This window comes from Sinohyriopsis cumingii, unplaced genomic scaffold, assembly GCF_028554795.1.
Source record: "Sinohyriopsis cumingii isolate HCF-2022 unplaced genomic scaffold, ASM2855479v2 utg001851l, whole genome shotgun sequence".
In the NCBI taxonomy this organism is placed as follows: domain Eukaryota; kingdom Metazoa; phylum Mollusca; class Bivalvia; order Unionida; family Unionidae; genus Sinohyriopsis; species Sinohyriopsis cumingii.
Genome location: NW_028316071.1, coordinates 252,044 through 396,222, shown reverse-complemented (window position 1 = coordinate 396,222; position 144,179 = coordinate 252,044). Strand labels below are relative to the sequence as shown.

General features: G+C 33.0%; 2 protein-coding genes across 2 annotated transcripts in view; both read right to left on the bottom strand.

The window, feature by feature from the left end:
• LOC149771449 (uncharacterized) overlaps positions 1–44,198 on the bottom strand; it is a 54,262-nt gene extending 10,064 nt beyond the window's left edge. The window contains exons 1-25 of the mRNA XM_089948436.1: positions 44,085–44,198; positions 41,907–41,930; positions 40,460–40,608; positions 39,326–39,477; positions 35,798–35,996; positions 31,019–31,195; positions 30,235–30,380; positions 28,896–29,097; positions 28,194–28,351; positions 27,459–27,624; positions 24,305–24,574; positions 22,274–22,465; positions 19,220–19,437; positions 18,632–18,723; positions 16,227–16,351; positions 15,581–15,697; positions 14,025–14,142; positions 13,268–13,520; positions 11,367–11,529; positions 8,487–8,618; positions 6,631–6,935; positions 5,376–5,649; positions 2,404–4,320; positions 1,258–1,452; positions 355–510 (exon numbers count right to left, since the gene is read on the bottom strand). Coding sequence (XP_089804562.1) covers positions 355–510; positions 1,258–1,452; positions 2,404–4,320; positions 5,376–5,649; positions 6,631–6,935; positions 8,487–8,618; positions 11,367–11,529; positions 13,268–13,520; positions 14,025–14,142; positions 15,581–15,697; positions 16,227–16,351; positions 18,632–18,723; positions 19,220–19,437; positions 22,274–22,465; positions 24,305–24,574; positions 27,459–27,624; positions 28,194–28,351; positions 28,896–29,097; positions 30,235–30,380; positions 31,019–31,195; positions 35,798–35,996; positions 39,326–39,477; positions 40,460–40,608; positions 41,907–41,930; positions 44,085–44,130 — 5,946 coding nt within the window. The 5' untranslated portion in view covers positions 44,131–44,198. The remainder of the gene's footprint in view (positions 1–354; positions 511–1,257; positions 1,453–2,403; positions 4,321–5,375; positions 5,650–6,630; positions 6,936–8,486; positions 8,619–11,366; positions 11,530–13,267; positions 13,521–14,024; positions 14,143–15,580; positions 15,698–16,226; positions 16,352–18,631; positions 18,724–19,219; positions 19,438–22,273; positions 22,466–24,304; positions 24,575–27,458; positions 27,625–28,193; positions 28,352–28,895; positions 29,098–30,234; positions 30,381–31,018; positions 31,196–35,797; positions 35,997–39,325; positions 39,478–40,459; positions 40,609–41,906; positions 41,931–44,084) is intronic.
• Positions 44,199–86,139: 41,941 nt separating this feature from the next.
• Positions 86,140–138,915, bottom strand: LOC149771448 (uncharacterized). Its single transcript, XM_089948437.1, has 31 exons — positions 138,819–138,915; positions 136,607–136,630; positions 135,169–135,317; positions 134,027–134,178; positions 132,443–132,641; positions 128,907–129,083; positions 128,100–128,245; positions 126,795–126,996; positions 126,097–126,254; positions 125,313–125,478; positions 122,265–122,534; positions 118,723–118,914; positions 115,502–115,719; positions 114,902–114,993; positions 112,508–112,632; positions 111,862–111,978; positions 110,258–110,375; positions 109,504–109,756; positions 107,291–107,453; positions 104,460–104,591; positions 102,613–102,917; positions 101,304–101,577; positions 98,123–100,039; positions 97,059–97,253; positions 96,154–96,309; positions 95,122–95,272; positions 94,081–94,247; positions 92,858–92,970; positions 90,481–90,589; positions 88,526–88,727; positions 86,140–88,158 (listed from the first exon to the last, which is right to left on the bottom strand). Exons 1-31 carry the CDS (start codon positions 138,862–138,864, stop codon positions 87,869–87,871), a joined length of 6,978 nt encoding a protein of 2,325 aa, XP_089804563.1. The 5' UTR covers positions 138,865–138,915; the 3' UTR covers positions 86,140–87,868.
• Positions 138,916–144,179: the final 5,264 nt, after the last annotated feature.

The window sequence follows — 144,179 nt, the reverse complement described above, 5'->3', positions numbered from 1 at the left end:
AGCCAATTTGGATCATGTAGATTTTTTTAAGGATGCACATTTACATTTGTCCACCTTCCAAATTTTAAAAGATACAGGAAAGTTCATATCCTATAAACCAACAGCAGCCCAAAAACTACCAACATTTATGGAAGGAACTGGTATGTTGCAAGAAATTGTCTCCAATCCTTTGGCTTGCCATATAATGTTTTACTTTACAAAGTAAAAAATATATTTAACTAACTGAAACTATCATTTTGCATTATCTTAACCTTAATTTCCTATCACTGTCATCTGCAAATAATAAGACTTGGTGTGAATATTGATGGGCACTAACGATGAAAAAAGTATGAACATTCAGGGCATTTTATGTACTTGTCTGTTGTTTCTCCTGAATTCGCTGATAATTTCCACCACATTTTCCTTACTGGATGGATCAGGGAAGACAAAGGAAGCATGGGGATACCATTTGGCCTTCAGGTACTCCTGAAATGTCCATGACGCATAGCGAAGAATCTCATCAATGTTCTCCTGGTTCAAGAAGAGAAATTCGTTGATAACATAATTATTGATATAAAAAAACACATCTGACATGATCTTTTGGTTGTTTGATAAAATTGCTTTTCTCAGAATTTTAACACAATTCCTGGTCAAGTTTTGGTGACTTTCGATCTTTATTGTCTGATCACATATATGTGAAATGTTTTGGCTATTCTCAGCATCTACATGTTTGTTTTTGATGGAAAAGTTATATTTCAAGTTACTTACCCAAACTGTAATGTAAGATATGATTAGAGATAATTAATTTTTGTGTAGTTTCATTAAAATGTCAATTTTATCAAAAGAGGAAAATCCCTGATAAATGTATTAATATTTTGATTTTCTCCTGTGGATTGTTCTATTAAAACAAAAACGGTACCTAGGGAAGGCACTTTTAACAAAATGTACATGCCAGGGTATTCTGATTACTCCAAAAATTAATATGAAAAAAATAAACAAAGTTTTAAATTGCATATATAGTTGACTACTCCACATTAAAGTGCCTTTCAGGTTCCCAAGCATATTTTACTGGAAAATCACAGATGTATTTATGTTAGTGGTGAAGTAATTTCTCTGGGCTATTAAAAGTCTTGCAATGGGAGGTAGGTGGCTTGCATGAAAAGTGATGATGGTCTCATTATTACACAAACCTTCATTTCAAGAAATGCTGAGAATGTAAGTTTGTTATGAGAGCAAAAATATATGGTTCTAGTATTAGTTATTTAAGGTATATCCTACCTTCTCATAGGTCATGACAATATGTAAATGTCTCAAGGTGTTGAGTTCTTTCCTGATACTCTGGTAGCTGGAGGATGCCTGTTCTTGGCCATCCTGTTTTTCACTTAGGTATTGTCTGACCAGGGGATCTTGTTTCAGGGGTGACCACTGGTCTTCCTCCCACATCAGCTGCTCCAGGCTCTTCCTGCCCCTGATCTAGAGACACAGAAAGGTAGCTAACATATACTTAACAAGTTTTAAATATCAAGCATGCATGTGGTTGACATTACTCTATGTATTTGATCTGAGCCAGTTATCTCAATTCTGTATTTGCTTGAATATAACATGCTGCAGAAAATGTATACCCCAATCTGCAATGGCACAATGCACAGGCATATCAGGTGATATATGATCATTCCAAACATTCTCTGGTCTTCTGTCATAAACTAGAGTTTTCAAAACATGGCATTAATAGGGACTATTTGTAATTGCCCTAATGTCCATTCTTATCATGTCATAATAACCTCACTGATGTCACAATTCAATAATGAAGCATCATAAGCAATAGTTTAATGCCATATAAACTTAATAATTTACTCCATTATTTTTAATTTAAAAGTTCTGGGAATTACATTTTTTTAAAAGTGAAAGTAATTTGAAGATATGGTTGAAACATCGTAAGATTGTATTTTCAACCCCTATATTGCATTAGGTTGATCTTTTCTTGATATCTAGCCAGAAATACAGGAAGTGACTGCAGCTTCTTCACGAAATAAAGCAAATTAGAATAGGCTCTGCAATTGTTGTGAATAGATGTCATTCCAGCAGACAGTAAGTTAAATGCCAGATTTAAACAATGTATTGTGAAAGTTCAAATGCAGGTAAAAAGATGGATATATATTACAGTGAATTTTTTGAGGTAAGATTAAGATGAAGGTTGTAGAAGGTACTGCATACAACTTCTTCTAGTGGAACAAATATCTGACAATCATCCCCAAATTTATTTTCTTAACTTCATATATATATATATATATATATATATATATATATATATATATATATATATATATATATATATATATATATATATATATATATATATATATATATATATATATATATATATATATATTAGATGGTTACAAATATAAAAAATCATGTACATACCTTCATACTAAATTGGCTATTCATCTGTGATTCAGGGCCATATACACACTTCATCAAACAGAACAACTCATCTGGTACTGGTGATCTCAATGAAAATTTTCTTCTCTGTCTCCTTTCATTGGACATGCTTCTTGGTTCAGTATCTTCTTCTACACTGCTAAATGACTGACTTTCATCTGGTTCATCTTGCAGCTCTTCATGCCACGGCTTTCCTCTCCATGCTGTGCCTGTTGATTCAGACAAGAATGGCTCATATGACTGTACACTGCTTTCACTGCTCCTCGGATTTTCACCCTCAATACATGTAGCAACTTTCATCTGCATTGCTGTTACTTCTTGGAAGATCTGATCAGCCATCTTCTTTATTTGTTCAGCAACTTTTGCGTCAGAGCTATCTTTTGCAGTTCGACTGAAAAACTTTTCTGTGGCAGCTCTCTTGACCTCTGCAGCAAGCACAGCCTGTCTGGCCAGGATTCTGTAGGCTTTAATTACCTGTCTTTTCCCATTTGATTGAAACTCCTTGTCTTGAACAACCTTTCTGATTTTTGACCATGCTTTCTCTGTAACTGCTGCTGCCTCCTGAACCCTTTGAGTTGTTGGTTCTTCTTCCTGGCCTGGTTGGTATCTGTCTTTGCTGGGTTCCAACTTTTCTACAGCTCTAATTTGCAAGACTTCTGCAGCTTGAAGTTCTCTTAGGGTGTCACTATCCTTGGGGCTTGGAAACCAGGTAATGGACATCTGCTCTTCTTCATGACTGACAGACACACCAATACACATTGCAAGCCACTTAGACTGCTGCTTCACTTGTTCCCTTTGGCGAGATAGATCTTTCTGAATAGGATTTGGAGAGTGTTCTGCAACTAGTCTGATAGGATTGTATCCAGAGTAACTTGGTTTTTTAATCTTCTGATAGCTTTCAATTATGTCAGCAATGTCTTGAACAGCCTGTTCTTGTTGAAGGACAACTTCAAATACTTTAAGTCTTAGCATCTTTTCCAGAGCACTTTTCTCCATGGCTTTGTCAATGTCTTCCTTTAATCTCTTACCATACTGAACAATCTGCTCTACATGTGTTGAAATAGCTTCAATGGCTGATGGAGAACTTGACGTTGACAAGCTCTTTGCTATTTGTTCTTTTTGTTGTCTTAGTTTGGAAGCAAGGTCATTCAGCTGACTCTCAATATCTTGGAGAGATCTATATAGACTATGATAGTCAGGGGAAAGATGAGTTTGGATTCTCTCTCTTTCCAAAGTATGTCTGGAAGGAAGTCCCTGCTCATAGCTTCGCCTGATAGCTTTCCATGCTTGCTCTTGCTGTTGAACTGCACTATGGATCTCTTCCTTGACATCCTGAGGTGCCACAGCCCGAATCCTCCTGGCCACTTCTTTCAGGTCAGCAGTCAGTTTTTGTTGCTTCAAGATGGCATAATGTATCATTGCTGGTGCCTCATCAAGCTGATGTTCTGTAGAAGTTACACCAGTCTGAACCTGCCTTGAAAGCGATTGATGTGTCCTTCTGACCATTTCAAGTATGGATCTTACTTTCTGGATTAGAGTCTGTGCCTTTACAAGGTCCTTGGTCTGCTGCTGGACCTTTCTCACTTCTGCACTGATCTTTCTAAGCTGGTAAATGACCATCCTAAGTTCCTGCACTTGAGGACTTGTAGATTGCTCAATGACATGTTCCATGACTGACTCAATGATATGCTCAGAAATCATGTATTGTGCCATCTTCTTTATAAACATCGCCTCCTGTGCATTGATGGCTCCTTCCAGGTCCCAGATGTGATCCACCTTCCCATTACTGTAGAACGATGCATGGATCTTCTTCTGTATTCCTTCTTGGTATGCAGGAACAAACAGGTCTGAGGGCTTGGCTTCCATCTGAGGGAACAGCATCTCAACCTGAGTATCCTTCTGCAATTTAAATTAATGCAATAAATAGTTTTTGAAAAAAAAATACAGAAAAGTCATAGTCAAAAGGGTTAAGAAGTCCAGAAAGATCATCAAATAACATGGACAGAATAAAAAGCCACTAGCTGGTAGACATATGTGAACTGTGATACAATGTTCTGTGCAATCATCAAAAGCTGTTAGACCTTTGCATACAAGAAATTGTGACAGAAAGTCAAATTGACATATTAATGTAAAAGATATGACTTGAACATGTATAATTATGACAGGAACATCTGAAATTAACAAGTCAGTAGAGATCTGTTCATATTATTGTCAAACTAGAGTAATGTTGATCTTGCAAAATCAGATTAATTTTTTTTATTTATTCACCCATAGAAAAGGTTTCATATTAAATAGATATCTTTAGGGAAACAACAGAAAGTTTATTATTCATTATAGATCTGTAGGAAAACAACAAAACATACAGATAAACTGTCAAAGAAAGATATATTTTACCCATATATATATCATAATCTGAACAAGATATGTCAACCCATCATTACTATAATCAGAATATAGGCAGCCTGTCCTGAATGGATAATGTTTTTTTTATAGTAACTTCTGTATGCTTTTATGTTGTATCTTCTATGAACCAATATAAACCAGTGCACAGTCAGTAACAATTAAACAAGTATTGCCTAATGAGAATATTGTTCTATTATTATTAAATGTGCAGTTTTAGGGTTTTATACCCTGCGTTTTTTTCACCATCAGAAAGTATATTATGTGAACCATTCTATTATAGTTGTACTGAAGTTACTTCCCCCATATCTTTGTCCACAAAGAAATGACGTGTTCAAAATTTTATCCTCAAAAATTTTATTTTCTAGAAATTTGTTAATTAATTCAGAATACAGAATTTTCACTTTAAATTCATAAAAATTCTGCAAAATCTGGAATGTCTGGCATATCTGTGAAATATATAAATTATATCAAACTTATATCATGATGCTACACTTGTAAACAATTGAGAGGAGGATGTAACTGTAGGAATTACAACAGAGATAAGAACATACCACCCAGTCTTCAGTTTCATATGAGGGGCAAGGAGTTCTGCGGAATTCCGTGTTGAAAAAATGCATCCGGCTCCCTTGGTCTCTCTGCCATAGTGTCACAACCTGGAACTGGCGTTTAGGGTCAAGTGTGTTCTCAGCCAGTCTCAAAACAAATCCACTTTTTATGCTGGATGGCAGTGGTTTGACTCTGGGGTCAAAGAAATCAATGATTCTCTGAAGAGTCAGCTCCTCTTTCTCAATGTCAATGAATTTGGAGTTGGCAGATGTCTGAGATCTGTAAAAAGATGAAATCTGACATAAAATAGGTTTTTACTTCTCATGGCATTTTTTCAACCCTCTAAATTTGACTTGTCTGACACAGAAGACAAAGAAGTAATTCTCTCCCAAAAATATTTGGCAATTTCCTCTTTGACCAAATTTCCATTTAACTTAAGTAACTTTCTCAAAACTGAATGCTTAAAGACATAAATAATCATTTATTGTAAAACTGATGTATTTGTTTATTTTGAAATAAATTCATTTGTCATTAATACAATAGTAGTGGGATGATTATTGAATTTATCTGCTCTAGAATCAGCAGGACAAGTTGCCACTACTAAATGTTTGTAAAGTTTGTACATTACGTCCTCAAAAGAAGAGTCAATTCAACACATCAGTCAATACACTTCCCATGACTTGCATTCTCTTATCCTTTCATTCTCAAATAACTATATTAAATCTATTTAATGACTGGGAAATTAACCCAATTTTAAAATATAACAAATGCAGATAACCATAAGTATTGATATAAATATTTAAACTGCCCATATATTTAAAACTGATAGATGGATTTAAATAAAAGTTTGGTATATATTTTCATTTGTATAGACTTTTCAAAATGCAAATAAAAATTCGAGACGGTTTCCCTTCATGGTGCAGATCTTTTCCAATTGTACAAATGGGCCTATTTGCTCACGCATAAAACATGTCAACATGAGTGTAGATCCTGTTTATATGCTTGTATCATAGCAACAAAACATGTCAACATGAGTGTAGATCCTGTTTATATGCTTGTATCATAGCAACAAAACATGTCAACATAAGTGTAGATCCTGTTTATATGCTTGTATCATAGCAACAAAACATGTCAACATGAGTGTAGATCCTGTTTATATGCTTGTATCATAGCAAAATGCACCATTGAATCTGCAGCAGGATCCGTGCTGTCTGCCCAACAGATAAACATGCATGTTTAAGTTCCATTTACTATACATACCCATAATAGGTAGGTCTCTTTTGTGTTTCCTCAGACTCAAACAGTGGGGACATCCAGGACCAGATACCAGATTTACTTCTCTGCTGCTTTTCAGTATGTGCCTTGGGTCCCAATGGCAACATAACATGCTGGAACTGGAGTACATAGGCTGGTGCAGGGTCAAACCCAGGGGCATGGACCAGGGTCAAAGTCTGTTTTCCACTGAGGGGGGAAAACACCACTCCTCTCTGATTCCTAGTCAAAACCTGTGTACCTGTTATATTCAGGCTGTGTCCAAACATATAGGTTCCATATTCCTTATTAAACTGAAATGACATTATCAAAATAAGAGGGGGTAACAGTAGGTCCTCATGAAAAAGAATCCAACAATACCTACTCATATAAAAATGTAATTATAAAATATTCTGGGACAAACAGGATCATACTTTTCCCTAATGTAGTAGATATTTGGAAAGTTGGAAATAATTTAATTTTGATTTAATTACTCGTTTTTAAGAGAAGTACTACATATAGTCCACCTGTTAATCAAAGACCAACCATAACATTTAAACAGCATGAAAACTACAGGAAAAATCTGAAAGCTTTTAAACTCTAGTTTATAAAATCACCAACCTGAACTCTTCATGGGCATTATGAATTTTTAATTAAATAAAGTTATAATTTGTTTGTCCTCTTTTCACTATTTTAAATGTTTTATAACTGTTTGTTAATCCTGCAGAATGGGTAGCCATTAACATGGAGTACTAAACTTATCATAATACCCATTATCTGAACTGGTGAAATTAGCATTTCAATCTATAAATGTCATGATCAAATGACACTGAGTAGCAATTAATCAAATCATGCTTGCATGCTGTTTACTCAGTTATTATAACTTATATCTGTGTGATCATTCCTCAAAAGATTCTTCTGACAAGTATACTACTGCTGTATCAGGAAATGTTTTAAATAATACCTTTAAAAGTACAGGAAAAAATTATGTAAAGTTTTGCCAGACAAACTTATATAAGAAAGTTTACCAGTATAGTTTTCTGACAGTTCAAAATCAGAAGACAAGTGATTTTTTATGAGAGATCAAGGGTGATCAAACACAATACAATGTGACTCAATTTTTTTTAAATATTCTCTGGATATACCTGATATAAAATTTACATAACCTCTTTTGTGATGGCGTGGGTGGGTATTTATCAGTTTCAATCTTTGTTGTCAAGTTTAAAGTCTAACTACTTCATATTTGACAATGTTTTCAACTTTTCAACTACATGCACAAACAATAGAGAAAGCTAACCTGAAGCTTTTGTCCCCATGCTAAGGACTTCATCAGCAGACTAATTTAATCTCTACTAACTGTTAGCATCACTTGATGGAATGTTGATGAAGTCATTAGTGAAAGCTTTCTCTTTTGTTTGTGTATGTAGTTGAAAAGTTAAAAACATTGTCAGATATGAATATTGCTACACAGGCAAGCTTTCACCAAAGTCTCACTGTTTCATATCAAGGTTTGGAGAGTTGACTTGTTTTATGTGATTTTCAATATTTGTATTTATTACAATGATATTTTACAGTGTTTTTGTTAAAAAATTGGTAATAAAAAAAAATGAAAAAGGCTTTAGTGCTGCAAATTATAGCAATAAAACTTTCTATATTTGCTTGCTTGTTATGTTAACCCAGCTTTTCAATGTCACCTAGATATGCCTTCACTTAATGTGCTGTTAGGTCAAGGTTTATAACTTTTACTCTTACAAGTTCTATGGAACAATTTAGTCCCTGATTTGCAGTGCATAATGTGACAACAGATCTTGATCAATGCTATTCTCAGCTTGGTGTGTAAAGGGAAAATACACTAGATAACTCACAGGAACAAGGAAAGAACCCTCTACAACAGTGATCTCCATTGTATCAGCTACTTGTGGGTGTCTGCATGACCTTCGTGACACAACTGTGAAGAACGTTAATGGTTTGCTCTCTACTGACATCAAGGTCTGCTTCTGCAGTAACAATTAAAGAAAATGAAGGTAGCACATGGCAAAAATGAATAAACTGATGAAACATTTTTTTTGTCTATTCAAATGTGAAGACATTATTAGGAGAATATACCAATCTGACTACAGAAACTATTAGATCCTAAGGTCGTTCCCTTTTTCATTTATTTCATTTTAGCAATTAAATATTGATGAAATGACCAATATATTTGAATCAATAATGCTAACTCTGCTAGCTTGGCATTACATTTTCTATCTTATCTATTCCTTTTTTCCCAGATTATTGTGAAGGCAAGATTAAATTGTGAAAACACTTATCTGAAAGTTTCTATGAGATTAAAATTTCTGATGAAAGAGTCATGGTCTTAGCTGTAAGGGGAGGTAACTTTTGTGACGAGTTTGGGAATGCACAGTCAGTTCATGGTTATGACAGCTTGTTCCACTCATGACTGAAATTATATAATGCAGACCACAACCTTATGCAGTGGTAAATCTGGAACCAGGCTATACAGTACATAGGTAAATATTATATGAGTGGTTCTGTGTATCACTAAATTTTTTTGAAGAGAAACTGACTGAGCTGTTTGAAAAAATGGATCCTGTTCTTTCTGAAACAAAATATCTCTGCATTATGTTCATCTATCTATCTTTGATAATTTAGTTACTTTCTTCGCAATATCATGAAGCTTGAACAATTTGTGAATCATATTGTCACATATTCAATGATTCTACAACTTGTTTACCTAATCCCCACTTTCAATTACATATTCGCTAAACATCTGTGATCAAGTCCAATATTTTATGTGGTCTTTCAGGTTTTGATGCAAAACAAAAATTATACTTCATCACTTTTACTTTATATCAGGACAACTTGTCACAGCACAATTCATCCCCATGACTATGTCATAAACTTTCTATGTTCCTTCTGTACTTATGTATATATGTTTGACATAGGAAGGTATTATTCATGAATAGACAGGTATATGGGAACCAGGCTGTTACACATTTCATTATAACACAAATTGAGATATAACATGGTCATGTCACAGCTACATATATTTTTTCACAGATCCCTACTATCACCTCATGCTACTTAACCTGTCACGCTGATAAATAGATGCAAAATAATCAAGTTAAGTTTCAGCAACCTATACCTTACTGCTCATAATCATAATTAATATTTGTATATAGTAATAATTAATTTTCATTGAGCAAGGGGTTGTTCTAATCTTGATTGTTATATAAATGGGCAGGTAGAAAATTAGTACAAGATATTTGACTGAAGCTTTGTTTGTTGTTCTTCTTCCCCCTTTCAAGACATTCATATTTGCATACATTGTTTTCAAATTTTTTTATACTGCAGAATGGTATATAACAAAGTTGGAAATTATGAACCCTAAAAACAGTGTTATAGTGGGTTCCCTGTTTGTGTCTATAGATAGATGGATAGATAAATATGTTATTGGATACTATCAACAAGAATGTTAAGGTTTTGTAATGTAAGCAATTATGCATAAAAACTGACCATATGATGATGGATGAAGGAAAATAATTTCATAGATTAGTGACAGTTATGGGCATCTACTTTTTGACCTTGGAAAATATTATCAATAAAAAGCAAATTACATTGCTCTTATAAATAAACTCCTCGTCTTGCTCTAAGCTATTACAAAGACAGTGTAATACAATATTATAATTCCTTTCATCCCATATATTCCTGTCTTGTTATTACTATTAAGTACATTTTAGAAATCACAGATTATATTACATAAAATTCCATAATTTTGCAAAACAAATATATCATTATGTGATCTATTTATCTCTTTTTATCCAACATTGGAAAAGATCAAACTTTTTGAGAGGGTGTGTTGTAATATATCAAACTCTGAAATGGGTTTGAACTGTCTTGGGGTTAGATGGTCATAGAATCATCTTACTGTCTCTCTTTATCCATTTCTCTTTGTCTGTTTGTCCATCTGTCTCTTTGTAAATGTATGCCTAAATATTTCACTGGATGAAGAACTCATTTTAACGTTTTCATCTACCAAAACTGATGTATCTGTTAGCTTAATCAATTTAGGCAAAATAAATTGTAAAAATATTGTCTGTAGGTATTTAAAATGACAAATATTTTCTACTGTTCTTTTTTATTTAAACAATTTTTTTGTATTTTATTGCAATATATCAGTAAATATAACAAAATTATAATCAAGAAGCCTTTGCATCAGAGATTAAAATTATTGTACATACTTCCTTATAAGTGGAGTCCAATTTCAATCTGGGCAGATCCAGATCTGCCAGTGCATTATGTGATGGCAGATCTGGGTCTCTACAGTTTATCAAGAGCAATGAGTAGAACAAACAATATAGACCCTGACTTGCCAATAGATTATGTAATGGCGGAGCAGGGTCTATATTGTTTGCAGTAGGACAGTACTTGCATATGAAAGTAGCTTATGATTCAAATTTGCATTTTAACGATATGCATACACTCATACACACTAATTGAATCATACTGCATTGACAACATTAAATGACTTATTTCAATATGATTGTACATTTAAACAATGATACTCAACCTCTGGAGATCCTCCCAGATAACTTCACTGTATCAATAATTTGTCATATACTTATTTAATATAAATATTTAGCTTCATCCAGTATGCAAAATTTACGTCACAATAACTGCACATTTGGCTGTCACCATGTTCACACTAAATATATTTTACTTCATATTTTTGTGTCACTTCTTACCTCCGATGAAATATCAGCCCTCACAATAAACTTTCTCTTGGGGAAGTCAAGGTCTGTTTTCAGTCTGAGTGGCCAATCAAGGTGAACTTTGGTCTTTACCATTGCACCATTTATAAATATTGCTGCATCACAAGCCATCTTCCACTGCAGTTCCATTGCTCCACTGAAAAATGTAAAAGGATACATAAAAAATAAATTGAGAGCTTACACTTACGTATTAGACCACATGTAAATGAAACTAATGCTATAGGTAAACAGATGAACTTGTGTTGTGAAACCAAATTTAGGAGAAGATGACATAGAATATTTGAAATCGAACTCTTTCAGTGTCTCATTAATACAAGCAACTGATTGACAATGATCATTACTCTACATAGACAGGGAGTAGACAAGACTTGTGGGTCAATAAAAGAACATTTCCAACAGAGAACTCTGTTTTTGATGGACATCAGTTCTGATTTAGTGCTACCAATGGCAACTTGATGGCTTCTGTCAGATAGCTATGATCTGAACCATGAGAGTGATAAATGAGAACATTTGCACTTTTCAAGTTTCCATGCAAGTATATTATAATCAACAAAATCAAAAGCTCCCTTAAAATCAAGATATATAGTTCCAACTAATTCTCCATTGTTCATAGCAACCAACCAGTTCCCAATGAGTTTTGTTAATACCAATCGACAGGAGTGGTGAACCACTCCGATGACCTAAGTGGCTAGAGTGTCCTCCTCGGATACAGGAAGCTGTGGGTTCAAACCCCAGCCGAGTCATACCAAAGACTTATAAAAATGGTACTAGCAGCTGTCTAGCTTGGTTCTCAGAGTTAAGAGGTTAGTGTTGGGACTTGTCAGTCGGGTGTCAGGATAATGTGACTGAGTGGGACATAATGCAACATCATGTTTGTGGTATAATGCCTCAGTACTAGACATCACTATAAACTCCCACACTGCAGACATCATAGCAATATGACTGAAAAACTCTTAAAAATCCAAATCACTCACACACAGGAGGTTCTGTCTAAATCATTATTGGGGTGGATGAATTCAATAGTACTTTCAATGGTAACCATAGAAATGTTTGGAAACATGTCTTTCAAACAGTTTGGATATGGTTGGCAGAATATATATTGGTTTGTAATTATTGGGATTTGATTTTGAACCATTTTTGTAAACAGGTATAAAATCAGTTGAGATGGGAGATTATTTTAGCAATACTTTAATTAATTATATGGGAAAAAGATGGAGCAGTAATATTATCACATTTCTTTTAAGGTGAATTGACTATTTCATCAACTCCAGTTGATTTCTTAGAATTTCACTTTTTCAGTTCACTTGTTACATCTACACTTGACAAAAATGGAATTGTGAACTGCACATTTTCAGGGATTTTAGACTTAATAAACTCTTCCAACTTTGTACTTGTTAATGTAGTATTCAATATATTGGAAGTTATGTTGGTTACATTAACTAGGTGCTCCTTGAATCTGTTAACAATGTCATGTAAATGATCGATTAATGTCCTATCAATTGTTAGTTGTATCTTATTCTTTTTGTTTGGAGTAAAATCCCTCAGAATCTTCCAAATTTCTGTTGAACTGTCTGTATTTTCAACCAGTGTTTTATAAAAATTTCTTTTAGTATATCGAATCATAGCCGTACATGTTTTAATCAAAACCAAATGAAGATACATACAAACCTAATCTAAATATCAGTTATCTGAACCATTCTCCCCAAAGTCAATGTTTTGCAATCAGTCCATCCCCATCCCAGTTATTATATTCTTTTACAAAATTCTGACTAGTTTTAATTAAGAACGTTTTTCACAATATACAGCTTTTCACATTATAAGTCTCTCTGACTTTTCTAACAATCTGCAAAGCAGCCCTAGGAGAAATACATTACCTTGGCCTAAGGTTGACCATGGCATTCCATCTTGTGTTGAAAGCAGACCTGGTTCTCTGGCTTGCTAAGGTCTCAACATTTTCAGTTTCAGTATCAATATTTCCAGCCACCTTAGCAACCACAAATCCATCCAGAGTGAGGCGAAGAGGAAAACCAATCTCAGATGAAATGGCCTTGTGATGGTCAGCAAAGCTAAATATCCTTTCAAAATTCAGCATCCTGTTCAAAGTTGAACTTGCCAGTGATGCCATGCCTGTAAAGTAAAAAGGATAGTGTTTGTAAAATACATCACCTGCAGATATGTCTATAGATAGTTAAACTTGTTCATCTTAGTTTTACAGTCCACTTTTATTATTTTCCTGAAATCAACGCAGAAGAAAAATATACCAACAAAAACATTGCAACAAAAATTCAAGAGAAATTATAAATGTTGAGAATTATAGGTAATACTGCTTATAACAATAATCATGTAGCAAATTGATGATGGAATGGGGATGCAAAGAATGTGTTCAATGAATGAAAGGTGGAATTAAGTCGTCATTAATTAAAATGTTAAATTTTCATTATTATTATTATTATTATTATTATTATTATTTAATTTTTGAGAAAACATATATTACCTCTGTGATGAAGAACAATAACTGTCAGCAATAACAATCAAAGGAATGACACCTAAATTAATGATATCATAAAAGTATTAACATTATCCTGAAATTTATAAAATCCTATTTTGTAAAAACTATTAACTGAAGTTTACCTTGGCCGCTGATGAATGGTAGAATTTCCTCAAGATCATAATAACCAATCTCATTGCCGAAGAATTTAATTAGCATGTTTCCTTCATACTTCTCATATTCTCTTGGTGAAACTTTCAGCTGCAATTCAGAGAATGATTTTGTGTTTGTGAAATATTTGCACCCACTATGATGTCCCAAAATTAAAAAAAAATTACACATTGTTTTAATAATTGTTATAATGGCATTAAAATCTAATACAAACATGCCAACAATGTTTTTGTCTGAAAGTCCAAAAGAAAGTCCAGAATTATTTTTAAAAATGGCAAATTGTAACAATGACCTATGACCCTAATCAGATCATCTACAAATTAGAGCAAATTAGAATATCAAATATCATTTGTTTACTACAAGTGGTTTTTGTCTATTTGTGCTAAAACAATTTACAATAGTATGAAAAATTAAATAATGAATCAATGTGCAGACTGAACATAACAAATATGCATCCCTTCTGCGATTTTAGTGGAAGCATAAACTACAAGCTAGAATTGTACAAAAATAGAGTATAAAATAATATTCATATAAAACTAATAGTATCAGGAAAAATATAAACTCCTTTAAACTGTTCACTGGGAACAAAAAACAATAGTGGTTACTTTCAAAAAGGATTTATTTGAACATAACATGCATGAACACACTCACCTATAGCACAAGTAACATGGGTCATGCATGCACATTTACTCATTTTACATGAAATATAATTTTCATTACAAAAATCTAACACTACTTTTATTTAACCAAAGTCTATTCAATGCTGATTTTACTGATCTGCTCTTTAATTGTCATGAAGAAACTTCCAGACAAAAATTATGGATCTCTGTGGTCTTTTACAATGGTGGCCATGTACTAAACTTGGGTCAAAATAAAAATTCATCGAGTGGAATCTTCACAATTGAAGGTAGTACAAATTTGTTTATCACTATGCGTATCTTTCATTGTGACATCACAGTGCATGACATTAAATCTGTATTATACAGGATCAAACCTTCAGGTTCATTTCATCCAAAAATGTTATCATACTTTAACGTTGATTTTGCTGTATGCATCTCTCAAGGCATCTAAATAATTACCTTCCAAAGGAATATGGATGCATATGAATCCAAATGAAGTAAGTACTTGTCATTTAAATGTATGTAGAATCAAATTCTAAAAAGTGACACTCTTTACTGAAATAATCGGTGTTCAATGCCTCCATGATCCATGTGACTTGTACCTTTGCAGATATCATGCATTAAGATTTAAGCCTGTACTACTCGACAGTGGCAGAGGTATTAATGAATTACATGTGAAGAAAAATTTTATAATAATAAAAATCTGATGTTGCTGACAGAAATTGTCTTTATATCTCCTTACCAAAATACAAAGGCATATGTTCAAATCATTCTTCAAAAATATAGTACAATGTGGATTAATCGCAACTTTTTAGAGTTATAGGTCTACCCCTATGTGACTTTTCATACAAAATTGTTCACTATAAAGGGATATTTTACTGTCAGTTATCAGTTTGTATTACTGGTACCTTTTGTTTGATTGAGCTAATATGAGGGCTGGAATCCTGTGAGACTCTATCACTGCTGCTGTCCGGTCCCATATATGCCCTCATAAAGGAGTCAAGGCCTTTGGCTACATACCCAACCTATTTATCAATAATAGTAGCAGTGTTAATAATAACAGAAGTAGATGTAGTAGGATAATGTCAGTAATGAGTAAATATTTCAGTTTCTTTAAATACTTTCTATCATTTCTTAAATTGGTAATATAAATTAACATACAAGATGTAAGTCTTGCATTAATCTTTATAGCTGCAAGCAATCTTTTTTAATAACTTTCAGATCTTATTGATAACAATTATTAAAAAATATATTCATAACCTTAAAAAGATAAGGATATTGTATGAATAGAGCTTTGTACATGGTACGTAAAAGGAAAATATGGCCTCAATTTCATCAACACGCTGTAGAGTTAAGTGAAGACCTGACACAGTTAAGAGAAGACTTGAGATTGGTTAAACTTAATTTTGACATGCATTTGAAAAAATCATATTACCTGATAAAAGAATTAAAAAATTGTGCAAGTCATGATTAGGTTGTATTGTGGGGTGAGGACTGTATTCAAATTAAGGTGTTGACCAAGAAATTTTTGATGAAGGACTGCATGTCACTTACCTCTGCTATGGGATTGGACTGGGAGAACAATTCCAGGCTAAAGCCATAAAATGCTGCTCTTGGACTGACCTCATTGGGAGAGAAGAAAATGGTCGTTTGCATGGTATTGCCTATCCTCCACGAGGCTGAAAAATTAGTAAACGTAGTATAAATAAAATTGCACCATCAAATGACAATCATATTTAACATATCTGTATTGGACTCATAACCATATTCTGTTGTCAAAAAAGGGATAATTCAGATACAAAGCAAAATAACTTTCTCAGCCAAAATTGTAGAAACAGACAATTATCAATTGCAACAATTTGCAAGAATATATTACATCTAATTAAATCATAGAAAATTCTCCAAATCCCTACCTCCAAACAACAGGGAACATGTCATGAGCAACAAAAGAATAATCCACTTGAAGAATAAGGAACAAGAAACAAGAGTTCTAAGTGGATCTGATATCATTCATCTGCCTTACTTAATTTAACCTTTGACACTACAGCCTGATCAAAATTCTTTCTAAAGCTGAAGGCATAATTAATATGCATAGTTCTTGGTCATAATTGATGTAATCAAAGATAATGATAGTCTACATTCATTTGCCAAGTTTGATAGATATTGGACCAGAAATACAGTCTTTAAATCTTGAGGTAACAAGCCAGCCAATCAGATGCATGGTATGCCATTAATAGGTGAATTAATTTTGGTCTCAAGAGAGGTAACAAGTTTAGCCAATTACATACAAAATTACCTCATTAATATGTAATGGTCTTGCTCATAATCAAACTCATATAACATCTTGATAATAAATGAATAATTTCCAATTTTGATCAAACAAAATTTTATCAGAAATACAGCTGCTAGAGTATGGATAAAGACAATCAGATGCAAGGATATGTTATTGATATTCTTAACTTCGTTTATAATCACACTCAACTAAGATCTTGATAATATGGGATCATTTACCAAGTTTGATCAAAATCCTATCAAAAATACAGTCGCTAGAGTGGAAATACGAACTTGGCCAATTAGAGACGAATTCACCTCATAAATATGTATAAGTCTCACTCATAGTATAAATCATCCAATAATATGTAAAACAGACACCTAATTACCAAGTTTGATTAAAATATGGTCAGAAATAGTGTTCCTCAAGTGGTAAGAAGCACAGTCAATCATATACAAGACCATATTATTAATATGCATAGATCCTGCCCATAATAAAAAAACATTATTGTCTTGATGATAAAAGCACATATGCAATGTTTTATAAAAAATATTATCAAAAATACATGCAGTAGCTAAAGTGTTGACAAGCTCAACAAATCAGATGCAAAATTACTTCATTAATACATATGGAATTTGTCCATATTTTTTCTTATCAATGACCTTGACAACCTAACCCTATGTACCAAACTGAATTAAAACTGGATTAGAAATACAGTCTCCAGAGCGATTACAAGCTAAGACAATCAGATTCAAGACCACCTTATTAATGTGCATCAATCCTGTGCATTATGAAACTAGTCTGACAGCTTAGAGTCATGTACTTAAGTCTGCTTTTTGGTCTCAACTACACAACACTGTAGATTTTTGTAAACCATCTGCCCAACTCAACGTCTTTTTGTTTCTTTCTTTGCTAAGAAAAATCTGCACTTTGCCTGCAGACCTCCTAAATAGTCATTGTTACAGTTAACTAAATAAAGGTCAGTGGTATTTATATTTGTTTTTCCAATCCACTCATTCATAGCAGTGTTGAAACATATATTTTGCCTAAAAGTCATGGTTGTTCGTTGTGTTCAACAGTACAGTTATGTAATGAAATTGATCCATTCCTTTTGATTGTGGTTGTAAATTACGGATGGTAACTGACTGCAGCAGTCACTTAAGACAGATTTTTCTGTATGGTCTGATAGAAATCAGATCAGAAATATGGCCACCAAAGTGTTAGCAATTGCTGATGTTCAAGTAACAGAGAAAATACATTACATATGATGGATACATACCAAAAGCTTACTTGACAATCAGTTGAACTAAACACACAATTCTAATCGTAATTATAGTTTCTAATTCTAAATCTTCCTAATACATGTAGCAGAATGAATACTAGAAAATTTTGTTTAAAAGATTCTGCACAAACACTAAATAAATACTGAAAAGGTGAATACACTTCATTTAAATTATGCAAAGTTATTATTATGGAATAGATAATTCCTATGACATGTAACACAGTAATATGGGACCAAATTATAATTACAGAAGACACTTACACAATAGTCCAGATGATCCCAAAATATCAAACAACTCATATTTTTTTTATATATAAACTCTTTTAACAGCAAGATCTTTTAATAAGCAAAATACTAATGAAAAATTAACATTTTTGATTAAAAAGATGCAAATTAAATACTTACAATCATAGATATTTACTTGCATAAAACTGGAAAAGAATCGATTTGGCTCAAATCTCTTTGCAAGACGAAGGGCCAAAGTTGCATTGCGTGCCCTGAAAATACAAATGAAGACACACTGGTTTGTAAACCTTCCATGAAATTACCCTCATGCACAATAATTTTTCTTCCAGCATTATCAAGGAGATCATTTCTTACATCCTAGGAACTTACATATATATAAGAGAATTATATTTATAATAGGTGACCTTCAGCAGTTGTATGCAGGAAATCTTTAGGAGGAAATCCGCTTAACAGCTTATGCACCAGACACTCTGATAATTATTTCAATAGGAAAACAGTATCAAGTATAATTAGACCAATCTGTAGTTAGTTTCCAGGTCCCTTTTGTACACCCCATGCATAGCATGCATCATAACTTCACCTTATATACAGTCACATGTTTAAGTTGCCTATATCATTTTATTTGAATGGAAAGTCACAACCTGACTGAATTGATTCTAAAGACATATTGTGAGGTAAAAATAAAAATCATTTTGCCAAAGTGAGAATGGTTGTCATTTCTGCATTTACAGAAAAAAAATTGCTCACATTGTGGATTCACATGGATGAGTGGAGTTGGAAAGCTGTTCCAGCAGAGAGTATGCAAAGCTGCCCACATTCTCAGAGGTCTCATGCCACAGGGAGCGTGCAATCATTTCAAGTTCACTGTGAGTTGGATCTGTCTTGAAAATTAGGTGCAAACCAGCCATTCGAATCTCATCCATATCTTCATTGTCAAAGTAGCGCTGCATGAAGATTTTCTTTACCTGTGGAATAATAATAATTATAATAATAATTATTATTATTATTATTATTTTTGTGAAATGATATGTATGGCAAGTTGGAACAAATGCCAGATTCCACAAAAAGCAATGTTAATCACCCTGTGAGGGTCAACCAAAGGGTCTGAAAAATTTGTTTTATGTGATTCACCTTACCAGTGACAGGGAATACAATGCACTAGAATGACTGATAGTATGTATCAGTTTAGCTTTGGATGTTTGCTTGAATAAAGGATAAAATTCCATGCATCCCACCTCCACCCCTTCTGCTACATTATCATGTAATTAAACTTTTGATGTCACATTTCAAATGAATTGCATATATATGTTGTCATTAACTTTTTAAAAACTTATTCTTCTTGAATCTATTACTTATTTGCATTATTATACTTAAGCAACAATTATACCATCTTACTCTCTCACATTCATCTGTCACAGTAACATAGAAATATATGATGTTTTCAAATGTTTTGATCACATTCTACATTTTCATCAGCTAGTTACAAACATAAAGTATGTGTGATGATTATAATTCAGTAATTCACATTAGACTACAGTTTATTTATGTATCTTAATTTTGTTTCCCAGACCACTAACACTGACTGGTGTCAATCCCAAGTTGAATAGTTAAGAGTTAAAAACACTGATATATCACAAAGCCTAAGTGATGAGTCAGTGTTTTTTGGTTTCGTATAAGCTATTATATGAAAACATGTCTAAAACTACAAGAAATTAGTTTTGAAGAATATACATGTATCTCCCCATGCATGACATGCTTTGGCAAATAACAAATACTTTGTTTCCTGTTATTTTCTTAGTTTATTTTATTTCCTCACCCTGTCATTATTTCTTCAGTTGAGTACAAGAGATTATGTGCTCATGTGATCTGGCCTTCCTCACACGCTCTGTATTCTAGCCTTAATGATATTTAATTTATGATCTATTATTCTTTCTTCATACTATCTTTCCTCCTTCATTATACATTCAATTAATTATAATTTCTTATTTAATGAGGGTAGCTAAATCAGAATACAAATGTGTATAGTCTCCTTTTAGACCCTCATCTAATCTATTTTTCTATGTGTGGCAAATTTCTAGCTCACAAACAGAAAACTGCATAAGGATGAGCAAGGCTAAAAAATGAGGTCTCAATTAAGTTAGATCAAAACAATATTCTTTTTAAAAAATAATCATGTTAACAAACAGATCACAGAAAGAATAAATGACGATATACATTGCATGCACATAATGGAGAAATAAATGCTAATAACAGACGAATTATAACAAATCATTCAACAAGCGTGTTTCAAACATGTAAGATATTTTCCTTTCAAACTTTCAATAGATTTTACTGATTGATTATGAACATGCAAGGAGTTCAACATCCTTGTTGCAAATAGTTTAACCTATATCTGAATTGTTCAATAGTCAGTTGGTTAACTTTCAAGGGATTTTGAGAGGTTTATTTTAAAGTATAGGGCCAAATAAATTTAGTCAAACATTTTTTCCTGTATTACAATTTACATATAGTTAATGCTTTATACAAATTTCTTTGGTCACATTGTGCTATTTCAATTCATGGAATACAGTTTCAGATCACGTATTAAAAGAGACATCCACAATTAAGCAAGCAGCTCACTTCTGAATGGAGTTTATTCTTGTTAACTGGTTCTTAGTGCATTGGAAAGGTAATGTGATATAAACATTACATAAAATCAACATTTTATTTGGTAACTGTTGGTAATTTTAGAAAGTTAAATGCCTATTTAAAACTAAAGCTGGAACACTGTTCATGTCCTCATAACAAATTTTAACTTTTACTGTATGACTTTGAAAAATGACGGCATATCTCAAAGGGACCAAAAGATAAATATATATATTTAATACTAGTGGTACAACAATGTACCAGTATATTTGTACATTGCATTTCGCTATTCTGGAGATACATACTTCAATACAATTTCCTGCACCAGGATATTTTCATGGTGTTGCTCTTATCTTACAAATCTGTGTATTCCTCACAATATACCCAGATTGATTCAAGAGCTATATTTTCTTTTCCTCCTAGATATATGCTCATCAACAGATTGCAAAAGAATGTGAAATGTGATGCACAGTACTACTATTCAGCAGACTTTAATGAGGTCAAGACCAGGGGATATTTTTCTTGTTAAGAATTATAATTTATAAATTTCACTTTGCCTCATATGTATATGTTCTGTTACCAATGACACCATACAAAATAGTGTTTAATCCAGACTTCACACAGTTGACTTGTTCAGGAATGAATCCCTAACAATGTTGGATGAGAATCCTTTGATATGGTGGAAAGCTCAGCAGTACAAGTTTCTACTCCTTGCACAAGTAGCCAGGAAAAGGCTATGCGTTCCTGTAACTTCCATGCCATTGGAGAGAGTCTTTATTACAGCAGGAGACACTGTTACCACATAGAGGGATGCTTTGATTTTAGATGTTGTCAATATGTTAATTTTCCTCAAAACAAATATGTAGTCATTTAACATCTTGTTAAAAAATTATAAAAGATAGTTCAAATGTGTTGAGACATTTAAAACATTGCTCCTGTGAAGTTTCATTTAAAATACAGCCAAGAAATGGTGGTGAGATTTTTATTTGCTGATAATTTTACTGCTTAAAGGTGTTTGTAGACTTTTTCATTTTTATGTTGATTTTATCTGTTCAACTGATTACCATTTTAAGTCTTAGAAGATAACACCACTATTAGATATTTTTCAAGTAGGGTTTATCATCGCATCCCTAGTTAATAAATGAAATGAATACTGAAAGAGTAAATACACTTTACCTCAGCCTTTGCATGCTGAATGATGCGTCTGAAAGCATAGGCAGCAGTAAGTCGGGCAGTATAAGGTTTTGTCTTGTCTTCCACCACCTTCTTCAGTTCAGGAATAAAATCTTCTAATCCTGCATTGCCTATTGTCTTCAAAGCCAAGATTTGATCAGCTTTATCACCAGAATGCAGCAATTTCAGGATAGTCTGAAAAATGAAGACCGTACTAAGAAGAAGAAAATGCTAAACATCTGACTAGAACTTGTAACCAGAGCATACATCATTCTTAGGAATATAAATTATACATGCCTATTCACTGAATTTAATTTGCTATACTTGAGGTAAAGTGTAGCTTTAATTAACAATATGGTGACATTGTGAATGAATCTAACAGCTGAGCTCATCCAATTACAGTTCTTCCTTTCCCCTCCAGACTATCCCAACTTATACAAAATGATGATGTAGAAATGAGATATTCTTGAAATGCTAAATAATTTCTTGACAAACTTCTCCAGTTACTGAATTCAGAATCAGGCCACCACTCCAATTGATCTTGATGCCCTTCTGCCCTTTAAAAGAGCTAAACTACATGATGGTAAATATTTTCATTGTTGTTTTCAACATGCTCAGTCAGTTGAGTAAGATGAGTGTTAATAAATCCTCTGGACTGAATTGCATTGATCCACAAATTCTTAAACTTGTTGTATCAGTAATAATGAAGCCGTTAATGCATATTATAAACTTAAATTTAATGACTGTAATTTTTCAGATACCTTGAAATGTCCAAAGAATTAATTAAAAAAGGAGAAAACGTATTTCATACACGTAGAATTTAGAACACATCACTTATCCAAGGAAGAACTCATCAAATTTAACATATTTTTGGCTATTAAAAATGATTAAAGGTTTTTTGAATGGGATTGTTTTTCTTGTTCATCATGGAATTTTGATGCAAAAGTTGAACGGTTACAGGTTTGACAATTCCTCTTTAAACTGGTTTACATCATACCTAAATCAAAATCTTAATATTAGCTCTTACGAGCTTATACTATTCGTTCTGGGGTCCTTCAAGGTTCTGTTTTAGGCCATCTCCTCTTTCATATTCATGTACATGAATTTCCACTAAGTAACAAATTTACAAATACAGATTTGTTTGCACATGATGCAACTCTGCATACATCATGTTCAGATGCTGAGGATATATAAGCAAGACTATTCTCAGATATTTAACATCAGTGTTCAAAGTTGGACACATAAAAAAAAGTTGGTAATAAATGAAGGGTAAAACAAAATGTATAACTTTGGGGACATCACAAAAACCATATAAATCTGAATCGAGATTATTTCTTACCAAAAATAACCATCAGTTAGAAAATGTCCAAGATGGAAAAGCATTGGATGTATCTGTCGATAAAATTGTCATTCAAAATTGCCAAACTCAGTAGAACCATGAAAAGTTACCAATAGAAACTCACATTCTTTGCTACAATGTATATATTCTTCTAACTCTGGATTACTATTCAGCTGTATGGGAAAACTAAAGGAAATCTCAGCAGCATTTAAAAACCTTTAGAGATTATTCATCAAAAGCATTGTTTACAAAACTAAAATGGCTTACAGCATCTGAAAGAATTTATTTTTGCAATGGCTGTCCTTGTACATAAATGTCTTCATGGAGCTGCACCAGAGTATCTTTGAGATTTTTTCAGGCTTTATTCAACACTTTACCAGCTGAGATCAAAAGCACATGGAAACTTTCTTCCGTTGAAACTAAGAAAAGTGCAATGTAGGGAAAGTTTCCCATATTCTGGTAAAGTTCTGTGTAATAAGTAATCTAGATACAACTGGTACTGTATATATCAATAAACTAAAAAATGAGACAAAAGTTAATTTATCTGGTGGAATCATTTCTGAAAATTAAATTTTTCAACTGAGATTTCTTGCATACACTGGATCTGCTCAGCTCTCTGAGAAGAATTTCAGCATGTCACTGAACAAATCTCAATTAAAATCAATATATAAGAATGTGACCTGCAGATACATTACCTGCACAATTTCATTCTTGATCTTGCCATAGATCTGTTCAGCCTGACGGATCTTTTCTTCAATCTTGTATTGTTTGCTTTGGATGGCATCACGGCTGTTCTTTCTTGTCTCTTGCTCCAGGATTTTCTGCACAAGTACAAGCTGTTCCATCAGCTCTTTCCTGGCATCCAACATGTCTTTTGTCATTTTGTGTGACATGGTTCCTAAGTTCAGCCATGCAATGCGTTTCATCATTTGGGTGGGCCAAGAGGTCATTCCAGTCAATAAATCCTATTAAACATAAAAATATGCATATGTATGTCTATCCTGTATGTGAGCAGCACAGTATATTTTCATCTCTGCATTGTTCTATATGAATGGTGATGAGTATGATGTTCATAAGGTTGTCTGTGGAGGTATCATTCCATATATTTTGCAGAGTTAAAAATGAAGCATGTCAATTTATATGATATTTGAAGCTACTACATGGAATGTTTCTGTCAGAAACAGGCAGGAAGCTTTGACTGCTTTACATGCTCTTTCATTACCCAAATACCAATGCAACTATGTATGCACAAATTTACTCAGAAAAATAAGAGGATTGGTAAAGGACTTGGGGGGGGGGGGTTGGGGCTTTAATAACCAAGATGATTGTTTTAGAATTGAAAATCATGCACTATTGGCAAGGGTATTATTTGCTCCATCTTGTTAAGGAATGGAATTAAACTAATCAGATAAATTAAAAATATAATAACACCAAATATTTCTTAATACTTTACATTTTATCAATATAGTTATCCTATTATAGTACTGAAAATTTCAGTCCTCAAACAAAAGAAACAAGAGTGTTAATAAAATGCATCTTCACTTGCTTTCCCACATTGTCCCACCCCACCCCAAATCTGTTTCACTAGAGACTTACACAAGGGGTAAGAAAATACCCTGGGGATAATTTAACTTGCATATCTGAACTCATCGTTTCATGCCAGCAAGTGGTTATAACGTGACTGACTGGGAATATCTATAGTTTTAACATTATTCCCAATAGCTGGAGTCTGTGGGAATAGGTACGGTTCATGAAACAGATGTTATTTACAGGTATAAATTGGTATTTTCAAACTTAGTAATCATATATATGGTTATAGGGTAGGCACCTCGATAGTTTTGATGCTATGATCAAGAGGATAGGTTCCAGGGAGTAAGAACAGACCCAGAGCAAACATTCTGTTTCATATCTGAATATATATATATATATATATATATATATATATATATATATATATATATATATATATATATATATAGGCATTGAGTGTGGATCTCAGCTTTTGAAGTTGTAATATCTAGGCCACAACTAGATGGTCTTGGGGCATGACTCAGGTGTCCCACTCAAACCCCAATCTGACATATGTTGATACTTATTTGATAATCATATGAACCAATTCTAAGACATGTTAGTCTCATAATTTAGCAATTATATGCATTCAGAATTTATGTAACACAAATTCTACCCTACCATAGCTTCACCCACATGGGCTTTTTCAAAATTTCAGAATGGTTAAGAATATCTTCAGATGAAGGACACATTTTTAAATCATTCTTGTGAACCATACTGGATGAGTTATGTGACATAACATGCATGCAACCATCAATGCATGCATGTGCACACATCCAGACAGAGAGGATAACATACTCTCACATTCCTACATGTGTATAGGAACGTGCTTTTCTAATGCAGGATAACAGTGGGCAATATAACTTTTTCACAGTCTCACTGGTTTTGAGTGTGGAACACCATCACTGTTACCCTTCATCAATTGACTGTTGTATTTCATCACTGTGAGAAGAGAGCACATAAAGTGGCACATCCATCACCACTTCAGACTTCTTTCATAAAAATTAAGACAAACATTAAATGCAGCACATGTATATACTATAATGAGCAGCATTTAAAGTGATGTGTCTCACAAACAGGACATTTGACATTGATCGACCTAATTACATGTACAGTTTGTTTAATCCAATTTCTGGTTATAAAAAAAAACCATGTTGTAATAGGTTTTGTTTTTAAATTCATAAGCTCTTTATTATTTATGAAGGTAAATCAATTCTAGAACAAAGCAAAATTGTGGTCTATTTAATTATGGTGAAGGGGAGACTTTTTATTCACATTTGTATCATTGTACAAGCTATCTGCAGTACTAATGAATATGAAGGATTTTGTAATCTATCATCATGTAAGTGCTGTCTTTTGTTACATGACCTTCTGTTACAACCAAAGTGCCACAAACTGGCATCATTCCAGATTTCCATCTTAAGGATTCCTTCACAATGATGAAGCCAAATGTTACTGCAACACAATTACAGTCTAAAATGTGCAGTGGTTCAAGTTAGTGTCCTGTAAACATAATGTTGTATACTGATCAACCCAATTACAGGTATGGAGTATGTTGTCTGGTCTAGAGTCACCAAAGTCATTGTTGTAACTGTTATTTTTAAAAAAAATAATCTTGTCATTATTATATAGGAAATAAATCAATTCTAGATAGAGTCAAATTGAAGACCATATCATAATCTTTTGTCTGTCTCACTTCATTTTAAAGGTAACAATGCTGTAAGTGTGGGGATCTTAATGCATTGTGTAATGGGGTAATGTTTTCTATTGGCCAAACTTGTACTGCATTTCACTGAAAATTTTAGAATTTAAACATTTGGTGTGACCATTGGTATCTTAGCCTACTGACACAGTTTGCACTTGCAACATGCCTTTTTTATGTGATTATGTGAAAATAGTATTTGCTCCTAAAGGAAAAAATGTAAAATTATATTTTTAACAACATGATCACATAGAATTAATTAATTTAACTGCCTTGGATCACTAATATCAAAGGCAGTGAAGCATTTTTTCTTGGCTTCCAGAGCATTTCCATTATGAATGAAGCCCATGTGATTTAGAAGATGCGGACAATCTCAACAGAGCAATGAACAAAGTATACCTGTGCAATATTACTAAGCAATAAAAAAAGACAATAAATATTTCAAAAACATAACTAAACAAAATCGTACTCTTGAAGTATTTTTGAGCAGTCTGATGCAGTGTAAAGAAAACGAAAACAATTGCACAGCAAACATTATCCAAACCACAAACAGAAATATTGTTTGCCCCAAGACTCACCAGAACTCGTTTTATAGTCAAGACATGAGGTTCAGCATAAACCCCCAGGACGCTAAGAATAAATTCAGCAAACTCCGGTTTTACAGCTCCCTTCATAACACTCTTAATCAGGATATCTACACTTGGGTAACTGCCAACATAGGGAAGGATGTTATGAAGGGTGTACCTACAAAACCAGGAAAATAAAGGATCATTACACAAATTTAATGAAATTGATAATCTTTTACATTGGAGATATTCTTGGTATTTAAACCACTGAATACAAAGGATCCTTATTTGTCCAATGCATATTATAATACTTTTGAAAGAAAATATAATATCATGGAAAGAAAAATATAATATTAGGAAAGAAACTGTAATATCATGCAAAGAAATAAGTAATATTAGCCTTTCCAATACCTATCATCAATCATGGCGCTCATGTGTCATACTTTTTTCTTTTATTCACTCAGCAATACGTCCATTTGTTGAAAAAGTGCATACTGTAGGACACCCAAGTTCAACATCAAACAGCCATATTTTTCACCTTTTTGATATTTTGTAATTATTAATTTTCCTGAGATTTAGCTTAGGTAAAATATAAAAAAATCAGGTAGACTTACCACATATGTGTATAACGTATCTACATTGGTACTGTTATTTTAATGAACTTTCCAATTGATTTGAAAACTCTAAGTTCAGTTACATAAATGAAGAAAATGCAAATGGCACAAAGGTTTTCATATGAATGCTTACCCTTCAAATGACTCAGAGCCAAATTCATTCACTAAATCTACAAGAGTTTGCCTGCTGGTCATCTTCATAAATCTCTTCAATTCCATATACACTATACCTGCCTCTTCTTTCACCTCTTCATTAGTGAATTCCTTGTATACTCTCAAAAGATCCTTGATCTAAAATACAAGGAATTAATGTTTTTTTTTCTCTCAAAGTTAATGTTATTATGCATTACTGTACCAGAGAGTTAGAGAGACAGTGGATTACTTGTTATAGTGGTATCTGGATAAACAAAAGTACAATACAACCACCCCCAAAACATAAATAGTCTAGATAAAAACAAAGAGATTGCTTAATTTTATTTTTAAAGGGAGATGAAAAAACACTCTCACCCCATTCAAAGTATGACAGAATGGAGTTCTTAAGACCAAAAAGAATTGTCACTATTTTATGTTGCATTAACATTGACAGTAGAAGTTCCAATTTTTACCTTCTCCATATTTCCCAACTTGAAGAATCTACACAATTAATGAAGTAATTATCTGATTCCTACTAGTTTTAAATGAATCTTTATTTTTATGAAAATTAAACTACAAATTTCTCCTTGATCATTAGGAAAAATAAAATGGAACTTAAGAAAATAAACATAAAAAGTTTTATGTCCAGCAATCTCCATGCAAGATACTTGATCAAGACTTGCAGAAAACAAATCAAAATTACTTTATCGTAGATAAATCTCTGGTCAAAGTAAGGATATCCCTCAGTGAGGTCAGAATCATCTGGAACAAGTGAGGAAGGATTCCAGGATTGCTTCTTTTTCTCAGGCATGTCAGCAACCAAACCACTCTCCTGAGTCTTGGGTGATTGGGGGCTAGAGATCTGCTCCTCAATGTTCTTTGAGTCACTGAACACCAATGTCTGACTGCAAGGTCACATTATATATATATATATATATATATATATATATATATATATATATATATATATATATATATATATATATATATATATATATATATATATATATATATATATATATATATATATATATATATATATATATATATATATAATGAAGATATTTCCTCCTGTGTAAAATAAATTTCACTACAAGAAGCAATAAACTAAAAGATGCATTCAACCATGCAGTTGGTAATATAATAGTTACTGGCATATGGAAACTATGACTTTATCTTTCTCATAAAGTTCTTCTGTATCCATGAAGCAGGGTCACATCTCCATTAAATCTTCAGTTTTCTCAATTCATCACTTATGCATATATATATATATATATATATATATATATATATATATATATATATATATATATATATATATATATATATATATATATATATATATATATATATTCACAGTTGAGTGCCCTGACCAAATAAGTAAAACAGAAATGCCCATTGGAAAAGAACTGTTCTGTTCCACTTTTGAAAAGTGGTATATAATAATTCACACTACATGAGGAAGTATTCTTATTTAATAAAATAATTAATGTATAAGTTATTTTATTTGAGATTTAATATATTTATTGTATTGATTAAAGAATACATGTACACTGTATACTGCTGTTCTTTAATTATCATACGAAATACCTGGTACAATGAATATTCTGCATTCATCTAACTTAGGCACTGAGTAATGCTAAAACACGTTCTATGTCTTCTAATTCCTCTTACAGAGAAAACCTAATTTCCCAGGTGGAGTTTATTTGTGAAAAGTTTGAGTATTGTTTCTGTGTGATTATCAAGTAAGCATAAGTCACTGCATAAAGTGAACATTTGCACAATTGATTATCCAGGCACATTTTATAAAATGTAAAACTTGATAACAGTTTCCTTGTTAAAACAATTTTTTTTTTATTTAAGCAGGGGTCCCATTTATGCAAAATTGTGGACTATAAATTAAACTTTTCAGGCAGAATAACCCAGTAACAACAAACCAATGTATCAGTTTCATGCAACACTGACTTATTAATACCACATAATAATGCTCTGGAAATATATCCCTAATATGCCCTGATTAAGTAAATTCTAAATTCAGTTACTTTATGAATGTAACAAAACTTCCGCCCAGTTCACTGTAGGCAGTAAATGAGTGTACGCTCTCTCCAACAGCACCAAGAATCAGAAATTGATGAGATGTTCCCTGGACAGAGTAGCGAACTTGTGACTGACTGCTCATTGGATCAAACTGAAATTGCAAAATTTCATGAAGTTACAAATGAAGGTAACATACATTAACCTCCTAATAATCGCAACACTTTTGATCCGCTTCATAACCTAGAAATTCAAATTAACAAATCTCTACCCCTTCCCAAAAAGAGAAGAGAAAATCTGTGCCCAGAGGCATGTATTCTTGTTCAGGGATAAAGACATCAACAAAAATAAATTTAAGATGCAGGTACTTTACTGTGTTCACAAATATTAAGCTGGAAATTTCTATAGAGAATAAATTTTAAAAATATGTAAGGTGGCAGGTCTTGCTGTTTTGAACAAAATTTTGGTGTTAAAATATTTGCTATAATTTTGGGATCTTGAAATATCTGATTAGGTATAGTCTACATCTAAAAAAGTTAAACTAAATCATGTGGAGCTTTTTGCTGAAAATAAATTCATGCCTTAATCCTTCCATGATATTTGCATATTGATATATGATTTCAAGAACACAATAAATAACAAAAACAACAATAATGAAATGATGATGATGATAAAGACATAAACAGTGAGAAAGACTGGTTTGTGAAGCATATATTACTGCTGATAAAATCTGTACAAAGAAAAATAATGACAATAAATGAATGATAGTACTATCTATTACTGATATCTTACTTTCTTCTCCAGACATTCATAGCAATTATCATAACTGAAGATGGAGTGCAGGTAGTAGGGCCTGATCAAGCAATTATTGTAGTTGCGGACCTTGGTCAAAAACAAACCCTCGTTTTCATTAGTGAATTTAGCTGGGTCCAACATGTAGGTGGTTTCACATTCACCTGCAACACTTTCCTGTAAAATTAACATGACCAATGTTAGTTATATAAATGAAAATTTAGTGGAATTGCTAAATAAAGGGTTGTTTTTTTTAATAAATAAAATTGCAGTCTAAGTGGAAAAAATATCTTTTAGGAAATGAATGTACTTTCTCTTCCTATTTCCTGCCATGATTTAGTTATTTGATTTGACAATTTTAGTTTCTGCTGTTTAATCATTAAGCCAGAAACACACAAAAAGGTATTATACCATGTTCATGGATACATTTTTGGTACAAGAAATAGAACTCAAAAGAACCTAAATTTAAATTTGTTCTCATATTTAATAAGTACATTTCAGTTATAAATGACTTAGTTCCTAGCAATTCAAAAAGATTGTTTAATATATATTGAAACTGTACCTGTTTGTTTCCTATCTCAGAGAGATAATCAATGGTGCCAATGCTGAAGTTAATTTTATATTTACCTAAAACCATTTAGATTTTTCTCATTATATATTGCAGTCCATGAATTATGAACTGCAACTTAATTTTTTATCTCTTCCATTCATTACCAAATTAGTTTTTTCTTCAATTTTATCAATTTTATCTATTTTTGTTGATGAACAAATCCAGGATTTAAAAAATTTCCCTGATGAATATTTGCATTAGTACAATATGTAATGTGTAGTTATAGCTTAATTTACGTTAGTTCAAAAACAACGATCGGTATGTTATAAGTGAAATATTAACTATGGTGGATCAGAAAGTAGATAACGAGGAAAATCATTTTTTTAGGATCTTGTTCCCAATACCACTCTGCCAATATTTTAACTCCTCTATTATTCTGAACACAAACCTTGAAATAGTCACACCAATGAGTGTATAAATATTGCAATATTCAAGCCAATGTCTACACTTTGGTGAAAAAGTCACTTTTACATACAGGAAATTTCAAATGAATAAATGAATAAGAATTATTCCTTTAAGATTAATTTTATTTGTCTGCATGATCATCTTAACTGTAGCCTGAAATGTAAAATTTGTTGTGATTGCTTTTTTACACCTTGCTGGTGATGCAAATAAAACATAACTGTAATGAACTGACAAGTGGTCAGATGAAAGATGATAATTCAGAGGGCTTACAAAGATTTAAGTGGCAGGAAAAATACCTGAAATAATTCGACTATCATATCATACTATTACAAACTACTGAACAGGTTTTACAAAAAAGGGATACATAGAAAATTTTGATAAACAAGACAAAAAATTACAAGCAAAATGGTTGATCATGTCCTTTCTTCTCTTGTTTATTCCAATTTTCTGACAATTGTATTCAATCTTTGCAGGACCTGTCCATGCATTTGAATGTATCAGTGTTCTTTTTTCTGAGAGCACTGTTGACAGAAGATTAAAGAGTTTAGGAAGCAAAGAAAGATTTCTCATTAGTATCTTAAATAATATATTTCATACATTAAAGAAAGATAAACTGGACAGTTGAAAACCAACATTCCAGATTAAGTTTTACCAATGAAATAAACATTACTTTGGACAAAATTGAAAGTATATGTTTGGAAAAAACATGATGAACAATATCAACCTGAGCATTCAGTTCTGTACATTGCACAATTTGCCATTCAAGAATATTTCAGCAATGTTTTATTCAGGTATGTCCTACATTAGTTAGAAATCTGACCTCATTGGATGGTAACAATGACTATGACAAGTGCACCAGCAACTTTTATGAAAATAAGTGGCAAAATGTTTCTAAATGGGGAACAGACATTCCAGGAAGATAAACAGCAAGTGTGTGATTCTTGGAGGACAAAACTATGAAAGAATTTTGTTTTTAAAACACTGAATCATTATACAAATGATCACAGATCCTGGACTTCAATATTAAAAAGATTATATGCTAAATAATTAAATCCAAGCATGAAACTATAGGAATGGTGAGCAATTTGCTGAAGTAAGTATTCCCCTGCTTTCCCCTACCCCATGACGGATATGTGTCCATAATAAAAAAGAGCCTGTGGGCTACATCTGGTCTGCATCCTGGATTTATCTGGTTAATTTTATATTTATGGCCTGCCTTGGAGGAATCTCCACATGTCTGATATTTACTCTGTTTCACAACAATCTGCTAAACATTGCAAGATTAGCTTCATTTACACAAAAATTAGCAGGCTGCTGAAAATGAAAATGTCTTACAAAAGCCAAGGAACCACAAGGATTTGTTAAAACATGTTCATCTTTATATAATGACCACATGATGAACCAAGTTTCACAGTGATCCATAAAAAGCTGCAAGACTACTTTCGATTCACAATATTCTATCTAATACTGTATTCAACTGTGAGACACAAAAGGCAATAAATCAAACAATAATTGTGAAGACAAAGTAATTTGTAAATATGGACATCTTAAAGTGATAGCCTTAACATCTACAAAGTTTCATGGTGACAACTGTGAGACAAGTTGTGTTCACAAAATTCTGTCATACATTAAATAATTCACAAGCACAAAAGTGCAATAACTCTAATAAAAATGCAGGAGAATAAATATTTCTCAATTTGTATGTCTTCAGGTGATGATCTCAATGTTTTCCAAATGTTGTCATTGTGATCGAATGAAGTATGTGAGACTAGTTGTGTTCAGCATATTCTGTCGAAATATGTTAAAATGTTCTATCGAGATCCTGTAACTGTGATACAATGGAACTTCCCAAAGTGTAAAAGTTTCTATTTGCCTTCCCTCGACCTTTAATTGTTCTGTTGATAAAACAACCTATTCAGTGACAAATGCACATTAACTTCTAATTTGTTATTTTATATTGTTAATTATTAAAGGTTTTAAATTTGCCTTTTTAACAATTTATCCAATTTTTATATTTTACTTTTGTTTTCTTTTAATTTTTCCATTTTTTTAATTGTTGACAATTTCAAGTGAAAAATAAAATAGAGAAATGGGCAACAGAAACAAGGAGTCACCCAAATCCTCATCTCAGCCAAAATGTTTGTTAGGAATCAGAAGGTTTCTGGAGTTTTTTTTTTCTTCTATGTTACAAAGATATCCATTATTTTTTTAGGAGTTTGCTCCAGAAACAAAAGTGTGAATGATAGAGGGACAGAGTGTTCACAAATATGCACAAAAATAATAAGACTGAAGAATTTATAACATCAAAGGCACATCAAGACCACTAGTCTAATATGTGCACAAGCTTCATAGAGATATCTTGATCGATTGGCTGAACAATTATGAATAGCAAAAGTACACCAACACCAATAGGCAAATGTGTGTACTAAATTTCATGCAGATATCTTAAACTGTTTTGGAATTTTGCCTGGAGCTTTCTTTTGGAGAAATGACAGTATAGAGAAAGGCTGGATTACAAAAACATTACAAATATTAAAAATGAAGAATTATGAAAAGCAAACGGTATATCTTGATCACCAGCCCAATATGTGTGAAAGGTTTCATATAAGTATCTTAAATGGTTTTGAAGCTTTGCTACTGGAACCATAAATGAGAATGATATCTGGATGACCAAACAAATGCACAAAAGAATTAAAATATTGACATGAAAGAATTGTGAATAGCAAACTGCAAATTTAAACCACTAGTCTAATAAGTGTACCAAATTTCACAGAGATATCTGAAACCCAGTTATTACGTGTGAGAACAACAGATGGGTGGTTAGACCAAAACCTTAAAAATACTGACACTAAAGAATTGTAAAAATTGAAGACACATTCACACCATTAGTTTAATATGTGAACAAATGTCACAGAGATATCTTTAATGGCTCTGGACTTTGCCTCTAGCAACAATAGTCAATAATAGATGGATGCACAGAAACATTAAACATATTTCAACTGAAGACTTATGATTAGCTCAAGATGCTGGACCACTAGCTTCACATCTGGCAAAGTTTCAAGAAATATCTTAGGATGTTTTGGGAGCTTTGTACCAGAAATAAGTGTCTAAATGATGGAACAGACAAAGGGAAAAAAAATGTTACAAATATTTAAACTGAAGAATTGTGAATAGAAAAAGAACATCTACAAAACTAGTCTGATATGTGTACCAAATTTCAAAGAGATATCTTTAATAGTTTTGGAGTTTTGCCACAGAAACCAAAATATGATAATGAACTGACACAAATGACACAAGGTACATTTTTATTATATTTATATATGTGTATAAAGTTTCACAGAAATACCTTGAATGATTTTGGAGTTTTTATCAAAAAACAAAAGTGTAAATGATGGATAGATATATCAAAAAGCCAATGGATTAAAACATACATATTGAAACTGAAATTTTTAATCGCAAACATTACATTGAAACCATGAGTCTAATAAATGTATTGAATTTCACTGAATTGTATTAAATAGTTTTGGAGTCTTCCTGCAGAATCTATGAATAAGGATGGGGAAACAAATGGACAAAAAATTGACAAGATTGAAACAAACAAACTCTGAAAAGGAAATGGCACATTTGAATCACCAGTGTAATATGTGTACCAATTTCCATGGAGTTATCTCGAACATCTTTGCAGTTATGCTCTAGTAATGAAAATATGACAGACACATATGCCAGCATCATTGGGCATACAAACTGTAACATTTGATAATTACCTCCATAACTCGGTAGAACTTTTTCCCAGTGCCAACACTGCTATCACTGTTGCTGCTTCGGATGCTGGCCTGAGCCTCGAATGACTGGCGTTCATTGAAGTTGATCTCAAACAAGCTCAGGAAACCCTTTTTAAAGTTAACGGACCAATAGGGATCATCCTTTTCTGTCTTAATGTCACTCACATGACCACGAATGTAACTGAAAAAAAGACTTCAACTGCTGAACAATCATATTTTCTTTTGATATATCTTTTAGTTAAGGTACACAGTCTCTATGGAATGTTTCCAGAATAAGAATAAGAACAAAAACAATAATAATGATAATGACTTTATTTAAAGAGTGTCACACAATTAGTTGCATGGAACTGATCCTTCTTGTAACCCTCTGCATTATTTACAATTACATAGTTGCACATACACTAATAGTAACCAAAAAAGCACTGTTCATGAACTACATGTATATATGGCAACAACAAACAAATTTGATAAGAACGTGTTTTGACAAGGTACTATGTGTATATACAGTGCAAAAATAGTGAGACAACAAAGTGGAAGATTTAAGAATTTTTACTTTAAGTATTTGTCAAATGAAACAGGTTCCAGTTTTAATCTATTCAAGTATATTATAATTAAATGCCTTTATATATGTACTTCCTTTCATTTTCTTTGAGATTATGCATCAAAATTTGTGTCTTTGAGTATTGAAAAAGTTTTTAAAAGAGTTCTCTGTTTTTTGCTTTTGCATTTGGGACGTTATTTAGGATGATCTGCAAGCTCTTTTTTTGCAAGTAGAGTAATATATTAAACTGCCAATTCTCATTTTGCTTTTCTTGCCTACACTACTACTACTAATAATAATAATAATAAAAATAATAACCATTTCAGGGTTCTAAATAAACACTTACCGTTGGGTTTTAATGCTTGGAATTTAAATTTTGAATCATTTTTGATCCATGAAATTTCCAGCCTGTACATTTTTATTATTTGGTTCAGAGCATCAGTTCTATTTACCTTTGATTCATCGTTGAGACAATTCTTACCATGTGCATACTGTCCATAACAAATCACTGCTTGATGTAGACTTAGTGTTTACTCCTAATTAGACAATAATATCACACCTATGCAATATCCATATGAACTGGGAAAAGCTAACAGGTTGCTGAGTGCACACTTAGGTGGGCATAATTGAATAAAGGTTAGATTGTTCTGAGAATATCTTTGACATTAACGATAGAAGAATCAGTTATGACTTTACTGAATTAAGGTTTGATCCAATGTCAGAGTTTATTTGGTTTCCCCTCAAAATACATGTAATTCTAATAGTGGCAGGACAAAAATACAATTTCAATGGCCATCTTCTGCACATACCATTCATAGGTGAAATCTATCTTACTGCTTTTGAGAAATAAAAGATTATTATTATTATTATTATTATTATTATAAGACCCAAAAATGAGTACATTTTATTTTTGTCTCATGCTCAGAAATAACCTGCCAGAGATTATCATTAATTCTGACCCTCAGACTCCAAGAAATAGAAAATTAGTAATAATTCTGATGAGATGGAGAATAAATCTCCTAAAGTTGTAAGAAATCTCTAGCATCAGATTACTGAACCAATCAGGAACAACACCAGCTATGAACTCGTGACCCAAAAATAAATGACTCTTGAGATTTTCGTTTGAGATTTTGGTCTCAAGGATTAAAAGAATCTTCAGCTTTAAAATCTACTGAGAATCCTGCATTCTATTTCAAAAAGGTGATACAACTAATCCTCTTTGTGCCCTCTAAAATTTGCATATTTACATACATATTACATATGCACAAACAATAAAAAAGGCACATACAACTCTTGATTGTTTCAAGTGAAAAAAATTATATAAAAATATGCAAGTTTATATTAATCCACCACCATCACACACACACAAGCAAGTAATAATATGCTAAATTTAGATGCGAACTTAATCAATAGAAAATGTTCTTAGAACATGCTCTAGCTAGGTATATACAGAACAAAGGTGGTGAGGCATCTGTGTGTAAGTTTGGAGAATCTGCAAATATTTGTGACAGTAGTGTCTCCCCAAATAACATTATTGTAGTCTATGTATGGATATATAAATAAATTGTATTAACCAATGATTGGTTAATAAATAATGGCCTTATCTTATGTAAAAGTCATATGACTTGGGTATGTTGACTCCACTGCAAATTGTCAACCACCACCTTATGAATTTTGTCCTGAATAATCATTGACAGAAAAATTTCATTGAGTTGGAGATTCAAATAGTCTTATACTATTCTGTTTTGTTTTGCTCCTAGCAGTCATAAATACTTTCATCAAATCTGAGTTTAGTTCCATGTCATTTTCCTTACACCAAGAATCTAATCCAATTAAGGTTATCTGAAGGGACACCTACATCTCTGATTTAACTGCTTGAAATCTGAGAGAGTAATATGGTCTCTTTGTTAGTTTGCTAAACCAATCGTTGAAAGAATCATCACATGTTCAATTTATTTATAAGAATATGATAATCAATAATACACAGTATTAATTAGTATTGATCCAACTAACGTTCTTTGATCTAAGGCAGGAATCCACATACAGTTTATAACAATTCTGCATATGTGATAAAATCAAGCAAAGGTAAATGCTGAAAGTTCTGTATTTATTATGTGAAAACATTAAGTGTATCAGAATGTTTTGACTGAAAAGAATGAATTTCATTTATTCCAAACAAAGTTCAACACTGCATGGCTGAAATGTTAAGCCCAATACTATCTTAATTAAGACCAAGCTTCCACTACATAAAAATTTGCTGAAAATGTTAGAGCATTTAAAGATAGACATCATGAGCATGTATGGTGTTTCTGAAAGGTAATGGAATTTAGTATTTTAATACTAAACATATTAAAATAAACAGTAATTATTGCTATCTTCATATCATGTGCATTGTTACACTCTCCTTAAGAGGGTCTCAAGGGAAAATAGTTCTAAGATTAATGAGTCACCCTATATAAATAAAGCCTTATTATTATTATTATTATTATTATTATTATTATTATTATTATTATTAAAATGGCAGGACAAACATATGAAGCTAGAACCATTGGGTTATTATAATTTAAAGGATCAATTTCATCATATTCTCAGTATTTGTAAAATATGTGTGTGTGTGTGCAATGGATCTAATGTGTTGACAATTATACATTAGAGTGTTTGTGTTGCTAGAAATTGTGAGTGAGACTGAAGTACAATGGATTGAGTTTGTGAACCCATGTACTTTTGGGCAAGAATAGTTTTGAGTCATATGTCCCTGACATGTAGTCTTGAAAATTGTTAAACATTGTGTGCCAAGGTTGCATCAGCCAACAGAAAAAGTTAATTGACAGGGTATGGTAGTTTGAAGATAGTGTAGTTGTGGGAAATTTAAGTACAACCAAACAGCTTTAATTGATAGTATTGTCAATGGAATGTACCGATATGAGCTTTTATATCCACAGGTTTAACAAAAGCAATTTATTACATACTTAAACTCAACAGGCTTGGAAAGCTCTACAACAAAGTTGTCCACTTCAGGCTCTGTTATTTCCTCAAACAGTTTGTCAGGAAGCATCTGCGAAGTGGGGTCATACTCCTCAAACACCAGGCCATTCCTCTTGTACAAATGGATGTTGGTCATCTGGAGAAGCAGAGAAAATGTATCAGGATTTAATTTCAGAAATATTTTTTCAGATTGTAATATTCAGATGCAAATGCATGATGCAGATCTGCCATCACATAATGTGCATATCTGGGTGCCTGCAGTTTGTATGGACTAATTATAAGGACAAACAACATAGACCCTGATCTGCTAACTCTATTATGTGATGACAGATAATGGTCTGTGTTGTTTGCAGTTGGTCTCCTTAAAAATTGCATGAAAATGGCAACAACAAAAAAATCTTAATTTTCATACAATATTTAAAAAGTATAGAAAAGCTTTATGAGATGGTTCATCTTTCTCTTTTATTTGAAACCCAAACAATCGAAATTGATAATGCTTTATGGGACTCAACCATTCATTTTCTGAAGGAGGTGACCTGGGATTTCTTTTCTGTCAGGATTATCATTTTTACCTCAATATATATTTTTTCAACTAATCTAATGGATATAATACACTACTTATTTTCTATAAATCACAGCAAGTATTTTTTGCAAGCCATCAGATTTCAAGAAATTAAAAACAAAATTCTAAAAATTAATGGTCAGTCCCTAAAGACTTTACTCAAGCAATGAAAATGCAGTATAAAATGTTATCTGACTGATAATCACTTTCTTTTCTGAGAAAAACCATACAAGTAAATCTAGTACCATCAGTTATCAATTATAATTGTTTAAAAAATTCTAGACCTACTTATTTACCTGTGTTTAATCTTCATGTAACTGAGAACAGCATACACCTGACAGGTCTGCCATTCAAAAATTGACTAGCTGATCAGTGTCTGTAGTATTTATTGGAAAATGCATTAAAAAGCAAGAGCATGGACCTTGATTTGCAGAGGCATTATGCAATGACAGATCTGGGTGTATGTATGGTTATTGTGATTTGGTGCTCATTATATTTAAACAAATGAGCTATCCTAGTACAACATTTTAAACAAAAAGATGAATACACTTCTCACCTTCATGGTGACCTGGCTGAGAGACAACTTATACTGCAATACGGCATTGCATTTGATCTTCAATCCAGAGTACATCCTCGAGCCATGGGGTAGTCCAGTCAGAACCTGTCCTTCATATTCATACATGTACTCCTTTCCAACCTGATAGGCTACAAAATGGAGACAGGAAAAATAACTTGGAAGTATATGTGATGCAGTGTGTGTGTGTGTGTGTGTGTGTGTGTGTGTGTGTGTGTGTGTGTACAATCATGACAGTACTGGTGCAATGTAAGTTAAGGTAGCAAAAAAAGGCATAAAAAACAAAGAGTGCACAATCCTTAAAAGAGAAAGTCTGGTTTGACTGCACTATTTAAAAAAATATCAAAGGACTTCTCAGATGGAACATCAAGAAATGCAACTCACGTCAAAAAGCTTGCCTCCATTAGTTGCCTCTGGAAGCCAAGCTGACTAAAATAATATAACTTTTCTCTAACAAAAATTGCATAAGTAAAATATATAAAATAAAATGAAAGTCAGGTATATACATTCAGCAGATGCCAGTGTATGCACTTACAAATAAATTAAAACTTCATTAACTCAAATATCACTCAAACTACCCTAATCATTCAGATGTGTGGAAATGTCCCAGTATGAAACTATTCAGTTGCATATGTAACTAACACACTAACACAGAGTCTCAAATACATGGTCCATGGAGTTATTTCCTGCAGCCAGCAACAAGATTCATAATTTGCAAAATAATTGTAATTAATAATGCAAATTTTTTCTTCACAGCCAGCCAAAATTTCATTGTTATATCACTTACTTCTTGTTAACATCACCTGGGAATCTTTTATATGAGCCTCTTTCACTGTATGAAAATGTTTCAGTGATGCCAATTTACCTCATGTGGTCCTCATGTAGATTTGAGCATGAGACCCCTTCTCTAACACAACATTTGGGCTCAGAGAGTTTTGAACTTTCAAAGTTTCATTGTCTATATGTACAAGGTCAATCATTTGAAACACTCTAACTTCTTGGACATTAATTGTCATTGTTTAAAGGCCAATCAGTTGAATAGCAAAAACTTCTTGGACATTGATTGTCATCGTGTAAATTCCAATCAGTTGAAAAGCACTAACCTATTGGACATTGGTTGTCAATGAATTAAAAAGTACATACATAACTGTAATCTTTCTTCATCATAACTGACTTATCATTTTTTAAATCCAACCAGATTGATAACTCTTCTTGGCTAATAATGTTACAGGTTTATTAATTAAAAACATGTTAATATCATTTATTGTCAATAGTATTTTCCCCCAAATTATGACTTAATCATGATTGCATATTTTTGATTAAAAATAGTGCATTACAGTATTATAAAATGTCTAGAAATAAACAATGAGACATTATTCACAAAAAAGTCAATTTCTAAAAAGTGATAAAACAATACATTTTTACTTACAATTCACAGAACTGGATTGACTCGCTGCAATTGAAGAGAAGTAATTATGAACATTTTAAATAATGTTCATAGTATAACTTTGATGATATGATAACAGATGAACAATTGTATATTCAGACCCTATTATTTAGCTAAATGTTTCATTTTTGTAACATAAAAGAATGCATGGTAAAATCTAGCAAGAAACACCTGTCAAACAAGACAAGAATGCATTTAAGCCCCAAAAAATCTAAAATCTTTACAGAAATGCCATAGACACTTACTCATAAGTTGAGTCAAACTGCAAAAAGATCCTAATGTCCATAGCATAACGAGCCTTCAGACAGGGTACATGTTATTTGTTTGACTGTTTACTCCTAACAAACTGCACAGACCCAGATCTTCTGGCGCATTAAGCGACAGCAGATCTGGGTCTGTGCTGTTTGCAGTTGAACTCAAATATTAAGTGAGTACTTTTCGTACCAATTTCTCTCATGACTTTTTATTTCAAACATTACAATGAAATCAAGCAAATTATTTATGTTTTCAAAACAGAACATTGTTGAGAAAGAAAACATATACTTTCATGACTTTCATCTACTGGGACTGACATTTCTTTTTACTGGACATATTACTGGTTTCCAAAAAGAGGCACTGATGGAAATTAAAAATAATAAATAATTTAAAAAGTTTTTGCCTAATTTTTTCTTCTTCAAATTACCGTGGACATTTTGGAATGGAAAACAGCCATGCAGAGCTAACATTTTTCCTCGAGATGCACAACAAACTAACCCCCATGATTCAGTTATCAATATAAAGAAAATTATAGTACTTTAAGCATCTCCAGGGTTAAACACACTTCTTATTATATAACAAGGAGTAGTGGTGGAGAAAATCATGGAAATAAATTATCTTTAAATTTCAAACCCTGACAAAAAAAGTGAAACTCAGGAATGGAAGCTATATTTTCCTAATGAAAATGACATGATGACATGACCATATAATAAGTAGCAATATCAAGAATGTCAGTATAGTCATCAAGGCAGCCATTTTTGCAGGTTAGAAAAGCATCATTTTAACATAAGATGGCAACCAAGGATCAACACCATTTTTATTTAGGACCAAGAAGTCATGTCAGTATGACCATCTGTTCAGAAGCTATAACAAGATTTTCAAAATGAACACCACGGTAGCAATATTGGAGTTCTGTACAATAACTTTTCATTTCTAGTCAACTACATAATATGAGCAATATTTTAGTGAAAATCACATGTTGCTATCATTTTCAGGATAAGTAGTAATAATGCCATTTTTAAGTTGGCTAACATGGAGACCAAATTCAATGTCCAAGGAGTACCATACTTTTATTTAGGACCAAGTAAACCTTGGCATGTGTGAAGTTCATAGCAATCCTGGCATTAGTTTATGAGGTGTGGCAATAACAAACTTGTGATAATGGACAGACAAATGATATAAGAGTGACAACAGGCTATCACATAAGCTCATCTAGAGTTCAAAATTTAAATTCTGCCTGATAGGAACACAACGTTACAGAATAAAAAGTCATAAAATAAAATTCATAAAGGCAATGAATAGTATTTTTTCAACTTGAAACAACAAAAATTTCAAATTCAGTAATTTTTTTAGTCTCTTCATTTGAGACATAGGCCTTCATTACCCAAATTTTCTCAGAAGTTTCCATTATAGTAACATTTTCATTAAAAGTACAAGGTTCAAGTAGCAATGAACAAATTTGGCAATCAGATTTAAAAAGGTCAGATTTCACAAATATCAAGTCAGAAATATGTTTGAAAAAGCAGTGGCCAAGGTGAACAAAAAATGTAGTCATATGAAATGTTCTGAATATACCTGTTGAAAATATAAACATGGCCTACAATCTGATTCAAAACGTTCATGTACCTTTCAAAACATCTTTCGATTTCTCTTTTAGCTAATTTTTTTAAGGATTTAAATGTATGTATTCTAAGAACAAAGTTTTACATTTAAGATAAAGGTTCAAACAAATCTAATGTTCACAACATGAAAGTAGACAAATTTCACACTTAAAAAACTAAAACCCTCTTAAAAAGTGTTTAAATTTGATCTTTTTTTTAAAAAAGCATAACACTTTTTAAACAAGCAAATTAAGTCGAAAATTCTAAGTTTGAGCAGTATAAAATGGAGAAAAAGTCAACCTACCTGCCAAGCCCACCACAAGGGCTCCTGTCAGAAGCAGTAGCATCATTGATACTGTCACACTTTGTGTAAGGATCAGAATTGGAACCCATCTCTTTATATCCACCAAAAACTGACCTAAGCAGTCTATTTAGGTCATGATTAGAGCTGACTCCACATCTATTGCATAGTTAACTGTCAAACAACAACAGAAAACTGAGGACTGTTGACAAACGTATGTAACATCATAAAGGTCAGTATTGACATAGGCTGTGCAGATCCAGGGGAATGGTCTAATGAATGGGTTCAGATCTGGTTCAGTTCAAAACACTTAAATATCAGCAGTTTCTTACTATCTACTGCAGTGCACATGTGCTCAAAGTTTCTTTTGACAATTTTCTACCTCTATTTATTCCATTTTATTTTGTGATAAATTGTAACAAACTTTTAATTCTGATTTTATATAAATATAAATTACCTAAAAATAATAGATAAACTTTAAAAAATAAAGGAGAAAGTTGTAACTTTCCTTATATTACTTTATGCAATACAAACATGTAATCCTGTAATTACAACTGTAAACTAATCTGATGTGGTTTACTTTTGTATTAAATATTGATTCTGCCTGGCATTATCAAGCATTCTTTTGCAGAATCTAGGGATAACATTTTTCATTCTATTGGTGTATATTTGTAATTCTCTCTAATTAATTCCATATACCTTTATTTCAATCATAGGAATCGGGAATGACTTTGTATAAAGTAAAATGAGAATTAATTCCTAGGTCGTCATGAGAGTGTCTGCTACACACATGAGTACAAACACCACTGACATTGTAACATCATTTTCTGCTGATGTATGCTTAATCATGATGGTATATGGACTGGTGTGTGCAGGCAGATCTGGATTTGAAATCCATACAGTATGAACAAAACTTTGTATTTATTATTAATTCTACTATTACTATCAAACACTCTTCTGAAGAATCTAGGAACAGCACTTTCCATTCTGTTTGTGTGTCTCTGTAATTATATATATAAATAAATATGTATGTATGTATATATATATATATATATATATATATATATATATATATATATATATATAGAGAGAGAGAGAGAGAGAGAGAGAGAGAGAGAGAGAGACAGAGAGAGACAGAGAGAGAGAGAGACAAACACACACACACACACACATACAAATGACAAAGCGGCTTCAAAAAGCAGTTCATAGTTACCGATTTCTGGTACACATCTCATTTTGATTTCTAATACATGAGTTTTTAACAAGATTCTACTGATATGCCAGAGTGTGTCATACACAAGCCACATTACAAGAAACCTATGTTGTCCAATCTTGCAAGGTTTTTCTTAAAAAAAGGTCATCCAAAGTGCTAACAATGTGTAAAAATTGAAAACGTGCTGTAATAGCCTCAAATTGTTTTGTTTATGTATGCTTAATCATGATGGTATATGGACTGGTGTCTGTAGGCAGATCGGGGTTTGAATCTGCAAACAGTATCAATAAAAAATTCTCTAACCTGTATGATAGTATTATTTGTATTTATTAATTCTGCCTTTATTATGAAGCACTCTTCTGAAGATTCTAGGAACAGGACTTTCTGTTCTTTTGGCGTGTATCTGTAATTATATATATATATATATATATATATATATATATATATATATATATATATATATAGAGAGAGAGAGAGAGAGAGAGAGAGAGAGAGAGAGAGAGAGAGAGAGAGAGAGAGAGAGAGAGAGAGACATACAAATGACAAAAAGGCTTCAAAAAGCACTTCATATTTACCGATTTCTGGTACACATCTCATTTTGATTTGTAATACATGAGTTTTTAAGAAGATTCTACTGATATGCCAGAATGTGTCATACACAAGCCATATTACAAGAAACCTGGTGGAAAAAATATAAGTATATAACAGTGATCAAGCCGTACTTGCATAACTCCAACATACCACAATGCAAGTTTGGCAGCATAAAAGTGTAAAGGTGTTGATGTTGTTGTTATGGGCTTTAACACCATGTTTTTTTTAGGGGCCCCAAGTGGCCGAGTGGTCTAAAGCGGTCTCCGTTATGGATCACTGCCATCTCATCTCTGTCTGCGTGGGTTCGAGTCTCGAATTCAGCCAACGTGGGTATGTGAGAAAGCTTGCTAGTAGCTTCTCGTGGGTCGATGGTTCTTTCCGGGGGTTTTCCCAGGTTCTACCTCCACCATTAATACTGGCCGCCATGAATAGCCTATCTTGTGCTGAAAAATGGCGTTAAACCCTACAACAACAACAACAATAACACCATTTTTCAGCACAAGATAGGCCATACATGGTTGTCAGTATAACTGGTGCAGTAAGAACCTGGGAAAACACTGGAAAGAACCATCTACCCACGGGAAGCTATTGGCAAGCTTTCTCAAGTACCCACATTGGCTGGACCCAAGTCTTGAACCCGGGCAGAGAGAGGTGCGATGGCAGTGATCCAAATTGGAGAACAATTTAGACTTGGCCACTCAGGGCCCCCAAAAGTGTTGAAAGTATAACCTCCCTCAATTTGTTGAAAAGACATATATGCTCAGGTAGATGTATGGGCTAATGAATTTGTAATGAAAAACATTTGTGTGGACTAACTGTCTCGCAATTGCTGATAAAATGACAGCTTGAACTCAATAACTTATTTATTGTTTACTCTAAAACAGTTCAAGGTAATCTTTCCGATTCAAGGCTATTTCAGGGTTGTATTAACCATATTCATGCCATTTAATGTATGTGTTTATTATTTTTGGACAGTGTGTCAATGACATTGACTCTTAGTTTAAAATATAATACATTTTATTTCGTTCTAATGTTTTGTATTCTTATAAATTCAAGAAGTTTTTAGCAAAATTCAAGGATTTTTCGAGCAAATTCAAGATATTTCATGGATAAATCAGTACATTTGGAGGGTCTTCTGAGATAAGGGGCAAAATGCCCAGGGAAGGATGAGAACTTTGCTGATGATGTTTGAATAATCACAGTCCAACTATTTATCAACACTTTTTTAAAACTCAAGGGCTTTTCAAGGCAACCCCTCAAGTTCAAGGATCTGTCAAGGTTGTACAAATCATGTTTATTCCATTTTATTTATGTATTCATTATTTATTAAAAATATAGAAAGAAAACATTATTTAACAAATTTTAATTAAAAAAGTGATATTTTATTCTTTTTTAATGTTTTGTTTTCTTTATAACAAATTTGTAAGTTTTGCAACAAATTCCTGTACTTTTCTTTGATAAAACTAACTTTAAATTTGAAGGGTCTTTCAAAGGCAACCCCTCAAATTCAAGGTTGCCTTAACTATGTTGTCCAATCTTGCAAGGTTTTTCTTAAAAAAAGGTCATCCAAAGTGCTAACAATGTGTAAAAATTGAAAACGTGCTGTAATAGCCTCAAATTGTTTTGTTTATGTATGCTTAATCATGATGGTATATGGACTGGTGTCTGTAGGCAGATCGGGGTTTGAATCTGCAAACAGTATCAATAAAAAATTCTCTAACCTGTATGATAATATTATTTGTATTTATTAATTCTGCCTTTATTATGAAGCACTCTTCTGAAGATTCTAGGAACAGGACTTTCTGTTCTTTTGCTGTGTATCTGTAATTATATATATATATATATATATATATATATATATATATATATATATATATATATATATATATATATATATATATATATAATTATATATATGTATATATATATATATATATATATATATATATATATATATATATAGAGAGAGAGAGAGAGAGAGAGAGAGAGAGAGAGACACATACAAATGACAAAACGGCTTCAAAAAGCACTTCATATTTACCGATTTCTGGTACACATCTCATTTTGATTTGTAATACATGAGTTTTTAAGAAGATTCTACTGATATGCCAGAGTGTGTCATACACAAGCCATATTACAAGAAACCTGGTGGAAAAAATATAAGTATATAACAGTGATCAAGCCGTACTTGCATAACTCCAACATACCACAATGCAAGTTTGGCAGCATAAAAGTGTAAAGGTGTTGATGTTGTTGTTATGGGCTTTAACACCATGTTTTTTTTAGGGGCCCCAAGTGGCCGAGTGGTCTAAAGCGGTCTCCGTTATGGATCACTGCCATCTCATCTCTGTCTGCGTGGGTTCGAGTCTCGAATTCAGCCAACGTGGGTATGTGAGAAAGCTTGCTAGTAGCTTCTCGTGGGTCGATGGTTCTTTCCGGGGGTTTTCCCAGGTTCTACCTCCACCATTAATACTGGCCGCCATGAATAGCCTATCTTGTGCTGAAAAATGGCGTTAAACCCTACAACAACAACAACAATAACACCATTTTTCAGCACAAGATAGGCCATACATGGTTGTCAGTATAACTGGTGCAGTAAGAACCTGGGAAAACACTGGAAAGAACCATCTACCCACGGGAAGCTATTGGCAAGCTTTCTCAAGTACCCACATTGGCTGGACCCAAGTCTTGAACCCGGGCAGAGAGAGGTGCGATGGCAGTGATCCAAATTGGAGAACAATTTAGACTTGGCCACTCAGGGCCCCCAAAAGTGTTGAAAGTATAACCTCCCTCAATTTGTTGAAAAGACATATATGCTCAGGTAGATGTATGGGCTAATGAATTTGTAATGAAAAACATTTGTGTGGACTAACTGTCTGGCAATTGCTGATAAAATGACAGCTTGAACTCAATAACTTATTTATTGTTTACTCTAAAACAGTTCAAGGTAATCTTTCCGATTCAAGGCTATTTCAGGGTTGTATTAACCATATTCATGCCATTTAATGTATGTGTTTATTATTTTTGGACAGTGTGTCAATGACATTGACTCTTAGTTTAAAATATAATACATTTTATTTCGTTCTAATGTTTTGTATTCTTATAAATTCAAGAAGTTTTTAGCAAAATTCAAGGATTTTTCGAGCAAATTCAAGATATTTCATGGATAAATCAGTACATTTGGAGGGTCTTCTGAGATAAGGGGCAAAATGCCCAGGGAAGGATGAGAACTTTGCTGATGATGTTTGAATAATCACAGTCCAACTATTTATCAACACTTTTTTAAAACTCAAGGGCTTTTCAAGGCAACCCCTCAAGTTCAAGGATCTGTCAAGGTTGTACAAATCATGTTTATTCCATTTTATTTATGTATTCATTATTTATTAAAAATATAGAAAGAAAACATTATTTAACAAATTTTAATTAAAAAAGTGATATTTTATTCTTTTTTAATGTTTTGTTTTCTTTATAACAAATTTGTAAGTTTTGCAACAAATTCCTGTACTTTTCTTTGATAAAACTAACTTTAAATTTGAAGGGTCTTTCAAAGGCAACCCCTCAAATTCAAGGTTGCCTTAACTATGTTGTCCAATCTTGCAAGGTTTTTCTTAAAAAAAGGTCATCCAAAGTGCTAACAATGTGTAAAAATTGAAAACGTGCTGTAATAGCCTCAAATTGTTTTGTTTATGTATGCTTAATCATGATGGTATATGGACTGGTGTCTGTAGGCAGATCGGGGTTTGAATCTGCAAACAGTATCAATAAAAAATTCTCTAACCTGTATGATAGTATTATTTGTATTTATTAATTCTGCCTTTATTATGAAGCACTCTTCTGAAGATTCTAGGAACAGGACTTTCTGTTCTTTTGGCGTGTATCTGTAATTATATATATATATATATATATATATATATATATATATATATATGAGAGAGAGAGAGAGAGAGAGAGAGAGAGAGAGAGAGAGACAAACAAATGACAAAACGGCTTCAAAAAGCACTTCATATTTACCGATTTCTGGTACACATCTCATTTTGATTTGTAATACATGAGTTTTTAAGAAGATTCTACTGATATGCCAGAGTGTGTCATACACAAGCCATATTACAAGAAACCTGGTGGAAAAAAATATAAGTATATAACAGTGATCAAGCCGTACTTGCATAACTCCAACATACCACAATGCAAGTTTGGCAGCATAAAAGTGTAAAGGTGTTGATGTTGTTGTTATGGGCTTTAACACCATGTTTTTTTTAGGGGCCCCAAGTGGCCGAGTGGTCTAAAGCGGTCTCCGTTATGGATCACTGCCATCTCATCTCTGTCTGCGTGGGTTCGAGTCTCGAATTCAGCCAACGTGGGTATGTGAGAAAGCTTGCTAGTAGCTTCTCGTGGGTCGATGGTTCTTTCCGGGGGTTTTCCCAGGTTCTACCTCCACCATTAATACTGGCCGCCATGAATAGCCTATCTTGTGCTGAAAAATGGCGTTAAACCCTACAACAACAACAACAATAACACCATTTTTCAGCACAAGATAGGCCATACATGGCTGTCAGTATAACTGGTGCAGTAAGAACCTGGGAAAACACTGGAAAGAACCATCTACCCACGGGAAGCTATTGGCAAGCTTTCTCAAGTACCCACATTGGCTGGACCCAAGTCTTGAACCCGGGCAGATAGAGGTGCGATGGCAGTGATCCAAATTGGAGAACAATTTAGACTTGGCCACTCAGGGCCCTCAAAAGTGTTGAAAGTATAACCTCCCTCAATTTGTTGAAAAGACATATATGCTCATGTAGATGTATGGGCTAATGAATTTGTAATGAAAAACATTTGTGTGGACTAACTGTCTGGCAATTGCTGATAAAATGACAGCTTGAACTCAATAACTTATTTATTGTTTACTCTAAAACAGTTCAAGGTAATCTTTTCGATTCAAGGCTATTTCAGGGGTTGTATTAACCATATTCATGCCATTTAATGTATGTGTTTATTATTTTTGGACAGTGTGTCAATGACATTGACTCTTAGTTTAAAATATAATACATTTTATTTCGTTCTAATGTTTTGTATTCTTATAAATTCAAGAAGTTTTTAGCAAAATTCAAGGATTTTTCGAGCAAATTCAAGATATTTCATGGATAAATCAGTACATTTGGAGGGTCTTCTGAGATAAGGGGCAAAATGCCCAGGGAAGGATGAGAACTTTGCTGATGATGTTTGAATAATCACAGTCCAACTATTTATCAACACTTTTTTAAAACTCAAGGGCTTTTCAAGGCAACCCCTCAAGTTCAAGGATCTTTCAAGGTTGTACAAATCATGTTTATTCCATTTTATTTATGTATTCATTATTTATTAAAAATATAGAAAGAAAACATTATTTAACAAATTTTAATTAAAAAAGTGATATTTTATTCTTTTTTAATGTTTTGTTTTCTTTATAACAAATTTGTAAGTTTTGCAACAAATTCCTGTACTTTTCTTTGATAAAACTAACTTTAAATTTGAAGGGTCTTTCAAAGGCAACCCCTCAAATTCAAGGTTGCCTTAACTATGTTGTCCAATCTTGCAAGGTTTTTCTTAAAAAAAGGTCATCCAAAGTGCTAACAATGTGTAAAAATTGAAAACGTGCTGTAATAGCCTCAAATTGTTTTGTTTATGTATGCTTAATCATGATGGTATATGGACTGGTGTCTGTAGGCAGATCGGGGTTTGAATCTGCAAACAGTATCAATAAAAAATTCTCTAACCTGTATGATAGTATTATTTGTATTTATTAATTCTGCCTTTATTATGAAGCACTCTTCTGAAGATTCTAGGAACAGGACTTTCTGTTCTTTTGCTGTGTATCTGTAATTATATATATATATATATATATATATATATATATATATATATATATATATATATATATATATATATATATATATATATATATATATATATATATATATATATATATATATATATATATATATTATATATATGTATATATATATATATATATATATATATATATATATATATATATATATATATATATATATATATATATATATATATACAGAGAGAGAGAGAGAGAGAGAGAGAGACACATACAAATGACAAAACGGCTTCAAAAAGCACTTCATATTTACCGATTTCTGGTACACATCTCATTTTGATTTGTAATACATGAGTTTTTAAGAAGATTCTACTGATATGCCAGAGTGTGTCATACACAAGCCATATTACAAGAAACCTGGTGGAAAAAATATAAGTATATAACAGTGATCAAGCCGTACTTGCATAACTCCAACATACCACAATGCAAGTTTGGCAGCATAAAAGTGTAAAGGTGTTGATGTTGTTGTTATGGGCTTTAACACCATGTTTTTTTTAGGGGCCCCAAGTGGCCGAGTGGTCTAAAGCGGTCTCCGTTATGGATCACTGCCATCTCATCTCTGTCTGCGTGGGTTCGAGTCTCGAATTCAGCCAACGTGGGTATGTGAGAAAGCTTGCTAGTAGCTTCTCGTGGGTCGATGGTTCTTTCCGGGGGTTTTCCCAGGTTCTACCTCCACCATTAATACTGGCCGCCATGAATAGCCTATCTTGTGCTGAAAAATGGCGTTAAACCCTACAACAACAACAACAATAACACCATTTTTCAGCACAAGATAGGCCATACATGGTTGTCAGTATAACTGGTGCAGTAAGAACCTGGGAAAACACTGGAAAGAACCATCTACCCACGGGAAGCTATTGGCAAGCTTTCTCAAGTACCCACATTGGCTGGACCCAAGTCTTGAACCCGGGCAGAGAGAGGTGCGATGGCAGTGATCCAAATTGGAGAACAATTTAGACTTGGCCACTCAGGGCCCCCAAAAGTGTTGAAAGTATAACCTCCCTCAATTTGTTGAAAAGACATATATGCTCAGGTAGATGTATGGGCTAATGAATTTGTAATGAAAAACATTTGTGTGGACTAACTGTCTGGCAATTGCTGATAAAATGACAGCTTGAACTCAATAACTTATTTATTGTTTACTCTAAAACAGTTCAAGGTAATCTTTCCGATTCAAGGCTATTTCAGGGTTGTATTAACCATATTCATGCCATTTAATGTATGTGTTTATTATTTTTGGACAGTGTGTCAATGACATTGACTCTTAGTTTAAAATATAATACATTTTATTTCGTTCTAATGTTTTGTATTCTTATAAATTCAAGAAGTTTTTAGCAAAATTCAAGGATTTTTCGAGCAAATTCAAGATATTTCATGGATAAATCAGTACATTTGGAGGGTCTTCTGAGATAAGGGGCAAAATGCCCAGGGAAGGATGAGAACTTTGCTGATGATGTTTGAATAATCACAGTCCAACTATTTATCAACACTTTTTTAAAACTCAAGGGCTTTTCAAGGCAACCCCTCAAGTTCAAGGATCTGTCAAGGTTGTACAAATCATGTTTATTCCATTTTATTTATGTATTCATTATTTATTAAAAATATAGAAAGAAAACATTATTTAACAAATTTTAATTAAAAAAGTGATATTTTATTCTTTTTTAATGTTTTGTTTTCTTTATAACAAATTTGTAAGTTTTGCAACAAATTCCTGTACTTTTCTTTGATAAAACTAACTTTAAATTTGAAGGGTCTTTCAAAGGCAACCCCTCAAATTCAAGGTTGCCTTAACTATGTTGTCCAATCTTGCAAGGTTTTTCTTAAAAAAAGGTCATCCAAAGTGCTAACAATGTGTAAAAATTGAAAACGTGCTGTAATAGCCTCAAATTGTTTTGTTTATGTATGCTTAATCATGATGGTATATGGACTGGTGTCTGTAGGCAGATCGGGGTTTGAATCTGCAAACAGTATCAATAAAAAATTCTCTAACCTGTATGATAGTATTATTTGTATTTATTAATTCTGCCTTTATTATGAAGCACTCTTCTGAAGATTCTAGGAACAGGACTTTCTGTTCTTTTGGCGTGTATCTGTAATTATATATATATATATATATATATATATATATATATAGAGAGAGAGAGAGAGAGAGAGAGAGAGAGAGAGAGAGAGACAAACAAATGACAAAACGGCTTCAAAAAGCACTTCATATTTACCGATTTCTGGTACACATCTCATTTTGATTTGTAATACATGAGTTTTTAAGAAGATTCTACTGATATGCCAGAGTGTGTCATACACAAGCCATATTACAAGAAACCTGGTGGAAAAAAATATAAGTATATAACAGTGATCAAGCCGTACTTGCATAACTCCAACATACCACAATGCAAGTTTGGCAGCATAAAAGTGTAAAGGTGTTGATGTTGTTGTTATGGGCTTTAACACCATGTTTTTTTTAGGGGCCCCAAGTGGCCGAGTGGTCTAAAGCGGTCTCCGTTATGGATCACTGCCATCTCATCTCTGTCTGCGTGGGTTCGAGTCTCGAATTCAGCCAACGTGGGTATGTGAGAAAGCTTGCTAGTAGCTTCTCGTGGGTCGATGGTTCTTTCCGGGGGTTTTCCCAGGTTCTACCTCCACCATTAATACTGGCCGCCATGAATAGCCTATCTTGTGCTGAAAAATGGCGTTAAACCCTACAACAACAACAACAATAACACCATTTTTCAGCACAAGATAGGCCATACATGGCTGTCAGTATAACTGGTGCAGTAAGAACCTGGGAAAACACTGGAAAGAACCATCTACCCACGGGAAGCTATTGGCAAGCTTTCTCAAGTACCCACATTGGCTGGACCCAAGTCTTGAACCCGGGCAGATAGAGGTGCGATGGCAGTGATCCAAATTGGAGAACAATTTAGACTTGGCCACTCAGGGCCCTCAAAAGTGTTGAAAGTATAACCTCCCTCAATTTGTTGAAAAGACATATATGCTCATGTAGATGTATGGGCTAATGAATTTGTAATGAAAAACATTTGTGTGGACTAACTGTCTGGCAATTGCTGATAAAATGACAGCTTGAACTCAATAACTTATTTATTGTTTACTCTAAAACAGTTCAAGGTAATCTTTTCGATTCAAGGCTATTTCAGGGGTTGTATTAACCATATTCATGCCATTTAATGTATGTGTTTATTATTTTTGGACAGTGTGTCAATGACATTGACTCTTAGTTTAAAATATAATACATTTTATTTCGTTCTAATGTTTTGTATTCTTATAAATTCAAGAAGTTTTTAGCAAAATTCAAGGATTTTTCGAGCAAATTCAAGATATTTCATGGATAAATCAGTACATTTGGAGGGTCTTCTGAGATAAGGGGCAAAATGCCCAGGGAAGGATGAGAACTTTGCTGATGATGTTTGAATAATCACAGTCCAACTATTTATCAACACTTTTTTAAAACTCAAGGGCTTTTCAAGGCAACCCCTCAAGTTCAAGGATCTTTCAAGGTTGTACAAATCATGTTTATTCCATTTTATTTATGTATTCATTATTTATTAAAAATATAGAAAGAAAACATTATTTAACAAATTTTAATTAAAAAAGTGATATTTTATTCTTTTTTAATGTTTTGTTTTCTTTATAACAAATTTGTAAGTTTTGCAACAAATTCCTGTACTTTTCTTTGATAAAACTAACTTTAAATTTGAAGGGTCTTTCAAAGGCAACCCCTCAAATTCAAGGTTGCCTTAACTATGTTGTCCAATCTTGCAAGGTTTTTCTTAAAAAAAGGTCATCCAAAGTGCTAACAATGTGTAAAAATTGAAAACGTGCTGTAATAGCCTCAAATTGTTTTGTTTATGTATGCTTAATCATGATGGTATATGGACTGGTGTCTGTAGGCAGATCGGGGTTTGAATCTGCAAACAGTATCAATAAAAAATTCTCTAACCTGTATGATAGTATTATTTGTATTTATTAATTCTGCCTTTATTATGAAGCACTCTTCTGAAGATTCTAGGAACAGGACTTTCTGTTCTTTTGGTGTGTATCTGTAATTATATATATATATATATATATATATATATATATATATATATATATATATATATATATATATATATATATATATATATATATATATATAATTATATATATGTATATATATATATATATATATATATATATATATATATATATATATATATATATATATATATATATATAGAGAGAGAGAGAGAGAGAGAGAGAGAGAGAGAGAGAGAGAGAGAGAGACACATACAAATGACAAAACGGCTTCAAAAAGCACTTCATATTTACCGATTTCTGGTACACATCTCATTTTGATTTGTAATACATGAGTTTTTAAGAAGATTCTACTGATATGCCAGAGTGTGTCATACACAAGCCATATTACAAGAATCCTGGTGGAAAAAAATATAAGTATATAACAGTGATCAAGCCGTACTTGCATAACTCCAACATACCACAATGCAAGTTTGGCAGCATAAAAGTGTAAAGGTGTTGATGTTGTTGTTATGGGCTTTAACACCATGTTTTTTTTAGGGGCCCCAAGTGGCCGAGTGGTCTAAAGCGGTCTCCGTTATGGATCACTGCCATCTCATCTCTGTCTGCGTGGGTTCGAGTCTCGAATTCAGCCAACGTGGGTATGTGAGAAAGTTTGCTAGTATCTTCTCGTGGGTCGATGGTTCTTTCCGGGGGTTTTCCCAGGTTCTACCTCCACCATTAATACTGGCCGCCATGAATAGCCTATCTTGTGCTGAAAAATGGCGTTAAACCCTACAACAACAACAACAATAACACCATTTTTCAGCACAAGATAGGCCATACATGGCTGTCAGTATAACTGGTGCAGTAAGAACCTGGGAAAACACTGGAAAGAACCATCTACCCACGGGAAGCTATTGGCAAGCTTTCTCAAGTACCCACATTGGCTGGACCCAAGTCTTGAACCCGGGCAGAGAGAGGTGCGATGGCAGTGATCCAAATTGGAGAACAATTTAGACTTGGCCACTCAGGGCCCCCAAAAGTGTTGAAAGTATAACCTCCCTCAATTTGTTGAAAAGACATATATGCTCAGGTAGATGTATGGGCTAATGAATTTGTAATGAAAAACATTTGTGTGGACTAACTGTCTGGCAATTGTTGATAAAATGACAGCTTGAACTCAATAACTTATTTATTGTTTACTCTAAAACAGTTCAAGGTAATCTTTCCGATTCAAGGCTATTTCAGGGTTGTATTAACCATATTCATGCCATTTAATGTATGTGTTTATTATTTTTGGACAGTGTGTCAATGACATTGACTCTTAGTTTAAAATATAATACATTTTATTTCGTTCTAATGTTTTGTATTCTTATAAATTCAAGAAGTTTTTAGCAAAATTCAAGGATTTTTCGAGCAAATTCAAGATATTTCATGGATAAATCAGTACATTTGGAGGGTCTTCTGAGATAAGGGGCAAAATGCCCAGGGAAGGATGAGAACTTTGCTGATGATGTTTGAATAATCACAGTCCAACTATTTATCAACACTTTTTTAAAACTCAAGGGCTTTTCAAGGCAACCCCTCAAGTTCAAGGATCTTTCAAGGTTGTACAAATCATGTTTATTCCATTTTATTTATGTATTCATTATTTATTAAAAATATGGAAGGAAAACATTATTTAACAAATCTTAACTAAAAATGTGACTTTTTGTTCCTTTTTAATGTTTTGTTTTCTTTATGAAAAATTTGTAAATTTTGCAACAAATTCTTATACTTTTTTAAAATAAAACTAACTTTAAATTTGAAGGGTTTTTGAAAGGCAACCCCTCAAATTCAAGGTTGCCTTAACTATGTTGCCCAATCTTGCAAGGTTATTTTTTAAAAAGGTCTTCACAATGTTAAAAATGTGAACAAAATTGAAAAAGTGCTGTAATAGCAATATATATATATATATATATATAGAGAGAGAGAGAGAGAGAGAGACAAATGACAAAACGGCTTCAAAAAGCAGTTCATAGTTACCGATTTCTGGTACACATCTCATTTCGATTTGTAATGCATGAGGAAATGTGTCGTGCTTTGTGTCAACCAGAATCTTTTCCAGCTTCTTATATATTGTGAAACTTGTGTTGCACTTTCTGACAAAGATATTTTACACTTGCTTTAGCATGGGCTCAGTGTATATTTTGTTTTATTCTCCACTATTTCATGCTGTGATAAGTATTGATCAGACACATTGTAAGGATCATTCAAATACCAAGTGCTGAATTGTTATTATTTGCTGGTCCTAAAATCACTTGGACACAAAATTCTAAGATGCCTGAACTGTTAAAGAAAGTAAATAGGATTCATGTGTTTGTGAATGTGTGTATGTGTTTGCCTAAAGTACAGTTTAATGTGGTATTAAATATTATTCTATATCTCATAATCAGCACATCAATGGTTAGTCCGAGTTTCTTCTGACCCTTGCCACCCCATTTTTTATATTTGGACATTTATGTTGGGGTGTAGGGTCAGTTGAAAAGTTGGAATTCGCCAACACCATTTGGTGTTGGCATGAGGTAGTCGCTTACTAGCCCGCCCAGCAAACTTGAACGACCTTTCGTCGAGATATACCAGCATGAAATCGATAGGAGTATGATTTATTTTCTCAGAAATTGCGATCATAGCAATCATTATGTCTTTAATCCGCTGACAGACGAGACGAAAATACATCGTTGCTGAAATATGACGTGGATCTGGCCATTTGCATTCCTAGTCATGTGACTACACAAGTCTTCGCAACCTACATGTCAATGACACCAGAGGTCATACAGTCATGTGATATCAACAATAAGCAAGTTCTAGTGTTGCTGTAGGAAAACAGATCAAACATATAAATGAAAGTCACGTAATTTATATAGAAAAATGAAAAAATATAAACTTCTCAAAATATTTATTGTGAAAACAACGACCGAAAATCTGTAAATGTTGCAGCAATTTGAAGTTAACCAGATCCACTATGCAGAGAGCACATGTCAGTGTGGTAGTCACGTGACACCAACAGAAACATCGCTGGCACCTGCTCGGTACTTCTTGAAAATGGTTTTCTCCACCCTGCTGCGATACCGACAGGTTTCTGGTTGTTCTCAGAATAAATATGTTGAGAATCAAGTGTGCATTATATTTATTTACAAACATTAATTGACTTCTATATAAAATGTCCAAATTCTATGGACAACAACTTTGGAAATTTGTTTATTGTCGATATCACATGACTATATGACCTCTGGTGTTATTGACATGTAGGTTGGGAGATTTGTATAGTCATGTGACTCGGGATGCAAATGGCCAGATCCAGGTAAAATTTCAGCAACGACATACTTTTGCCTCGTCTGTCAGCGGATTAAAGACATGATGAATGCTATGCTCACGATTTCTGAGAAAATCATATTCCTATCAATATCATGCAGGTATATCTCGATGAAAGGATGTTCAAGTTTGCTGGGCCGGCTAGTAAGTGGTTACCCCATGCCAACACCAAATGGTTTCGGCGAATTCCAACTTTTAGATACGGAATGGACTCTGACCCTACACCTCAACATAAATATCCAAATATCAAAAACTGGGTGACAAGGGTCAGAGGAAAATCTGACTAATCAGGGGTATATAGGGGTATATGTGTTGCAGTGTTACAGTTCATGTTTAAATCTTGTTTATTATTTTTTTTAAACAAAATGCTGAGAGTGAGACATTTAATGACCCTTTCAATTTCTTGATTAATTCAGCTAACTAAATATGCTTGTTGTTAAAAAGTGAATGGCATATGGGTGTGTCTGTGTTTGCATTAACGTGTTATGTATTTTTATAACTGTTTACTACTAATACTCAAACCATTACTGGCTATCCAGGTAATCATTACAGCCCTAGTGTGTATAGTTTGATTCATGATGATGCATGTAGTGTTACACATGTCCATCCATCCATCTGGTTAAAGTTTTTCATTTATATCAGTTTTTAAAAATAAAAAAAAATTATTACAGTGGAACCTACAAGTTTAGAGATCTAATACTAGAGTAACTTGCATGGTTTGCCAACATATGTCTCTGGACTTTTGAACACCAATATTACCCCAACCACACCCCACAGACTTCTCCCACACCACCCATAAAGCACATTCTCTTCTTTATTCTTGTCCTGAAAGAGGTTTCACTCCGGCTTTTTAGATCAACTCTTATCAACTTGATATTAATAATACAAGATATGACATGTTAACATTCATATACATTCTTATTTTAAAAAAGTTAATTGCAATTACATACAGTAACCCAGATAAGTGATGTCAGTTGTTATTCATATTTATGTTGCATATAATATTGCTTCAGCGTGATTTTCATATTTTACATGCAAATTTTACTGATTTCTTATAATTTTAAGAGCAAAGACTCTTTGACAAGATAGGATTTCTTGATCTCAGAACCAGTTTAAAGTGAATAGTTTTACCTTTGTATTGTGATAAGCAGCTATTGTATAATCCACACACTGCTGCCAGCTTGCATAAAAACTCAATGATCAGCTGTTATGGTCAACCAATCTATGTTTTCATTGTCATCATGAGATTTCAAATTCCAGAATGACTGACTGTTTCGTAGCAAATGATGATTTCCTGTCATAGTAGCATTGCTAAAGACTACTAACATGTCTGTCAACCAAGATAAGATAATTTTGTTGCAATCATTATGAATTCATAGATATGAATACATTTTACAGTCACATGTAGCCTACTAACCTAATCCATTCACATGGTCAGCTTTTGACTGATTTCCTGTCTCTGATTAATGGTACAGTTCCACAGTTTCCAGTTTGTTAGCAAAATGGTGGGTGATGCATATATTTAAGTAAAACTAGTCTGAAGAAACAGCTGATTAGCTGAAAACAACATGCAAGCTGTGTTTGCTTCACTTGCAACATTGCTAGTTTCACTGTGGCAACTTCTTTCTGTTGCATATAAACAATGTTTATACAAATAAATGACATTTTATAACTAAAAGCAAACAATTGGAACAAATGATCGACATGAAGTGTATTTGCTGGATTTATCCCAGGAAAGAAGATATTCCACTTGGAATTCCCCAGAGCTTTTATATTTATTTTGGGGAAAGTCTGTCTAGTTCAAATTCTTGCATGGCACCATGAGAACTTCTCCAAACTAGGCTCATAAATAGGCTTTATTGTTCTCACTGATGGACGGTACTTCTGTAAATGCAATTCAGCAAGAATGACATGTCCATTTTACCTTTCATTAGAATATAGATTAGAAACTACTCCACTTGACTAAAAAGTGTAGTATTATGCATGCATTGTTCATGCAGATTACTTGCAAAATAATTCCACCAGACCATGAAGGCATTCCAGTACCTGTTTTTTAAGTGGACCAGGATTTAATGAATCACATTAAAAGGGTAAACAACGAGGTCATTCTTCTTGAGATAAATGGTCTTCAGCACTAGCCTAAAATATTTTTAGAAACAAAATGAAATGATGTACATCTTTATCGGTTAATATGTTTGATTATTCGGCCATTGTGCAGTACTTTCAGTGCTTTAATTTATACGTGTAATTTCAGTGTTTTTAAAAGCGAATGATCCAGTTAAAAGTTTTAATTCTTTCTCTGAGCACACAAATGACAGAGGATATTTCTCCTGATACACAGTGAGGACCTATAAGGAACCACTGATGTGTGCTTTGGTATTTGTTATGTCCATTAGTGGTTAAGCAATGCCTCAAAGAACCTATACAATGTAAAAATAAATTGTTGTTTTTAAAATTTTAAAAACTCTAGTGGCCTATTGACTTTTGGGTCAGAAGGTCACGGTTACTGACGACAGAATGAAAGGAGAGAAATGGCTTTTGCATAATAACTTGTTTAGAGTAAATTTTTTGATGAAACTGGGTGGTTTGTGAAGATTTGAGGGTCTAAAGGTCAGGGGTGATGGTCGTAGTAAGTCTGTTAAGATATAAAAAAATGGTTTTTGCACTGTCACTTTTCAAAATCGCATACTTTGACCAGTGGTCAAGGTCCTTGAGACCCATTGGTCCATAATCTGTCAAGTTTACCAACAAAGAGGAAAATATGAAACATGCATTATGGTAGCTAATATGTATCTTGCAACGGTGTTCACAAAATGTTCAATTTGGCATAAACGTAACCTCAAACAAAAATTAATAATGCAAAATAATAATCTGAACCTAAGTTAAATTCTTATCCACAGCATCTATAGAACAAATAAAGGTTACTCCTGTTGACCGATGTTCCCTTTCATCACTGAATTAACAAATTAACAGTATAATCAAAGAAATCATTTAAGTTGGTTAGACCCATTGGTAAATGACTACCCTATGCCAACACTGCACGGTGTCAACAAATTCTAGGCAATTGAATCTGAACATACACGTCAACATGAATGTCCAAATGTCAAAAATTGTATGGGAAGTGTTCGAGGAATCTCGTACTAATGGTTAGGTGATACTAACAATAGTCCCAGGAAGCTTCTGTTCATTACCTAACCATTAGAGGTCACAAAAGGAAGCCGGCTGTCTTTTGATGTCATTGAGTTGGATCAACTTTTAAACCATCAGTTGTGTAAATTGTGAACAACTGTTTTCATTCCTAATGATATACCAACAACGTAAAGGTGTGATCCAGTAGAAACCAGATTGAATGTTGCAATGATGTGATGTCACATTAAAAGCCATAGATGTTGAAAAAATATGTGCAACCCTATACACCACTCCGTCGATAACTCGCGAACCTGCTTATAATGCGGGGTCAGGCATTGATGCCATTTTTAAACCGAAAATACCAAAAAATGTATCCCTTTTTGTTGAAAATCGCGATCAAAATTGGTAACAGAAACTGTATATGGCTCATTTTCTGGTTGAAAACAGTAGACAGAACCAGGAAATTTTAATCAACATTATGAAATATCCACTTCTTTTAAGAAGTCATATAATTTGTTACATTTTCTTTTCAAACAACATTCTTAGTACACCGCAATTAACGATATTCAAGGAAATTTCAATCAATGAAAATGCCACTTACACCTAGTAGAGACAGTACTTTAATGAATAAATACCAATTAAATAAAATATTTTATCAATTGAAATTTTTGCGCTAGCTGTATCTTTTAGTTCCTTTTAAGTGTAATCATAAATGCAAGGTGTCCTCTTGTAATTAAACATAAAATGTGTCAATCTACTGTAACAGCTATGTCCACGAGCATTTCTCAGAACCTAACTAAGTTCCCACTGTGTTTTGATATCAGACTAGCAGAAGCATTTGTTGTATTGTTGCACTAAATAAAGAGCGAGCCTCATTTTCTATTATCATGTTAATTACATCTTTTTGAATCCAATAAAGGAGGTGGAATAAAAAAAATGTTGAAAGGTTTACAATTCCTATATGATTAAGGACCAGCAGCCCAAGTCATATGTCGGGTAAATCATTTCAATTGATCAATGAACACTGTTATCAATTTTATTGTGTACATAATCTAATTAAGCTATCTTAAATTAACCTACTCAGTCATAACTGTGATTAATGGTAGCAAGACAACCAACCGAAATGAGTACTTCATACAAAAAGAGTTATGTTTCACAGATATGGCCCATTGTGGGAAAAAATGAGTTTCAGAGAATTCCTGAATTCTCATGTAGAGATATCCTCAAGCATGATAACAAGTTTCACGATTACTTGCAATGAAATCACAGCATCAATATTTTACTAATTGAAAAATACAAACATTGAGTTTCGACGTAGACAATTGTCACACAAAATAAATGTAGCTTGTTTTTGATAAAAATGAATCTTGTTTGGTAGTGTATCAACAGTTAATCTGGTTCCTTGCTTCGGAAACTCCTGGTTTCGTAAAATACTATTAAACACCACTCCAGGAACAAGAGTAATTAATTAACAAAACAAAAAGCCGGGACATAATACGTGAATGTTTTGCGTACCATGTTTGGTTTAGGAAACAGTTGGAATCATGTTATCGATCTTTCAGATATTGGACATTTTGAAAATAAATGTAATTTATAGAGAAATACTGAACAACTTCATCAGAAAAAGCACTTTAAACAGCCCAGTCCCCCCAACCAACCAACCAACCAACCCCGCGGTTTTCTGGATGCCTAGCGCTTCTTTTGGGAGGTCCCTCTGTGACTCACGCCCTCGTCTATAGTGTGGTTCATGTTTTCGGACCAACAATTTATATTTAAGATGAGTAAATGTGTTGTCAAGACCACATTTTCTACTTTGGATTTACTGAACTTATTTCTTCCTCATATACATATAGAGCAAAGTTTTTATGCATTTGCAGTTAAAATCTCTGTACCCTCTAAAAGGGGATGACTTTTTCAATATTATTATTCTTTTAATTTCTCCTCTTTCTCTCAGACAAACATCTAGTTCAGCCACCACTCTCTATAAATTCATATACATATGCAAAGGGAGGGTTTGAAAAATGTCAATTTTCTACTTGCAAGAAATAACTACTGTCATTAAATTGCACATTCATCATTTTTGTTTTTGATCATGCAAAATTGAATCTGCAAGATGATAAAGAAAAATTCTGTCCTTTTCCAGGAAAGAAGAGAAGAAAAGAAGGCCAACAAAAAGATGTTTGCACAAGAAAAGATCCGTCAAGTGAAGACATTAATAAACGTACAGAACAATTTGCAAGGGATTAAACTGTCATAACATGAATCAGCAGTATGGTGCTCTGAATTAAGGACAAATGTTTGGCCTTGAATGATAGAGGCTTTCACTACAGCATTTTATATCATTGCCTGTCACTAAGGTTTTCCAGGTGTAGTTCACATCTAGAACAGAACTGTACCCGAGCTGTTACCAAGGTATTCGAGGTATAGTTCACAACTTGAACAGAACTGTACCTGGACTGTTACCAAGGTCTTCCAGGTATAGTTCACATTTTGAACAGAATTGTATCTGAGCCACCTGAATAGGGCCAGATTGAATTGTTGTAATCATTGTGTAGGAAACACGACAGATTCAAGAATCAAAGAAAAATAATATTGCTGTGGCTGCTGTTATCAGGACTGTGCTAATGCTAGAGACTTGTTAGTTCTACTGGTCAGAGACCAGGAGAGCTTATATCATTGGCACATCTTCTGTTGTTCACTCATTCATTAGGCAATTACTTGTTTTCATGACTCCTTAAACTACTGGGTGGATTGACGTGAACCTATACACATTCATCCAAGAGTCTAGTTTGTTCTGTTTGAAAATGGTTGGTTCCCCATGGATATCCATTATGGTCACCAAATTAGCCATCATGGAAATCTTGTTATCACTATCCTTCCTGAATTCATGGTCATATCAGTTCTCAGTTAAGGACTTCTTATGATGTCTGGTTGGTCTTAAATGAAAAGAATGCTGATCTGAAATACAACAAGGCGGCCACTGATACTTTTCCTACATGGAAAGCTGTATCAACATGGAGCTTTCAGGCTATCATCGTGATGGCCGTCTTTGATACTTTGTTACTGCATCTTTTCCATTAATGGAGTTTTCACTAAATACTGTCTGGCTGGTTTAAATGAAAATTATCCTGATCTCATTTAAAATGGCCATCATGGCAGCCATCTTGAAAATCTCATAACTTTTATCTCTTGAACAGATGGTTGTATGTTTGTTATATTTCCTAAAGACTTGTGATGATATGTTGTGCTCATAAATGAAAATGATACTGATCAGTCAGTCAGATATTGCAATGGGGTTTACACTAAAATCCTTATGATGTTTAGTTACCCCTAATTCTCCTGAACAGATTGTTGTACAGAGGTTGTTGATGTTCTTACTTTTAAAGAGAACACATTTTCTTACACATGTTCTTGCTCCTGTCTTAAAATGATGCTGATCCAACCTCCAAGATGGCTGCATTTGATAGCCATCATGACAATATTCCATGGCCTGTTCTTTGTGAACAGTGGTTTTAATGGCTTGGGGTTTTCAGTAAAACACACAGGCAATGCAAGTTTTACCATCTTGTCTGACCTCCAGCATATTTCCATTTTTGAAACTCTTTTTTATTCCTACTCAACATGAATGAATGGCAGCATTGACACTGTTTTTAATGAAACACTTCTTGCATTATACAATTGATTCTGATTGAAAATGGTCAGATCCAACCTCCAAAATTATCTTCACTGTGACGATTTTTGTTTATACTCACAACTGAATAATTTGTGAACTCTTATTTTATCAGGTTAGTAAAGGACCATCTTCTTCCTTAAGTTATAATCCTATTACCTTGAAATAGTTGAATACATTAAAACAATCTTTCGCTAGTTGATTTTTTTTCAATCAGCAAGCTTGGCCCATTTTAGGAGATCATGACCATGGCTTTTTTAGTACTTGAAACTCGATGAATAATGTAGATATATGTTGTTTTAAAATCAATGGTATAGGGATGAGTCTTATGAATGGAATACATTTAAATAAATACCAGTTCTGATTGTACATGAAACTAATTGCTACAAGAAGAGCTTTGTGTTGCCTTTTTTATATCCATACTTTTGTTAACAGTGACTTTTATTTCATCATCCACATTCTTTTCCAAAAGGAGTCGGTGATCCTTTGCACATATAGTTTACCAAGTACCAATTATTTTGTTAGCAGCACCAGTACTTCTTTCTATATCCCCCTGCTTGCTTTGATATTAACTAAAAGGATTTTTTTAAAGAGCTAACGTCTGATTTGTAATCCTATATGTACCAACATAGGCTGTCGTGATTAAAGGTGATGTTTTCTTTCCATGTACAGTTTCTTGAATACTATTCAAATAAGACCTAAAATGTTCTTATGATTACATTTTGTATGTATATGACATGTATATGCCATATTTTGGTAATTTACATTTTCAAAGTGTTTGTTGCATGTTGAAGTTAAACATTTGTACATTTTTTAAATTTATTTTAATCTATTTCTTATGGGTAAATTGTCACTATTGGCAAGAAGGTGGCAAATTATGTTAAGAAATTTAACTATACAAAAAGTTTCCTTTGTGTATGTCAATGAGTGGAAATACATTCAACTTGCTTTTGATTTCTGGCTTGTAGTTTTCATTTTATTTTGTTTGCAAAACTCAGTTTGGTGAGTGTTTTATGCACATGTTGTTATGAATACTGGGGTATATAGATGGAATGAATTTTCATAGAAAAATAAGATCAGTATGAATGTTACTTTAGGTCTTCAAAAATTGTTGTTGATTCATGTTGATATAGGCATTTATAATATCTGTGATAAGATTGGGTTCATTTGTGACAAGGAATGTGGAGATCATAATCTTACTAGAAGATGTGAATGATTTAAAAGTCCAATGTTAATTATGGTGTTCAATTATGTTTTAAATTGCACCCCAGACCATTTGACCCAACTAATACTCCACCCACCTGTCTACCGCATGTATGAACTGACAAATTACACATCATTAGTGATTGCTGACAAGACCTAATTACTGCACACATCTTAGACAACAGACCATATATAGTAAATTTGATTATCAGTATCTAAAAAAGAATAAAGGGCCAAATTTTAAGGAGTTTATAGTTTAAATTCATTTTTATCGTAAGCATATTTAAAACTAAATTTATAATGAAGTATGAGATGCAGGTGTTCTTAGATAGGGTCAATTACAGATCGGTACAGTTATATGGTCCATTAGAGATGAGTACAGTAGTAGGGTCAGTAACATATCAGTGCATTAGTAGGGTCAGTAACAGTACAGTTGTATTGTCAGTATAGCATAAGTACAGTGTTTGTGTTGGTAACAGATCAGTACAGTAGTAGTGTCAGCAACAGATCAGTACGGTAGTAGGGTCAGCAACAGATCGGTACAGTTGTAGGGTTAGTAACAGATGAATACAGTAGTAGGGTCTGTTACAAATCCATAATCTAATTTGGTCCACATTGTTAAAAATGGAAATATATTTAAATTTGTGTGATGGGTTTAATTTGGATGATTTTAATGTAGCTTTAAACAAAATTCAGTCATATCGCTACAACCTCTGCAGTGTGACAGATTATAATCTCACTTTTATATTTTAAGCTCTGACCAATGCACAATTTATTGTACCAGTTCAATCGAGCAAAAAGCCTGAGTGAAATTATTCAATCAATTGCACTAGAAATTGATAAAAAGTAAATAATTTGTATCAAAATCGCTTAAATCAAAGTTTGTATTGCTTATTATTATTGTTAAAACAATTAAAAATGTTAATAGCATGGTGCATACCAATATTATACCTAAAACATGTCAATAATTGTGTATTTTGGTGTTTATTTCGGATTCTGAACTTATTTTAGTTTTTCTAGTAAATAAAAAACACTAAAATACAGTCAAAAACCAAAATGTACAATGAAATACACTCATAAACCAGAATGTACAACGAAATGCACTCCAAAACCGATATGTACACCGAAATAGTCAAAAAGCGAAATGTACACCGAAATACACTAAAAAAATTAAATGTACACCAAAATACACATTAGAAACTGAAATGCACACCAAAATACAATCAGAAATGGAAATGTGTACCAAAATACCCCAAAACGGAAATGTACACTGAAATACACTCATAACCCCGAAATGTACACCGAAATACACATTTTTAAAAACCATATAATACACTTGGACAATCGAAGAAAGGAAACAATGTAATATACCTACATGTTTATCGACAAAAACCACCAATAGAACAAATTCACCAAAGCCCCAAATAAAGCAAATGCTGTTCAGTTTGAATATGGGGTACCATCACTGGAATGTGGGTGAAAATGATATTATCGTGAACAAGAACCAAGAAGTGTATCATCCCCATTTGAGCAACCTTCTGCACCCAACCGGATGAAAGACTATAATAAATAGTGTGCGAACTAGAAGCGGATGCTGCAGAATCAGAGCCAATGCAAGCAGAGGCTGCATGCTTGAGCAAAGGAAAATGAAGGCAGCCTTGATGGCCTGTGTGACGCTAATGACACACAAAATTAATGAGATCTATCTACACAGTCACACTTAACAATTATGCAATAGGTGGCATATGGTCAAGAATATAAGAAGGTGGCGATAAGACAGAATAGTAATTATAGGAAAGATAGATGTAAGTAAAAAGTGCGGCAGTCTATGTTTTTGTCCTTTCATACTCAGACCAATCCGACTACAGTGACGGCGATGAGATAGATGAACCTCAATTGGTACAGTCCTGAGAATTGCTAGGCCTTACTTGGAGCTGAATACTTATTAGAATTGGATTTTAGAAAGCTGTTTGTGTGAGATACCAAATTGGGAGCTTCAGCAGTTGTTAATGGCAGTTTATTCCAAGTCCCTGTTGCATGTGGAAGGAAGCTAAACTTAAAACAGTTTTTTTGTTGTTGTTGCTGACTTCAGTATGAACGTCTGCCTGTAATTTACCTTAGTTTGGCGATATGCTAGTGGTAAGCATCTGTCCGTGGGTATGTCCACTTGGTTGTTCACTATGACATGGTCATCTGGGCCTTGGTTCACCTGGATTCAAGTGATTCCCACTGGAAATGTCCCAACATTGTACTGATGCTGCTAGTATTTCTGTATCTGTTTATGGCGCATCTGTTGGCACTATGAAGCATCTCTATCATTATTGATCAGATCTTTTTTATATGGGTTCCATACAATTGAGTAATCAAGTCCATTAAACACAACTAAAATATTACAGTTATCTCTGATCACTTTAGGTATTTGTGTATATCGTTGAGTAACATAAATTACATCAGTATTTTTATGCCTGCCTCGAGAAAATATCCGAGGTGGATCTGTTTGTTTGTCCAGCATTATGTCGTCGTATACTACGAGATTATTAATAAATCCATCTACTTCATCTACGGACGGTGCTTCATCTTCATCAATATTGATGATAAAATTAACAATGTCACTATCTTTATTCAACAATCTTGCGTTTTTATTAACATCTTTAAGTACATCGTAACATCTTTGATCATCAACTGACGGAGCTACTAAATATAACTTGTCGCACTTGAGCCATCTCATTATAAGGTTAAGTAGTAATTATCTTTTATCTGATCCTGATGGACCTATTATAATCATTCTGATAGAATTCGGCAATGCTGAAATATGTTTTACTGGCTCTTGTTTTCGTGTCGCTGAGAAATCAATGACATCCATGTTGTAGAAATATTATAAATATACATGAATTTATATTGCTTACGTTGTAGAGTTAAAACTCCAACCACTGATTTAGCCACGGTTACAACAAAAAATGGACAAATAGCATAATGTGGAAAATGTGCAATATGTAACAGAATTTTTTGTCTTCATTTTTACCTAAAATTCAATATAAGGATGGTGGTGATATTACTACATTAATGTCAAAATTTCCAGGAACTCCTTGGGCTAAATACTCAGGAGAAAAACATCTTCCTGGGTATAATTATTGTGGTCCTGGTACCCGACTTGATATCCGACTTGATAAACAAGATCAACCAACACCTGGAGAGTATCCTATAAATGATATTGATAAAGCGTGTCATATTCATGATGTTGCATATAAAAGCAATGATTTACAAAAAACGACATATTGCAGATGTGGAATTAATTCATGCATTAAATTCCATAAAAGATTTTTTTTAAAGAAAAATTAGCTAAATTGGCAATACAGTCTGCGATGGAACGTAAACTATTGTTCGGAGCTGGTAATTAATCAACCAATTATTAAAATAATGGAATCGATTTGTTATAGTCCTAGGCGATATTGGAAGGGTAGAGCAGGAATTAGTAAACTTGCTGCTGAAAAATGGTTAGCACGACAGGCAATATGGCAAATTTATCCACCACCTCCTAAAAAAATTCAGCATGCACATTTTCATGTCAGCACTCCTAATGAAGTTCATCAGGCTGATTTTTTTTTACCACACGATACTATCAAAATTGGTAGACATCAATCACTTACATACAAATACGCATTGATTGTCGTTGACGTTGCAAGTAGATATAAAGAAGCAGAACCATTATCAACTAAAACAAGTGCTGAAGTTGTATCTGCTTTTGAACAAATTTATCAACGAGGACCCTTGCGATTTCAACTATTACAGGTTGATCCTGACAAAGAATGTCTTGGTGTAGTATCATCTCTGATGAAAAAACATGACGTCAAAATCAGACGAGGACATACCGCAATTCATCGTGATCAGGCAATTGTTGAACGATTTAATCAAATACTTGCTGAACGGTTATTTGGATATCAATGTGCAAAGGAAATAATTCAGAAAGATATAAGATCTCGCGAAACGGTTGCAAGATTACCAGGTGTGATAAATGCATTACATAATTAAATTACTCAAACAACTGCCATGAAACCCATTAATGCGATTACAAAAAAAAAACATATACCAATACAACATGACTTTTCAAAACAACCAGTATTAGGTAATGTTACTGTAATATATTTATATGAACCCGGCGAACATGAAGGCGGTAAAAAAAAGAGCGACAGATCCTATTTGGAGTATTACGACACATACAATTTCTAGCGTGGTAAGATCTACGGGTAGACCTGCAATCTACAGACTAGATTCATCTGCTCCTCAACGTGGATTCGTACGCGAGCAATTACAATTAATTCCTAAAGACACACAATTACCAACGCATTCAATTTTGTAAATTAGCACCTCGACGGCGATTACATTCAAGACAGGTAAGCATTACATTTTCGCGTGTATGACCAATACTACTATCTTTTCTATCTACCGTAAATTCTCTTGGATTATTATTTGAATACTGCCACAACATTGCTGTGTTACAGCTCGCACAATGATTATTTTGCTGTTGTTTTAATGTCATTATAAGTTCAGCATTAAGATCAAAGTCACGCTTTTTTTGTCACACTGTTTATAGCTAACTTCTTAATATATCATTGTCAATCGCTATTACCAGTAGTTTCTGTGAAGTCTATGACAATTCTCCGCAACTGAGATATTCTTCTGACTCGAGACACTGCGAGATAAACTAAATACGATCATCGACGATCCAAACATTTGTATCAGAGATGGTTAATCCTTGTGATGAATGAATTGTCATTGCGTATTGTAGAGTCCGCGGGCTTTTGTCCATGATTAATGCGCTCTCAACAACATTGACAGGAACTAAAACAATATCATTTAATATAAGATTCTGTTTTCTGACGATCCTGGTATATCAACGTCGATATTCTGGCTTCGCGTATCAACCGGTCGATAACACAATGGTACGGGTAGATTTGAAATTTTTTCTTTATTAACATAAATAATTGTTGCTGAAGTGTATCACGAACTATTTTTCTACTTGCAACAATTAAGTCATTTAGTCTCCATAAATTCCAAAAATTAATAGGAGTTCCTGAAATTATATCACGCATTATTTCACACTTACCTTTATTCGGTTGTCGTCTGATTAATTTCTTAAGCTCTCTTAATTCTGGATAAAGCGCTCTATGATCATCGGTTATTTCTTCATAATAATGTACAAAGTTTTTCAACCATTCGTGTGGAGACAATCCAACAAAAGGTGAGGGTTGACCATGATCGCTGCACATTATTACAGCAGTATTTTTGTCAATAACCAATCAAGAAATGTTTTAATGCTTCTGACGACACTGGACATATTTCACCCCAAACGAAAATCTTTGGAATGTATTCTTTGCCCATTCAATCAGGAATCCATTATCTCCCTTCCATCGAAAGAATTTCTGATAAGTACATGATTTAATATTTCTTTCTCTCATTTCTCTTACGAGTCTGTGTGTAGGGGTTAAAACGACCATATCAAAATTCCGAAATAGTTCAATCACACTTTTTGGGGGTGGGGAGCACAAGACAGATCCCCCCATTTCCAAAAAAATAATTAAAAGTGTTGTTATATGTTTGTGTATCCCCCAAAGGATTGTATGTTTGTATATTTTATTATAGGATTTTGATCAAACATTTTCAAATTTAGAATTTTTGATGGGGTATTTGTATCCCTAGTGTGAACTATAGGGTTGTTCATCCGACTCTGGGTTTCAGTCCCCAATGTCGGAGTTCCTTCCCCTTTTTGTTTGGTGATCTTTGCCAGAGATCTCCTTAGTCTCGTGTATGCTATATGTGTTATTGTGTGTGTGCTGTATATTTTTATGTTGAGACGGCAGACATTATCAAAATATTACAAGTTGTCTTATCATATAGTCATAGTTTTAGTTATTTGGAAATTATTTCCAATTTATTGAGGTTTGTTTGGATTTTTAAATAGCTTGATTTAATATACAGAGATTCAAACAAAGAATATATGCGAGTGGCTAATGATATGTTCTACGACTCCTTGTAACGAAGCCTGCATAAACGAATTATGCAGATACCATTTACAAAGCGTTCGTAGTGGAAGTCTAGGACCAAAACTGTCTTTAAAATGTGGTTGTGTGTGCAATGTGGTTGTAAAAAAATACAGAGAACTGAAAAGATATTATGATAAAAAAAATAACACCAACAATAATGACAAAGTCATAAAATGTGCAAAAGATTATCTAGCAAGATTTTCAAAGTAATGATTTAGACAAATAATCAATTAAACAAATGATATTATATATAAATGGACCAAAAACAATTTGTCAAACACCCAATCATCAAAAATTACGAAGCAATGATGGTGTAATCAAGCACTGTCGACTAAAAAAAAACAGATGCTTATATCATTAATACTGGTTATCACATATTCAGTACCGGGTAAAAATATGCCTTTGTCATAAATTTATTTACGAATGTTTCCAGGGGTTGATCGAAGACGGTCTTGTGATCGATCAGATTGACTCTAATCACAAAATTAACTCTTTATATAATTTGCGACCAGTTACACAAAGCCAAAATTGTAAATCCGGTAATACTGGTAAATGTAAAATAATTACAAACAGGGCGGTTAAATCTATAAAGCAGAAGAAATGATATTTCAATCAATGAATGCAGCTCGCAAATATTTTGATATTTGCATGCCTTCGGTACATTCTGTCGCAGAAAATGTAACCAAATCGGCGTTTCCAAAACATATAAACAAAAAATAACTTTTCAGCATTGTTAAAGAGATATAACTGTCAAGCAATGCTATCTCCGGTAGAGTAATTAAAGAGTTATCTCGATTATATTACTAACTCTTTATTTATTTATATTTTTGTAATTATTAATTAATTAATTAATTATGATAAAACAGTCATTTTATCAATCTAAGGTCTTTATCATTAATAACTGTATTCATTTATCGAGTAATGATGAAACAAATTAGAAACAAAATATAATTATAATGATTGTCAATACTTGCATTAGAGAAAAACCTATACCAGGTTGTAAAATTACCTAGTAAAGAATAAATGATTATTTAACGACGGTATCATTTAACGATAATAATATATATATATATATATATATGTGTGTGTGTGTGTGTATGTGTGTGTGTGTTTTCACTTCTGTCGTCGTGAAAGTCCGACAATTACTATAATAATTATATAATTTTTGGGACTTTTCCCAGTCACAAGAATACCGAGATAGATTTTTTTTTTAAAACTGATACCTCTATAAAATTTCAGTATTATTAAAGAGAGATAAGTCTTGTCTCTTTGTCAGAGTAATTCAGTAGTTACCTCCCTTATTGATGTTAATTACCTGAAAGAAGAGAGGTAACTCTGTAGTATATCTTTCTCCGTAGATCGTATTAATTTTTGTCATCGTAATTAATTCATTAATAAAATGTTTCTCTTACCTCTGTTTACTCTCCGAATTCAGCTCCAGTCTGACTGGGGATAGAGAAATTCTGGCTTCCTTTTATAGTCAAACATTTTGGGAAAGCCCATCATTCTAGAACATTCTAGAGAATCATGTGATTGAGTTATTCTGGAAAATCTGTCTGGGAAAACCCATCATTCTAGAATATTTTGGACTATAAAAGGAAGCCAGAATTTCTCTATCCCCAGTCAGACTGCAGCTGAATTCAGAGAGTGAACAGAGGTAAGTAAAACATTTATTCAGTAGTGTTGATTTTGTGTTTGTGCAATATTACACAATTGTATTATATTGTCTTGATTGAGGAATATAATTTAAATATATATTTTATAATATATATATATAATAAAGGTAATTTTGAAAATGCTAATGCTATTATTTCTGCTTTTAAAAAAATTCTGATTTTGAATCATCACAAACTCGTAAATTTGAAAGTGGATATGCACTATCAGCAGAATCTAAATTGATTAAAACCATCCATCAAATTATGTTACAATCTTTATCAACAGTAAAAGATACAGAAGTGGAGAAATTCGTCCCACTTTCGACCGCAATTGAGAACATTAGATCAAAATTACCTAATGATTATGAAACCAAAATGATTATAAATACACGCGTAAGACAGCTGAAAAAGATTATATCAGATCGTGAAAGCGAAAACGCTGTCACTTATGAAAGTAAGAGTAAACGTGAATGTAGTGATGAAAATAAACGTTTTGACTAGTGGTTAGCGAGAATCAGTATAAAAAAATATTCTGTTATAATATTTTTTTATGTTGATTTTCCGAGATTGTAATGGAGTTTAGTCAAAATTCATCTTTTTTTCACCGATTTTAGTCCATCTGTCTGTATAAAAAATCAGTGAAATTGCAGATTTTTAAGGGTGAAAACCCCAGCGATTCTCTAAAGATTTATCTATAAATCGATAAATTTTCCTTTTTCTGCTTAAAAAACAACTAAAATCAAATATATTTCAGTATTTAAAAAAAAACAACAACATTACTTTGGGCTGCGTTTTACGCAAATGTATCGATTTATCGATAAAACATTTAGAGAATCGCTGAGGTGTTCATCCTATCAAATTATAAAATCTGACTGATTTTCGTTAATTTTTAGTATCATATACCAAATAAAATTATAAATTCTGACTGATTTTCATTATTTATCTGAAATCTGAGCTAAAATCAGTAAAAGAAAATCTGTTATATTATTATTTTTTAGAATATACCAATCACAGATTTTTTATTCAGAATTAGACAATATTTTTTTTAAAGCCGATCGAATTTAATACAGGAATGTGCATAATTTAGAATATGATCTCTATCACTCGTCTTCATAGAAATATGTTCTCGCCGCAGTTCATCTCATTGTTCCTGCGTCAACAAAAAGTCTTCGCTGCCGTGTTCATCAATAACTATATTAACACTAAATTGTTCTGTGTTGACTGGAGACTGTGTCGTTATTGTTCTGATGGCGTTTTCAAGTACATCCTCCTTGTCGTGTCTGAAAACTCTCACATGTTGGTACATTGTACAATATACCTCTTGATTTTAGTTAATTGTAAATCACTCTACAAAAAATATCTCGTTAAGATTTGACATACAGATTTATATTCAAATTTTTATTTCTTAAATCAATTAAGTGTCCGGATTGGTTAGTAAGTTTGAAATTTATTCTTCATACTAACGGATTATGACATCGTAGATAAACAGCATTAATAGGTTATTGTACAATCAAATATCCAAGAGGTACTTGCGGTGTAGAAGTATAAAGAATATATCCTTGCTGAACTTGATTTGATTTTTCATGATCTTTTTGATAACTGCCATCAATTACATCTCGTACAAGATTGACTGCAATAGCTGAAGTTATGAAAATGACGAACTTCGCCATACGGATTATTGTTATGTCTTAGAACAGATGCTGGTGGGGCTATTTTTTCCATGATTCAACGATTTTAGGAAAGTTTTCGTTGATAATATCGTTAAGTCTTCTTTTTAGATCATCGGTTTCAAATCCTGGTAGTACAAATTTTAAGAAATTCGATTCAGCTATTAAATAGTCATTAATATATAACTGCCTGATACTTGTTAGTTTTTTATTTCATATCAAAAGTAATAGGATTTATTATCTCAATAGTAACTCGATTAGCAAATGCAAGATCTGATACAATTTGATTGAAATGTTGTATCGTTTCAGTAATTTTCTTTCTTAGATCGTTATTAGGATACTCCAGGATATAATTTTTTTTTAAATAATTGCACTAATGTTGTGCACATAGTTATATATTCGTTTTTAATTTTATCAGCCAATGATCTGAAATCTCTTTCATAAAGAAAATGATCGGAAGTTTTTTCATCAAAATCTATTATTGAAATCGGTGCATTAGGAAATATTCTAACATCAGAAAGTTTAATACGATTATCTGTATAATGACGCCACGGATATCCATAGCGATATTCTGGAGTTGTTATAATTATTTTCTCATTTGTTAGAAATTCATTTAACTTTGGTTCTAGTAGTCCATGATACTCTGACGAAATTTCAGGCCAACCTAAACAGATCTAATTGATGACTGATAAATATCTACAACGTAAACTGGAGAATATATTTCAGTTGTAGCCGATAATGTTAGTTCATGCACTGTTAGAGCTAATTTTGCTTCTCTTCCACTTATAGATTTTATTCTGCGCTGAAATGTTTCATCGATTTGTTCAATCTGATAACTTCATATAAGAATAGAAACAACTAATCAGTCGGGGGTTCAATCTTGTTTATTTTTTATTTGCAAATACAAGTGAATTTTTCGCCTGTAATCCACCAAATGATTTTGATCTGATATTTGGCCAACTGTAATATACTCGTAATTGTGAAAGCGCTATTTCTTTCACTGGAATTGCAGTTGGAAAGTTAACACTAAATTCTTGATTAGATGAGCTCACTGATATCATCGTAGTTTTTGACGGATGTCAGTGGAGTTGACATTCTTATTCAAATCTTGATTTTCTAAATCAATAAGTCATTGCTTCTTTATATATTTTGATCATATCCGTGAATTCACAATCCGATATTTTTCCATCACTAAGACTTGCTGATAATAACGAGGATAATTTGGATGATGCTAACGTCGCTGTGTGTAATTTTATTATATAATCATGCCATTTTGTATTTGTGCATGTACATATTATTTTGCAATGATATTAAGAATACCGACAGTCGTTGTCGCAGCTAAAACACAAATTGTCATAGCTGCTGGTGCCATTACTGTTATTGCTGATAACAATACGCCGGTTCCAGCAATAACAGCAGACGCTGAATAAACATTTATATCAACAATAACTACACGTCTGCGATATTTCTTTACGATATGTTTTAATTTTGTTTGCCATTCACATGCTTGATTTTATCTATAATGTTGCTCTGATTTTTAATATTAATTATTTCTGACTGTTTTTGTTTAGGAGATTGTGGGGGTTTTTTTTGTTGTCGTACTATTTGTTGCTGCGGGGTAGGAAGTGGAAAAGAAGGTTCTTGCTGGGGAGGTTGTGGTGGGAAAGGTTTTTGTTGAGAAAGTTGTTCCCTTGTATTATTATAAAGTCTTTTTATTTCATGAACAAAACTTCTATATTTTAGATCATTGTCTCTAGCTTGTTTTTTGTAATAATATATACTATATACCCACTTAACGAAATTATCATCGTTCACAGTAGCATAATTTGGTTTTAAAAATCTACTTTTATCAAAAAGAGCATCAAGTGTCAGCCTAGGCAAATCTTTCTCTTTAATTTCTTTAAGTTGTTCAAAAACACCTTCCCTAAATATTTAATCAATGCAACATTTTCTACTTTAGGTTTGGGTGCAAGATCTTATTTTATTTTACTAATACCTTCAAGTATTTCTTTACCTTTGTCAGGAGGAGGACGAGGCTGAGCAGCAACTATTATGCGGCTGGAAGTTCTTTTAAAAGTTTTTTGTTTTCTTTAGTATATTTAGCAGTCTGTTCTAACGTTGGACAAAGACTTTCAGTAACTGCTGCAGGTTTTCAGTTGCTTCTGTAATAGGTTTAAATACCTGTTTTTTATCTCCGCAAATTGAGATTCTTGACATTTTTGAAGTTTTTGTCTAACAGAATCACCAGCTGGACGAAATATTTTGATTGCTACTAATCTTTCTCGAGCTACTCTAGCCGTATAAGACTCTGTACCTTGGTGTCATTTATTGATATAAATAATGATTTAATTACAGCAGCAGAGAGAGTGCGACCTTAATGAAACATCTGGTGGGTAAACGAAAACACACACAAATTTCGACAAAAGATAAAATAAAAATAAAGTAACCCAATTAGAGAAACTCTTGGTAAAGTTAGAGGCTTTGGTTTGGCATTATTATGCTTATATTTTTCTTTTTTTTTCTATGAGGTTTTAGTTTTCAAAATGATGTTTCAGCAAAAGGTCTGTTCACCCTCTCTGCTGCTACTTCAAATTAATTTAAACTGTGATGCCAGTTTGAGGATTGTTTACGTACATGCATACAATAAGTTGTGGTCAAAATGGACCGCTATCAAAACATTGACACAGTTCTGTAAATTTCCCAGTACGACCTTCATATGTTACACTCAATCAATTACTTTTAATTTGAGCAACTGGGATTGTTTAAACAGTCTGTGGAAGACATGTACTTTTTTGCCCATTCTCACTGACAATACTGATACCACTCCCCCTTACAGATGCATTGCCTTAGTCGTTTCTGATAAAATCATACTGGTCTTGGAGGGCACATGTATTCAACTGAGGGTCCTTGACACACCTGTGAAAAATTCACAGAATTGTAGTTGGACCATATCTGTTATATCTTTAAATAATAATGTTCTATCACAAAGTTAAGATTGGCCTTAGTAGAACCAGTTATGAAAAAAAATCACAATAAAAAAGCTGCGTGCTCACATTGAGGCATTCTCAGCCAAAGGTGAATTCAATTATCCTCATGTCCTTGACCCAGACAGCTGTATCAGCTGAATGTTAACAATTGAAAGAACATCTAGGTGACATTCAAGTTATCCAAGTTAGATGTGATGCATCTGCAAAAGATCCATGGAATATTTTCATTTCTCACAGCGATTCCAGTGCTTTTAGCAGATGTCACTCTACTGGTTGCACAAGTAGACCAGAGTAGCATCCGAAATGAATGTGAAAAAGTATGTTGGTGGCAGGCCTTTCAGGACCATCAGTGGACCTTCAATTCTCATAGAGGCATGGGGTCTATCAAAAAGGGAAAAGGTCTTTGATTACCAAGGACAACTCACAGAATACCCACAGGCCCAAGTCTTGGACTGCCCTTTACAACTTGCACAAAGCTTTGCTTCAAGCCAATTGTTATTTACACACAATAGTATAGTCAGTCAAACATTTCTTGTATGTCTTTATACTGAATGAACTTGGAGTCAACAGCTCTAATATGGTAAAGAGAAAATGGCATTATCATGTTGCATTTGACAATAGGACATGGAAAGCACTGGGTAATATACATAATGATACCCAAACTTCTTTTATACTTTAATGACCATGGCTCAATTCATAATGACTGATACTATTTTCAGTCCTTGCTTTGATGAATATATTATATATTAAATGAAGATGAATTATAACATGTCACTTAAAATGCACAGACGTTATCATTATCTCAAGTTTCCAAGTACTGACAAACTATCAGCGAATCCTAACCGATTTTTAAGTGTAACATCTTTTCCACGTACATGTTCATTCGGTTAAACATCTTTGAAAATTTGAAGTAATATTTTCAGAGTGTACTGCTTTTGCTTACCTGATACACATTACATGTATATTCTTACGCTACTACTGTGAGTACTTTATGTAAAGTACAGATGTAATCATGAAGAGAAGCATCTATGTGTAGTCCTTGTATCATGATGGTCACCATCTTGGATTGTCATTTGAAGAATCTACACTTTCGTTTGAAATTATTCTCTTCATGGATATAAAGTAAGGTACTTATAAGTACCGGTAAGTAATATGCATGCTTTAGCGATAATATGGTTGCAATACGCTCTATAGATGTATACAATTCATGCTTTGATGCAACAATAACAGTCGTCTGCATCACCTGGACAACCCACATTTACATTATTATGTATTTATGTATTACCAATATTGATATTGTATACCCTGTGAAATGTAGGCCTACACTCTGCACCATTGTTGCTAAATTTAAAAAAAAGCTAAAAAAAAAAAAACACAACAGAACTTGTTAAGTTTACAAGGCCTGTTGTTCACCATGCAACAGGTGGCACACCATACAAGACACTGATTGATTAAAGGTTTACGTGCCTGCAGTGATTGCTTGAATTTTGTCATGATTTGTCCAGGAAAGGTTATAACTAAGGGTGCACAATCATTGTCGGTCAGGCAACTGACAAGAAACGTCTGAGCCATAATTGAAAGTTACAGAAAAGCAAAGTGTCTAGATATTCTGAATCTTGAGGAATAGCTCACTACAATATCAAATAAACAATAAAACTAGATTTATTCCAAAATAGACTGCCCACCACACCTAACAGGTACCCCCCCCGATTAATCCAGTTTACTTTATTAGAGTTACAGAAAATGAGCTGTGCACAATAACTATAGTTCTCCATTTATGTGTTCATTAAATATTAAGATGTTCTTGACTTTACATTGATGAAATAAACCTTTTCCATTTCCCCAACACTTTTGACCTTTTCTAACGCAACACTTTCCCTTCCTGTGTACAAGTATATGTAGGACCCTTAAGGGGCAATAGAGTTCTTACAACATTTTGACTGATGGGTTTACACCTCCACTTGAAGTTTAAGTTTTTACTGGAGGAGGTGGACAACAAAATCTATTTTCAAGTCTGCTGTTATGAACTCTGACTGGCCAATATGTGATAGTGTGTTAATCGTCTTTGGTGTTTTTATTGCATATAAGCAGTAGCATACTAATGGGGTGGGGTAGATGGGGCAGTTGCTCTGGTGCCAGAGATCTTGGGGTGCCAAAACCAAGGCTGCCAGAGGTCATGGGGCACCTAAACTTCTTTGGGTCATCACTGTCTCCATGGATGTCATTTACTCTTAGTATGCCACTGCATATACCGGTAAGTGATGGATTCTGACCACAAATACACTCAAATATAATTATGACATTACCATACCATTGTATAAACTAAAATATAATTATGACATTGCCATACCATTGTATACACTAAATTATAATTATGACATTACCATACCACTGTAAACACTCAAATATAATTATGACATTACCATACCACTGTATACACTCAAATATAATTGACATTACCATACCATTGTATACACTAAAATATAATTATGACATTACCATACCACTGTATACACTAAAATATAATTATGACATTACCATATCATTGTATACACTCAAATATAGTTATGACATTACCATACCATTGTATACACTCAAATATAATCTAGTTTCTATAAGTCAACTGAATCTACCCCAGTTTCATTCCCCAACAAATATGTTAAACTAACATAAACTGAACTGAGAAAAGAAAGATACTGACTGTTATTCGATCAACAAGGGCACACTTGTCCATATAAGAGTTATTAAGACCAATCATTTCAGACATTATACAGCAGCATAATCAATATGGTTTTACATGAAGCTAATGCCAGGCCTCAAGAACACACAGTTGCTGGAAATTTAAATATTCACCAAGTAAATATTTTCAATGATTGTATGGTAGTTGTACCAATCAGAAAAAAAGATATGTGGTTGGAAAGTTGATATCTTGAGCAATTAAAAGATATGATTATACAATCAAATTATTACTAGAAGAAATATGATAGACCAATGCAAGAAAACAATCTAAGTGGAACAACAGCTAGCAGATGAAATCTCCAAGACAACCACACTACTTGTGAAATACAAATGCCTGTGATCATTGAAGCTATTGGCAGATTTGCTGCAACAGCCACCATTTGTCTGGGTGTGGCTGGAATCAAAAATGTGGCAACTGCTTTTAGGCACACCCATCAGAATTATTGTTGGAACTAAATTAATAGTAACTGGTGTGTAACTCATTATGGCTGCATTTGTAATTATACATCTCTATTCAGAACTTGTCACAATGGCACAAAGTAATCTCAATACGATCAGGAAACCATATTCAGTGGCTATTGAGAATAAAATAATTAGCAAAGCTAAGTTTGAGACTGTTTTCCTGGAAGTGGAAAACAACTGGTGACATTGAGTAAAGATATGGAAATGGGGTGTTAGTGACCAAAAGCAGATAGCAGATTTACAGATAGTACATGTATATTGATCCATTTGCCAGACTAATTATTTACACAATCGAAAGGTACATTAATTGTAGATCCCTAAAACCAATAATTATATCTCTGAAAGATTACATAGTTGTCACTAAATGATTTTATTACATAAAATCTTTCACATTAGTATCTAATTAAATTCTTTTTGTTCCATATCACACACACTCATGAGTGACAATCACGTTCAAAAATAGTTACAAGGTATAGAGTGTGTGAACCTTGGTAAGTACCACGAATTTAAAAAATCCAGAACATAAATTACCACACTACTACAATGTTTGCACTGCAACCTGGGTCTGTCTCAGTTTCGATTATACTAATTATGATAATGTGTGCAAATGACTAGAGAAGTCTGTGAAGGAGTGATTTTCATGAGAAATAATTTGGATAACACAATTTTACTTTAACAGTTAAAAGAATTTTGTTTCAATAGACAGCAATAATATAAACAAAGAAATGTAACCTCTCCAGCTTATCAGTCACTGTAGGTGAGTGGCAATATATCAGCCTATCACACAAAAGATCATGGATCAAATCTTATTCCATGCTATTTTATTTATATTTTTATTGTATGATTTAATTTTGTTATCTTGGAATTAGAAAAATACATTGCTCCTTGGACATACTCAAACAATTATCTTATTCAGATTTACTGTGAGAATGTACTCAAAACACTGAAGAACATACATTGTAAATAATGACTAAGAAATCAGCTACTTTCAAACTCTTGATACACTTTATAATATAATACTACTCATATAGCTCATGTAACGTTTTGCAAACATAGGTGTCATTTTGGAGAATTTGATTAATATACCTTTAAATAGTGTTTGTTTACTTTATTTCACACCTTGTCCATCAAAATTCCATTGAAGATTATAGTATACATTCCTTGAAAAATGTTAAACGGCAAATTCAGTGATAATGTAGTTTGACATTTTTATGCACAGTCAAGCAAGCAGGTGATCCCATTGAAACCAGATTTTGTCATGCACTACGATGTAAATGGGAACATGCCTGCAGTTGGGTAGAAGTTGTACTGCAAACATAAAGAGAGATGCAACAATGTCAACATTTATGAACAAAGCCTGGGTAAAGAATGGTAGGTATATAAAAAAAATGGCACACAAGCCCAATAAATTGGAGGCAATTATGTACCTTCACATATATCTTTTGTATGGTATGTCATGTATTTTATTTCAATTCATTCATAATACCTTTTTTCCCATACAAATATGTTCCATCATACACGTAAATGATGGTAGAAACATGGCTCTCTATTCAGATTTATTTTAGTTAAATTTTGTATTATGCTACATTATCAGTTTAAAGAAATGTCACATGTACAATCTAAGAATAAAACTTATTGTATTTTACTCCTCTATCCCATTCATGGTTGAACATCCATACAGGATACGACTGAAAATGCATGCAACTTCTTGTTCATGAGATTCGACCTTAATTCCCCATGCACTAGCAATAGACCACTCCAGTGGCCTAGTGGTTAGAGCATCCGCCTCAGATGCAGGAAGTCATGGGTTCGATCCCCAGCGGAGTCATACCAAAGTCTTATAAAAATGGTACTAACAGCTGCCTCGCTTGGCGCTCAGCATTAAGAGGTTAGTGTTAGGACTGGTCAGCCTGGTGTCAGGATAATATGACTGGGTGGGACATCATGCTACATGACTGTGGCATGATGCCCAGTGCTAGACACCACTATAAACGGCCACACTGCAGAAATCTTAGTGATATGACTGAAAAATTCTTAAAGTTATGTTAAAAAAAATCCAAATCACACACACACACACACATGCAATAGTAATAGTTCAATCCAATATCAACTTTCTTGACCCAGTGTAATGCTGAGCTGCCATTGTAAAAGTCCATAGTGATCGGTGATTTTTGTCTGGTCAGTTTGTTATGACAATTAATGTGTAGATCACTCAAAAATCATTATTTAATAAACATTGTTATAACTTTATTTGATTATATCTTAAAAATAAAATTAGTTTTAAATTTATATCAGTAAATGTGCTTGCATGAACTGTTTGACTTTTACTCTTAGTCAACTTGTTTAAGCTTAAAATAAAATGGAAATTTGTTTGTTCTGAGCGAATAATGGAGAAAGTTCACTGACTGGGGACAATACTGGAGTTTTTCACCCACGAGATTCACTCAAAATTTATTAAACACTTTATATTTCTACTGGAGGTGAGTGAGTATAGTATTCTACAAGTTTTAACAACAATGACTTACAAATAGAGAATTGATGGAAATCAGTCACAAATATGAGTATATTTCACAGATCAGGTATGTGGCAGCCTTACAACTATAGTCTTTAATAGTTAAGATGCATGGCGACTGCAAATAACCTCGAACTGAGATTAATGTATTTAGCTATGTTTGACATGTCTTGCAAATCATGGGAAATAAATTATTTGTTGACTTTACAGAACTTGTTGGTTTTCAGTCCTTTCTGTTATGTAGCTAAGGACCACAGATCCAGTACAGAAAATCTTTACTGTTCTTGTATCCCTACTAAGATCTAAAAACAAAACTCTTACTCCTCAACTTCCTGCCATCTCTGCTACTAGTGTGTGCTTCTGGTGGTATTTTAATACACTTGAATATTTAGTACCATGTTGTGAAATCAAATTTGCCATTTTGGTACATGAATAATTAAACAACTATAAAAACTTTTTATACATAAAATTTAAAATATATCTTAAAAGATCTCCCAACCAAATTAAAGTAGGATCTCCAATACGTTTTTAAGATATCTTATAAATCTAATTAGATATCTTATAAAACTAATTAGATATCTTATAAATCTAATTAGATATCTTATAAATCTAATTAGATATCTTATAAAATTTTGTCATAATAGTATAATTTAATTATAATTGAAAATTACATGACATATTTTTAAAATTAAGCTGTTGACCCAATATTTCAGGATCTTTTGAGGTCAAAATTTGATTCACTCATTTCCAAGACTTTTCCAGGAACAATATCAACTTACAGGATTTTTTCCAGGCCTGAATGATTCATGTTTAAGGGTGCTGAAGACCCCTAAACATATTTGTAGTTTATGTGAGAGTGTATGTGTGTGTACATGAGAGACAGAGAGAGATAGACAAATTTTGCAGTCTTGTAACAAAATCAAAAGTAGAGAAGACCAAATAGGTTTTGTATGTTCATTTTTATTCAGCAGGAAAGCAAAATTCTGGTGACCTCATGAAAATGTTAACAAATTATCATAAAGGCTACCTGAGATACTAACATAAGGCATCATACTTTGTAGGATCATACTTCATAACAGCGATATGTAATTTCAGTGTGGTCATGATAACATAGACAAATAATCAAGCCACTTGAGCATGACAAGACTGATGCAACTAGATGCAAATAATCTGAAGCTATTTCTGATGGGTACATTATAAGGGCTTGCATCATAAGGCCTTCAACTGATGAACTTGTATTTGGAAACCAAAGTTAGGAGAGGACTTACAAATGATGATGTGGATATGCAACTCCTTCAAGGTCTCATCAGTATGTGCAACATCTCATGTAAAGGTAAAAATATTTAGTTTGACTCACAAGGGTAATATGTCAGTCCACAAATAGAGCAGATGAGACATACAGCTCTTTGAAACCATTTTGACACAAAACTACATCGTAATAAGTTAAATGTTTCTTGAAATACAATACTGATTACAAGCAACACCCCATGTAAGGATATTCCATTGATTGACAAAGGCAAAGCCTGTGTTCAAAATGATGCAGATGACCCCAAAAATCCCACAAGTGAAAATCTAGATCAAAGAGGCATGGTTCCTATCAAATTCAATCCGAATATACTGAATGGTTCTTAAGCAATAGTGACTGCATTCTAAGTTTCATCATTTGAAGTCAAGAATATGTATGGCAAGGAGCACAACTGTCCAAAATGAAACAGAGACTAAGCTGAGAAAAGACACATGTAAGTATATATAAAATGTTGATTGCATCAAAATATGTTCTTGAGTAATGCTGGTTATAAACAACATCCCAAGTGAAGACATGAAGTAGCACTTGATAGCATCAGGCAATGTCCACATGACTGTACATACTATGTCAGATGGAAATCAATCTACAAGAGAGTCATCAACATGTAGTTATTTGGTACTAGTAAGAGAATGGAGAAACTATACCCACATACCGCACTCTAACAGAGAGCAAAACTCGATAAAACCCTGCATTTTCTACCTTGGACCCAATTTTTTAAAACAATATCTAAAAGTGGACCATAAATCAATCATTCATCTTCAAAACTACTTAGATGGAGACCCTGTGGAAAGAGGAATCATTAATTTTTGGAGCATATAGCTGATATAGATTGATATCTCTTAATACAATAAAGGACCAGGCTCTGATTTCACCAATGTGTCTTAATGTATTAAGCCCAGACTTAAAACAATCGATTAGTCAATCTTAAGTCAGACTTAAATTTTTTACCACTGGGCTGCTAGATTCTATACCCAAGTTTAATTCCTAACCAAATTTATGTTGCTGAAATCCTGGCCAGATCAAGTCAATATTTGGTTACAGCATAAATCCTGAAGCATATAATGCAATCCCAGTCTAAGTCTACTATTTATGTTTTTACAAGGTTCCTTTCAACTTTGGTAAAATATTTTGGAAAATCTAATTACTGTAATATGATAATGTTAACATCATAGTTCAAGGTAATCACCAGAGAGAGAATCAATGCAAGCAAAAATGAAAAAAAAAGTACTAGCAGCTAACAACAGCCAGATTGGAGTCAGATGTCTTTATGAAATCATCAATGCAGACAGTGACTTCTTTTGGAAGCCAGAAACTGTTTGCATGTCATGTAGTCAGTGCATATTTTATTCCTGAGGAATACAAATTAATTTATTGTATCTCTGACACATGATGCCGGCTCCTCAATGTAAATATATTGTGACACTGTTTTGTGTTTGAGCTCATCAAGGGGACGGAACTTGCTGTCTTGCAGGAGTTTCCGGGCTTGAGGGCTGCGGGCATCAAGACAATGGATCCCTTTACGATAGGAGATACTGCCTTTTGCCTTGCAAGATGAAGGACATTTCCTCACTGGCTCAATAGAGAAGCAGAGTTTCTGCTCACCACTTATTTCCTGTTCCATAACCTTGTTCTGATAGAGTGGGCTGCACTCATCTGAAACAGAGAGCAATTTTTTAAACATCAGTCATAGGTTTCATTTTCATTTTGGATAATTTCAGTGCATCTGTCTCACAAAAAACTGAAGCATACAACATCAATTTTGTAAAGACTGAGGGCAGTGTAGTCCCAGAACATCAGATGCATACAGTAATAATGTTCTTTATGCATTTTTTGAGTTTGTTCTTAAGAACTTAAAATTTTGTTCAAAATGGCTTGTTTAACATCCATCAATTTGCTAGGCCCAAATTGTTCCTTAGTTGTTGTGAAGGTTTTTACTAGATGAATAAATATATATGTTTGGCATTTAAATGAATAATGCCAAAAATTTTAATGCAGTAGTAATTTACTGAACCAATTTTACCGGAGAATCTACAGAACTCCTCAACTCTGGCCTGTGCCTGTATCTGGAGGGCATTGCATGTGTCATCAGGGATGAGGTAGCTAGCACTGAGAGCTGCATCATGGGAGCAATGTCTCTGCTGGGGGTCGTGTCCCTCATTACTCTTTTGACCATCATTGTTACCACAAATGCCACATGTTCGGGATTTAAGCCAGTTGGATACCTGCATGAACATTACAGGTAGTTATAGAAAATACATGATCAAAAAGTAACTTTAAGAAGCACTGACAATTCTGATACAATAATGGTTGTAACAGCAAGAATACTTGTTAGTAATATATTTTTCAGACATGCAATGTTAGAACAAACATTTTTTTAAAAAAAGGTAACATTACTGGTATATTCACAGTAAAGAAATAACTTAAGAAGATATCAGAAATGAAATACATTCTTTTAGGTTTGTTTCTACCCAAAGGTGTACTTACATTATCCAGATATATAATATACAAGATTTTTTATCTCAAAACAACTGAATGTGATATAGAAATAAAAATTCCCTTTGTTTTTGGATGATAAAAACTCTTTTGTTTTACAAAATATGCAAAAGATAACACTTACTCTCAGTCCCTATTAATGAAATTATGATTTATGTCACTGCTTTTCTGCCATTAAAAGTGTGTCTTACTTCAAACGTGAATTGGAAGAATGCAAAAAGGGTTACTCCTTTTTCCTCCATTCCACCTACCCTTCCAACAAATGCATACATGTGATAACTCCTAAACATATCATCTGAAGTCCTTTGTACAAAATATCAGAAGTCCTGTACACAAAATATCTGGAGTCCTTTATGCAAAAATATCTGGAGTTTCATTAAAAATATGGTATAGTAAAGACTTTTCTAATTTGCTTTTGTATAATATTGAATTATTATGTTGTAATGCTCTTTTTATAAATACACTGCTTTCATTTGCAAATATAGTTAAATATATTTACATATTATCATAGACTGACATTCATTTATTTATCTGGTTGGGATGACATGTCCTATGGCATTAATCAAAAGATATTTCCTGCTCATTTCTGATACAATGTAAACTTTGTAAATACTTTTTCAGTAGATGTTTCAACCACATTACAAAAAATACTTCTAAGAGATACTTTTGGTACAAACAGGTTTTATTTTAGGAGATAGCTTTCATGTACTAAGAAAAAAGTATGTGTGCTTTTGTTTAAACTTATATACCGTGCTGGTGGCTTAGTGGTTAGAGCATCTGTCTCAGATGCAGGAGGTCACGGGTTCAAACTCTGTCCGAGTTATACCAAAGACTTATTTAAAAAATGTTACTAATAGCTGCTTCACTAGGTGCTCAGAATTAAGAGGTTAATATTAGGACTGGTCAGCCTGGTCTCAGGATAATGTGACTGGACGGGACATCATGCTACATGTCTGCAGCATGATGCCCCAGTGCTAGACATCACTATAAACTGCCATACTGCAGATATTGTAGCGATATGACTAAAACATTGATAAAGCTACATTTTAAAAAATCCAAATCTAAATTCCATTATTGAATGATTTTGAGGGAGGCAGTGATGCACCCAAGTTAGCATTACCATGGTGGTGCCCCATGTCATACGGATATTACCTGTGAATGAAATGAAAGGAAATAACCTGAGGGAGGTCTGCATGGGTAGATGTTTTGATTGTAAGAAATGATTAATAACTTTTGAGTTGTTTGGTTTTTTTTGAGACATGCTCATATAGACTCTAGGACACTGCTTTACTACATGCTCTATTTGGTGAGTCTAACTTTTTTTAATTAAAAAGTGCATGTTTGGACATGTCCCATGTGCCATTAGGGCAAAGAGATATTTGAAATAACAAATGAATGCTGTCAATGTATTAACAGTGAATTAATGAAGACTGTTATAACAATATGCTGCTTTATGTCTAGTAGTAATTTCAGACTGATTACCTCGACAATGGTTTGTTGTCCATCCGTGACAACTACAAGGTCCAAGACAGGTACAGAAATAACCATACTGTCCTTGTTCCTCTCCAGGCTCACCTCTTCATCAGCACTTCTAATCATAGAAAAACAAACATAGAAAATTAAGGAAACAAGAGACCCAAATACATCTGAAATTGCTCACCTGACTGAGATCTGCTATATAAGTCAGCGTTACATACCTGTACATGTATTTTAAAGTAATCCTTTATTCAACTGAGGCAAAAACTTTGTCATTATATTTTGTAACATTATCAAGTTTATGACCTTTTTTGCAGAACAAACCTTATTATATATTTAAATAATATTGTATAAGTATGATTGAAGGGTTTTATTTCAGAAATTTAAACACACTTATCTAGATGAATTAAGTACAGTGACTTGAATTTTCTATAACATTGTGGTGCATATACTTGTAAAGACCAAGTCAATCATCACATTCTCTTATTCCAAGGAAACAAGTTTTCTATCAAACTGGTCAAATTCTGATGATTTTTAGAAGCAGTTCATTGTCTTTATATTCTTAATAATTTCAACCATGTTGGATGGTGGATCATCATCATTTGCAAAACAAAATCAAAAAATTTTCAGTTCAGAGCCATATTTGAGAAGATGTTTCAAAACTATATATTTTTAGCTATTGATGGTTGGTTGGTTGGTTGGTTTCTTATAGCACATCAACAAATGATGGTTGTAATGTTCCAGGGGAATTGGACTAAAATTGCCTTGTCCAAGAACACAACATGGCAGCCAATTTGGGCCAATGCAATGGTAGGATTCTAAGTTGCACCATTCTGCTCAGGAGTCTGTCACACTAACTAGTCACCACTGTTCCTTATATTTTATTGTGGCAGCTATAATTCAGCTATGGATTAACATAATTTGTACAAACATGAAAGGACTTTATGGAAAGATGTTAGGCAATTATGTTTTCTGTTTGATTTGGTAAAATTCTGATAAATAGCTTTTATAGAAAGAAAAAAAACATGTAAAAATTGTTCTTTATATAAGAATGATAATCATAATGGGTGGCAGGTTGACATTATTTTTGTGCAAATTATAAGTCTGTAGGGCCTTTTGCACTTTCAGGGGGCCTAGCATGTAACAATATTTTATTATTTATTATGACTAAATATTAAATCACCCAATCAGGAACATTGGCATGAAGTTTCATTAAATTACTGTGTTATATATTTTAAAAAAGCTCTCTTTCATATATTGTTATTTTTTAAAATTATTACTACATGTGAAAATGGCAAATGTTAATGGATGAAGCATGATGGACACAGTACCATATTAAGTAAGCTAATATGAAAGTGGTCCAATATCAAACTACATTGAGTAATTTATTTTTATATTTACTCATTACACTTGACTTGCCAATACAACAAAAAGCAACATATTTTTGTGCAGTTTAACCATCAGTTCATTTTTCAGACTTTCCAAAATTAAAGTTTCACTTCAGTGACAAGCACAGGTTGCCTGGTAATTTTTTTTAAAGCAGGGGTGGGCTTATCGTTGAATTTTAATTGGTGAGTGATAATGGCTAAATGGCAAAAACTTTTGTAAAGTGGGAAATGTGGGATTGGCTTAACACAGAAGTAGGATGCACAATATGCAAAATTCTTCATATAATATCTTTCTAAAATACTGTACTGTGAATTCATTATTATTTGTATGGTACCACTTTTTGTGGTATTTATAAGTAAGCGAATAATAGTGTACTTATATGTATGCATATGTAGATGATATTATAACAAGTTTTAAAATTTTCTCTGAATATTTTAATTTTTGGACTTGGATATTTATGTTGACTACAGTGGGAGCATACATGCATTACAAACACAATCTAGGTTTCTTTTGTTTTGTCCAAGATTCTGTATGCATTGGGGCTTTCTACATCATGGGATGATGGGAGGACCCCTAGCATGAAAGCATATCTTCATTATTACACCAAATTACAACAAAACCTGCTAAACAGACATCTCATAAAAGACCAACTTATCTTTACATACCTCTTGACATGTTTCATAATAACTAAGTATCACTTCTTTTGAAATGCTATTAAAATATAAAGATGACATCATCTGTTGTCATTTTATTCATCCTGCTAGATTTTACCTTTCCTTCTATTAAGTACTAGTGACACAGAAAGACATTACCATGTTATCTAGCTTAAAAGTTTTGGTAAAACTACAAGCTGCATAGACTCATATCTGCTATTTCATAATGCACCTGCAGTTCAGGGTATATGCAGTTAGATTATAAAAAACAAAACTTTTGTTCAAATTTTTCTAGTCTTTAAGATGCAGAGCCTTTGCTTCCTTAGTAACTCTCTGATTACCCAGCTCTGCGTGTTTCCCCGTCTTGGAGATAAATTTCCTCTCCATTGACCACAGCCTTTCCACTCTGAGCAGTTGTCTCTACCTTCATTTGCCTAGTTCTGATTGTAATTTTCTGTCAAAATAAAAATAGCAATATAACTTTTAATCTTGTAAATCCTATTGTTCTAAAAGCACTGATAACAATAATTAATGAATACATATTGTTGGTGCAATTAATTGGAATGGCTTCATCATCATCATCATCATCTTTATTTCATTCTTTAGAAGATTATGTGATATAATACCTTGAGTATAATTGAACAATATGATTAGTGAGAAAAACATCATATGGTAAAAACAAACACAATCACAAGTATACACAAATAATTAAATATATATAAGCAAAATATACAAATCATAGAAAGAAAGAATAATTATTTCAAACTGCAATTGTAGATGAATATCCTCCTGCCATGATTCATAATTATATAACACAAGATAATGTGTTACACATAACGATCATGTTATGAGTTCAATTAAGTAATATGTACGTCTGTGATTATTGCGCTTGACATGTGTATTAAGAAGTGAAATAAACTGATTATTGTATGGTGTACTAAACATAGTATTATCAATATGGATATATAAATGACATAAAAATGAATTTTTTCAAGCAACTTGTTTCCTTGAAGGGGGCTTTATAATTTTCTTGCCCTTTGCCAATGCCACAACCTGAACTAATGGGAGAGGATTTGGGCAACAAAAACATATAGCTTGTGCATAAAGCTAATCATAATAAAAGGTAAATAAACATTTAGTAAGGCTGTCATGACACATTTGATTTTTGCCATAAAATATTGTATTAGGCCTCATGATACTTACATTTTTACAAATTGGTATAATCATTAATTATGATATGAACATGTATAATTTCAGTTTGCCATCAATTAGAAAAGATCTGAATTGTTACATTTTGGAAATTAGTTACTTACCAGTGAGGCATAAATATTGTGATTTACGTGTTTATTTTGTGTCCCATATAGTTACTTGCTTCATTGGCTGGATTTCTCTCCCCTTATCAATACAAGTATTTCATAATGCAGTCAACAGAAAAAAATCTGCAAGATTATCAATTAATGCGAAATTGGCTTTTTTAAATGAAAAAAATGAGCAGCAATTGATGCTTGTAAAACATCAGGTCAGTTACACAGTTACTGGAATTTCTGTATTATTCATGACCTACCCTGCTTAGTGGATCCTGAGAGTTGGGCTTGCTGGAGACCACAAAAGAATTGTGATTAGAACAGTCCATAGCCAAGACAGTTTCACAACTTGATGGTTGTTCCCTGGGAATGTTGATGAAGGCACCATCAAAGGTATAAACAGATTCTGCATTTACCGTGCATCTGGCTGAATGGATATGAGACAAGTAAAACATGATCATCCAGGTGTTAGTGACATTTAAGAAATCATTCCTATTCATGGTGTTAAATCAAACTAACAGATAATTGAAAATCAGCTTTACAGCATTAGACTGGATCCGGTTAAATTTAAGTTTATGTCAATATCAGGTCATGTAGGTGCATGTGTACTGTAATTAAATTTTTGTTCTCGAATTTCACACTACTATAGCTTAACTAATGTCTATTCAATCCAGATGGCTGAATGTTCTTCACATTAAATATCATCAAAAAACTTAGATACAAACATTATTGATTACTATGGACATTTTACATGTACTGAACTGGGTCAGGTAAAGAGGAAACCAGGTTTATCATAACAAGTAACAGGTTAGTACAACTTTTTCCTGCACATGCAGCTTTCATTGTGATATCACAGCTCACAACATTCAGTATGGATCACATCTTTTGGTCAACCTCATCCAAAAATGTACATGTACTTCGACATTGGTTTTGACGTAGGAATTTCTAAGGGCTTGCAAATAATGACCTTCCAAAGGATTATAGATATGACAATCCAAGTAATGTGAATAATTGCCACTTAAAGGTATGTGTAATCAAACTCTTGAAATATGACACCCGTTACAGAAATAGTTGGCACAAACTTCACAAGTTCCGGTGATCAATTCTATTTAGGCATTATGGATTGAGGACTACATGCAATATTTACTTCCAAATTTGGATAGTAAATCACCAAATAGCAGAGGGGCTTACTTAGCGGCAATGGTACATTGTGACAGCATGACAGTCAGTACTGAATGCCTACATAATCTGCATGACTCATACTATAGAAGATGGTGCCACGTTTTCATATATTAATTTACCGGGTCTGCTCCCTGCATTGGTCAGAGCAATAACAACTGCTTCCAGGACACTGGTTGGATACACAGAAATCAGCCAGCGAGTGACTGCAGGAGGGATGTTCAAACCACGGAAAATATCTGTTTCATATGGAGTTGTCAAATTCATGTCCAACTGCAATTAGAAGCATTTAAATCAACAAAAAAAACATTACTGCAAAACAATTAATGAAAAGGATGAAATCAGAGGACATGAATAATATTAAAAAATGTCATGTTCTCTATTTGATTGAGGTTAACATTTCTTGTAAAAATATTTAATACCGAGAATGAAATTGTATACAAAATGTTTATGTAAGAAATCAAAGCAACAGATGATAGCAGTCATAGTCCAACCGAAATAGACCATACACTGGACTTGGAATAGATTAAATTTTCTCATTCTAGCACATCATTCCATGTAACAATAATTCTGATTGGTTGGACATCATGACTCTCCCTCTGACATGAAGTCATGAAAAAATAACATATTTTGCTACTTTTCATTAAAATTTAAAATGGGCTTAACAGTCCAGTCATGTGTTTCAACATTTTTGAGGAAATTAATAGCGCTTTTTGCTGTAAATCTCTTTTACTGATTCTGCTGTCACATCCCAGATAAAACTGACTTATAGGTCTCATAGTAAAGGTCATTAACACCCTCAAATACATGACTATAATCAACCAAAGTTGAAACAACAAATTCATAAAAGGCATTTTAATCGATTACAGCCAATTTAGATCATGTAGATTTTTGTAAAGATGCACATTTATATTTGTCCACCTTCCCAGTTTTAAAAGATATAGGAAAGTTGATATCCTATAAACCAACAGCAGCCGAAAAACTACCAACATTTATTACAAAGTAAAAAATATATTTAACTAAATGAAACTACCATTTTGCATTATCTTAACCTTAATTTCCTATCACTGTCATCTGCAAATAATTAGACTGGTGTGAATATTGAAAGGTATGAATGATGAAAAGAGTATGAAAATTCAGGGCATTTGATATACTTGTCTGTTGTTTCTCCTAAATTCGCTGATAATTTCCACCATATTTTCCTTACTGGATGAGTCAGGGAAGACAAAGGAAGCATGGGGATACCATTTGGCTTTCAGGTACTCCTGAAATGTCCATGAGGCATAGCGAAGAATCTCATCAATGTTCTCCTGGTTCAAGAAGAGAAATTCGTTGATAACATAATTATTGATATCAAAAAATACATCTGACATGATCTTTTGATTGTTCGATAAAATTGCTTTACTCAGAATTTTAACACAATTCCTGGTCAAGTTTTGGTGACTTTCGATCTTTATTGTCTGATCACATATATGTGAAATGTTTTGGCTATTCTCAGCATATACATGTTTGTTTTTGATGGAAAAGTTATATTTCAAGTTACTTACCCAAACTGTAATGTAAGATATGATTAGAGATAATTAATTTTTGTGTAGTTTCATTAAACTGTCACCAGATAAATCTATTAATATTTTGATTTTCTCCTGTAGGTTGTTCTATTAAAACAAACACGGTACCTAGGGAAGGCACTTTTAACAAAATGTACATGCCAGGGTATTCTGATTACTCAAAGAATTAATATGAAAATACTACAAAATTGTAAATTTTTTATATAGGTGACTGCTCCACATTAAAGTGCCCCCCAGGGTCCCAAGCATATTTTACTGGAAAATCCCAGATGTATTTATGTTACTGGTGAAGTAATTTCTTTGGGTTATTAAAATTCTTGCAATGGGAGGTAGGTGGCTTGCTTATACAAGCATGTTTATACAAGCATGAAAAGTGATGATGGTCTCATTATTACATAAACCTTCATTTCAAGAAATGCTGAGAATTTAAGTTTGTTATGAGAGCAAAAAAATATGGTTCTAGTATTACAGTTATTTAAGGTATATCCTACCTTCTCATAAGTCATGACAATATGTAAATGTCTCAAGGTGTTGAGTTCTTTCCTGATACTCTGGTAGCTGGAGGATACCTGTTCTTGGCCATCTTGTTTTTCACTTAGGTATTGTCTGACCAGGGGATCTTGTTTCAGGGGTGACCACTGGTCTTCCTCCCACATCAGCTGCTCCAGGCTCTTCCTGCCCCTGATCTAGAGACAGAGAAAGGTAGCTAACATATACTTAACAAGTTTTAAATATCAAGCATGCATGTGGTTGACATTACTCTATGTATTTGATCTGAGCCAGTTATCTCAATTCTGTATTTGCTTGAATATAACATGCTGCAGAGAATGTATACCCCAATCTGCAATGGCACAATGCACAGGCATATCAGGTGATATATGATCATTCCAAACATCCTCTGGTCTTCTGTCATAAACTAGATTTTTAAAAACATGATATTAATAGGGACTATTTGTAATTGCCCTAATGTCCATTCTTATCATGTCATAATGACCTCACTGATGTCACAATTCAATAATGAAGCATCATAAGCAATAGTTTAATGCCATATAAACTTAATAATTTACTCCATTATTTTTAATTTAAAAGTTCTGGGAATTACATTTTTTAAAAAGTGAAAGTAATTTCAAGATATGGTTGAAACATCGTAAGATTGTATTTTCAACCCCTATATTGCATTAGGTTGATCTTTTCTTGATATCTAGCCAGAAATACAGGAAGTGACTGCAGCTTCTTCATGAAATAAAGCAAATTAGAATAGGCTCTGCAATTGTTGTGAACAGATGTCATTCCAGCAGACAGTAAGTTAAATGCCAGATTTAAACAATGTATTGTGAAAGTTCAAATGCAGGTAAAAAAGATGGATATATATTACAGTGAATTTTTTTAGGTAAAATTAAGATGAAGGATGGAGAAGGGGAGAAGGTATTGCATACAACTTCTTCTAGTGGAACAAATATCTGACAATCATCCCCAAATTTATTTTCTCAACTTTATATATATATATATATATATATATTAGATGGTTACAAATATAAAAAAATCATGTACATACCTTCATACTAAATTGGCTATTCATCTGTGATTCAGGGCCATATACACACTTCATCAAACAGAACAACTCATCTGGTACTGGTGATCTCAAAGAAAATTTTCTTCTCTGTCTCCTTTCATTGGACACGCTTCTTGGTTCAGTATGTTCTTCTACACTGCTAAATGACTGACTTTCATCTGGTTCATCTTGCAGCTCTGCATGCCATGGCTTTCCTCTCCATGCTGTGCCTGTTGATTCAGACAAGAATGGCTCATGTGACTGTACACTGCTTTCACTGCTCCTCGGATTTGCACCCTCAATACATGTAGCAACTTTCATCTGCATTGCTGTTACTTCTTGGAAGATCTGATCAGCCATCTTCTTTATTTGTTCAGCAACTTTTGCGTCAGAGCTATCTTTTGCAGTTCGACTGAAAAACTTTTCTGTGGCAGCTCTCTTGACCTCTGCAGCAAGCACAGCCTGTCTGGCCAGGATTCTGTAGGCTTTAATTACCTGTCTTTTCCCATTTGATTGAAACTCCTTGTCTTGAACAACCTTTCTGATTTTTGACCATGCTTTCTCTGTAACTGCTGCTGCCTCCTGAACCCTCTGAGTTGTTGGTTCTTCTTCCTGGCCTGGTTGGTATCTGTCTTTGCTGGGTTCCAGCTTTTCTACAGCTCTAATCTGCAAGACTTCTGCAGCTTGAAGTTCTCTTAGGGTGTCACTATCCTTTGAGCTTGGAAACCAGGTAAGGGACATCTGCTCTTCTTCATGACTGACAGACACACCAATACACATTGCAAGCCACTTAGACTGCTGCTTCACTTGTTCCATTTGGCGAGATAGATCTTTCTGAATAGGATTTGGAGAGTGTTCTGCAACTAGTTTGATAGGATTGTATCCAGAGTAACTTGGTTTTTTAATCTTCTGATAGCTTTCAATTATGTCAGCAATGTCTTGAACAGCCTGTTCTTGTTGAAGGACAACTTCAAATACTTTAAGTCTTAGCATCTTTTCCAGAGCACTTTTCTCCATGGCTTTGTCAATGTTTTCCTTTAATCTCTTACCATACTGAACAATCTGCTCTACATGTGTTGAAATAGCTTCAATGGATGATGGAGAACTTGATGTTGACAAGCTCTTTGCTATTTGTTCTTTTTGTTGTCTTAGTTTGGAAGCAAGGTCATTCAGCTGACTCTCAATATCTTGGAGAGATCTATATAGACTATGATAGTCAGGGGAAAGATGAGTTTGGATTCTCTCTCTTTCCAAAGTATGTCTGGAAGGAAGTCCCTGCTCATAGCTTTGCCTGATAGCTTTCCATGCTTGCTCTTGCTGTTGAACTGCACTATGGATCTCTTCCTTGACATCCTGAGGTGCCACAGCCCGAATCCTCCTGGCCACTTCTTTCAGGTCAGCAGTCAGTTTTTGTTGCTTCAAGATGGCATAATGTATCATTGCTGGTGCCTCATCAAGCTGATGTTCTGTAGAAGTTACACCAGTCTGAACCTGCCTTGAAAGCGATTGATGTGTCCTTCTGACCATTTCAAGTATGGATCTTACTTTCTGGACTAGAGTCTGTGCCTTTACAAGGTCCTTGGTCTGCTGCTGGACCTTTCTCACTTCTGCACTGATCTTTCTAAGCTGGTAAATGACCATCCTAAGTTCCTGCACTTGAGGACTTGTAGATTCCTCAATGACATGTTCCATGACTGACTCAATGATATGCTCAAAAATCATGTATTGTGCCATCTTCTTCATAAACATTGCCTCCTGTGCATTGATGGCTCCTTCCAGGTCCCAGATGTGATCCACCTTCCCATTACTGTAGAACGATGCATGGATCTTCTTCTGTATTCCTTCTTGGTATGCAGGAACAAACAGGTCTGAGGGCTTGGCTTCCATCTGAGGGAACAGCATCTCAACCTGAGTATCCTTCTGCAATTTAAATTAATGCAATAAATAGTTTTTGAAAAAAATACAGAAAAGTCATAGTCAAAAGGGTCAAGAAGTCCAGAAAGATCATCAAATAATATGGACAGAATAAAATGCCACTAGCTGGTAGAAATATGTGAACTGTGATACAATGTTCTGTGCAATCATCAAAAGCTGTTAGACCTTTGCATACAAGAAATTGTGACAGAAGGCCAAATTGACATATTAATGTAATAGATATGACTTGAACATGTATAATTATGACAGGAACATCTGAAATTAACAAGTCAGTAGAGATCTGTTCATATTATTGTCAAACTAGAGTAATGTTGATCTTGCAAAATCAGATAATGTTTATTTATTTATTCACCCATAGAAAAAGTTTCATATTAAATAGAGATCTTTAGAGAAACAACAGAAAGTTTATTATTCATTATAGATCTGTAGGAAAACAACAAAACATGCAGATAAACTGTCAAAGAAATATATATTTTATATATATATATATATATATATATATATATATATATATATATATATATATATATATATATATATATATATATTTATGGGTCAAATATGTCTTTCTTTGACATATATATATATATATCATAATTTGAGCCAGATATGTCAACCCATCATTAATATAATCAGAATATAGGCAGCCTGTCCTGAATGGATAATATGTTTTTTCATAGTAACTTCTGTATGCTTTCATGTTGTATCTTCTATGAACCAATATATACCAGTACAGTTAGGAACAATTATGGTCTAATGAGAATCTTTCATCAAATTTCAGAACCCCAATTACTTCAACAGTTTTGCCAGACAGTATATATAAACATTAGATTTTCACACAAGTTGTCTGCATCTTCCTTTTTTCTTCATCTCTGCCACCATTGTTCTATTATTATTAAATGTATAGTTTTAGGGTTTCGTACAATGATTTTTCTTTACAATCAGAAAGTATATTCTGTGAACCATTCTATATTACTTGTACTGAAGTTACTTCCCCCATACCTTTGTCCACATAGAAATGATGTGTTCAAATTTTTATCCTCAACAATTTTAATTTTCTAGAAATTTGTTAATTTAATTCAGAATACAGAATTTTCACTTTAAATTCATCAAAATTCTGCAAAATGTGGAATGTCTGGCATATCTGCAAAATATATAAATTATATCAAATTTATTTCATGATGCTACACTTGTAAACAATTGAGAGGAGGATGTAACTGTAGGAATTACAACAGAGATAAGAGCATACCACCCAGTCTTCAGTTTCATATGAGGGGCAAGGAGTTCTGCGGAATTCCGTGTTGAAAAAATGCATCCGGCTCCCTTGGTCTCTCTGCCATAGTGTCACAACCTGGAACTGGCGTTTAGGGTCAAGTGTGTTCTCAGCCAGTCTCAAAACAAATCCACTTTTCATGCTGGATGGCAGTGGTTTGACTCTGGGGTCAAAGAAATCAATGATTCTCTGAAGAGTCAGCTCCTCTTTCTCAATGTCAATGAATTTGGAGTTGGCAGATGTCTGAGATCTGTAAAAAGATGAAACCTGACATAAAAATAGGTTTTTACTTCTCATGGCATTTTTTCAATCCTATAAATTTGACTTGTCTGACACAGAAGACAAAGAACTATTTGTCTCCCAAAAATATTTGGCAATTTCCTCTTTGACCAAATTTCCATTTAACTTAAGTAACTTTCTCAAAACTGAATGCTTAAAGACATAAATAATCATTTATTGTAAAACTGATGTATTTGTTTATTTTGAAATAAATTCATATGTCATTAATACAATAGTAGTGGGATGATTATTGAATTTATTTGCTCTAGAATCAGCAGGACAAGTTGCCACTACTAAATTTTTGTAAAGTTTGTACATTACGTCCTCAAAAGAAGAGTCAATTCAACACATCAGTCAATACACTTCCCATGACTTGCATTCTCTTATCCTTTCATTCTCAAATAACTACCTTAAATATATTTAATGACTGGGAAATTAACCCAATTTTAAAATATAACAAATGCAGATAACCATAAGTATTGATATAAATATTTAAACTGCTCATATATTTAAAACTGATTGATGGATTTAAATAAAAGTTTGGTATATATTTTCATTTGTATAGACTTTTCAAAATGCAAATAAAAATTCGAGACGGTTTCCCTTCATGGTGCAGATCTTTTCCAGTTGTACAAATGGGCCTATTTGCTCATGGATAAAACATGTCAACATGAGTGTAGATCCTGTTTATATGCTTGTATCATAGCAACAAAACATGTCAACATGAGTGTAGATCCTGTTTATATGCTTGTATCGTAGCAACAAAACAAGTCAACATGAGTGTAGATCCTGTTTATATGCTTGTATTGCAGCAACAAAACATGTCAACATGAGTGTAGATCCTGTTTATATGCTTGTATCATAGCAACAAAACATGTCAACATGAGTGTAGATCCTGTTTATATGCTTGCATCATAGCAAAATGCATCATTGAATCTGCAGCAGGATCCGTGCTGTCTGCCCAACATATAAACATGCTTGTTTAAGTTCCATTTGCTATACATACCCAGCATAGATGGGTCTCTTTTGTGTTTCCTCAGACTCAAACAGTGGGGAAATCCAGGACCAGATACCAGATTTACTTCTCTGCTGCTTTTCAGGATGTGCCTTGGGTCCCAATGGCAACATAACATGCTGGAACTGGAGTACATAGGCTGGTGCAGGGTTTAACCCAGGGGCATGGACCAGGGTCAAAGTCTGTTTTCCACTGAGGGGGAAAAACACCACTCCTCTCTGATTCCTAGTTAAAACCTGTGTACCTGTTATATTCAGGCTGTGTCCAAACATATAGGTTCCATATTCCTTATTAAACTGAAATGACATTATCAAAATAAGAGGGGGTAACAGTGGGTCCTCATGAAAAAGAATCCAACAATACCTACTCATATAAATATGTAATTATAAACCATTCTGGGACAAACAGGATCATACTTTTCCCTAATGTAGTAGATATTTGGAAAGTTGGAAATAATTTAATTTTGATTTAATTACTCATTTTTAAGAGAAGTACTACATATAGTCCACCTGTTAATCAAAGACCAACCATAACATTTAAACAGCATGAAAAGTACAGGAAAAACCTGAAAGCTTTTAAACTTTAGTTTATAAAATCACCAACCTGAACTCCGCATGAGCATTATGAATTTTTAATTAAATAAAGTTATAATTTGTTTGTCCTCTTTTCACTATCTTAAATGTTTTATAACTGTTTGTTAATCCTGCAGAATGAGTAGCCATTAACATGGAGCACTAAACTTATCATAATAGCCATTATCTGAATTGGTGCAATTAGCATTTCAATCTCATAAATAGCATGATCAGATGACACTGAGTAGCAATTAATCAAATCATGCTTGCATGATGCTTACTCAGTTATTATAACTTATATCTGTGTGGTAATTCCTCAAAACATTGTTCTGATAAGTTAACTACTGCTGTATCAGGAAATGTTTTAAATAATACCTTTAAAAGTTCAGGAAAAAATTATGTAAAGTTTTACCAGACAAACTTATATAAGAAAGTTTACCAGTATAGTTTTCTGACAGTTCAAAATCAGAAGACAAGTGATTTTTTTGAGAGATCAAGGGTGATCAAACACAATACAAAAAATTATTTATATTCTCTGGATACACCTGACATAAAATTTACATAACCTCTTTTGTGATGGAGTGGGTGGGTATTTATCAGTTTCAATCTTTGTTGTCAAGTTTAAAGTCTAACTTCTTCATATTTGACAATGTTTTCAACTTTTTAACTACATGCACAAACAATAGAGAAAGCTAACCTGAAGCTTTTGTCCCCATGCTAAGGACTTCATCAGCAGACTAATTTAATCTCTACTAACTGTTAGCATCACTTGATGGAATGTTGATGAAGTCATTAGTGAAAGCTTTCTCTTTTGTTTGTGTATGTAGTTGAAAAGTTAAAAACATTGTCAGATATGAATATTGCTACACAGGCAAGCTTTCACCAAAGTCTCACTGTTTCATATCAAGGTTTGGAGAGTTGACTTGTTTTATGTGATTTTCAATATTTGTATTTATTACAATGATATTTTACAGTGTTTTGTTAAAACAAATTGGTAATTAAAAAAAAGAAAAAGGCTTTAGTGCTGCAAATTATAGCAATAAAACTTTCTATATTTGCTTGCTTGTTATGTTAACCCAACTTTACAATGTCATCCTAGATATGCCTTCACTTAATGTGCAGTTAGGTCAGTGTCTATAACTCTTGCTCTTACAAGTTATATGGAACAATTTAGTCCATGATTTGCAGTGCATAATGTGACAACAGATCTTGATCAATGCTATTCTCAGCTTGGTGTGTAAAGGGACAATAGACTAGATAACTCACAGGAACAAGGAAAGCACCCTCTACAACAGTGATCTCCATTGTATCAGCTACTTGTGGATATCTGGATGACTTTCGTGACACAACTGTGAAGAACGTTAGTGGTTTACTCTCTACTGACATCAAGGTCTGCTTCTGCAGTAACAATTAAAGAAAATGAACATAGTACATGGTGAAAATGAATAAACTGATGAAACATTTATTTGCTTATTCAAATGTGAAGACATTATTAGGCGAATATACCAATCTGCCTTCAAAAACCATTAGACCCCCAAGGTCATTCCCATTTTCATTTCTTTCATTTTAGCAATGAAATATTGATGAAATGACCAATACATTTGCAACAATAATGCTAACTCTGCTAGCTTGGCATTATATTTTCTATCTTATCTATTCGTTTTTTCCAGATTATTTTGAAGTCAAGGTTAAATTGTGAAAACATTTATCAGCAATTTTCTACAAGATTTAAATTTCTGATGAAAGAGTCATTGTCTTAGCTGTAAGGGAAGATACATTTTGTGACGAGTTTGGGAATACACAGGCAGTTCATGGTTATGACAGCTTGTTCCACTCATGACTGAAATTATATAATGCAGATGATGACTTTATGCAGTGTTAGATCTGGAACCAGGCTATACATTACATAGGTAAAAATATTATATGAGTGGTTCTGTGTATCACTTGATTTTTTTGAAGAGAAACTGACTGAGCTGTTCGAAAAAAATGGATCCTGTTCTTTCTGACACAAAATATCCCTGCATTATGTTCATCTATCTATCTATCTTTGATAAAACATTTTATTTCTTCACAATATCATGAAGTTTGAACAATATGTGAATCATATTGTCACATATTCATTGATTCTACAACTTCTTTACATAATCCCTACTTTCAATTACATATTCACTAAACATCTGTGATCAAGTCCAATATTTTATGTGGTCTTTCAGGTTTTGATGCAAAACAAAAATTATACTTCATGTCTTTTACTTTGTATCAGGACAACTTGCCACAGCACAATTCATCCCCATGACTGTGCCATAAATTTTCTATGTTCCTTCTGTTCTTGTGTATATGTTTGACACAGGAAGGTATTATTCATGAATAGACAGATATATGGGAACCAGGCTGTTGCACATTTCATTATAACACAAACTGAGATATAACATGGTCATGTCACAGCTACATATATTTTGTCACAGATCCCTCATATCACCTGATGCTACTTAACCTGTCAAGCTGATAAATAGATGCAAAATAATCAAGTTAAGCTTCAGCAACCTATATCTTACTGCTCATAAGCATAATTAATATTTGTATAAAGTAATAATTTTCATTGAGCAAGGGGTTGTTCTAATCCTGATTGTTATATAAATTGGTAGGTAGTAAAATTAGTACAAGATACTTGACTGAAGCTTTGTTTGTTGTTCTCCTTCCCCCTTTCAAGACATTCACATTTGCATACATTGTTTTCAATATTTTTTTTATACTGCAGAATGGTATATAACAAAGTTGGAAATTATGAACCCTAAAAACAGTGTTATAGTGCATCCCCTGTTTGTTTCTATAGATAGATGGATAGATAAATATGTTATTGGATACTATCAACAAGAATGTTAAGGTTTTGTAATGTAAGCAATTATGCATAAAAACTGACCATATGATGATGGATGAAGGAAAATAATTTCATAGATTAGTGACAGTTATGGGCATCTACTTTTTGACCTTGGAAAATATTATCAATAAAAAGCAAATTACATTGTTCTTATCAATAAACTCCTCCTCTTGCTCTAAACTATTACAAAGACAGTGTAATACAATATTATAATTCTCTTTTATCCCATATCTTCCTGTCTTGTTATTACTATTGAGAAGGTGTGTTGTGATATAAACTCTGAAATGGGTTTGAACTGTCTTGGGGTTAGATGGTCATAGAATCATCTTACTGTCTCTCTTTATCCATTTCTCTTTGTCTGTCTGTCCATCTATCTCTTTGCAAATGTATGCCTAAATATTTCACTGGATGAAGAACTCATTTTAAAGTTTTCATCTATCAAAACTGATGTATCTGTTAGCTTAATCAATTTAGGCAAATTAAATTGTAAAAATATTGCCTGTGCATACATTAACCACAGCACTTAAAAACAGGGGTATTTAGAAGACAAATATTTTCTACAGTTCTTTTTATTTAAACAATTTCTTTGCATTTTATTGCAATATACTTAACTGAATTGGATAAAAAGTTTTCCACACCATCATAAATTATCAGTAAATATAACAAAATTATAATCAAGAAACCTTTGCATCTGAGATTAAAATTATTGGACATACTTCCTTATAAGTTGAGTCCAATTTCAATCTGGGCAGATCCAGATCTGCCAGTGCATTATGTGATGGCAGACCTGAATCTCTACAGTTTATCAAAAGCAATGAGTAGAACAAACAATACAGACCCTGACTTGCCAATAGATTATGTAATGTCTGAGCAGGTTCTATATTGTTTGCAGTAGGACAGTACTTACACCTGAAAGTAGCTTATGATTCAAATTTGCATTTTAACGATATGCATACACTCATACACACTAATTGAATCACACTGCATTCACAACATTAAATGATTTATTCAATATGATTGAACAGTTAAACAATGATACCCAACCTCTGGAGATCCTCCCAGATTACTTCACTGTATCCATAATTTCTCATATACTTATTTAATATAAATATTTAGCTTCATCCAGTATGCAAAATTTACATCACAATAACTGCACATTTGGCTGTCACCATGTTCACACTAAATATATTTTACTTCATATTGTTGTGTCACTTCTTACCTCCGATGAAATATCAGCTCTCACAATAAACTTTCTCTTGGGGAAGTCAAGGTCTGTTTTCAGTCTGAGTGGCCAGTCAAGGTGAACTTTGGTCTTTACCATTGCACCATTTAAAAATATTGCTGCATCACAAGCCATCTTCCACTGCAGTTCCATTGCTCCACTGAAAAATGTAAAAGGATACATAAAAAATAAATTGAGAGCTGGTTACATGGAGAATAACTAAAATACTTAGAGAAGGGATTTTCTGCTTCAGATTTAGCAAATGGATTACATGAGCAACTACTGATTGACAAAATAGTTAATCCTTTAAACAGCACATGGTAATCATGTGTAAAATGGATGTCTAACTGCTACAAAGTCACAAGCTTAAATATTTTTGTTATTGAAACACTGTTAAATATATTTTGTAACATTTTAAAAAATTAAATGATTTTTCAAGGACACATCATACATTTAAGGAATTTGGGGCAATGAACTCTGGATTACTGTTCAAGGAGTAGGACAGAGTTAGAGAGTGAGGAGATTATCGGTACAAGAAAATGATGCACTTACATATTAGACCACATGTAATTAAATTAATGCTATAGGTAAAGAGATGAACTTGTGTTGTGAAACCAAATTTAGGAGAGGATGACATAGAATATTTGAAATCGAACTCTTTCAGTGTCTCATTAATACAAGCAACTGATTGACAATGGCCATTAATCTACATAGACAGGGAGTAGACAAGGAAATAAAAGAACATTTCCAACAGAAAACTCTGTTGTTGATGGACATCAGTTCTTATTTAGTGTTACCAATGGCAACTTGATGGCTTCTGTCAGATAGCTATGATTTGAACCATGAGAGTGATAAATGAGAACATTTGCACTTTTCAAGTTTCCATGCAAGAATACTATCATCAACAAAATCAAAAGCTCCCTTAAAATCAAGATATATAGTTCCAACCAATTCTCCATTGTCCAGAGCAACTAACCAGTTCCCAGTGAATTTTGTTAATACCAATCGACAGGAGTGGTTCACCACTCCGATGACCTAAGTGGCTAGAGTGTCCTCCTCAGATACAGGAAGCTGTGGGTTCAAACCCCAGCAGAGTCATACCAAACACTTATAAAAATGGTACTAGCAGCTGCCTAGCTTGGTTCTCAGAGTTAAGAGGTTAGTGTTGGGACTTGTCAGTCGGGTGTCACGATAATGTGACTGAGTGGGACATGATGCAACATCATGTTTGTGGTATAATGCCTCAGTACTAGACATCACTATAAACTCCCACACTGCAGACATCATAGCAATATGACTGAAAAACTCATAAAAATCCAAATCACTCACACACAGGAGGTTCTGTCTAAATCATTATTGGGGGGGATGAATTAAATAGTACTTTCAATGGTAACCATAAAATGTTTGGAAACATGTCTTTCAAACAGTTTCAATATGGTTGGCAGAATATATAAATTGGTTTGTAATTATCGGGATTTGATTTTTAAACATTTTTGTAAACAGGTATAACATCAGTTGAGATGGGAGATTATTTTAGCAATGCTTTAATTAATTATATGGGAAAAAGATGAAGCAGTAATATCATCACATTTCTTTTAAGATGAATGGACAATTTCTTCAACTCCAGTTGATTCCTTAGAATTTCACTTTTTCAGTTCACTTGTTACATCTACACTTGATAAAAATGGAATTGTGAACTGCACATTTTCAGGGATTTTAAACTTAATAAACTCCTCCAACTTTGTATTTTTTGCTGTAGTATTCAATATATTGGAAGTTATGTTGGTTACATTAATTAAGTGCTCCTTGAATCTGTTAACAATGTCATGTAAATGATCAATTAATGTCCTATCAATTGTTAGTTGTATCTTATTCTTTTTGTTTGGAGTAAAATCCCTCAGAATCTTCCAAATTTCTGTTGATTTGTCTGTATTTTCAACCAGTGTTTTATAAAAATTTCTTTTAGCATATTGAATCATAGCCATACATCCGTTTCAATCAAACCTAATCTAAATATCAGTTATCTGAACCATTCTCCCCAAAGTCAATGTTTTGCAATCAGTCCATCCCCATCCCAGTTATTATATTCTTTTACAAAATTCTGACTAGTTTTATTTAAGAAAGTTTTTCACAATATACAGCTTTTCACATTATAAGTCCCTCTGACTTTTCTAACAATCTACAAAGCAGCCCTAGGAGAAATACATTACCTTGGCCTAAGGTTGAAAATGGCATTCCATCTTGTGTTGAAAGCAGACCTGGTTCTCTGGCTTGCTAAGGTCTCAACATTTTCAGTTTCAGTATCAATATTTCCAGCCACCTTAGCAACCATAAATCCATCCAGAGTGAGGCGAAGAGGAAAACCAATCTCAGATGAAATGGCCTTGTGATGGTCAGCAAAGCTAAATATCCTTTCAAAATTCAGCATCCTGTTCAAAGTTGAACTTGCCAGTGATGCCATGCCTGTAAAGTAAAAAGGATAGTGTTTGTAAAATACATCACCTGCAGATATGTCTATAGATAGTTAAACTTGTTCATCTTAGTTTTACAGTCCACTTTTATTATTTTCCTGAAATCAACGCAAAAGAAAAATATACCAACAAAAACATTGCAACAAAAATTCAAGAGAAATTATAAATGTTGAGAATTATAGGTAATACTGCTTATAACAATAATCATGTAGCAAATTGATGATGGAATGGGGATACAAAGAATGTGTTCAATGAATGAAAGGTGGAATTAAGTCGTCATTAATTAAAATGTTAAATTTTCATTATTATTATTATTATTATTATTATTTTTTAATTTTTGAGAAAACATATATTGCCTCTGTGATGACGAACAAAAACTGCCAGTAATAACAATCAAAGGAATGACACCTAAATTAATGATATCATAAAAGTATTAACATTATCCTGAAATTTATAAAATCCTATTTTGTAAAAACTATTAACTGAAGTTTACCTTGGCCGCTTATGAATGGTAGAATTTCCTCAAGATCATAATAACCAATCTCATTGCCGAAGAATTTAATTAGCATGTTTCCTTCATACTTCTCATATTCTCTTGGTGAAACTTTCAGCTGCAATTCAGAGAATTGATTTTGTGTTTGTGAAATATTTGCACCCATTATGAAGTCCCAAAATTAAAAAAATTTAGAAATTGTTTTAATAATTGTTATAATGGCATTAAAATCTAATACAAACATGCATCCCAAATCTTATTTGTCTATGCTAATGGATTTTTGCTAAATTGTGCCAACAAAGGTTTTGTCTGAAAGTCCAAAAGAAAGTCCAGAATTATTTTTAAAAATGGCAAATTGTAGCAATGACCTATGACCCTAATCAGGTCATCTACAAATTAGAGCAAATTAGAATATCAAATTTCATTTGTCTACTACAAGTGGTTTTTGTCTATTTGTGCTAAAACAATTTACAATAGTATGAAAAATTAAATAATGAATCAATGTGCAGACTGAACATAACAAATATGTACCCCTTCTGCGATTTTAGTGGAAGCATAAACTACAAGCTAGAATTGTACAAAAATAGAGTATAAAATAATATTCATATAAAACTAATAGTATCAGGAAAAATATAAACTCCTTTAAACTGTTCACTGGGAACAAAAAACAATGGTGGTTACTTTCAAAAAGGATTTATTTGAACATAACATGTATGAACACACTCACCTATAGCACAAGTTACATGGGTCATGCATGCGCATTTACTCATTTTACATGAAATATAATTTTCATTACAAAAATCTAACACTACTTTTCTTTAACTAAAGTCTATTCAATCCTGATTTTACTGATCTGCTCTTTAATTGTCATCAAGAAACTTCCAGACAAAAATTATGGATCTCTGTGGTCTTTTACAATGGTGGCCATGTACTAAACTTGGGTCAAAATAAAAGTGCATTGAGTGGAATCTTCACAATCGAAGGTAGTACAAATTTGTTTATCAATATGCGTAACTTTCATTGTGACATCACAGTGCATGACATTCAATCCAGATTATACTGGATCAAACTTTTAGGTTCATTTCATCCAAAAATGTCTACATACTTTAACATTGATTTTGCTGTATGCATCTCTCAAGGCATCTAAATAATTACTTTCCAAAGGAATATGGATGCATATGAATCCAAATGAAGTAAGTACTTGTCATTTAAACACATGTAGAATCAAATTCTAAAAAGTGACACCCATTACTGAAATAATCGGTGTTCAATGCCTCCATGATCCATGTGACATGTACCTTTGCAGATATCACGCATTAAGATTTAAGCCTGTACTACTCGACAGTGGCAGAGGTATTAAAGAATTACATGTGAAAAAGAAATTTTATATAATAAAAATCTGATGTTGCTGACAGAAACTGTCTTTATATCTCCTTACCAAAATACAAAGGTATATGTTCAAATCATTCTTCAAAAATATAGTACAATGTGGATTAATCGCAACTTTTTAGAGTTATAGGTCTACCCCTATGTGACTTTTCATACAAAATTGTTCACTATAAAGGGATATTTTACTGTCAGTTATCAGTTTGTATTACTGGTACCTTTTGTTTGATTGAGCTAATATGAGGGCTGGAATCCTGTGAGACTCTATCACTGCTGCTGTCCGGTCCCATATATGCCCTCATAAAGGAGTCAAGGCCTTTGGCTACATACCCAACCTATTTATCAATAATAGTAGCAGTGTTAATAATAACAGAAGTAGATGTAGTAGGATAATGTCAGTAATGAGTAAATATTTCAGTTTCTTGAAAGACTTTCTATCATTTCTTAAATTGGTAATATAAATTAACATATAAGATGTAAGTCTTGCATTAATCTTTATAGCTGCAAGCAATCTTTATTAATAACTTTCAGATCTTATTGATAACAATTATTAAAAAATATATTCATAACCTTAAAAAGATAAGGATATTGTATGAATAGAGCTTTGTACATGGTACGTAAAAGGAAAATATGGCCTCAATTTCATCAACATGCTGTACAGTTAAGTGAAGACCTGACATAGTTAAGAGAAGACTTGAGATTGGTTAAACTTAATTTTGACTTGCATTTGAAAAAATCATATTACCTGATAAAAGAATTAAAAAATTGTGCAAGTCATGATTAGGTTTTATTGTGGGGTGAGGACTGTATTCAAATTAAGGTGTTGACCAAGAAATTTTTGATGAAGGACTGCATGTCACTTACCTCTGCTATGGGACTGGACTGGGAGAACAACTCCAGGCTAAAGCCATAAAATGCTGCTCTTGGACTGACCTCATTGGGAGAGAAGAAAATGGTTGTTTGCATGGTATTGCCTATCCTCCACAAGGCTGCAAAATTAGTAAACACAATGTAAATAAAATTGAACCATCAAATGACAATCATATTTAACATATGTGGATTGGACTCATAACCATATTCTGTTGTCAAAAAAGGGATAATTCAGATACAAAGCAAAATAACTTTCTCAGCCAAAATTGTAGAAACAGACAATTATTAATTGCAACAATTTGCAAGAATATATTACATTTATATACATCTAATTAAATCATAGAAAATTCTCCAAATCCCTACCTCCAAACAACAGGGAACATGTCATGAGCAACAAAAGAATAATCCACTTGAAGAATAAGGAACAAGAAACAAGAGTTCTAAGTGGATCTGATATCATTCACCTGCCTTACTTAATTTAACCTTTGACACTACAGCCTGATCAAAATTCTTTCTAAAGGTGAAGGCATAATTAATATGCATAGTTCTTGGTCATAATTGATGTAATCAAAGAAAATGATAGTCTACATTCATTTGCCAAGTTTGGTAAATATTGGACCAGAAATACAGTCTTTAAATCTTGAGGTAACAAGCCAGCCAATCAGATGCATGGTATGCCATTAATAGGTGAATTAATTTTGGTCTCAAGAGAGGTAACAAGTTTAGCCAATTACATACAAAATTACCTCATTAATATGTAATGGTCTTGCTCATAATCAAACTCATCCAAAATCTTGATAATAAATGAATAATTTCCGATTTTAATCTAACAAATTTTATCAGAAATACAGCTGCTAGACTATGGACAAAGACAATCAGATGCAAGGATATGTTATTGATATTCTTAACTTCACTTATAATCACACTCAACTAAGATCTTGATAATATGGGATTATTTACCAAGTTTGATAAAAATCCTATCGAAAATACAGACTCTAGAGTGGAAAAAACAAACTTGGCCAATTAGAGACGAATTCACCTCATAAATATGTATAAGTCTCACTCATATTATAAATCATCCAATAATATGTAAAACAGATACATAATTACCAAGTTTGATTAAAATAGGGTCAAAAATAGTGTTCCTCAAGTGGTAAGAATCACAGTCAATCATATGCAAGACCATATTATTAACATGCATAGATCCTGCCCATAATAAAAAACATTACTGCCTTGATGATAAAAGCCAATATGCAATGTTTCATAAAAATATTATCAGAAATACATGCAGTAGCTAAAGTGTTGACAAGCTCTACAAATCAGATGCAAAATTACTTCATTAATACAAATGGAATTTGTTCATATTTTTTCTTATCAATGATCTTGACAACCTAACCCTATGTACCAAACTGAATTAAAACTGGATTAGAAATACAGTCTCCAGAGTGATTACAAGCTAAGACAGTCAGATTCAAGACCACCTTGTTAATGTGCATCAATCCTGTGCATTATGAAACTAGTCTGACAGCTTAGAGACATGTACTTAAGTCTGCTTTTTGGTCTCAACTACACAACACTGTAGATTTTTGTAAACCATCTGCCCAACTTGTCTTTTTGTTTCTTTCTTTGTTAAGAAAAATCTGCACTTTGCCTACAGATCTTCCTAAACAGTCATGGTTACAGTTGACTAAATAAAGGTCAGTGGTATTTATATTTGTTTTTCCAATGCAATCATTAATAGCAGTGTTGAAACATATATTTTGCCTAAAAGTCATGGTTGTTGTTTGTGTTCAACAGTGCATTTAATTGTAATAAAATCGGTCCATTCCTAATGACTGTGGATGTAAATTACAGATGGTAACTGACCACAGCAGTCACTTAAGACAGATTAAGAAATATGGCCACCAGAGTGTTAAAAGCAATTGCTGATGGACAGAAAATACATTACATATGATGGATACATACCAAAAGCTTACTTGACAATCAAGAGAACTAAACACACAATTCTAATTCTAATTCTAGTTTCTAATTCTAAATCTTCCTAATAGCAGAATGAATACTAGAAAATTTTGTTTAAAAGATTCTGCACAAACACTAAATAAATACTGAAAAGGTGAATACACTTCATTTAAATTATTGCAAAGTTATTATTATATATTTCAAATTACTGTGATTGGAATAGATAATTCATATGACATGTAATACAGTAATATGGGACCAAATTATAATTACAGAAGACACTTACCCAATAGTCCAGATGATCCCAAAATATCAAACAACTCATATTTTTTTTATATATAAACTCTTTTAACAGCAAGATCCTTTAATAAGCAAAATACAATGAAAAATTAACGTTTATGATTAAAAAGATGCAAATTAAATACTTACAATCATAGGTATTTACTTGCATAAAACTGGAAAAGAATCGATTTGGCTCAAATCTCTTTGCAAGATGAAGGGCCAAAGTTGCATTGCGTGCCCTAAAAATACAAATGAAGACACACAGGTTTGTAAACCTTCCATGAAATTACCCTCATGCACAATAATTTTTCTTCCAGCATTATCAGGAAAGATCATTTCTTACATCCTAGGAATCTACATATATATAAGAAGAGAATTATCTTTATAATAGGTGACCTTCAGCAGTTGTGTGCAGGTAATCATTAGGAGGAAATCCGCTTAAGAGCTTATGCACCAGACACTCTGATAATTATTTCAAGAGGAAAACAGTATCAAGCATAATTAGACCAATCTGTAGTTAGTTTCCAGGTCCCTTTTGTACACCCCATGCATAGCATGCATCATAACTTCACCTTATATACAGTCACATGTTTAAGTTGTTTAAGTTACCTATATCATTTTATTTGAATGGAAAGTCATAACCTGATTGAATTGATTCTAAAGGCATATTATGAGGTAAAAATAAAAATCATTCTGCCAAAATGAGAATGGTTGTCATTTCTGCATTTACAGAAAACATTTGCTCACATTGTGGATTCACATGGATGAGTGGAGTTGGAAAGCTGTTCCAGCAGAGAGTATGCAAAGCTGCCCACATTCTCAGAGGTCTCATGCCACAGGGAGCGTGCAATCATTTCAAGTTCACTGTGAGTTGGATCTGTCTTGAAAATTAGGTGCAAACCAGCCATTCGCATCTCATCCGTATCCTCATTGTCAAAGTAGCGCTGCATGAAGATTTTCTTTACCTGTGGAATAATAATAATTATAATAATAATAATAATAACAATAATAAATAATAATAACAATAATAATAATAAGAAGAAGAATAATAATATTTACTTTTGTGAAAGGATGTGTATGGCAAGTTGGAACAAATGCCAGATTCCACATAAAGCAATGTTAATCACCCTGTGAGGGTCAACCAAAGGGTCTGAAAAATTTGTTTTATGTGATTCACCTTACCAGTGACAGGGAATACAATGCACTAGAATGACTGATAGTGTCAGTTTAGCTTTGGATGTTTGCTTAAGAAAAGAGTAAAAGTCCATGCATCCCACCTCCACCCCTTCTGCCACATTATCATGTAATTAAACTTTTGATGTCACATTTCAAATGAATTCCATATATATGTTGTCATTAATTTTAAAAAAAATTTATTCTTCTTGAATCTATAATTACTCATTTGCATTATTATACTTAAGCAACAATTATACCATCTTACTCTCTCACATTCATCTGTCACTGTAACATAGAAATATATGATGTTTTCAAATGTTTTAATCACATTCTACATTTTCATAAGCTAGTTACAAACAGAAAGTATGTGTGATGATTCCAATTCAATAATTCACATTAGACTACAGTTTATTTATGTATCTTAATTTTGCTTCTTAGACCACTAACACTGGCTGGTGTCAATCCCAAGTTGAATAGTTAAGAGTTAAAAACATTGATATATAACAAATCCTAGGTGATGAGTCAGTGTTTTCTTCATGTATAAACTATTCTACAAAAACATGTCTAAAACTACAAGAAATTAGTTTTGAAGAATATACATGTATGTCCCCATGCATGGCATGCTTTGACAAATAACAAATAGTTTGTTTCTTGTTATATTCTCAGTTTATTTTATTTCCTCACCCTGTCATTATTTCTTCAGCTCAGTACAAGAGTATATGTGTTCATGTGATCTTGTCTTCCTCACACTTTCTATATTCTAGCTTTAATGACATTTAATTTATGATTTATTATTATTTCTTTATACTATCTTTCCTCCTCCATTACACATCCAATTTATTATAATTTCTTATTTAATGAGGGTAGCTAAATCAGAATACAAATGTGTATAGTCTCCCTTTAGGCCCTCATCTAATAAATTTTTCAATGTGTGGCAAATTTCTAGCTCAAAAACAGATAGCTGTATAAGGATGAGCAAGGCTAAAAAATGAAGTCTCCATTAAATTAGATCAAAACAATATTCTTCTTAAAAAATAATCATGTTAACAAACAGATCACAGAAAGAATAAATGATGATATACATTGCATGCACATAATGGAGAAATAAATGATAATAACACATGAATTATAACAAATCATTCAACAAGCGTGTTTCAAACATGTAAGATATTTTCCTTTCAAACTTTCAATAGATTTTACTGATTGAATATGTACATGCAAGGAGTTCAACATCCTTGTTGCAAATAGTTTAACCTATATCTAAATTGTTCAATAGTCAGTTGGTTAACTTTCAAGGGATTTTGAGAGGTTTATTTTAAAGCATAGGGCCAATAAATTTAGTCAAACATTTTTTCCTGTATTTTGGCCTATTACAATTTACATATAGTTAATGCTTTATACAAATTTCTTTGGTCACATTGTGCTATTTCAATTCATGGAATACAGTTTCAGATCACGTATTAAAAGAGGCATCCACAATTAAGCAAGCAGCTCACTTCTGAATGGAGTTTATTCTTGTTAACTGGTTCTTAGTGCATTGGAAAGGTAATGTGATATAAACATTACATAAAATCAACATTTTATTTGGTAACTGTTGGTAATTTTAGAAAGTTAAATGCATATTTAAAACTAAAGCCAGAACACTGTTTATGTCCTCATAACAAATTTTAATTTTTACTGTATGACTTTGAAAAATGACGGCATATCTCATAGGGACCAAAAGATAAATATATATATTTAATACTAGTAATACATTGATGTACCGGTATATTTGTACATTGCATTTTGCTATTCTGGAGATACATACTGCAATACAATTTCCTGCACCAGGATATTTTCATGGTGTTGCTCTTATCTTACAAATCTGCGTATTCCTCACAATTTACCCAGTTAGATTCAAGAGCTATATTTTCTTTTCCTCCTAGATATATGCTCATCAATAGATTGCAAAAGAATGTGAAATGTGATGCACAGTATTAGAGCAGACTTTAATGGGGTAGGGCACAGCTCAAGACCAGGAGATATTTTTCTTGTGAAGAATTATAATTTATAAATTTCACTTTGCCTCATATGTATATGGTTTTTTCCCAATGACACAATAAAAAAACAGTGCTCAATCCAGACTTCACAGAGGTGACTTGTTCAAGAATGAATCCCTAACAATGCTGGATGAGAATCCTTTGATATGGTGGAAAGCTCAACAGTACAAGTTTCCACTCCTTGCACAAGTAGTCAGGAAAAGGCTATGCATTCCTGTAACTTCCATGCCATTGGAGAGAGTCTTTATTACAGCAGGAGACACTGTTACCACACAGAGGGATGCTTTGATTTTAGATGTTGTCAATATGTTAATTTTCCTTAAGACATCTATGCAGTGATTTAACATCTTGCTAAAAAATTAAAAAAGATAGTTCAAATGTGTTGAGACATTTAAAACGTTGCTCCTGTGAAGTTTAAATTAAAATACAGCCAAGAAATGGTGGTGAGATTTTTATTTGCTGATAATTTTACTGCTTAAAGGTGTTTGTAGGCTTTTTTCATTTTTATGTTGATTTTATCTGTTCAACTGACTACCATTTTAAGTCTTACGAGATAACATCACTATTAGATATTTTTCAAGTAGTAAATGCTATAGTGATTATTTTATTGTTTTCATTGAGTGTTATAGTATTGCAATACATATTGCAATATGGATTTGTTATAGTGCAATATATCACAATACAGTTTTGGGTTTATCATTGCAACCCTAGTTAATAAATGAAATGAATACTGAAAGAGTAAATACACTTTACCTCAGCCTTTGCATGCTGAATGATGCGTCTGAAAGCATAGGCAGCAGTAAGTCGGGCAGTATAAGGTTGTGTCTTGTCTTCCACCACCTTCTTCAGTTCAGGAATAAAATCTTCTAATCCTGCATTGCCTATTGTCTTCAAAGCCAGGATTTTATCAGCTTTATCACCAGAATGCAGTAATTTCAGGATAGTCTGAAAAATGAAGAGAGTGCTAAGAAGAAAATGCTACACGTATGACTACAACCTGTAACCAGAGCATACATAATTCTTAGGAATATAAATTATACATGCCTATTCACTGAATTTATTTTGCTAAACATAAAGTAAATTGTAGCTTTGATTAACAATAAATGTGTAAAATTATATTTATGTATGTAGTATTGTTTTATGGCACCATAGTAGCAATATTTTTGTAAGTTTAAAAACTGTAAAACTGAAGATTGAAAAAACATTTTAGGAAGATTAACCTTTCCAAATAAATTTAAATATGAAGCACAAGATAATATAGACAAGTAATAGGTATAAAAAATAAAATATAAAGTAACTAATGTAAATTCCTGGTTCACATTTGCATTCCCTCAAAGGTACAATATTTTGTGGGACAAATCATGATACAGTCAGCAGTTTATTCCAAACAATCAATGCCAAATAGTGAGTTTCATGTTCTGAAGTTTGTTTGCAGAGTTTTTCATTCCACATTTTGCCAGGTATGAAGTAGACGCTGAAATCAACATATGAAATCTTCCATTCAAAAATGGATGACTGGAGGGAAGCTTTGGCTGCTTTATCTGCCCTTTCATTACACTTTATACCCACATGACTAGGCAGCCAACATTATGGAATATATTTTCTAGATTGTATGAAGAAATCATGTTTCTGTCATATCAGGGATATTAACAGATTGTCAGGTCTTTCAGTATGGAAAGAGAATCTGAAAAAATGATGAAATATGTTTTTGAGAGGTTTCAATATAAGTATGGATGTAAAAACTGATGGCAAAAAATTGAAGCTTTATCCAATAACCAGTTTGAGATGGTGCTGTTGGGTGTTACTATTGCAGCTCCAATTTTGCCATCACCTTTTGAACCATCTGTATAATGGGAATTATGGCTATGAAAAGAAATTTCCAATTAAGATAGAAGCATACTCATAAATTTAGGACCAGTCCATTCAGAACAAAAGAAAAACAATAATTACCTATATTAAAGACTTGTTTTAGTTAGGCAAGTTTTTTTATGGCATGTCATATGGACAACGGTTAACATGGCCTTCAAACCAACATGTCTTTTTATAGACAAAACATGTCAGTATGTCATCAGATTAAGGCAATTCATTAATTTTTGTGATAGAATGAATCAGCTGGGCATTTTTTCTTGGGAAAATTAAGAAATTATTTCAACCTGCATCTTGGTATGTCACTGCATTCAGTGTGCTTTTGTTCAAGTTTTGAATTTTCCAAAATTATTCAGGTGTATTTTAAGCAATAGAAACCATTAGTATTTCGAAAAGCTAATATTAGTCAAAATATTCTCTAGAAAATATCTATTTCTGTGTTTAAGAAATAGATAAAATATTGTAAAGACATATCATCCTGGGTAAGGGAAAAGCTTTAATTCTTTTGTCAAATTGGATCTGGGGGCCCCGAGTGGTCGAGTGGTCTAAAGCGTTCGCCGTTACGGATCACTGCCATCTCACCTCTGTCTGCGCCGGTTCGAGTCTCAGATTCAGCCAATGTAGATATGTGAGAAAGCATGCCAGTAGCTTCTCGTGGGTCGGTGGTTCTTTCCGGGGTTTTCCCGGGTTCTTCCTCCACCATTAATACTGGCCGCCATATATGGCCTATCGTGTGCTGAAAAATGGCGTTAAACCCCACAACAACCAACCAAATCAAATTGGATCTAAAGGTCATAATACCATGATAGCTGTGGTAACAAATTGGTTCTGTGCCATCACCCCCTTTCATTTAAGTGATTTACTTCAGATATATCTTATACTTATTTTAATATGAACAATTGCTGGATATTAAGAAATTCTGAATATTCTTCTCCTATCCAAAAACACAATACAGGGATTTTAAAAATTTTGATGAGGAAAAGTTCTTAAATGATTTCATTTGCAAATCCTTCCCTTTAATAAGCAATATATCTGAAGTCAGCACTGACTCAGACACATGGTATCAAATTTTTGATAGTCTTAGATAAGCATGTCCCAATTAAGATCAAAAATGTTAAATACCACTGAAACGCAAGTGGATTATTCCTAAGGTCAAAACATCTAGACATCTATGAGTAAATTTCATAAGAAAGACATGAAAAGCTATTGAAAATGGTGGCATTAAGCTAAGTACATGAAAAGAGAATACTATAAAATGGCAAATGATGAAAATAAGAGTATGGTGACATTTTGAAAGAATCTAACAGCTGAACTCATCCAATTACAGTTATTCCCTTCCCCTCCCAACTATCCCAACTTATACAAAATGATGATCAAAATCTCAATATTAGCTTTTACAAACTCATACTATTCATTCTGGGGTCCTTCAAGGTTCTGTTTTAGGCCATCTCCTCTTTCATATTTATGTATATGAACTTCCACTAAGTAATGAATTCACAAATACAGATTTGTTTGCACATGATGCAAGTCTGCTTACATCATGTTCAGATGCTGAGGATATATAAGCAAGACTATTCTCAGACATGTAACATCAGTGTTCAAAGTTGGGCACATCAAAAAAAGTTGGTAATAAATGAAGGGTAAAACAAAACATATAACTTTGGGGACATCACAAAAACCATATAAATTAGAATCCAAATTATTTCTTACAAAAAATAACCATCAGTTAGAAAATGTCCAAGATGGAAAAGCATTGGATGTATCTGTCAATAAAATTGTCATACAAAATTGCCAAACTCAGCAAAACCATGAAAATTTACCAATAGAAACTCACATTCTTTGCTACAATGTATATATTCTTCTGACTCTGGATTACTGTTCAGCTTTATGATAAAACTAAAATAAATCTCAGCAGGATTTAAAAACTTTAGATTATTATTTTGGATGCATCTGCTGATTATTCATCAAAAGCATTGTTTACAAAACTAAAATGGCTTACAGTATATGAAAGAATTTATTTTTGTAATGGCTGTCCTTGTACATAAATGTCTTCATTGAGCTGCACCAGAGTATCTTCGAGATTTATTCAGGCCTTATTCAACACTTTACCAGTTGAGATCAAAAGCACATGGAAACTTTCATCCCTTGAAACTAAGAATAGTGCCATGAAGGGAAAGTTTCCCATATTCTAGTAAAGTTCTGTGGAATAAGTAATCTAGATACAACTGGTACTGTAAATATCAATAAACTACAAAATGAAACAAAACTTAATTTATCTGGTGGAATCATTTCTGTGAAAATTAAATTGCTCAACTGAGATTTCTTGCATACATTGGATCTGCTCAGCTCTCTGAGAAGAATTTCAGCATGTCACTGAACAAATCTCAATTAAAATCAATATATAAGAATGTGACCTGCAGATACATTACCTGCACAATTTCATTCTTGATCTTGCCATAGATCTGTTCAGCCTGACGGATCTTTTCTTCAATCTTGTATTGTTTGCTTTGGATGGCATCACGGCTGTTCTTTCTTGTCTCTTGCTCAAGGATTTTCTGCACAAGTACAAGCTGTTCCATCAGCTCTTTCCTGGATTCCAACATGTCTTTTGTCATTTTGTGTGACATGGTTCCTAAGTTCAGCCATGCAATGCGTTTCATCATTTGGGTGGGCCAAGAGGTCATTCCAGTCAATAAATCCTATTAAACATAAAAATATGTGTATGTATGTCTATCCTGTATGTGAGCAGCACAGTATATTTTCATCTCTGCATTGTTCTATATGAATGGTGATGAGTATGATTTTCATAAGGTTGTCTGTGGAGGTATCATTCCATATATTTTGCAGAGTTAAAAATGAAGCATGTTAATTTATATGATATTTGAAGCTACTATGGAATGTTTACGTCAGAAACAGGCAGGAAGCTTTGACTGCTTTACATGCTCTTTCATTACCCAAATACCAATGCAACTATGTATGCATGAATTTACTCAGAAAAATAAGAGGACTGGTTGTTTTAGAATTGAAAATCATGCACTATTGGCAAGGGTATTATGTGCTCCATCTTGTTAAGGAATGGAATTAAACTAATCAGATAAATTAAAAATATAATAACACCAAATATTTCTTAATACTTTACATTTTATAAATATAGTCATCCTATTATAGTACTGAAAATTTCAGTCCTCAAACAAAAGAAACAAGAGTGTTAATAAAATGCATCTTAACTTGCTTTCCCACATTGTCCCACCCCACCCCAAATCTGTTTCACTAGAGACTTACACGAGGGGTAAGAAAATACCATGGGGATAATTTAACTTGCATATCTGAACTCATCTTTTCATGCCAGCAAGTGGTTATAAGGTGACTGACTGGGAATATCTATAGTTTTAACATTATTCCCAATAGCTGGAGTCTGTGGGAATAGGTACGGTTCATGAAACAGATGTTATTTACAGGTATAAATTGGTATTTTCAAGCTTAGTAATCATATATATGGTTATAGGGTAGGGACCTCGATAGTTTTGATGCTATGATCAAGAGGATAGGTTCCAGGGAGTAAGAACAGACCTAGGGGAAACATTCTGTTTCGCATCTGAATCTATATATATAGGCACTGAGTGCGGATCTCAGCTTTTGAAGTTGTAACACAGAGGCCACAACTAGATGGCCTTGGGGCATGACTCAGGTGTCCCACTCAAACCCCCATCAACATATGTTGATACTTATTTGATAATCACATGAACCAATTCTAAGACATGTTAGTCTCATAATTTAGCAATTATATGCATTCAGAATTTATGTAACACAAATTCTACCCTACCATAGCTTCACCCACATGGGCTTTTTCAAAATTTCAGAATGGTTAAGAATATCTTCAGATGAAGGACACATTTTTAAATCATTCTTGTGAACCACACTGGATGAGTTATGTGACATAACATGCATGCAACCACCAATGCATGCATGTGCACACATCCAGACAGAGAGGATAACATCCTGTCACATTCCTACATGTGTATAGGAACATGCTATTCTAATGCAGGACAACAGTGGGCAATAGAACTTTTTCACAGTCTCACTGTTTTTGAGTGTGGAACACCATCACTGTTACCCTTCATCAATTGACTGTTGTATTTCATCACTGTGAGAAGAGAGCACATAAAGTGGCACATCCATCACCACTTCAGACTTCTTTCATAAAAATTAAGACAAACATTAAATGCAGCACATGTATGTACTATAATGAGCAGCATTTAAAGTAATGTGTCTCATAAACAGAACATTTGACATTGATCGACCTAATTACATGTACAGTTTGTTTAATCCAATTTCTGGTTATAAAAAAAAACATGTTGTAATAGGTTTTGTTTTTAAATTCATAAGCTCATTATTATTTATGAAGGTAAATCAATTCTAGAACAAAGCAAAATTTTGGTCTATTTAATTATGATGAAGGGGAGACTTTTTATTCACATTTGTATCACTGCACAAGCTATCTGCAGTACTAATGAATATGAAGGATTTTGTAATCTATCATCATGTAAGTGCTGTCTTTTGTTACATGACCTTCTGTTACAACCAAAGTGCCACAAACTGGCATCATCTTCCAGATTTCCATCTTAAGGATTCCTTCACAATGATGTTGCCAAATGTTGCTGCAACACAATTACAGCCTAAAATGTGCAGTGGTTCAAGTTAGTGTCCTGTAAACATAATGTTGAATACTGATCAACCCAATTACAGGTATGGAGTATGTTGTCTGGTCTGGAGTCACCAAAGTCATTGTTGTAACTGTTATTTTTTTAAATTCATCTTCTCATTATTATTTAGAAAATAAATCAATTCTAGATAGAGCTACATTGAAGACCATATCATAATATTTTGTCTCACTTCATTTTAAAGGTAACAATGCTGTAAGTGTGGGGATCTTAATGCATTGTGTAATGGGGGAATGTTTTCTATAGGCCAAACTTGTACTGCATTTCACTGCAAATTTTAGAATCTAAGAATTTGGTGTGACCATTGGTATCTTAGCCTACTGACACAGTTTGCACTTGCAACATGGCCTTGTTTATGTGATTATGTGAAAATAATATTTGCTCCTAAAGGAAAAAATGTAAAATTATATTTTTAACAACATAATCATATAGAATTAATTAATTTAACTGCCTTGGATCACTAATATCAAAGGCAGTGAAGCATTTTTCTGGGCTTCCTGAGCGTTTCCGTTATAAACGAAGCCCAAGTGATTCAGAAGTTGCGGACAATCTCAACAGAGCAATGAACAAAGTATATCTGTGCAATATTACTAGGCAATAAAAAAAGACAATAAATATTTCAAAAACATAACTAAACAAAATCGTACTCTTGAAGTATTTTTGAGCAGTCTGATGCAGTGTAAAGAAAATGAAAACAATTGCACAGCAAACATTATCCAAGCCACAAATAGAAACATTGTTTGCCCCAAGACTCACCAGAACTCGTTTTATAGTCAAGACATGTGGCTCAGCATAAACCCCTAGGACACTGAGAATAAATTCAGCAAACTCCGGTTTTACAGCTCCCTTCATAACACTCTTAATCAGGATATCTACACTTGGGTAACTGCCAACATAGGGAAGGATGTTATGAAGGGTGTACCTACAAAACACAGGAAAATAAAGGATCATTACACAAATTTAATGAAATTGATAATGTTTTACATTGGATATATTCTTGGTATGTAATCCACTGAATACTAAGGATCCTTATTTGCCCAATGCATATTATAATATTTTGGAAAGAAAATATAATATCAAGGAAAGAAAAATGTAATATTAGGAAAGAAATATAATATCATGGAAAGAAATAAGTAATATTAGGAAAGAAAAAATAATATCATGGAAAGAAATAAGTAATATTAGCCTTTCCAATAACTATCATCAATCATGGAGCTCATTTGTCATACTTTTTTCTTTTTATTCACTCAGCAATAAGTCCATCTGTACAGTTGTTGAAAAAGTGCAAACTGTAGGACACCCAAGTTCAACATCAAACCACCATATGTTTCACCTTTTTGATATTTTGTAATTATTAATTTTCCTAAGATTTATCTTAGGTAAAATAAAAAAATCAGGTATGCTTACCACATATCTGTATAACATATCTACATTGGTAATGTTATTTTAATGAACTTTCCAACTGATCTGAAAACTCTAAGTTCAGTTACATAAATGAAGAAAATGCAAATGACACAAAGGTTTTTATATGAATGCTTACCCTTCAAATGATTCAGAGCCAAATTCATTGACTAAATCTACAAGAGTTTGCCTGCTGGTCATCTTCATAAATCTCTTCAATTCCATATACACTAAAGCTGCCTCTTCTTTCACCTCTTCATTAGTGAATTCCTTGTATACTCTCAAAAGATCCTTGATCTAAAATACAAGGAATTAATGTTTTTTCTCAAAGTTAATGTTATTATGTATTACTGTACCAAAGAGGGAGAGTGACAGTGGATTACTTGTTATGATGATATCTGGATAAACAAAAGTACAATACCACCCCCTCCAAAGACATAAATAGCCTAGATAAAAACAAAGAGATTCCTTAATTTTATTTTTAAATGGAGTTGAAAAAACATTCTCACCCCATTCAAGGTATGACAGAATGGAGTTCTTAAGAACACAAAGAATTTTCACTATTTTATGTTGCATTAGCACTGACAGTAGAAGTTTCAATTTTTACCTTCTCCATATTTCCCAACTTGAAGAATCTACACAATTAATGAAGTAATTATCTGATTCCTACTAGTTTTAAATGAATCTTTATTTTTATGAAAATTAAACTACAAATTTCTCCTTGATCATTAGGCAAAATAAGATGGAAGTTAAGAAAATAAACATAAAAAGTTTTATGCCCAGCAATCTCCATGCAAGATACTTGATCAAGACTTGCAGAAAAAAAATCAAAATTACTTTTTCGAGGATAAATCTCTGGTCAAAGTAAGGATATCCCTCAATGAGGTCAGCATCATCTGGAACAAGGGAGGAAGGATTCCATGATTGCTTCTTCTTTTCAGGCAGGTCAGCAACCAAACCACTCTCCTGAGTCTTGGGTGACTGGAGGCTAGAGATCTGCTCCTCAATGTTCTTTGAGTCACTGAACACCAATGTCTGACTGCAAGGTCACATTATATATATATATATATATATATATATATATATATATATATACATAATGAAGATATTTCCTCCTGTGTAAAATAATTTTCACTACAAGAAGTATTCAACTAAAAGAAGCATTCAACCATGCAGTTGGTAATTTAATAGTTACTGAGCATTTGGAAATTATGACTTTATCTTTGTTATAAAGTTCTTCTGTATGCATGAAGCAGGGTCATTTCTTCATTTAATCTTCAGTTTTCTCATTACATCACTTATGCAAATATATATATATATATATATAGAGAGAGAGAGAGAGAGAGATATAGATATATATTCACAGTTGAATGCCTTGACCAAATAAGTAAAACAGAGCTGCCCATTGGAAAAGAACTGTTCTGTTCCATTTTTGCCATCATTAAAACTAATATATATATATATATATATATATATATATATATATATATATATATATATATATATATATATATATATATATAATTTGAAAAGTGGTATATAATAATTCACACTACATGAGGAAGTATTCTTATTTAATAAAATAATTAATATAAAAGTTATTATATTTGAGATTTAATATATTTATTGTATTGATAAAAGAATACACTGTATACTGCTGTTCTTTAATTATCATACAAAATACCTGGCACAATTAATATTCTGCATTCATCTAACTTAAGCACTGAGTAATGATAAAACATGTTTTATGTCTTCTATTCTAATTCCTCTTACAGAGAAAAAACCTAATTTCCCAGGTGGAGTTTATTTGTGAAAAGTTTGAGTATTGTTTCTGTGTGATTATCAAGTTAACATCAGTCAATGCATAAAGTGAACATTTTCACAATTGATTATCCAGGCACGTTTTATAAAATGTAAAACTTGATAACAGTTTCCTCATTAAAACAATGTTTTTTTAATTAAGCAGGGGTCCCATTTATGCAAAATTGTGGACAATAAATTACATTTTTCAGGCAGAAAGACCCAGTAAAAACAAACCAATGTATCAGTTTGATGGAACACTGTCTTATTAATACCACATAATAATGCTCTGGAAATATATCCCTAATATGCCCTGATTAAGTAAATTCTAAATTAAGTTACTTTATGAATGTAACAAAACTTCCGCCCAGTTCACTGTAGGCAGTAAATGAGTGTACGCTCTCTCCAACAGCACCAAGAATCAGAAACTGATGAGATGTTCCCTGGACAGAGTAGCGAACTTGTGACTGACTGCTCATTGGATCAAACTGAAATTGCAAAATTTTCATGAAGTTACAAATGAAGGTAACGTACATTAACCTCCTAATAATCCCAACACTTTTGCTCCACTTCATAATCTAGAAATTCATATTAACAAATCTCTACCCCTTCCCAAAAAAAGAAGAGAAAATCTGTGCCCAGATGCATGTATTCTTGTTCAAAGATAAAGACACCAACAAAAACAAATTTAAGATGCAGGTACTTTACTGTGTTCTCAAATATTAAGCTGGAAATTTCTATAGAGAATAAATCTGTAAAAAATGTAAGGTGGCAGGTCTTGCTGTTTTGAACAAAATTTTGGTGTTAAAATATTTGCTATAATTTGGGGGATCTTGAAATATCTGATTAGTTATAGCCTACATGTAAAAAGTTTGGTTAAACTAAATCATGTGGAGCTTGTTGCTGAAAAAAAAAGACAAACTCTACTAAATTCATGCCTTAATCCTTCCTTGATATTTGCATATTGATATATGATTTCAAGAACACAATAAATAACAAAAACAACAATAATGAAATGATGATGATGATAAAGACATAAACAGTTAGAAAGACTGGTTTGTGAAGCATATATTACTGCTGATAAAATCGGTACAAAGAAAAATAATGACAATAAATGAATGATAGTACTATCTATTACTGATATCTTACTTTCTTCTCCAGACATTCATAGCAATTATCATAACTGAAGATGGAGTGCAGGTAGTAGGGCCTGATCAAGCAATTATTGTAGTTGCGGACCTTGGTCAAAAACAAACCCTCGTTTTCATTAGTGAATTTAGCTGGGTCCAACATGTAGGTGGTTTCACATTCACCTGCAACACTTTCCTGTAAAATTAACATGACCAATGTTAGTTATGTAAATGAAAATTTAATGGAACTGCTAAATAATTTTTTTTTCAATAAATAAAATTGCAGTCTAAGTGGAAAAAGTATCTTTAAGCAAATGAATATACTTTCTCTTCCTATTTCCTGCCATGATTTAGTTATTTGATTTGACAATTTTAGTTTCTGCTGTTTAATCATTAAGCCTGAAACACACAAAAAGGAATTATACCATGTTCATAGATACACTTTTGGTACAAGAAATAGAACTCAAAAGAACCTAAATTTAAATTTGTTCTCATATTTAATACGTACATTTCAGTTATAAATGACTTAGATCCTAACAATTCAAAAAGATTGTTTAATATGTACTGAAACTGTACCTGTTTGTTTCCTATTTCAGAGAGATAATCAATGGTGGAAATGCTGAAGTTAATTTTATATTTACCTAAAACCATGTAGATTTTTGTCATTATATATTTCAGTCCATGAATTATGAACTGCAACTTAATTTTTTATCTCTTCCATTCATTACTAAATTAGTTTCCTCTTCAATTTTATCAATGTTATCTATTTTTGTTGATAAACAAAGCCAGGATAAAGAATTTTTCCCTTTATGAATATTTGCATCAGTAGAATGTGAAATGTGTATTTATAGCTCAATTTACGTTAGTTCAAAAACAATAATCAGTATAAGTGAAATATTAACCATGGTGGATCAGAAAATAGATAAGGAGGAAAATAATTTTTTGAGGATCTTGATCCCAATGCCACTCTATCAATATTTTAACTACTCTATTATTCTATTAAACTGGACAATTGAAAACCAACATTCCAGAGTAACTTTTACCAATGAAATAAACATTGCTTTGGATGAAAATTGAAAGTATATGTTTGGAAAAAACACGATGATCAGTATCAACCAGAGCATTTAGTTCTACACAGCACAATTTGCCATTCAAGAATATTTCAGCAATGTATTATGCCGGAATGACATTCATTAGTTAGACATCTGACCTCATTGGATGGTAACAATGGCCAGTTATTGCAAAAAAGTTTCTAAATGGGGAACGGACATTCCAGGAAGATAAATAGCAAGTGTGTGATTCTTGGAGGACAAAACTGTGAAAGAAATTTTTTAAAAACACTGAGTCATTACACAAATGATCACAGATCGTGGACTTCAATATTAATAAGATTATATGGTAAATAATTAAATCCAAACATGAAACTATAGGAATGGTGAGCAATTTGCTGAAGTAAGTATTCCCCTGCTTTCCCCCTCCCCATGATGGATATGTGTCCATAATAAAATAAGAGTGCAAAACTCTTATGAAAATACCACAGTGTGAGGGAATGATTGGTCAAAAGGGACATCTGTTGCTGATGAGCATAATGTACACCAGGTATATCAACCTACAGCCTGTGGGCAACATCTGGTCTGCATCCTGGATTTATCTGGTTAATTTTATATTTATGGCCTGCCTTGGAGGAATCTCCACATGTCTGATATTTACTCTGTTTCACAACAATCTGCTAAACATTGCAAGATTAGCTGCATTTGCACAAAAATTAGCAGGCTGCTGAAAATGAAAATGTCTTACAAAAGCCAAGGAACCACAAGGATTTGTTAAAACATGTTCATCTTTATATAATGACCACAAGATGAACCAAGTTTCACAGTGATCCATAAAAAGCTGCAAGACTACTTTCGATTCACAATATTCTATCTAATACTGTATTCAACTGTGAGACACAAAAGGCAATAAATCAAAGAAAAATTGTGAAGACAAAGTAACTAGTAAATATGCGCATCTTAAAGTGATGGCCTTAACATTTACAAAGTTTCATGGTGACAACTGTGAGACAAGTTGTGTTCACAAAATTCTGTCATACATTAAATAATTCACAAGCAAAAAAAAGACAATAACTCTAATAAAAATTGCAGGAGAATAAATATTCCTCAATTTGCTTGTCTTCAGATGATGATCTTCATGTTTTCCAAGTTTTGTCATTGTGATCCAATGAAATATGTGAGACTAGTTGTGTTCAGAATATTCTGTCAAAATATGTTAAAATGTTTTATGAAGATAATGTAACTGTGATACAATGGAACTTCCCAAAGTGTAAAAGTTTCTCTTTGCCTTCCCTTGACCTTTAATTGTTCTGTTGAAAAAAACAACTTATTCTGTGACAAATGCCCATTAACTTCTAATCTGTTATTTTATATTGTTACTTATTACATGATAAAGTTTTTAATTTTGCCTTTTTAACAATTTATCCAATTATTTATTTTATTTTTGTTTTCTTCAGTTTCTTGCATTTCTAAATTTTCATTTTTCCATTTTTAATTGTTGACAATTTCAAGTGAAAATTTCACAGAGAAACAATTTTGCCCAGTTATTACTTGTGAGAACAACAGATGGGTGGTTAGACCAAAACCTTAAAAATACTGACACTAAAGAATTGTACAAATTGAGGACACATTCACACCATTAGTTTAATATGTGAACAAATGTCATAGAGATATCTTTAATGGCTCTGGACTTTGCCTCTAGCAACAATAGTCAATAATAGATGGATGCACAGAAACATTAAACATATTTCAACTGAAGACTTATGATTAGCTCAAGATGCTGGACCACTAGTTTCACATCTGGCAAAGTTTCAAGAAATATCTTAGAATGTTTTGGGAGGTTTGTGCCAGAAATAAGTGTATAAATGATGGAACAGAAAAAGGGAAAAAAATGTTAAGAATATTTAAACTGAAGAATTGTGAATACAAAAAGAACATCTACAGAACTAGTCTGATATATGTACCAAATTTCCAAGAGATATCTTTAATGGTTTTGGAGTTTTGCCACAGAAATCAAAATATGATAATGAACTGATATAAATGACAAAAGGTACATTTTTACCATATTTATATATGTTTATAAATTTCACAGAAATACCTTGAATGATTTTGGAGTTTTATCAAAAAACAACAGTGTAAATGATGGAGAGATAAATGAAAAAGCCAATGGATTAAAACATAAATATTGAAACTGAAATTGTTAACAGCAAACAGCACATCAAAACCACTAGTCTATTAAATGCATTGAATTTCACTGAATTATATTAAATGGTTTTGGAGTCTTCCTGCAGAATCTATGAATAAGGACAGGGAAACAAATGGACAAAAAATTGACAAGATTGAAACAAACGAATTGTGAAAAGGAAATGGCACATTTGAATCACCAGTGAACCATGTTCCATGGAGTTATCTGGAACATCTTTGCAGTTATGTTCTAGTAATGAAAATATGACAGACAGATATGCCAGCATCATTGGGCATACAAACTGTAACATTTGATAATTACCTCCATAACTCGGTAGAACTTTTTCTCAGTGCCAACACTGCTATCACTGCTGCTGCTACGGATGCTGGCCTGAGCCTCGAATGACTGGCGTTCGTTGAAGTTGATTTCAAACAAGCTCAGGAAACCCTTTTTAAAGTTAACCGACCAATAGGGATCATCCTTTTCTGTCTTAATGTCACTCACATGACCACGAATGTAACTGAAAAAAGACATGAACAGCCGAACAATCATATTTTCTTTTGATAGATCTTTTAGTTAAAGTGCACAGTCTCTATGGAATGTTTCCAGAATAAGAATAAGAACAAAAACAATAATAATGATAATGACTTTATTTAAAGAGTGTCACACAATTAGTTGCATGGAACTAATCCTTCTTGTAACCCTCTGCATTATTTACAAGTACATAGTTGCACATAGAAAAATAGAAAAAAAAGCACTGTTCATAAACTACCTGTATATATGACAACAACAAACAAAATTTGATAAGAATGTGTTTTGACAAGGTACTATGTGTATATACAGTGCAAAAATAGCGAGACAACAAAGTGGAAGATTTAATAATTTTTACTTTAAGTATTTGTCCAATGAAACAAGTTCCAGTTTTAATCCATTCAAGTAGATTATAATTAAATGCATTTATATATGTACTTCCTTTCATTTTCTTTGGAATTATGCACAAAAATTTGTATCCTTGAGTGTTGAAAAAGTTTCTAAAAGAGTTCTATTTTTTGGCTGAAAGTTCTGTATTTATTATGTGTAAACATATTAAGTGTATCAGAATATTTTGACTGACAACAATGAATTTCATTCATTCTAAACAAATCTCAACGCTGCATGGCTGAAACTTTAAGCCCAATACTATCTTAATTAAGACCAATTCTGTGGAACAAGCTTCCACTACATAAAAATCTGCTGAAAATATTAGAGCATTTAAAAACAGATATCATGAGCACGTATGTTGTTTCTCAAAGGTAATGGAATTTAGTATTTTAATACTAAACATGTTAAAATAAACAGTAATTATTGCTATCTTCATATAACGTGCATTGTTACACTCTACTTAAGAGGGTCTCAAGGGAGAATAATCCTAAGATTAATGAGTCACGCTCTATAAATAAAGCATTATTATTATTATTATTAAAATGGCAGAACAAACATATGAAGCTAGAACCATCGAGTTATTATAATTTAAAGGATCAATTTCATAATATTCTCAGTATTTGTAAAATGTGTGTGTGTGTGCAATGGATCTAATATGTTGACAATTATACATTAGAGTGTTTATGTTGCTAGAAATTGTGAGTGAGACAGAAATACAATGGATTGAGTTTGTGAGCCCATGTATTTTTGGGCAAGAATAGTTTTGAGTGATATGTCCCAGATATGTAGTCTTGAAAATTGTTAAAAATTGTTTGCCAAGGTTGCATCAGCTAACAGAAAACGTTATTGACAGGGTATGGCAGTTTGAAGATAGTGTAGTTGTGGGAAATTTAAGTACAACCAAACAGCTTTTATTGATAATATTGTCAGTACCAGTATGAGCTTTTATATCCACGGGTTTAACAAAAGCAATTTATTACATACTTAAACTCAACAGGCTTGGAAAGCTCTACAACAAAGGTGTCCACATCAGGCTCTGTTATTTCCTCAAACAGATTGTCAGGAAGCATCTGCGAAGTGGGGTCATACTCCTCAAACACCGGGCCATTCCTCTTGTACAAATGGATGTTGGTCATCTGGGGAAGCAGAGAAAATGTATCAGGATTTAATTTCAGAAATATTTTTTAGACTGTAATATTCAGATGCAACTGCGCACTGCATAGATGCAAATCTGCCATCACATAATGTGCTATCTGGATCCCTGCAGTTTGTATGGACTAATTATAAGGATAAACAACATAGACCCTGATCTGCTAACTCAATTATGTGATGACAGATAATGGTCTGTGTTGTTTGCAGTTGGTATCCTTAAAAATTGCATGAAAATGTCAAAAAAACCAATCTTAATTTTGATACAATATTTAATAAAGTATAGAAAAGCATTATAAGATGGTTCATTTTTCTATTTTATTTGAAACCCAAACAATCGAAATAGATAAAGCTTTATGGGACTCAACCATTCATTTTCTGAAGGATGTGGCCTAGCATATCTTTTAAGTCAGGATTGTCCATTTTTACCTCAAGATATATTTTTTTTCAACTAATCTAATGGATGTAATACACTATTTATTTTCTATAAATCACAGCAAGTATTTTGTGCAAGTCATCAGAGGGCAAGAAATTAAAAACAAAATTCTAAAACTTAATGGTCAGTCCCTAAAGGCTTTACTCAAGCAATGAAAGTGCAGTATAAAATGTAATCTGACTGATAATCAGTTTCTTTTCTGAGAAAAACCATACAAGTAAATCTAGTACTATCAGTTATCAATTATAATTGTTTAAAAAATTCTAGACCTACTAATTTACCTGTGTTTAATCTGCATGTAACTGAGAACAGCATACACCTGACAGGTCTGCCATTGAAAAATTGACTAGCTGATCAGTGTCTGTAGTATTTATTGGAAAATGCATTAAAAACCAAGAGCATGGACCTTGATTTGCTGAGGCATTATGCAATGACAGATCTGGGTGTATGTATGGTTATTGTGATTTGGTGCTCATTATATTTAAATAAATGAGCTATCCTAGTACAACATTTTAAACAAAAAGATGAATACACTTCTCACCTTCATGGTGACCTGGCTGAGAGACAACTTATACTGCAATACGGCATTACATTTGATCTTCAATCCAGAGTAAATTCTAGAGCCATGGGGTAGTCCAGTGAGAACCTGTCCTTCATATTCATATATGTACTCCTTTCCAACCTGATAGGCTACAAAATGGAGACAGGGAAAAATAACTTGGAAGTATATATGATGCAGTGTGTGTGTGTGTGTGTGTGTGTGTGTGTGTGTGTGTACAATGATGACAGTACTTAAAGTGCAATGTAAGTTAAGGTAGCAAAAAAGGCATTAAAAGAACAAAGAGTGCACAATCCTTAAAAGAGAAAGTCTGGTTTGACTGCACTATTTAAAAAAATATCAAAGGACTTCCCAGCTGGAACATCATCAAGGGATGCAACTCGGGTCAAAAAGCTTGCCTCCATTAGTTGCCTCTGGAAGCCAAAATAATATAACTTTTCTCTAACACAAATTGAATGAATAAAATATATAAAATAAAATCAAACTCAGATATATGCATTCAGATGTCAATGTATGCACTTACAAATAAATTAAAACTTCATTAACTCAAATATCACTCAAACTACCATAATCATTTAGATGAGTGGAAATGTCCCAGCATAAAACTATTCAGTTGCAATAACTAACACACTAACACAGGGTCTCAAATACATGGATCATGGAGTTATTTCCAGCCAGCAACAACATTCATAATTTGCAAAATAATTATAATGAATAATGCCAATTTTTTCTTCACAGCCAGCCAGTTTTGATCAAAATTTGATTGTTACATCAGTTACGTCTTGTTAACATCACCTGGGAATCTTTTATATGAGCCTCTTTCACTGTATGAAAATGTTTCAGTGATGCCAATTTACCTCATGTGGTCCTCATGCACATTTGAGCATGAGACCCCGTCTCTAACACAACATTTGGGCTCAGAGAGTTTTGAACTTTCAAAGTTTCATTGTCTATATGTACAAGGTCAATAAGTTGAAAAGCAACAACTTCTTGGACATTGATTGTCATTGTGTAAAGGCCAATCAGTTGAAAAGCAACAATTTCTTGAATATTGATACTCACTGTAAGTATTACAGGGCCAATCAGTTGAAAAGCACTAACTTATTGGACACTGATTGACTTTAAAAATATATATGTAACTGTAATATTTCATGATCATAACTGACATCATTTTTTAAATGCAATCAGATTGATAACTCTTCTTGGCTGATAATGTTACAGGTTTATTAATTAAAAACATGTTAATATCATTTATTGTCAACAGTATTTTCCCCCAAATTATGACTTAATCATGATTGCATATTTTCGATTAAAAATAGTGCATTACAGTACTATAAAATGTCGATAAATAAACAATGGGACATTATTCACAAAATAAGTCAATTTGTGAAAAGTGATAAAACAAAACATTTTTACTTACAATTCACAGAACTGGATTGACTCGCTGCAATTGAAGAGAAGTAATTATGAACATTTTAAATAATGTTCATAGTATAACTTTGATGATATGATAACAGACGAACAATTGTATATTCAGACCTTATTATTTAGCTAAATGTTTCATTTTTGTAACATAAAAGAATGCATGCTAAAATCTAGCAAGAAACACCTGTCAAACAAGACAAGAATGCATTTAAACGCCCCAAGTGACAGCAGATCTGGGTCTGTGCTGTTTGCAGTTGAACTCAAATTTTAAGTGAGTACTTTTGGTACCAATTTCTCTCATGATTTTTTATTTCAAACATTACAATAAAATCAAGCAAATTATTTATGTTTTCAAAACAGAACATTGTTGAGAAAGAAAACATACTTTTATGACTTTCATCTATTGGGACTGACATTTTTTTTTACTGGACATATTACTGGTTTCCAAAAAGAGGCACTGATGGAAATTAAAAATAATAAATAAATTAAAAAGTTATTGCCTATTTTTTTTTCTTCAAATTACCTTGGACATTTTGGAAGGAAAAATAGCCATGCAGAGCTAACAATTTTCTTCAAGATGCACAACAAACTAACCTCCATGATTCAGTTATCAATATAAAGAAAATTATAGTTCTTTAAGCATCTCCATGGTTATACACACTTCTTATTATGTAACAAGGAGTACTAGTGGAGAAAATCATGGAAATAAATTATCTTTAAATTTCAAACCCTGACAAAAAAGTGAAACTCAGGAATGGAAGCTATAGTTTCTTAATGAAAATGACATGATGACATGACCATATAATAAGTAGCAATATCAAGAATGTCAGTATAGTCATCAAGGCAGCCATTTTTGCAGGTTAGAAAAGCATCATTTTAATATAGGACAACTAAATACTGCATACAGAGTGTTTTTTTTGTTCTTGTTGGTTTTTCTTTTTAGTTTCAGTATGAACATACATTCAGCAGATATAGCATTTTCAAGGTTTTTCAAATTGGAGGGTCACACTGGTATCATTTCCATGTAGGATCAAAATGCAAAGTGTTTTGATGAAAACGTACCCATGTCAATTCAACCATCTTTATAAGATGGCCCCCATGGATCAACACCATGATTATTTAGGACCAAGAAGTCATGTCAGTATGACCATCTGTTCAGAAGCTATAACAAGATTTTCAAAATGGATACCATGGTAGCAATATTGGAGTTCTGTAGAATAACGTTTCATTTCTAGTCAACTACATAATATGAGCAATATTTTAGTGAAAATCACATGCTGCTATCAATATCAGGATAAGAAGTAATAATGCCATTTTTAAGTTGGCTAACATGGAGATGAAATTCAATGTCCAAGGAGTACATATTTTTATTTAGGACCAAGTAAACCTTGGCATGTGTGAAGTTCATAGCAATCCTGGCATTAGTTTATGAGGTGTGGCAATAACAAACTTGTGATAATGGACAGACAAATGACATAAGAGTGACAACAGGCTATCACATAAGCTCATCTGGAGCTCAAAATTTAAATTCTGCATGATAGGAACACAACGTTACAAAATAAAAACTCATAAAATAAAATTCATAAAGGCAATGAATAGTATTTTTTCAACTTGAAACAACAAAAATTTCAAATTCAGTAATTTTTTTAGTCTGTTCATTTGAGACATAAGGCCTTCATTACCCAAATCTTCTCAGAATTTTCCATTATAGTAACATTTTCATTAAAAATACAAGGTTCAGGTAGTAATGAACAAATTTGGCAATCAGATTTAAAAAGGTCAGATTTCACAAATATCAAGTCAGAAATATGTTTGAAAAAACAGTGGCCAAGGTGAACAAAAAATGTAGTCATATGAAATGTTCTGAATATACCTGTTGAAAATATAAACATGGTCTACAATCTGATTCAAACAGTTCATTTACATGTACCTTTCAAAACATCTTTCAATTTCTCTTTTAAAATGTTTCTTTAGCATTTAAATGTATGCATTCTAAGTACAAAGTTTGACATTTAAGATAAAAATTCAAACAAATCTAATGTTCACAACATGAAAGTAGTCAAATTTCACACTTAAAAAACTAAAACCCTGTTAAAAATTGTTTAAATTTGATCTTTTTTTAAAAAAGCGTAAAAAATTTTAAACAAGCAAATTAAGTCAAAAATTCTAAGTTTGAGCTGTATAAAATGGAGAAAAAATCACCCTACCTGCCAAGCCCACCACAAGGGCTCCTGTCAGAAGCAGTAGCATCATTGATACTGTGACACTTTGTGTAAGGATCAGAACAGGAACCCATCTCTTTATATCCACCAAAAACTGACCTAAGCAGTCTATTTAGGTCATGATTAGAGCTGACTCCACATCTATTGCATAGTCAACTGTCAAACAACAACAGAAAACTGAGGACTGTTGACAAAACATATGTAACATCATAAAGGTCAGTATTGACATAGGCTGTGCAGTTCCAGGGGAATGGTCTAACGATTGGGTTCAGATCTGGTGCAGTTCAAAACATCAGGAGCTTATTACTATCTACTGCAGTGAACATGTGCTGAAAGTTTATTTTAACAATTTTCTACCTCTATTTATTCCATTTTATTTTGTGATAAATTGTAGCAAACTGTTAATTCTGATTTTATATAAATTACCTTAAAATAATAGATAAACTTTAAAATAAAAGAGAAAGTTGTAACTGTCCTTATATTTCTTTATGCAATACAAGCATGTAATCCTGTAATCGCAACTGTAGACTAATCTGATGTGATTTCTTTGTAAAAATATTGATTCTGCCTGGTATTATCAAGCATTCTTTTGCAGAATCTAGGGATAACATTTTTCATTCTATTGGTGTATATTTGTAATTCTCTCTAATTAATTATATATACCTTGATTTCTATCATAGGAATCGGGAATGACTTTGTATAAAGTTAAATGAGAATTAATTACTAGGTTGTCATGTGAGTGTCTGCTACACATGAGTACAAACACCACTGACATTGTAACATCAGTTTTTGCTGATGTATGCTTAATCATGATGGTATATGGACTGGTGTGTGCAGGCAGATCTGGGTTTGAATCTCCATACAGTATGAATAAAAATTATCTAACCTGTGTGATAGTATTATTTGTATTTATTATTAATTCTGCCTTTATTATCAAGCACTCTTCTGAAGAATCTAGAAACAGCACTTTCTATTCTGTTTGGTGTGTCTCTGTAATTACATATATAAATAAATATGTATGTATGTATGTATATGTATCTATCTATATATATATATAGAGAGAGAGAGAGAGACACACACACACATACACACACACATACAAATGACAAAACAGTTTCAAAAAGCAGTTCATAGTTACCGATTTCTGGTACACATCTCATTTCGATTTGTAATGCACGAGTTTTTAACAGGATTCCACTGATATACCAGAGTGTGTCATACACAAGCCACATTACAAGAAACCTGGTGGAGAAAAATGTAAGTATATAACAGTGATCAAGCTGTAGTTGCAAAACTCCAACATACCACAAGGCAAGTTTGGCAGCAAAGAAATGTGAAGGTGTTGATGTTGTTGTTATAGGGTTTAACAACATGTTTTTTTAGGGGCCCCAAGTGGCCAAGTGGTCTAAAACGCTCTCTGTTACAGATCACTGCCATCTCACCTCTGTCTGCGTGGGTCTGAGTCTCGAATTCAGCCAATGTGGGTATGTGAGAAAGCTTGCCAGTAGCTTCTCATGGGTTGGTGGTTCTTTCTTGGGTTTTATCCAGGTTCTCCCTCCACCATTAATACTAATACTAAGCCTATCATGTGCTGAAAAATTGTGTTAAACCCTACAACAACAACAACAACAATAACACCATTTTCAGCACAAGATAGGCCATACATGGCTGTCAGTATAACTGGTGCAGGAAGAACCTGAGAAAACACTGGAAAGAACCATCTACCCACGGGAAGCTGTTGGCAAGCTTTCTCAAGCACCCGCACTGGTTGGACCCAAGTCTTGAGCCCAGGCAGGGAGAGGTGCATTGGCAGTAATCTGTAATGGAGAACAATTTAGACTTGGCCACTTAGGGCCCCCAAAAGTATTGAAAGTATAGCCTCCCTCAATTTGTTGAAAAGACATATATGCTCAGGTAGATGTATGGGCAAATGAATTTGTAGTGAAAAACATTTGTGTGGACTGTCTGCCAATTGCTGATAAAATGACAGCTTGAACTCAATAACTTATTTATTGTTTACTCTAAAACAGTTCAAGGTCATCTTTTCGATTCAAGGCTATTTCAGGGTTGTATTAGCCATATTCATGCCATTTAATGTATGTGCTTATTATTTTTGGACAGTGTGTCAATGACATTGATTCTTAATTTAAAATATAATACATTTTATTTAGTTCTAATGTTTTGTATTCTTTTAAATTCAAGATGTTTTTAGCAAAATTCACGGATTTTTCCAGCAAATTCAAGGACCTTTGATGGATAAATCAGTACATTTGGAGGGTCTTCTGAGATGGCAAAATGCCCAGGGAAGGATGAGAACTTTGCTGATGATGTCTGAATAATCACAGTCCAACTATTTATCAACTCTTTTAACACTCAAGGGTTTTTCAAGGCAACCCCTCAAGTTCAAGGATCTTTCAAGGTTGTACAAATCATGTTTATTCCATTTTATTTATGTATTCATTATTTATGAAAAATATGGAAAGAAAACATTCTTTAAAAAATCTTAACTCAAAAAATGTGACATATTATTCCTTTTTAATGTTTTGTTTTCTTTATGACAAAGTTGTAAGTTTTACAACAAAGTTGTAAGTTTTACAACAAATTCCTGTACTTTTTTTTGAATAAAACTTTTAAATTTGAAGGGTCTTTCAAAGGCAAGCCCTCAAATTCAAAGGATGCCTTAACTATGTTGCCCAATCTTGCAAGGTTTTTCTTAAAAAAAGGTCTTCAAGGTGTTAAAAATGTGAACAAAATTGAAAAAGTGCTGTAATAGCCACAAATTTTTTTGTTGATGTATGTTTAATCATGATGGTATATGGACTGGCGTGTGCAGGCAGATTGGAATTTGAATCTATATACAGTATGAATAAAAAATTCTTTAACCTGTATAATAGTATTATTTGTATTTATTATCAATTCTGCCTTTATTATCAAGCACTCTTCTGAAGAATCTAGGAACAGCACTTTCCATTCTGTTTGGTATATATATATATATATATATATATATATATATATATATATATATATATATATACAAAGAGAGAAAGACACACACACACACACATACAAATCACAAAACAGCTTCAAAAAGCAGTTCATATTTACCGATTTCTGGCACACATCTCATTTCGATTTGTAATGCACAAGTTTTTAACAAGATTCCATTGATCTACCAGAGTGTGTCATCCACAAGCCACATTACAAGAAACCTGTTTGATAGTATTATTTGTATTTATTATTAATTCTGCCTTTATCATCAAGCAATATATATATATATATATAGAGAGAGAGAGAGACACACACACACACACACACACATACAAATGACAAAACAGCTTCAAAAAGCAGTTCATATTTACCGATTTCTGGCGCACATCTCATTTCGATTTGTAATGCACGAGTTTTTAACAAGATTCCACTGATCTACCAGAGTGTGTCATACACAAGCCACATTACAAGAAACCTGGTGGAGAAAAATGTAAGTATATAACAGTGATCAAGCCGTACTTGCATAACTCCAACATACCACAATGCAAGTTTGGCAGCAAAAAGTGCAAAGGTGTTGATGTTGTTGTTGTAGGGTTTAACATCATTTTTCAGCACAAGATAGGCCATACATGGCTGTCAGTGTAACTGGTGCAGGAAGAACCTGAGAAAACACTGGAAAGAACCATCTACCCACGGGAAGCTGTTGGCAAGCTTTCTCAAGCACCCACATTGGCTGGACCCAAGTCTTGAACCCGGGCAGAGAGAGGCGTAATGGCAGTGATCCGTAATGGAGAACAATTTAGACTTGGCCACTCAGGGCCCCCAAAATTATTGAAAGTATAGCCTCTTCAATATGTTGAAAAGACATATATGCTCAGGTAGATATATGGACTAATGAATTTGTAATGAAAAACATTTGTGTGGACTAACTGTCTGGCAATTGCTGATAAAATGACAGCTTGAACTCAACAACTTATTTATTGTTTACTCTAAAACAGTTCAAGGTAATCTTTCCGATTCAAGGCTATTTCAAGGTTGTATTAACCATATTCATACCATTTAATCTATGTGTTTATTATTTTTGGACAGTGCGTCAATGACAATGATTCTTAATTTAAAAAATAATACATTTTAGGGGGCCCCGAGTGGCCAAGTGGTCTAAAGCACTCTCCGTTATGGATCACTGCCATCTCAACTCTGCCTGCGTGGGTTCAAGTCTCAGATTCGGCTAATGTGGGTATGTGAGAAAGCTTGCCAGTAGCCTCTCGTGGGTCAGTGGTTCTTTCCGGGGTTTTCCCGGGTTCTTCCTCTGCCATTAATACTGGCCGCCATGTATAGTCTATTGTGTGCTGAAAAATGGCGTCAAACCCTACAACAACAACAACAACAATAATACATTTTATTTCGTTCTAACGTTTGTATTCTTATAAATTCAAGAAGATTTTAGCAAAATTCAAGGATTTTTCCAGCAAATTCAAAGACTTTTCATGGATAAATCAGTACATTTGGAGGGTCTTCTGAGATATGGGGCAAAATGCCCAGGGAAGGATGAGAACTTTGCTGATGATGTTTGAATAATCACAGTCCAACTATTTATCAACACTCTTTTAAAACTCAAGGGCTTTTCAAGGCAACCCCTAAAGTTCAATGATCTTTCAAGGTTGTACAAATCATGTTTATTCCATTTTATTTATTTATTCATTATTTATGAAAAATATGGAAAGAAAACATTCTTTAAAAAATCTTAATTAAAAAAGTGATATATTTTATTCCTTTTTAATGTTTTGTTTTCTTTATGACAAATTAGTAAGTTCTGCAACAAATTCTCATACTTTTCTTTGATAAAACTAACTTTTTAATTTGAAGTGTCTTTCAAAGGCAAGCCCTCAAATTCAAGGTTGCCTTAACTATGTTGCCCAATCTTGCAAGGTTTTTGTTAAGAAAAGGTCTTCAAAGTGTTAAAAATGTGTACAAAATTGAAAAAGTGCTGTAATAGCCTCAAAATTTCATTCATCTATTTATGACCATAAGAGTGTTTAAATTTTTTTGGCTCAAAGTTTTACAGTTTTGGTGCTATTGTGCTAAAATGGATTCTGTACATACAAAATGTGCAGATGTACAGATAAATATCAGGAAAATATGGCATCATCTATTGGAGTGGGGCATGGAAAATATTATTTTGTACAGTGTCATTGAAATATAAACTGAAAAATAATGATTTCTTATGAATTAAAATTCAGTTTACATGTAAATGAATTTACAAGACCCTCCTAATCATAAATACTCAATGAATGAATACTATTTATACTTATATCTCTCTGATGTCACATGACTGTTGATGTAAACATAGCTGTTACT

Coding starts and splice junctions, on each gene's coding strand:
- LOC149771448 (XM_089948437.1), bottom strand. CDS start 138,864: ATGATGCTACTGCTTCTGACAGGAGCCCTTGTGGTGGGCTTGGCAG. Junction 132,642..134,026: donor TCCAAGCCTGTTGAGTTTAA/GTATGTAATAAA, acceptor GTCTTTTTTCAG/TTACATTCGTGGTCATGTGA. Junction 126,997..128,099: donor AGTTTTGTTACATTCATAAA/GTAACTTAATTT, acceptor GTGACCTTGCAG/TCAGACATTGGTGTTCAGTG.